Consider the following 123,224-nt stretch of genomic DNA (forward strand, 5'->3'; position numbering starts at 1 on the left):
CTACACAATCTGTAGGCCCACAATGTAGCCTTTAGAACTATGTAGGAGCAGGAATAGGCTAACCATCATCTGATAAATTCTGTATTGTTTTTTTTGGTGTTATTTTTAAATTATTTGTAGTCCTACATTATCATACAACAGTATATCCTACTAAAACGTTACTGTATCTATACAGGCTTTTTAGGCTAAAAGCCGCATAAAGTTTAAAACATTGACAATATATTTTTTTGTATTACTATATTAGTCAACCCGTCCTCCAAATCCATATAAAACATCCCCTGACAGTTGTAGATGTTTAGTTGCATTAATTCAAATGTAGCCAGAGCGTTGAAGTTGAACGCGAAAGCGATGTCAAGCGGAATGAGTGGTGGGTACGCGCGTCGCTGCGCGGGCACGATTTCAGGACCAAGGACAACCGCTCGCGCTGAGCATCAGGTCATTGGATCCTCAGCAAAGCAGAACCTCGGACGGGAGTCGTGACAAGGAGACATGCATCTCTCAAAGACAAAGAAACACAAGCTCTCCCAAAACTGTTTGTAGGCCAATAATATATGTATTTTTGTTGTTGTTGCGTCAATGAAAATCAACAGGATTTACCCACCACAAAGCAAATGTGTTATTGTCTTTTTTTATGGGAGTGTAATGCAGGTTTAGAGATCAGCTGGAGAAAAAACTCATGATGCACATACCTCGACAGGGCGGACTAATGTAATTGCATTCCACTGGTATTGCTGTTAGCACAGGGTCGAGAGGACGCGTGATCCATGCGGATCGGTTAGCAGGGCTGGCTACGACGCACATCCACTCAACAGGAGACTCGGTCTGGCAGCTGTGTCGATGTCAAAATGCGTGTATTTCTGCTTGCGTTTTTCATCTCCTGCTCCTGTGCGGGTGGTGGATGTGAACCCAAGATTGTCAATATCGGAGCGGTCCTGAGCCAGAAGAGGTATGAACAGGTGTTCAAGGACGCCGTCACCCAGGCAAACACGCTGTATGGGAAAGATAAGTTCAAGATGAACGCCATCTCTGTCACTCATAAACCCAATGCAATTCAGATGGCTCTCTCTGTCTGCGAGGACCTCATCTCGAACCAGGTAAGCAATATAATTTCAGCCTATGTATGATGGAAGTATAGCTCTCACAGTGTTTTGATACCCATGTTTACTACTCATTCATGAAACCCCCTATGGGGAGACACAAGCCAGTGTGCAAAGTCAACATCTTGGTGCGAGGATGGCTGCTTGAGTGGTTTGTTAAAATTACATTGATAAAGAGAGAGAGAGAGTGATACTTGGGCCATGTTTATTTTGCTTTACAGTAAGTAGGATGTTTGTCTGGCTGAGCCTGTGTGTTGAAAAGAGGAGCATAAACACATTGTTGTTAAAGAGTAAAGTTGCTAGAGGTTGATAAAAAAATCACAAATGTTTCAATTGTTGCAGTTTATTCCCTGGGGAGACTGGGAGAAATGTCCCAATTATCTCTCCTTCCTCCCAAAGTGTGCACTTGTTCACTTCCCTTTACTGATTTGAAAGGAAATGACTGTTACAGTGTAAAAAAAAACTCTTTAGATGAGAGGTTTTCTCAATTGGAAAACATGATTCAATGCCAAACCCATATTTCAAGTTGCAACCTATTTCTTTCAACACTCAACTTACCTTTCCCCTTTGGTTAAACCAAATAAATAACACAAATACAAACTAATATAAACTCAGCAAAAAAAGAAACGTCCTCTCACTGTCAACTGCGTTTATTTTCAGCAAACTTATCATGTGCAAATATTTGTATGAACTTGACAAGATTCAACAACTGAGACATAAACTGAACAAGTTCCACAGACATGTAACTAACAGAAATGGAATAATGTGTCCCTGAACAAAGGGGGGGTCAAAATCAAAAGTAACAGTCAGTATCTGGTGTGGCCACCAGCTGCATTAAGTAATGCAGTGCATCTCCTCTTCATGGACTGCACCATAGTTGCCAGTTCTTGCTGTGAGATGTTACCCCACTCTTCCACCAAGGCACCTGCAAGTTCCCGGACTTTTCTGGGGGAAATGGCCCTAGCCCTCACCCTCCAATCCAACAGGTCCCAGACGTGCTCAATGTGATTGAGATCTGGGCTCTTCGCTCTTCGACAGAACACTGACATTCCTGTCTTGCAGGAAATCATGCACAGAATGAGCAGTATGGCTGTTGGCATTGTCATGCTGGAGGGTCATGTCAGGATGAGCCTGTAGGAAGGGTACCACATAAGGGAATAGGATGTCTTCCCTGTAACGCACAGAATTGAGATTGCCTGCAATGACAACAATCTCAGTCCGATGATGCTGTGACACACCGCCCCAGACCATGACGGACCCTCCACCTCCAAATCGATCCCGCTCCAGAGTATAGGCCTCGGTGTAATGCTCATTCCTTTGACAAAAACGCGGATCCGACCATCACCCCTGGTGAGACAAAACCGCGACTCATAAGTGAAGAGCACTTTTTGCCCAGTCCTGTCTGGTCCAGTGACGGTGGATTTGTGCCAATAGGCGACGTTGTTGCCGGTGATGCCTGGTGAGAACCTGCCTTACAACAGGCCTACAAGCCCTAAGTCCAGCCTATTGCGGAAAGTCTGAGCACTGATGTAGGGATTGTGCATTCCTGGTGTAACTCGGGCAGTTGTTGTTGCCATCCTGTACCTGTCCCGCAGGTGTGATGTTCTGATGTACCGATCCTGTGCAGGTGTTGTTACACGTGATCTGCCACTGCGAGGACGATCAGCTGTCCATCATGTCTCCCTGTAGTGCTGTTTTAGGCATCTTACAGTACGGACATTGCAATTTATTGCCCTGGCCACATCTGCAGTCCTCATACCTCCTTGCAGCATGCCTAAGGCACATTTACGCAGATGAGCAGGGACCCTGGGCATCTTTCTTTTGGTGTTTTTCAGAGTAAGTAGAAAGGCCTCTTTAGTGTCCTAAGTTTTCATAACTGAGACCTTAAATGCCTAGCATTTGTAAGCTGCTCGTGTCTTAACACCGTTCCACAGGTGCATATTCATTAATTGTTTATGGTTCATTGAACAAGCATGGGAAACAGTGTTTAAACCCTTTACAATGAAGATCTGTGAAGTTGGATTTTTATAAATTATCTTTGAAAGACAGGGTCCTGAAAATGGACTTTTCTTTTTGTGTGAGTTACAACACATTAGATACCAAGTAGATTTTTCACTTTGAAATTACCTATCCAAATTTCTTCAATTGGGTTACAAGCAATTAAATCAATTTCATGTTTATCAAGATACTGTATTAAGTTGGTTCCATAACATGAAATAATGACTCCAAACACTTTCAAATAAACTGTTTACAATATTGTAATTAAATGGTGACCATCTCATCAATGGAAACCTTTCCAGACCTTTTAGTACCACAGTTATTTTATTTTACCTTAATTTAACTAGGCAAGTCAGTTAAGAACAAATTCTTATTTACAATGATGGCCTAGGAACGGTGTGTTAACTGCCTTGGTTCAGATTTTTTACTTTGTCAGCTCGGGGATTCGATCTAGCAACACTTTCGAATACTGGCTCAACGCTCTAACCTGCCGCCCCAATATTTTTATGTAGATATCTTTTACGATTCCGTGCTGGTAGTGAAAATATACAGTAATCATACATTTTTTAAATGAAAATAAAAAACACACATTACCTGGAATGACATTCACTCTCACGGGTATCCCAAAAGAACAAACACCACTACATTGCACCCACCACTATGCAATGTGAATGCGCATGTGGTGTTGAAAGCATTTTAGAAGCTTTCATTAAGAGCAAAAATCACGTTGATCTGCCACATTCATTATTTGATTTCAAACAAATTCAATAGAATGGGTTTAATGAACCAAAGAGTAACTTTGGATCATACCAATCAGAAAAAGCACCTCAGTGAGAAATATGGTGGAAAATATGTGACTGGGCCTCCACCAATCCAATTATTTTATATTTGTGGGATGTTCTGAACGAGTGCACACTTAGATATTATTGGGATTGGGTTTCTAGATCTTGAGTAACTTGAATGACAATCATTCCTTTTTTAATTCCCATTCCCATTTACCATCGTTTCACATTAGCCTATAGCCTTTAAATAATTTACTTTGTCAATATGACAACAACTGTATGCATTAGGCTGCTTATGAATTGAAATAACATTGACGTGCTCCAATTCTTGATTAAGCTGCATTTATTCAACAAGACATAGCCTACTCAGCCTAATTGCAATCCTATTTTTGCAGTAGGCTAAGCCTAGAGTAGCTTTGGCATTTGGAACTTATACAATCCATTAGGGTGATCGTGATAGATATTAAACAGCCTCTCCTTTATTCAATTTGTGAATGAATAAGCATTAGGCTTCAGCTGCCATGTTCAATAGACTAGCTGGCCAGATAACAGATTTTTGATCGATTCCCTAAAAACACGCCACTTCTATAAGTTACTTTTTCATAGCAGGTTAGGAGAACTTACGCAGTAGGTTAGGATAATTAATGTAGCAGGTTAGGAGAATAAGGTTGAGGTTAGGGTTAGCTAAAATGCTCTCATAACCTGCTACGAAAAGTCCATTCCAGTCATAACTGTATCGAAGTGGAGTGTTTTTAGGGAGTCACGGTTTTTGATGGGAGTGCACACCAGTGGATTAACCAAAACAAACTCAAGGGCTGTGATTTTAACGTAGTGGCTTATTCAATGGAGGATAAACCCCAGACCTTTTATCTTGAATGACGGGACAACATCGGAGCAAGGTTGAATAAAAGTGGTGCTAGATAACCTGAGCTTATGGCATCGCTTTGAAACTCTGTGGAGAGGCCATGTCATGTCTTCCAAAGGAAAATTAGGCCAACATGGCGTCAGCAGGCACACGGGTTGGCAGCTGCTTTGTTGCTGTGAGTAAAGCACGGGTAGTCGGGTAGGGCAGCATTATACAGTGATGTAGAGGAAGATTATAGCCCATGAGAAAGTGACAGCACAGATTATAATGCCAGTGGTGACGCGCGTGCGGGCGCACACATGACAGACATACACAGATGCGCATGCTGTCTCTCTCATTTTCTCAAAACAAATGATCTTTCTCTCTCTCTAATATACACACACACGCTCAAAGAGCATCAACAAGAGATTTCTCTATAGGCCTATTTATTCCATATTCAAGAGACATGTTTTGTGATGCACTTTGGTTCATGCATTATGCAATTTATATGGGTCAGCTTACTGTGTGATAACAAAATGTCCTAGTAGGCCTACTTTATCTACACTCTTCTCAGTTACTTACTTAAAATGTGCAAATATTTCACTGGGTCACTGACATTAATTAGCCTACTGATGATGTTCACCTGAACAGATGTAGAATTGCAGTAAATCGGCTCCAAAAATCAGCTTCAAAAGCTGCCTTTGCGTCGTGTGTTCTGATGTACATGGTCGTGTGTGTGTGTGTGTGTGTGTGTATGCTGATGTAGAAAGATATGATTCTCAAGTATTATTCATTATCCCTGGGCACACGTCAAGTACATATCCTGTATCTGTTTGTATCTTATGATCCCTATTCTGTACACAGGTGTATGCCATTCTGGTGAGCCACCCGCCTCAATCGAATGACCATCTGACCCCCACACCCGTGTCCTACACCGCAGGGTTCTACCGTATCCCTGTGGTTGGGCTCACCACCCGCATGTCCATCTATTCGGATAAGGTGAGACACACACACACACACACACACACGGACAAAGCCCATAGACACACATACACAATGTGATCTTTGATATGTTGTTTTATTTATATCTACAATCAGACTAGTGGTAGTGTGGTTAACAGACAGATATCCCAGTGCTTCACCACTTCACTCAGCAGGGCGGGGTCTCTATATGCTACATGGGATAATTTTATTAGTCAAATATTGAAATTCCAGCTCCACTCGAATCTGTCTGTTATAGTTATTCACTGTCATTTTTCTGTAACTGTCATTTTTCTCCTGTGATGTTGTTTTTGTATGCACTTTCGAATATGTGGATTTTCTCAGGCCTACTCTGACATATTTTCCCACGAGAAATACATTAGAGCAAAATATCAAAGGTCTATTAATGCTTTGAAGCAATGCTTGAAGCTGCTGCTTTTAGAATTAAGTGACAGCAGAGGTCCTCAACATGGTAAATCGTTTTTTCAACCAACACAAAATCCACACGTTGGGCTCTGTGTTGCCTCCGTTGTGCATACCTGTTCAATCAATCAATCAACCAATCAATCAATCAATCAATCAATCAATCAATCAAATGTATTTATAAAGCCCTTTTTACATCAGCCAATGTCACAAAGTGCAATACAGAAACCCAGCCTAAAACCGCAAACAGCAAGCAATGCAGATGAAGAAGCACAGTGGCTAGGAAAAACTCCCTAGAAAGGAAGGTTACCTAGGAAGAAACCTAGAGAAGAACCATGCTCTGAAGGGTGGCCAGTCCTCTTCCGGCTGTGCCGGGTGAAGATTATAACAGTGCATGGCCAAGATTTTCAAACGTTCATAGATGACCAGCAGGGTCAAATAATAAGAATCACAGTGGTTGTAGAGGGTGCAACAGGTCAGAACCTCAGGAGTAAATGTCAGTTGGCTTTTGATAGCCGAGCATTCAGAACTCGTGAGAGCAGGTGCGGTAGAGAGAGAGAGAGAGACCCGAAAACAGCAGGTCTGGGACAAGGTAACACACCCGGTGAACAGGTCAGGGTTTTATAGCACCAGGCGGAACAGTTTAAACTGGAGCAGCAGCACGACCAGGTGGACTGGGGACAGCAAAGTGTCATCAGGCCAGGTAGTCCTGAGGCCTGGTCCCAGGGCTCACTTCCTCCGGGAGGGGAGGGAGGGAGAGAGAGAATTAGAGGGAGCATACGTAAATTCACACAGAACACCGGATAAGACAGGAGAAATACTCCAGACATAACTGACTGACCAAAGCTCCCCGACACATAAACTACTGCAGCATAAATACTGGAGGCTGAGACAGGAGGGGTTGAGAGACACTGTTCCCTCTACTGTATCTCTCCTCCAGAGCATCCACCTGTCTTTCTTGCGTACCGTGCCCCCCTACTCCCACCAAGCCCAGGTGTGGTTCGACATGATGAGAGAGTTCCGCTGGAACCACATCATTCTGATAGTGAGCGACGACCACGAGGGCCGCGCTGCCCAGAAGAGGCTGGAGACCCTGTTGGAGGAGAGGGAGACCAAGGTGAGACTGCCGGGCCCAGACGCCATGTTCCACAACACTGTCTGTCCATCTGTCTGTCCGTCTGTCTGTGCGTCTGTACTCTTGTGTGTCGAACTTGCATTCAGTATCACAAAGGTCCTCTATGTACTGTTTGTAATTATTTTTATTTTCTGTTACGTGAGCACATTTTTTTCCCATTTGTAACATTAGCTAACATTTTTTTTAATGCTAGAGGCATCAACAGCGTCCTAAGTGGCTATCTGACAAAACTCTGTATTTTCTACTCATTTCACATTACTTTTACCATAGTCAAAATGTGTCCATCCACAACAGGAGCGCAATGAGGGACCTAACCTGGGGCTATGCAAAAAATCGAGGATTTTCACATAGTTCAATTAGCTACTAGATCTTCTTCCAACAGTTTATTGGTTTCTGTTAAATTGTTAAATTGTGTAAGTCTTGGAATAAATGTGGACTATTTTTTTGCTGAGGTAAGATAACTATGGTTTTCATCCATAATTCAGAATTTTTGGAGATATACATTTTTTATGGATGAATGGCGTTTGTGTTCACATTTAGTGCTATAGAATCTGAAAAGCTCTACTTCTTGTATGTTGCTTACCGGTATCTGAATTTCCAGTCTTTGTTGTGTAGCGTTGTGTGCTGTCTGCATTTGAAAGAATGGAACTTTTCCTGTTTGTTAGTTAAAATTGGGTTGCTTGTCTATCTGCCCACAACAAAATGGAAAGAGACCTGATGGGGGAAACATTTATGGTAGTTGTCACAGCAAAGCACTAAAATCATCTTGATGGGACACAGTGAGGTGTAGTTACCCTAACAAATGCCCAGGAATGCATCAAAAATATGGAGCATGATAGCAGGTATGACTTTGCTGTGTTGTTATGAGTATTTTTGCATTTCTTTGTGTTTGGAATCCCATCATTGGAATTTGCATTGATTGCTTAAGGAATGTGATTGTTTGAGGGATGTACATTTGTACTTTTGTTAGGCCTTGTTTGCTCTTTTTGTGTCTAATGATTGTGGATTATTTACTGTATATTTGGAGAGAATTCTTATGTTGAAGATTATTTTACCAGGTATGCTGATTGAGAACACATTCTATTTTACAGCAACGATCTGGGGAATAGTGGTTGAGTGGTGGGGGGATGAATGAGCCAATTGGAAGCTGGGCATGATTAGGTGGTCAAGATGGTATGAGGGCCAGATTGGGAATTTAGAATTGCTGTTTTTGTTTTCTTTGGTATAAAAAAACAATATATTTAATCCAGATATCAATCTATATTATCTATCTAATCTACTATCTTATCCAGTTATAGTTACACAACATAGCATTATGAAACTTGCAATTTTAGGATCTCCTGGTTAATGAGACTTTGGTTGTGGCCACTGTACAGTTTTATATTTGCCTTATTTTAAGCCAACATTATTTCTTATTAATACCTTAATCATTTTTAATGTCATTAGTCTCGGCGTGAACCAGGAAGTTCCGTGGCAGAAATAAGGTAAAGAGGGTTCGGAAACCCGGTGTAAACCAGTGATGCCTCACAAGACGTCAAACCAATCAAATGCCTTGCTTTGGCACAGCTCCAAATATGCTAGGCTGATTAGTGCCGTAGGAGCAACAGTGAGGATGAAAAACATCACCAAAACAAGGACTGTTATAGCAGCAAAGGGTGGACCAACTCCATATTAATGCCCAAAATGAGCAGGTGTCCACATACTTTTGGCAATGTAGTGTAAGTTAATAGAAAATTACGTAAAAGTGAGTCACCCAGTAAAATACTACTAAAAGTCTAAAAGTATTTGGTTTTAAATATACTTAAGTATCAAAAGTTAAATGTAATTGCTGAAATATACTTAAGTATCAAAAGTAAAAGTATTGTATAAATAATTTCAAATGACTTATATTAAGCAAACCAGATTTATTTATTTATCGATAGCCAAGAGGACACTCCAGCACTCAGACATAATTTACAAATGAAGCATTTGTGTTTAGTGAGTCCACCAGATCAGAGGCAGTAAGGGATGACCAGTTGTTCTCCTGATGTGTGTGTGAATTGGACCATTTTCCTGTCCTACTAATAAGCATTCAAAATGTAACAAATACATTTTCCCTGACACCCAAAAGTATGTAAGAAGTACATTATTTTCTTTAGTGAAGTAAAAGTTGTAAAAAATATAAATAGTAAAGTACAGATACCACACAAAAATGACACAAGTAGTTTTAAGTATTTTTACTTAAGTACTTTAAACCACTGCGTAGGTAGGCCTACACATATAACCCATGGCATATAGGATATACCCTTAGTCTCTTGGGAGCTTTCACAGTTTTCCATATCTGAGGACAGAAAATATCACAAAGAATCATGCTTCATTATACTCAAATTTGACAGCACTAAATATTATTTTGCTATTATCTCTCTGTCCTTTCCCCTCTTGGGACTGGAAATAGAGAATCTTTTCATAATGTCCTCCAACAAAATGACCTGGCCTATCCACTAGCCTGCACTCTTACTTTATTTGTGTATATATATTGTAAATATATATATTTATTGTAAATATATATTATTTTAAATATATATATACAGTTGAAGTCTGAAGTTTACATACACCTTAGCCAAATACATTTAAACTCAGTTTTTCACAATTCCGGTTTGTAGGCCTCCTTGCTCGCACGTGCATTTTCAGTTCTGCCCACAAATTTTCTATAGGATTGAGGTCAGGGCTTTGTGATGGCCACTCCAATACCTTGACTTTGTTGTTCTTAAGCCATTTTGGAATGGCAATTTTTGGAATGGCAACTTTGGAAGTATGCTTGGGTTCATTGTCCATTTGGAAGACCCATTTGCAACCAAGCTGTAACTTCCTGACTGATGTTACTACAATATATCCACATAATTTTCCTCTTCATGATGCCATCTATTTTGTGAAGTGCACCAGTCCCTCCTGCAGCAAAGCACCCCCACAACATGATGCTGCCACCCTCGTACCTGTTTCCTCCAGCATCTTCACAAGGTCCTTTGCTGTTGTTCTGGGATCAATTTGCACTGATTTGCTCCAAAGTACGTACATCTCTACGAGACAGAACCCGTCTCCTTCCTGAGCGGTATGACGGCTGCGTGGTCCCATGGTGTTTATACTTGTGTACTATTGTTTGAAAAAATGAACGTGGTACCTTTGTTTGGACATACCTACTAATTCAAGGGTTTTTTCTTTATTTTCTACTTTACAGAATAATAGTGATGACATTAAAACTATGAAATAACACATGGAATCATTTAGTAACCAAAAAAGTGTTAAACAAATCAAAATGTATTTTATTTTTGAGATTCTTCAAAGTAGCAACCCTTTTCCTTGATGACAGTTTTGAACACTCTTGGCATTCTCTCAACCTGCAATGCTTGTCCAGCAGTTTTGAAGAAGTTCCCACATATGCTGAGCACTTGTTGGCTGCTTTTCCTTCCCTCTGCAGTCCAACTCATCCCAAACCATCTCAATTGGTCTGGTGATTGTGGTCGGGTGATTGTGGAGGCCAGGTCATCTGATGCAGCACTCTATCACTCTCCTTCCTTTTCAAATTGCCCTTACACAGCCTGGAGGTGTGTTGGGTCATTTTCCTGTTGAAAAACAAATGATAGTCCCATGAAACGCAAACCAGATGGGATGGTGTATCGCTGCAGAATGCTGTGGTAGCCATGCTGGTTAAGTGTGCCTTGAATTCTAAATAAATCACAGACAGTGTCACTAGCAAAGCACTCCTACACCATCACACCTCCTCCTCCATGCTTCTCGGTGGGAACCACACATGCGGAGATCATCCGTTCACCTACTCTACGTCTCACAAAGACACGGCGGTTGGGACCAAAAATCTCAAATGTGCTCATCAGACCAAAGGACAGATTTCCACCAGTCTAATGTCAATTGCTCGTGTTTCCTAGTCCAAGAAAGTATCTTCTTCTTATTGGTTTCCTTTAGTAGTGGTTTCTTTTCAGCAATTTCACCATGAAAGCCTGATTCATGCAGTCTCCTCTGAACAGTTGATGTTGAGATATGTCTGTAGAGTTAACTCTGGGTCTTCCATTCCTGTGGCGGTCCTCATGAGAGCCAGTTTCATCATAGCGCTTGATGTTTTTTTGCGACTGCACTTAAAAAACGTTAAAAGTTCTTGACATTTTACACATTAACTGACCTTCATGTCTTAAAGTATGGATGGACTGTCGTTTCTCTTTGCTTATTTGAGCTGTTCTTGCCATAATATGGACTTGGTCTTTTACCAAATAAGGCTATCTTCTGTATACCACCCCTATCTTGTCACAGCACAAATGACTGGCTCAAACGCATCAAGAAGGAAAGAAATTCCACAAATCAATTTTTAACAAGGTGCACCTGTTAATTGAAATGCATTCCAGGTGACTACCTTGTGAAGCTGGTTGAGAGAATTCCAAGAGTGTGCAAAGCTGTCATCAAGGCAAAGGGTGGCTACTTTAAAGAATATCAAATATAAAGTATATTTTTATTTGTTTCACACTTCTTTGGTTACTACATGATTCCATATGTGTTATTTAATAGTGTTCATCTTCTTCACTATTATTGTACAATTTAGAAAATAGTATAAAAGAAGAAAAACCCTTGAATGAGTAGGACAAAGAAAACCCTTGAATGAGTAGATGTGTCCAAACTTTTGACTGGTACTGTATATTCTTATTTTTATTTTCCTTCTATATTATTTTCCCCTAACCCTACCACCTCTCCTCTAATTCGAGTAAACTAGAGCACAACAATACTTAGGCTTCCACTTCCAGCTTATACACACTACATACATTTCACAGACAGTATATTTTACGTTAGTTATCTTTTATTTATTTTAATTTCCAGCTACCCTCAACCCCTTCCATCTATCTCTAAAGACCATTCCGCTTCGATTTCTAACTGCCATATATTTTTCCACTGTGCTGTAATGTTTCTGAACCTTTCTATTTTCTTAGTTTATACAGATTGTAAATTAAAGATACCACACCTTTGCTAAGATTATTATTATATCATTGATCGATTGAATATGACTTAGCAAATCACAGAGCATTGCTATTTGCAGAGTCAGCTCCAAGTAATTTCCTGAACCTGCTACCAAAAACAAGCTACACATGGGCAGTAACAAAACAAGTGATCTGTCTCTTCGCAGAAAAATCTGCAGAGCTGGGATGGTTGTATCCCCCATAATGTATATATAACATTCTATTGGTTGCAAAAATCCAGTGTCATTTTGTGTCTCAGTTCATAAACCATTTGCTATGGAATGGGTACATTGAAAATCTCCTTCCAACTATTTTGCAACCTGTATAGTGCAGCTGTCAATTCTTTTTGTCCTTAAATTAAACTGTCATACTTTTTGATTCATTACAGTTTTCTTTAGCCAATTTTGGTATTTAATACAGGGCCGATAGACTTCTCCTCATTTTCAAAGATTATACCGTTTTTAACATTGTTTTCAAAAATAATTTAACCATAATATTTGTTATAATATTTGTTTTGTCTTTTCTGGTGGATTAAACTGAAATTGCAACCAACCTTCTATTGCTTGTTTTAAAAATAGTGATATTTTGTAGATAATTACATTTTGAGACATTCTTACTAATCTGCTGGAGAACCATTTTGGATTTAAGTATAGTTTGTGTATGACTGAAGAATTTAGTTCTAGGTCAAATGCTTTAATATTTTCTAATTTCTGCCCTCCAAATTCATATTCATTTTATAAAAAGGTCTGTTTAATTTTGTCTGGCTTGCCATTTCAAATAAAGTGGAATATCTTTTGCTTATAGTATTTCAAAAACAAATTGTTAGGTGTAGGCAGGGCCATAAGTAAATAGATAAACTGGGATGTGACTAAAGAATTAATCAGTGTGATTATTTCACAATTATCTACATCCTCTATGAGGCTGTGCAGGGATCCAAATTGCGGATTTTAAAGAGAACATGAATCTTCAGTGTACAATGACACTTTTGTTTTAAAGCCCTGGATTTTGATATTATTGTTGGATCTGATTTTAATAGCTAAAATTTTGATGGCAATAATAAATAGATATGCCAATAATGGACAGCCCTGTTTTACTCCTCTTGAAAAATGTATACTTTCTGAGAAGTAGTCATTATTTACTACTTTACACCTGGGGTTACTATACATAACACATTGTATAAGAGATTCTCCAAAATTAAAACAGTCCAGGCATTTATATTTAAATTCCAGTCGTACTTTATCAAATGCCTTTTCAAAGTCAATTATGAATACCAGGCTTAGTTTCCCAGATTTTTCATAGTGTTTTATTGTTTCCAGTACTTATCTTATATTATCTCCAATGTATCATCCATGTAAAGAACCTGTTTGATTAGGATGAATAATATCCGATAATACTCTATGCATTTTGCTAGGATTTTGTCATCACAACACTGAAGTGTAAGAGGTCCATTTTTTATTTAGGTGGACTGGATCTTTATATTTACCATCTGGGTCCTGTTTCAGTAATAGTGAAATAAGACCTTCTTGTTGAGTATTTGATAGTCTACCATTTTTATAGGAGTGGTTAAAACATGATAATAACGGACATTTGAGTTCATCGAAAAATACTGGATATACCTCAACTGGTATGCCATCCAGCCCTGGAGTTTTCCCAAACTTGAAGGCTTTAATTGCATCTAGATGTTCCTCTGTAATTAGGCCTTCACATGAGTCTTTCTGTATAGCTGCTAATTTGACACTATTAATAGAAAAAAATCCTTACAATTAACTTCAGTTAGTGGAAATGGAGGAGACTGAAATGAAAACATATACTGAAAGTACTTTGCTTCCTCTTTCAAAATATAGTTTGGTGAATCATGGATGACTCTGTCATTTGTAACAAGTTTCTGTAAATTGTTTTTGGTAGCATTTATATGTTGAAGACTAAACAATTATTTGGTGCATTTTTCCCATATTCCATCCAGTTAGCTTTATTTTTTATATTATGAACTGGGTGGTTCAAGTGTCACGCCCTGACCATAGAGAGCCCTCGGGGTTCTCTATGGTGTAATAGGTCAGGGCATGACTAGGGGGGTTTCTAGGTATTATATTTCTATGTTGGTGTGTGTGTATGGTTCCCAATTGGAGGTAGCTGATAATCGTTACCTCTAATTGGGGATCATACTTAGTGTGTCCTTTTTCCCACCTGCTATGGGGGATATTGTTTTGTATGAGTGCCTATGTGTGCTGTGTATTTCACGATCATTATATCTTTGTTGTTTTGGAAGTTCAACTTATCATTAAAATGTGGAACTCTACTCACGCTGCGCCTTGGTCCAATTATTCATACGACGGTCGTGACATCAAGCCCTAAATGTTGATTGGCTGACAGCCATGGTATATCACACCTGTATACCACAGGTATGACAAACGTTTATTTTTACAGCTCTAATGATGTTGGTAACCAGTTTATAATAGCAATAAGGCACCTTAGGGGTTTGTGATATGGCCAATATACAATGGCTAAGGACTGTGTCCAGGCACTCCGCCTCGTGCATAAGAACAGCCCTTAGCTCGTGGTACATTGTGTCACGCCTTGGTCTTAGTATTGTGTGTTTTAGTTTATTAGTTAGTCAGACCAGGGTGTGACATGGGGTTATGATGTATTGTATTTTCGTTTTGGGGTTTGTAGTGTTTGGGATTGTAGTTGATTAGGGGTGTGTGTGTGGTTAATTAGGTTGGCTGCCTGAGGCGGTTCTCAATCAGAGTCAGGTGCTTCTCGTTGTCGCTGATTGGGAACCGTATTTAGGTAGCCTGTATTTCACTTTGCATTTCGTGGGTGATTGTTCCTGTCTCTGTGTTAGTTTCACCAGTCAGGCTGTATTAGGTTTCGTTCTGTTTGTTGTTTCTTTTGTATTTATTAGTTATTCGTGTTAGTTAGTTCGTTTTGTCTTCACTCAATAAACATGAGTAACTTACACGCTGCATTTCGGTCCGACTCTCCTTCAACAACAAAAGAACGCCGTTACACATTGGCCATATACCACACCCCCTCGGGGCCTTATTGCGTAATTAAATTACGCTTGATTTGTCTTGAATAAGTTCCTTCATTTCTTTTTGTTTTTCCTATAACTTATTCTTTGCCTCTATGTTACAGCTTTTATTGCTTTGTATCTGTACTGTTATTTCCCTTTTCCTTTTTTAAGATGATATCTTTTGACCTATATTGTTCTTACTTTAAAGATGAGTATTGAATTGCATGGCCTCTAAAGGCACATTTAAAAGTGTCATATACAAAAAGAGGATCTGCTGTACCTATGTTATGTAGGACAAAGTCAGTTGTAAATTATTCTGTCTTGGTTAAAAACAATTTGTCATCCATTAGGCTTTAATTACATTTCCAATATCCTCACCCTTGTGGAAATTCTGTAAGAGTAATGTGTATACCAATTATTTGATGGTCTGACTGCATTCTGTCCCATATCAACATTCTTTTAACTTTCGGTGACAGCGAAAATGACATAAGAAAGTATTCAAGACGTCTAGCATGATTGAACCTCTGCCATGTACAGTACCAGTCAAAAGTTTGGACGCACCTACTCATTTAAAGGTTTTTCTTTATTTGACTTTTTTCTACATTGTAGAATAATAGTGAAGACATCAAAACTATGAAATAACACATATGGAATCATGTAGTAACCAGAAAAGTGTTAAACAAATCTAAATATATTTTATATTTGAGATTCTTCAAAGTAGCCACCCTTTGCCTTGATGACAGCTTTGCATACTCTTGGCATTGTCTTAACCAGCTTCATGAGGTGGTCACCTGGCATGCATTTCAATTATCAGGTGTGCTTTGTTTAAAGTTAATTTGTCAAATGTATTTCCTTAATGCATTTGAGCCAATCCGTTGTGTTGTGACAAGATAGGGGTGGTATACAGAAGATAGCCCTATTTGGTAAAAGACCAAGTCCATATTATGGCAAGAACAGCTCAAATAAGCAAAGAGAAACAACAGTCCATCATTACTTTAAGACATGAAGGTCAGTCAATGCGGAACATTTCAGGAATTTTGAAAGTTTCTTCAAGTGCAGTCGCAAACATCATCAAGCACTATGACGAAAAACCCTTGAATGAGTTGGTGTGTCCAAACCTTTGACTGCTAATGTATATCTCACTAGGTCAGGACTTTTAAGCCTCCATGTTGTATATCCACTAGTTCTAATATAGCCATAATATTCGTAATTTGCTTAAGTGCATGAGGGTGATAGTTTGTAGTGTGATTTCCTCTACTGTCCATTGAGGTACTTAAAACCGACCATAATAATTGAGTCATGTATTGCCTGTAAGATTGATAAATTATTATATATATTTTTAAATATAATTATTTGGACAATATAGATAAATAAGCCAAATCTGTTTATGGTCCAATAGCATATTTAAAATGATCCACTTTCCTAGTGGATCTGTGTGAACAGTTTGCACATTTGGATCAAAATTATTGTTAATTAATATTGTTACTCCTTTTGAGTTTCTTTGCCCATGGGAGAACTATATTTAGCCCTCCTAGTTCAAGCGCCATGCTCTACCGACTGAGCCACACAGGACCCAATTATAACTTGCTATACTTATTTCACCATTTACCACAATGAGATACAATTTTTGATTATACAGTACTTACCATAATATATGTTTGTAAACTTAGCATTAAGGAGTACCATGATAATTGAGTGTCCGTATAGCTGTACCATGATATTTGCACTATTAAGAATACTGTAGTTGCGACTAAATAAACCTCTAATTGTCCTCCAATATTCCACCTGCTAAAACTTCCCCTCATCCCGACTATATACAGGGGGTCAATGTGTGGGGGCACCAGTTAGTTGGGGTAATTGAGGTATTATGTACAGTTATTAAAGTGACTGTGCATAGATAATAACAGAGAGTAGGATCAGCATAGAAGAATGTGTGGGGGGGGGGGGGTAAAATGCAAATAGTCTGAGTAGCCATTTGATTAGAGGTTCAAGAGTCTTATGGCTTGGGGGTAGAAGCTGTTTAGAAGCCTCTTGGACCTAGACTTGGTGCTTCAATACCGTTTGGCGTGACGTAGCAGAGAGAACAGTCTATGACTAGGGTGGCTGGAGTCTTTGACAATTTTTAGGGCCTTCCTCTGACACCGCCTGGTATAGAGGTCCTGGATGGCAGGAAGCTTGGCCCCAGTGATGTTCTGGGCTGGACGCACTACCCTCTGTAGTGCCTTGCGGTCGGAAGCCGAGCAGTTGCCACACCAAGCAGTGATGTAACCATGCTCTCGATGGTGCAGCTGTAGACCCTTTTGAGGATCTGAGGACCCATGCCAAATCCTTTTAGTTTCCTGAGGGGGAATAGGTTTTGTTGTTCCCTCTTCACGGCTGTGTTGATGTGCTTGGACCATGTTAGTTTGTTGGTGATGTGGACACCAGGGAACCTGAAGCTCTCAACCTGCCCCGTCGATGAGAATGGGGATGTGTTCGCTCCTCCTTTTCCTGTGTTCCACAATCATCTCCTCTGTCTTTATCACATTGAGGGAGACGTTGTTGTCCTGGCACCACATGGCCAGGTCTCTGACTTCCTCCCTGTAGGCTGTCTCGTCGTTGCCGGTGATCAGGCCTACCACTGTTGTGTCATCAGCAAACTTAATGATGGTGTTGGGGTTGTGCCTGGTCGTGCAGTCATGAGTGAACAGGGAGTAATGGAGGGGACTGAGCATGCACCTCTGAGGGGCCCCTGTGTTGAGGATTAGCGTGGCGGATGTGTTGTTACCTACCCCTACCACCTGGGGGCGGCCCGTCAGGTAGTCCAGGATCCAGTTGCAGAGGGAGGTGTTTAGTTCCAGGATCCTTAGCTATTTGATGAGCTTTGAGGGCACTATGGTGTTGAACGCTGAGCTATAGTCAATGAATAGCATTCTCACATAGGTGTTCATTTTGTCCAGGTGGGAAAGGGCAGTGTGGAGTGAAAAAACAATTCCATCATCTGTGGATCTGTTGGTGCGGTATTCAAATTGGAGTGGGTTTAAGGTTTCTGGGATAATGGTGTTGTTGTGAGCCATGACCATCCTTTCAAAGCACTTAATGGCTACAGATGTGAGTGCTACGTGTCGGTAGTCATTTAGGCAGGTTACCTTAGTGTTCTTGGGCACAGGGACTATGGTGGTCTGCTTGAAACATGTTGGTGTTACAGACTTGGACAGAGATAGGCTGAAAATGTCAGTGAAGACACTTGCCAGTTGCTCAGTGCATGCTCGGAGTACACATCCTGGTAATCTGTCTGGCCCCGTGGCCTCGTGAATGTTGACCTGTTTAAACATCTTACTCACATCAGCTGCGGAGTGCGTGATCACACAGTTGTCCAGAATAGCTGGTGCTCTCATGTATGTTTTAGTATTATTTGCCTCGAAGCGAGCATAGAAGTAGTTTAGCTCATTTGGTAGTCTTGTATCACTGGGCAGCTCTCGGCTGTGCTTCCCTTTGTAGTCTGTAATGGTTTGCAAGCCCTGCCACATCCGACAAGTGTCGGGGCCGGTGTAGTACGATTCAATCTTATTCCTGTATTGACACTTTGCCTGTTTGATGGTTCATTGGAGGGCATAGCAGGATGTGTTATAAGCTTTCGGGTTAGAGTCCCGCTCCTTGAAAGTGGCAGCTCTAGCCTGTAGTTCAGTGCGGATGTTGCCTGTAATCCATGGCTTCTGGTTGGGGTATGTACGTCCAGTCACTGTGGGGACGACGTCATCGATGCACTTATTGATAAAGCCAATGACTGATGTGGTGTACTCCTCAATGCCATAGGAAGAATCCCGGAACATATTCCAGTCTGCGCTAACAAAACTGTGCTGTAGCTTAGCATCTGCTTCACCTGACCACTTTTTCTATAGACCGAGACACTGGTGCTTCCTGCTTAATTTTTTTGCTTGTAAGCAGGAATCAGGAGGATAGAATTATGGTCAGATTTGACAAATGGAGGGCAAGGGAGAGCTTTGTACTCATTTCTGTGTGTGGAGTGAAGGTGGTCTAGAGTTTTTTTATCACTCTGGTTGCACATTTAACGTGCTGATCGAAATGTGGCAAAACGGATTTAAAACTTCTTAGGGCTGAGATCCCGCTAACGGGATCGATATGACAACAGCCAGTGAAAGTGCAGGGTGCCAAATTCATAACAACATAAATCTCATAATTAAAATTCCTCAGACATACAAGTATTTCACACCATTTTAAAGATACACTTCTTGTTAATCCCACCACTGTGTCCGATTTCAAATAGGCATTACACGAAAGCACAACAAACGATTATGTTACGTCACCACCAAGTCACAGAAAAACACCAAACGCCATTTTTCCAGCCAAAGAGAGGAGTCACAAAAATCAGAAATAGAGATAGAATTAATCACTAACCTTTGATGATCTTCATCAGATGACACTCATAGGACTTCATGTTACGCAATACATGTAGGTTTTGTTCGATAAAGTTAATATTTATATAAAACAATCTCAGTATACATTGGCGCGTTATGTTCACTAGTTGTAACGGTTTTCTTGTGGTGAAGGAGAGGAGGACCAAATTGCAGCGTGGCTATTTAGATTTATGTTTAATGAAAAAAAAAGAACACGAACAGTACAAAAACAATAAACGTAACGAGAACCTAAACAGCCTATACTGGTGCAAACTAACACAGAGACAGGAACAATCACCCACAAAACCCAACACCAAACAGGCTACCTAAATATGATTCTCAATCAGACAACTAATGACACCTGCCTCTGATTGAGAACCATACTAGGCCGAAACATAGAAATACCCAAATCATAGAAAAACAAACATAGACTGCCCACCCCAACTCACGCCCTGACCATATTAAATAAAGACAAAACAAAGGAAACTATGGTCAGGTTGTGACAGTACCCCCACCGCCCAAGGTGCGGACTCCGGCCGCAAAACCTGAACCTATTGGGGACGGTCTGGGTGGGCATCTGTCCACGGTGGCGGCTCTGGTGCTGGACGTGGCCCCCACTTCACCATAGTCTTAGTCCGCCCCATTGTCCGCCTCCGTGGCCTCCTAACCACAGCGACCCTACAGAATCACCCACCACAACAGGACCAAGCGGCGTGGTGACAGGCAGAGGCAGCAGGAGCAGTGCGAGGAGTACTGGACATGGGAGGATGAGTTGGATGGAAAAGGACCCTGGGCACAGCCTGGAGAATATCGCCGCACCAAAGAAGAGCTGGATGCGGAGAAGGCGGAGAGGCGCTGGTATGAGGAGGCAGCACGGCGGCGTGGATGGAAGCCCGAGAGTCAGCCCCAAAAATGTATTGGGGGGGGGGTGCTCACAGGAAGTATGGCGAAGCCAGGTAGGAGACCTGCGCCAACTTCCTGTGGTTACCAGGGGGCTAGAGAGACCGGGCAGGCACCGTGTTATGCTGTGAAGCGCACGGTGTCCCCAGTGCGGGTGCATAGCCCGGTGCACTACATACCAGCTCCGCGTATCGGCCGGGCTAGAGTGAGCATCGAGCCAAGTGCCATGAAGCCGGCTCTACGCATCTGGTCCCCAGTGCGCCTCCTTGGGCCGGCTTACATGGCACCAGCCTTGCGCATGGTGTCCCCGGTTCGCCTGCATAGCCCAGTGCGGGCTATTACACCTCGCCGCACTGGCAGGGCGACCGGGACCATTCAACCGGGTAAGGTTGGGCAGGCTCGGTGCTCAAGAGCTCCAGTGCGCCTGCACGGTCCGGTCTATCCGGTACCACCACCACACACCAGCCCTCCGGTGGCAGCCCCCCGCACCAGGCTGTCTCTCCGTTTCATCCCTACAGCTGCTCCCACTTTTCCGGCGCTGCCAGAGCCTCCCTCCTCTCCAGCGCTGCCGGAGCCTCCCGCCTGTCCAGCGCTGCCAGAGCCTCCCTCCTCTCCAGCACTGCCGGAGTCTCCCACCTGTCCAGCGCTGCCAGAGTCTCCCGCCTGTCCAGCGCTGCCGGAGTCTCCCGCCTGTTCAGCGCTGCCAGAGCTCCCGCCCCTCAGTCCAGAGGCGCTAGAGCCCCTCATTCCAGAGGCGCCAGAGCTACTCAGTTCAGCGCTGCCAGAGCCTTCCTCTCCAGCGTTGCCGGAGCTTCCCGTCTGCCCAGCGCCATCTGAGCTACCCGTCTGCCCAGCCCCATCTGAGCTACCCGTCTGCCCAGCTCCGCCAGTGCCGCCAGTCTGCCCTAGCGCTGCTAGTGCCGCCAGTCTGCCCAGCGCCGCCAGTGCCGCCAGTCTGCAAGGAGCCGCCAGTGCTGCCAGTCTGCAAGGAGCCGCCAGTGCCGCCAGTCTGCAAGGAGCCGCCAGTGCCGCCAGTCTGCAAGGAGCCGCCAGTGCCGCCAGTCTGCCAGGGGCCGCCAGTGCCGCCAGTCAGCCAGGGGCCGCCAGTCAGCCAGGGGCCGCCAGTGCCGCCAGTCAGCCAGGGGCCGCCAGTGCCGCCAGTCAGCCAGGGGCCGCCAGTGCCGCCAGTCAGCCAAGGGCAGCCAGTGCCTCCAGTCAGCCAGGGGCCGCCAGTGCCGCCAGTCAGCCCAGAGGTGCCAGAGCCCCTCAGCCCAGAGGCGCCAGAGCCCCTCAGCCCAGAGGCGCCAGAGCCCCTCAGCCCAGAGGCGCCAGAGCCCCTCAGCCCAGAGGCGCCAGAGACCCTCAGCCCAGAGGCGCCAGAGCCCCTGCCCTTCTGTCCAGAGCCCTTGCCCTTCTGTCCAGAGCCTCCGCCCTTCTGTCCCGAGCTGCCGCCCCTCAGTCTAGTGGGGTCATTTAGTAGGGTCGCCGTGGTTAGGAGGCGGACTAAGACTATGGTGAAGTGGGGGCAACGGGGGGGGGGGGTACTGTCACACCCTGACCATAGTTTGCTTTGTATGTTTCTATGTTTTGTTTGGTCAGGGTGTGATCTGAGTGGACATTCTATGTTGGATGTCTTGTTTGTCTATTTCTATGTCAGGCCTGATATGGTTCTCAATCAGAGGCAGGTCATTGTCTCTGATTGGGAACCATATTTAGGTAGCCTGTTTGGTGTTGGGTTTTGTGGGTGATTGTTCCTGTCTCTGTGTCTGCACCAGATAGGACTGTTTGGGGTTTTCACATTACTTGTTTTTGTATTCAGTTGTTCATGTGTACATTTACGTATTAAAAGGAACCATGGACACTTACCACGCCGCATATTGGTCCTCTGATCCTTTTCGCCTCTCCTCTTTGGAAGAAGAGGAGGAAATCCCTTACACTAGTTCCAAAAACACCCGGTGATTTTGCAGAGAGCCACATCAATTTACAGAAATACTCATTATAAATGTTGATGAAAATACAAGTGTTATACATGGAACTTTAGATACACTTCTCCTTAATACAACCGCTGTGTCAGATTTCAAAAAAGCTTTCTGAGTACGGCGCTCAGAGACCAAACAAGCCAAAAAGATATCCGCCATATTGTGCAGTCAACAGAAGTCAGAAATAACATTATAAATATTCACTTACCTTTGATGATCTTCATCATAATGCACTCCCAGGAATCCCAGTTCCACAATAAATGTTTGTTTTGTTCGATAATGTCCATCATTTATGTCGAAATTCCTCCTTGTTGTTAGCGTGTTCAGCCCAGTAATCCAACTTCATAACACACGAGCAGGCGAAAAGTCCAAAAGTTCCGTTACAGTCCGTAGAAACATGTCAAACAATGTATATGTCACACCCTGACTTTAGTATTCTTTGATTTCTTTATTATTATGGTTAGGTCAGGATGTGACATGGGTTATCTGTGTGTTTTTGTCTTAATCTAGGGTGTTTGTACTGTCTAGGGGTTTTGTAGATTTATGGGGTTGTTTCCATCTAGGTGTTAATGTAGGTCTTTGGTTGCCTAGATTGGTCCTCAATTAGAGGCAGGTGTTTATCGCTGTCTCTGATTGGGAACCATATTTAGGCAGCCATCTTCTTTGGGTATTTCGTAGGGTTATTGTCTGTTATGTTGCATGTTAGCACAGTGTTTATATAGCTGTCACGTTCGTCTTATTCGTTTTGTTGTTTTTGTTTAAGTGTCCTTCGTGTTCTTCATTAATAAAGAAGAATGTATTCTAACCACACTGCGCTTTGGTCTACTCCAAACGACAATCGTGACAGTATAGAATCAATCTTTAGGATGTTTTTAACATAAATCTTCAATAATGTTCCAAAGGGAGAATTCCTTTGTCTGTAGAAATGCAATGGAACACGAGCAAACTCTCACGTGAACGAGCGTCACGAGCTCAAGGCATTCTCCCTTTGGAACGTTCCCCTCTCATTCGCCCCCACTTCACAGTAGAATCATCAAACAAGGTTCTAAAGACTGTTGACATCTAGTGGAGGCCTTAGGAAGTGCAACATGACCAATATCCCACTGTATCTTCAATATGGAATGAATTGAAAATCGACCAAACTCAGGTTTCCCACTTCCTGGTTGGATTTTTTCTCAGGTTTTTGCCTGGCCATATGAGTTCTGTTATACTCACAGACATCATTCAAACTGTTTTTAGAATCTTCAGAGTGTTTTCTATCCAAATATCCAAATAATATGCATATATTAGCAACTGGGACTGAGTAGCAGGCAGTTTACTCTGGGCACCTTATTCATCCAAGCTACTCAATACTCCCCCCACCCATAAGAAGTTAAGCTTCCCTGCATTAAAGTCCCCGGCCACTAGGAGCGCTACCTCTGGATAAGCGTTTTTCTGTTTGCTTATGGCAGAATACAGCTCATTGAGTGCGGTCATAGTGCCAACATCAGTCTGTGGTGGCATGTAGACAGCTACGACAAATACAGATGAAAACTCTCTAGGTAGATAGTGTGGTCTACCGCTTATCATACCGCTTATCGCTTATCACTCTACCTCAGGCGAGCAAAACCTTGAGACTTCCATAGATATTGTGCACCAGCTTTTGTTTACATATACGCACAGTCCACCACCCCTTGTCTTACTAGACGCCGCTGTTCTATCCTGCCGATACAGCGTACGTCTAACCAGCCAGCTGTATGTTGATAATGTCGTAATTCACCCACGACTCAGTGAAGCATAAGATATTACAGTTTTTAATGTCCCATTGGTAGTTTAATCTTCCTCGTAGGTCATCGATTTTATTTTCCAATGATTGCACGTTAGCTAGAAGAATGGAAGACAGGAGAGTTTATTCGATCGCATATGAATTCTCAGATGGCAGCTCGACCTCCATCCTCTTTTTCTCCGTCATTTCTTCACACAAAGGACAGGGATTTGGGCCAGTATTTCGTTCACGTCGGTCCTGAATGTCCTGAAGGTTTTTTCGGTCATAAGAGACGGTAGGAGTAACATTATGTACAAAATAAGTTACAAACAACACAAAAACATGAACATAAAAACACAATCTGTTAGGAGCACGTAAAACGTCAACCATGTTCTCCGGCGCCACTTTTGTGTTCCAGTTACTTGTATTTGGGGATTTATTATTTAATGAATTTTCCTATCTTTTATCTTAAAAATACTATACATAAAAAATTAACACAAAGTATTTTACAACATTCCCTAACTTGAATAGTATAGTGTATTTATAATTTATTTAGTAATTGCTTTATTTTATTATTTCTGTTTATTTTTTTATGACAATCATTAACAGTGTTGGAAGTTCCATTTTATTTAGAATAACCATGGAGTGGTCTTGGTGTCTCTGAATAGTTGGTTATCAATATATAGCTTGTCGACTACAAGAGCTACACGTTTCCCTTTTAGCCTATTGTCTTTGGAGAGTGGATACAGTACTCTGCATCGTTCTGTGATTTCCTTTGGGAACTGATCGTTCATGCCTATTTTAAAGCCTGCAAGTCTTTTTCCCAGGGTTTTAACCATTATTTAATATTTTAAGGATGCACATTTGGCAACAATTGGGCGCTCGTATCCCTGTCCTCTCTGTCTATAATGATGTACCAGTTTGAGTTTAATTTGGTCGACAGGGCTGTCTGGGATCTGTAGCTGTTGAACCATAAATTATTTGGATCTTCACCTTCATTTTCTTTAATTTCGGTAAGCACCAGATTTCCGCGCATTGATGTAGTTTGTATATCAAGTAAGGTTTATCTTAACAACGTTCTCTCTCATTTAAATTAATTAACATCAGCTTTCATTACATTGACTGTATCCTGAAGCTTTTTTGTTTCTTTTTCCAGTGTCGTGGCTTTCTCATCACTTATTTCAAGGCTCATTTTAAGGCTTGCCTTCATCTCATGTATATCTTTACACACTAACCTGCCTAAATGACTCACATCGGTGTGAGAATCCTGTTCATTGACTTCAGCTCAGCGTTCAACACCATAGTGCCCACAAAGCTCATCACTAAGCTAAGGATCCAGGGACTAAACACCTCCCTCTGCAACAGGATCCTGGACTTCCTGACTGGCCAAAACCCAGGTGGTATGGGTAGGCAACAATACATCTGCCACGCTGATCCACAACACTGGAGCCCCTCAGGGGTGCATGCTTACTCGCCTCCTGTACTCCCTGTTCACACACGACTGCGTGAACAAGCACGACTCCAACACCATCATTAAGTTTGCTGACGACACAACAGTGGTAGGCCTGATCACCGACAACAATGAGACAGCCTATAGGGAGGAAGTCAGAGACCTGGCAGTAGTGCCAGGACAACAACCTCTCCCTCAATGTGAGCAAGACAAAGGAGCTGATCGTGGACTACGGGAAAAGGAGGGCCGACGGGGCTGTAGTGGAGTGGGTCAAGAGTTTCAAGTTCCTTGGTGTCCACATCATCAGCAAACTATCATGGTCCAAACAAGAGTCGTAAAGAGGGCACAACAACACCCCTCAGGAGACTGAAAAGATTTGGCATGGGTCCCCAGATCCTCAAAAGGATTTATACAGCTGCACCATCGTGCACCATTCTAATTGGTTGCATCACAGCCTGGTATGTCAACTGCTCGACATCCGACCGTAAGGTGCTACAGAGGGTAGTGCGTCTGGCCCTGTACATCACTGGGCCGTACGCACTAAACTTCCTGCCATCCAGGGCCTATATACCAGGCGGTGTCAGAGGAAGGCCCAAAAAATTGTCAAAGACTCGGGTCACCCAAGTCATAGACTGTTCTCTCTGCTACCACACGGCAAGCAGTACTGGAGCGCCAAGTCTAGGTCCAAAGGTCACCTTAACAGCTGCTACCCCCAAGCCATAAGACTGCTGAATTCATCGAATGGCCACCCGGACTATTTATATTGACACCCCACCCCTTTGTTTTTACACTGCTGCTACTTGCTGTTTATTATCTATGCATAGTCACTTTACCCCTACCTACATGTACAAATTACCTCGACTAACAAGTACCCCCTGTATATAGCCTCATTATTGGTATTTTATTGTGTTACTTTTTATTTAATTTTTTACTTTAGTTTATTTAGTAAATATTTTCAATTTCTTGAACTGCATTGTTGGTTAATGGCTTGTAAGTAAGCATTTCACGATAAGGTCTACTCCTGTGACAAATACATTTTTTTTTTAACTTAAGCATGCTTAATTTATAATTTATAGATTTTAGCAGTTCGGTTTCCATGCTTACTGTACAGAGGGTGGTGAAAATAGATAATTTGTGTCAGTCAAAGAGGCTCATATTTATTTAAAAAATATTGACTTTGGTTCTCCATTCTTTCCATGTTTAATCTCAGCCATGTTTTTGTTTTGACTGCATTGGTAGTGTTTGTCTATAAAATTCTCTAGCCTGACTTGTTGTTTTGAGGTATTGTCCAGTTTGAATGTTGTTGCCCACGAGTGAGCAGGTCAGCGTAATAGTACTATTATTTGATCAGTCACAAGGCATTTGACACTGCCATCTTTTGTTCTTCTTCTTATTACTACACACAAAAACTCTCTCTTTACTGATATCTGGAGCTGCAATTTCCCCCTCTTCCATGGCTACAAATGCATTTGGAGACTGTTTTTAATTTACAATGATTACATCAAGATAGCTAACAAAGAGGAAGTTAGCTAGCTGATGACATTTAATTCCCTTAGCTAAACAGTGTGTAAAATTAGCTAGCTAGCTCGCAGCTCAGTTAAAGCCGATTCATGCTTGATCTAAAAAAAAAATGCAGCCCGGAGGCTCTGTACAGAGGGTGTGGAACAATTGCGGAGCCTTCAGAGGCTTGTGGAGGTCAAATCAAGCTCCGTAACGCATCTCCATGCACCACTCAAATTTTGTAACAATGCGGAGAGCTCCGTATAGCTTTGCATTGACATGATTGGTTGATGGTAGGTGGGGGCAGTACATCCTGCATAAACGCAAACTCACTTCCTTGACAACTTCCTTCACAACAGATCTGCTCTGCTCCCAATAAGCGAAAGAATTATGAATGCCCTGACTTCTGCAGAAGCCGCATTGCAGTAAATGTTGTACTGCCAATGCAGATGCTAGTGATGGGAAATCAAGGCTTTCTGAAGGCTTTGGCGCTTTCACCAAATTTCACCAAAAAGCTTTGGACATCATTGATGATGTACCTCTGATAAAGTGATACACATATGCACACTGCTTCAAAGTTAGCTGCTTAGCGATTTCAATGCATGCTTCAGAGACGCATGCCTCAGAGCTTCAGTATCAAACCTAACATCACACATGACCATAAATCGTCTTTAATGCTGCATTCGAAACAACTGGGAACTTGGAACTCGGAAATCTCAGACTTCTGACTTCAGTGTGTTCAAGACAACTGGGAACTCAGGAAAAAAAACAAGCTTTGACTGTGAAAAATCGCTTTGAACGGTCATCCAACACGGGAACTTTGAGCCTCTTTCTCGAGCTCTGACCTCAAGATCACTGACGTCATGATTTGACCTCGTATTTTTCAGAGTTCCCAGTTGTATAAGGCGTACACATGCTTCCCATCCGAAACAGTTTGGAACAGTTCGTGCATATACTATGACAACATTTTGTGACGTTTTTGTTAGTTTTTGGTCTTCTGTGCAAAAAAAATCCTGGCTGTTCCTGCACACAACATTTTTTCTCGAGACAAGCCGAAGTCGGTAGCCGAAGTTTACGCCCCTTCGTCGTTGATTGGTCAACTGTAGGGATTCTTCAATTAAGTGTTTGTAATCATTCAACGAGAGACAAATTGTTTATGCACATTTTTATTTAGAGAAATACTGCACTATCATCTTAGTTAGATTTGCACAACTTAGATCTCTGCAAAATCGTGAACATTTATGACAGATTTCTTGAGTTATCCTAGATTAATTCTGACTATTTTGAGGAAGTGTATACTGGCTACGGTGTCTCAAGATGGACAAACAGTAATATTGCTATTTTTTTCTGTTTTTGAAGCAAAGGTATTTTAAGGGACTCGTTCGGTTCGCATAGGGTCTTTGCTATCCGGGATCCTTGGGACATCCCTAACCAAAACCTTTACCTTAACCCAGCGGTTTCTAAACTAGGCATATGAAAATGGGGTAGTGGGAGAATTTCCTAAATACAAAAAAAATATATACATATATTATAATATCGTATTTGTATCTCACAATAATTGTAATGTGGTTAACCTAAAAAAACAAAATGAAAATTATTCAAACCTTAGATCATGGGAAAAGGCCGCACTTGACCATTGCATTTGAATCATTCTCACAATAAATGGCTAGGCACACTATAGTATGAAATCACATACTATTGCAGAGACTTTGATAATACCGGACACAATCGAAATGGTGAAAGCAGTGTGTGGGAAGGCAGAGGCACAGAAACTCACATCAGTACCTTTTTCAGATGATGCTGTTAAACAAATAATTTATGCTATTGCTAGCAATTAAGAGGAAACTCTGAACAACTAAGAAACTCCCCAGCTTATGCTCTCAAAATGGACGTTACCAGTGAGGGCCGAGATGCCCATGCATTGACTTTTGTTTGCTATACATGTTGGGGGTTGCTATTCGCGAGGACATATTGTTATGTCTTATGATTCCTGAGCATGAAACGGCATAGGGAATGTTCAATGTGCTGCGTGGCTATACTGACGAAAAACAGATTCCATATGGGATCGAATGGTGGGCTTTTTCACAGATGGGGCTCCGTCTGTGGCGTGAAGGTAATGCCATATGGACGCATTGTATGATACACCAAGAGCAACTGGCGGCAAAAGAGCTGAGCACAGAACTCACAGATATACTGCAGCAGATAACTTCGATTGTACATCAAACCACAGCGCAAGCCTGTTTGCAAAACTATGTGGAGATATGGGATCGGAGCATGACAATGTTCTATTTCACACCAAGCCTGGATTGTTATTGAAGGGGGGTGTTGGAAATATTTTTAGAATTGAGAGAGGAACTGTTGTCACAGTGGATGTAAACAAAAACAGACTTGGTTGACCTTCTGTGTAATGAAAATAAAAAAAGAGAAAACAGCATCGGTAAGTGTCTCACGAGCGATGACTGCTCACCTCCAAGACTTGGAAGAGCACTTTGGGACCTGCTTCCCAATCCGTTCGACTGTAATCCTGGATCAGTTGACATGCCGGTAAGTGAGATCAATCAGATGAATACCCTGCCATCTCCCTCCAAGCATTAATGCCGCATTCAGAACGACTGGGAACTCGGAACTGGAAACTCGGAAATCTCTGACTTCCGACTTCAGTGCGTTCAAGACAGCTGGGAACTGGAAAAGAAACGAGCTCCGACTGGGAAAAATATTTTTGAAAGGTCATCCAACTCAGAATTCCAATTCGGGAACTCGGGCCTCTTTCTAGACCTCCGACTTTCCGACATCAAGATCACTGATGTTATGATTAGACCTCGTATGTTTCTGAGTTGCCAGTTGTCTTGAAAGTACCATAAAACTCATAGTAGGCTTCCCTTTGCCAGCTCATATCTGTGTGAAGCTGGATTCAGTGCTCTTGTCTGCATTAAAACCAAACATCAATCCAGGTTTGATGTGACTGCAGAGATGAGGTGTGCACTGTCGACCACGCCCTCTGACTTTGAGAAGCTCCAACGCGACATGCATCATCAAGCACACCCATCTCATTAGCGGTGGTGAGATAAGAGACATTTGCAATTGACTGTCATAGTCCCACATTAAAAGTATGTGACGTTTGACTTTACCAGTGTAATCCACTTTCAATTTCAATTAATTTAAATCACAGACTGTCGGCCACACTAGCACTTGAAACTAGCATAGGTTACAACTACCTGGACGGAAAACAGTGATACACATAACACACAGCACGCCTTCTACGGGCGTGTGGGGGAGGGCTGGGAGCCAGCGGACCATTCAAACCTTTTTTGCAATACAAAATTCTCCATACCTCCAAGGGAGGCGTGACACTGACGTGATTTTGGAGGTATAGCAACGCCAGACTAATATGTCATTAATATGTATAAATCATGTATGATTAGCTTCACACATAGATATAGACTATATTTCTTATTGTTATGTTTTTGTGTAGATCATTGGGTTTACATTGTAGACCTGAGCAGCTTTCAAAGCTATGGATCTTCAGACCTATTTATACCATTGGAATTAAGTACTGCTGTATATACGCAATATATAGTATATACACAATATACTGTATGTACACAGTATATACACACTATATTTAGCTGATTTATCCAAAGATCCAAGACTCTGGTCCCAAAACCTTGAGGCATTTAATGGATATTTAAGGGACTATTTAAGGGATATTTAAGGGCGCTTTGTGTCTAGACAGACCATCTGCATGCCATATTGTATTATATCAACATACAGTTTTTAAAATAATAATTCAAGAGGAATAAGGGAGAAACATAATTTGGATATTTAGTCAAATATACTAATGAATAGAACTTCCAAGAGCAACACTAAGATGTAATTTTTCCCGGAAAATGTATTCGCTTAATACATTTCCTACAGTCCTATTTGATTATACTACATTTAGATATTAATGCTGTTTCAGTTAGATACGTTGGTGAACTTGCTGCATTTGCCATTGGCCTTCCATTTGATAATGACTATAGACTACTGAATGAGCAATGTCGCTGGGGGATATTTTTGGTTCCCATAACACCATGGTGGAGGATGCCTGTGTCAGACAGTTAAAACCTAAGGAATCTGTGATGCTGTGAGCAGGCCTTTGATGTTTTTGCAAGCCCCAGTGTTGGGAATCCCAAGTTGAAGCAGAAAAGTGGAGATTTGTTGGAATGCTTTACTGCACACCATTTATAACTGTTTATAATATCCTTCTGTGTCTGCATATTTTCTCTGTGCACATTACTCATCAGAATAAAAACAAGAACTATGAAAACCTCGACCAACTGTCCTATGACAACAAGCGAGGACCCAAGGTATACTTGCATGGTCAATGCACGCCGCCCACCAATTCTCTGAACGTAGCCAATAGAAACTAGAAAGTCAAACAGTCAACAACCGATTCCAGAGATATCCTTATCCTGGTAGCACGTATTTTTACATTTTCTTTTATGATTTCAGTCGAGAATGGGTTTTTAGTATATTTTCAGCAAAATGAAATGCCCCCTCCAACCTTTTTTATTTTTGTGTAAAGGGTTGCATGTGTTCAAACCAAGGAGATTGCAAGTCTATTACATTGACAAAGTTTGTGGAGATCTGGACGTGTGGGACAGGCACAATCCAGATGGCACCTCCTACCTTTCTGCAGCATTTCCTTCTTCTTTTGTTCTTTGGGAAAGAAACCACCACCACCCTCCTCCCTTCCTCCACCACTTTGATTTGCGGTTGCATCAATCTTCTTCTCCCTCTCTACTTCTAACTTGCACGTTCCTCTTTGGAGTCTTGATAGCCCTCAGTTTGCATGCACAAATGCAGAACAATTTTTCCTACCAGCTTCGATTTCTTTCAGTTAAACAGATTATCTTGGAACCTTTATTTCCATTTCTTCCACCCCCCCCCAAAAAAGAAAAAGAGGAGCTGAAGACAGCATGGTTCAGGGCTGAGTCCTTCTCCTCCTTGCTAATTTTGTCCCCTAACTGTAGGCAGAGAAAGTTCTCCTGTTCAGCCAAGACACCAACCTGACATCCATGCTGCTGGAGGCCAAGGACCTGGAGGCTCGCGTCATCATCCTCTCTGCCAGGTCAGCTCCCATCTACATCCCTCACTGCACTATACCTCTAAACATCATATACCACACAGACACGTCTTTATTATGAGGCCAGCAGGACTCGATGACATCATTATACAGTAGTAGTATATAGTAATACAGGTTACATACATGCAGTATATATTATATCATATTAATATAATAATAATATATTAATAATGAAAACACAAATATACTGTGTCCCTATGTTATTGGTACCCTGGCCAGTAGTGGTCCTGTACATTTTGGATGAACTAACCATTTATTGCACCGAGCAAAATAAACATTGACATGTATTGTACTCTTGGTGTAGTCACTGGAGATTGACTGGAGCTGCCATTGTGGTAATGATGTGTATCTGACTGTAGCGAGGACGAAGCGGCGTCGGTCTACAAAGCTGCCCGCCAGCTCAACATGACGGGCTCTGGCTACGTGTGGCTGGTTGGAGAGAGGGAGATGTCTGGTAAAGCTTTGAGTGAAGCACCAGATGGTATGTCCTGCTCCTAAACCCTATGCCTCTCTCACAGACTGTGTGACAGATCGGTCATGCTGGTCACATTGCTTTATTATTCAAATGTTTTATCCTCATCGGCTAATCAGTGTGGTGTGTAATACATTGAATGTTTGAACGTTTAAACATTTGTTTGTTTAAAGGTTTAAAACAAGTTATTTCTCATTGTACTGTGCTTTAAATGTCTAACATATTTTGTTTGTTCCATTTTTAGTTTGTGTGTTTTTTTTCAGTAGACAACAAATGAAATAGAGGTGTTGGTAATCTACATTGCTTTGAATTCACGTTAATATGAGTGTCTGGCTCTCATGGGCTAATTTAGAAAAAGTGTGTTGCTACCCCCACATTGAAGTGTAACAGAAAGCCGATGGTAAGCTACAACTGCATTTTGTTTTTGCCTGGCTACATGTATGACACGTCTGTACATAACCTTCACTTCAACATGCTCACTTTGCCCTAACCCATGTTCTGTACATTATCATCCCCAAACTAACTCCTATCCTTAATAGGTACTTGTTGTTTCTAAATAAGCAAGTTTAATGTTCATCGCCTAATATTAGCCATCTTGGGTCGAGTGCTTCTCTAAAACTGTGATTTTGTTGACTGGTCAGGCTTGCTCGGCCTTCAGCTCATCAACGGCAAGAACGAGTCAGCGCATATCAACGATGCCGTGGCTGTGGTGGCACAGTCCATCCAGGAGCTCTTTGAGAAGGAGAACATCACAGAACCGCCTCGCGGCTGTGTAGGCAACACAAACATCTGGAGGACTGGACCGCTCTTCAAACGGTAAGGCCACAAGTAATAGCGAGAGTAACTAAACAAACACTTTTTGTTTTTGTTTATTTGCACACAGTCAGAAGTAGGTCTGAGTCAGCTTGAAATAACCAGAATATAACCAGAACGATCCTGTATGATCCTCAGTATAAGACAAGGGCCAAAACACAAAACTGAACATGCTGGCCCAGGCACCTGAGGTTGCTGGGAGACAGGGCAGGGAGGGCAGTCTGAAAACAAGACCTCCTTTCTGAGCAGTTCTAATTGGAAGTGGACCAAGTCAGACCCCTGAAAATCATCCCTGTCTCATTGTGCATTCTCTGAGAAATTAAGCTTAGTTTCCATTGGCATTTAGGGCCATGCAGGTCAAATTCAAGTTGGGTTGGGCTAGCCTTGGTGGGTACATCTCGAATTGTATTTCCTTTGCCTCCAAAATGTAGTGTCTGGCTTTTGGCAAGACTACATAGACAGAACTCAGAATTAAGGGAATAGAGGATTCTACATCAGAGGAGGTGCGTTTGTAAATTCACTTTGGCTATCTACTCTGATTCCAGAGCACTCTCGCCTGAGTGTGCCAGAGAGCAGAATAACTGATGCATTTACAAATGCTCCACACCCATTGAATATGGCCGGTGTCAGTAAATGTTGTTTCCAGCCACACAGTTACAGTCACCAATGCTCTGGATAACATGAAATCAACCTAACCAGTTCTGCTAGGGCGAGTAAAATGGTCAGAGTGAGGTGCTCTCTCATTTGTGTCTGGAAGTAGCTAGCAAGCTAGCCAACCTTAACCAGTTAGCTTGGGTGCTTAACTGCTGTTGTGTTGTCAGAATGCTCGCATCAACTCTAATCCTTGGCCAGAGGGTTGAGTGTGCGCTCTGAACGCTCCGAGAGTGAAATGCTATGAATTTATCCGAGAGCGAAATGCTATGAATTTATGTATGGACAATCTGACAACGTTCTGAATTTACAAATGCACAGAACGCACTTTGAGCGCACTCTGGCACTCCAGATTGAATTTACGAACACACACTTTATTTGAAATGCGTTGCATTATATTTCCAAAAAGATCCCCCACCTCCACCCTCCTCCCTTCATCCTCATTGTTTTCAATCTCCCATCTCACCCCCTCTCATCAACCAAGCCCATCATGTCATATTGGGATGATTTGTCTGATGATGCCATCCCTCCGATCTCCCCGTTGGACTCTAGAGTGCTGATGTCATCCAAGTACCCAGATGGCCTGACAGGACGCATCGAGTTTAATGACGATGGTGACAGGCGGTTTGCTACCTACAGCATCCTCAACTACCAAAAGACCAGGCTGGTGCAAGTGGGCATTTTCAACGGCACCCAAGTACGGGGTTTTATTAAATATTTTATGTTACCAGTTGTACACAATACAGTATTTTTTAAATTAAGTGTTAAATTAAGTAATTATGCCTTGGTGCTATCATTTTGTGCTTGTGTTATTATCAAATGTATAAAACCAAGTTGTATGGGAACATTAATATTTGGGGTGGTTTGTACATAGAGGTGAAATAACTAGCCCAATTAAATTAGCGTGCCATATGATTGTACTGTCTGAATTACTTTTTCCCATGCTAGCCATTCTATTTCTTTGGTTTTGTAGGTGGTGATGAATCCGCAGAGGAAGATCATTTGGCCAGGAGGAGAGACGGAGAAGCCAAGAGGATACCAGATGTCTACCAGACTAAAGGTAGCTACTACGTCCAGCACATGGCCGTAGCCAGAATCTGAGTTTTAGCGAGGTCTGGAGGGGGAGGGGAAGTGGGCTTTATCCCCCCCCCCATCCAAGACATTTTTGGAAAGTTCAATTTAATTTAACTCTAAAATGCTATTTGGAGAACAGCAAAAATTTGCAAAAATTAAACCTCCCATTATCACATTGGTTGCTGAAGCTTCATTCACGCCTACACCTCTACACATTCTACAAACACATAGCCTATTAGCTATACAATTTGCTTCTACACATTAACTCAGCACGGGGATTATCAGTAATCAAGGTAAGACCCAAGTGCAGACTGTGTGAAGTAACAATGTTTATTGTAACAACAGGGGCAGGCAAACAACAGGTCAAGGCAGGCAGGGGTCGATAATCCAGAGTAGAGGCCAAGGAACCTGACGGCAGGCAGGCTAAGAGTCAGAACAGGCAAGGGTCAAGATCAGGATGATGAGAAAAAGAGAGACTGAGGAAAAGCAGGAGCAGAGACAAAACGCTGCTTGACTTGAACAAAACAGGTATAAATACACAAGGGAAGATGGGCGACACCTGTAGAGGGGTAGAGACAGTCACAAGGACAGGTGAAACAGATCAGGATGTAACAGGGATTAAAAACTATAATTGAATATGTACAGAGGGATCTGTTAGCATAAAAAATATTTAATTAGGGACAGATTTATATTTACTGAGGGGGGGGACTGGTCCAACTCAAGGTGTCATAAAAAAATGCACCCCTCTGCCCAACATTACAAATATTCTCACATGACCCTCCCCTTGTATTGTTAAATAAATTGAACACCCTCCCTCTCATAAAATTTCCTCAAAACAATGTTTACAACCACAAACAATGAATGTAGCAACCCTATGTTTATAAACGTTGATATAAACTTTTCCACTTTAGCATGCTTTTTGGGCCAGAAGGTTGAGGGTTCGCTGACCACCACGGAGAGATCACTCTCCCTAACTGTTTCATTACAATATGATCAGAAGAAGCTGCAGACAATGATTTTCCACATTTTGATGCCATAATTATAATTATATAAAATATATGCAACAAATTTTCCCACCAACAGGTTTCTGTGCCTGTGCACCACACAACCAATGAACAAAGCATATTTTAGTCACTTCAAAATGACGATTTGCCTGTTCAACACCATAATAATAGACTATGACAATCTCGACAAAATGTTTAAAAAAATACATCCCTCCCTACTAGGGCTGACCCAATTTTGGTCGACTGAGATTTCTTTAGTTGAGCAATGGCAAATATATATATTTTTCATGGTGCACAAGACATCCGCCTGATTCGTGCTTGTCTCAGTGGACTAATCTGTTGCTGAGACATGTGCTACTGAAATTGCATATGGTTATATTATGTAAGAACAATGGTGCAACTGGGGTTGCAAAATTCCTGGAACTTTCAATAAACTCCCTGGTTTTCCAGTGCAGCAAGTCCGAACCCAGCATGTCTCATTTTTTTTTTTTACATAAATACATATACAATTACATAGATACAGACACATTACAGAGATACAGACAAAAAATGCTCAACCTCCAGATGAGTATTAAGGGGAGAGTTTACGTACAAATCTTGTCTGGTCTGTAGCTTATTCTTGAGATGTTTGGGGCTGCTGGCGAACCATGATGTGTAGGCATAATCAATGTGACACAGGACTAGTGCACTTGCCAGAGTCTTTTGGGTGTATATAGCTAGGTTTCCATCCAATTGGTGACCGAATTTCATGCAAATATTCTAAAATCTGCTTAAAAACAACATGCACATTTCAGAGTTCCCTGTGGCGCCAGTGAACATGACAGTAAATATTTTAATTTACCGGACATTTGAGAAATTTACTGGACATCAATATGCATTCAGAACCGACCTGGCGCAGCCAACGAGGGATATTGGCCAAATTAGCCACATTTACCTGTCTTTAAAAACAGATTATAACCAATTATAAAAACACTATTCATTGGGTTAGGATGTGTAGCACATGCAAAACTTCATATCCTATTTTTTTGTTTTGTTTTTAGGCTACTTTCCTGTAAGAATAATTGTCCCCATCAAGGTTCAGCTGTCAGAGATTGTAGCTCTAAATTCATTAGGGTTTTGGATGCATATGCCTATAGGCTTGCCCGCTGTATGATATTAATCTAAAATATATTAGCATTTTGGCCTACTGATGGTTGTATATAGGTATAGCGATTGTGCCTACACTGGTATTGGTATGTTCGCTCTAACCAACAGCTTGCAGATACAGCGCAGGTATAGCCTACTATCATGATGAGATTATTATGGATAAAAGTACGAGATGATTTCTATTTGTCAAATGGCAGCCAAGCATCGGTCATCATTTCGGGCAGAATAAAACCCTAGATATTTATTGAAAGGAGCATCAACATCATCCCTGTGCACTTTCACCACCCTGTGAAGTTAATAACTTATTTCATCTGTAACCTAATAAACTGCATGCTTTCTCATGATGTGACTTTTTTTTATCTGACCCTGTTAATGTCAAGCCATTTTGAAGATGCTGGAATGTATGTTTGTGATGAACATGTACAGGCCTACAGGACACATTTGAAATAGCCTACTCAGATGAAAAATGTGTGACTGGTTGTGTTTCTGGCACATATAAAAGGTAATACATTTTACAAGTTTAATTATAAATATTAAGGCCATATTGAAGTTTTAGCTTCCATGTGAACAAAGAATAGCCGCTCGGATTGGAGAGGAGGCAGAGCGTGTGTTAAGCTCTTCTGAATAAATTGGCCTGCGGGAGCACATGTGGACACATTATTATAGGATGACTTGGGAGAATGATGATCTGCCACTGACAACGCATTCAGAATCAGAAGTAAAATTACAGCCAGACTGACCTGCTACTGTGCCTGATCCAAATCGAAGGAATCATATAAATCACAATCTGCCATTATTCAACTGACATCTTTACTGTAACTGTAATGCTCCGGGTGTCGTGGGTGTGGAGTCAGACGCAGGAGACAGAGAGTGCAATGCTGTGCTCTTTAATGCACCACAGGGTGCTCACAATAATAACGGCCCCAAACACGGGGAATGAAAAATGTACAACTGAAAATTCACGACCAGGAACAAACACGTTCCTCTACTACAGAGCCGAAGGTTACAATAATTAATCCCGCACAACAAACAGGCGGGCCAGCTGTCTAAAGAAGCCCAACTAATCATCACAAACAGGTGCTACCAATAAACATACAAGGAGGGGGAGGAAAGACAATCAGTGGCAGCTATGAGCGCCACCCAACCGGGAAGGGAAGCCACCCTCGGTCGGACTCGTGACAGTAACCTAGAGTAGAAGTTAGTACTCGCTTGAAAACAATAATGAAATGATTCATTGCATTGTGGTGTTGTAGGCTAGTCTGCAATTTTATTGCCCCAAAAACAAAATCAATAGGGGAGCTTGTTGAGCTGTTTGTCATGTCTACTTTCATGCGCAATGATGCACCTTGCATCTCCGCTGCCTTTTAGGTATTCCTATTTGTTCTTGTGGTTTCACATTGAAATTGTATGCAGCTTTGAATGCTTTTAAGTTTGGTATGATTGCTCGTTAGCCTATACCAGATATGTCACTATGATAGAGGGCAGGATGGAACGTTAGACTGGTAGACTATACTGACCTGTGGTATAGTAAAGGTTAGCACACGGAAAAGCGTAGTGCATAATGGGACTACCAAAACACCTTGATATAGGGGAGGTGCATGCAAGCAGATGAGGAAATGTGGCTAGTTATATACTAAAATCTGTAACTAGATCATGTAAACTGGTCAAAATAATGCACTACCCTCCCATGTGCCAAATAAAAACAAACACACAACCCGCCCTTAGCAAAATGTAAACAAATGACTTTGCTTTACATAACTTTTTTTTGTGCCGTTTTAAAGCTAATTTCCTGCAATGCTAAACATTTTGCCATGGGTTGGGGAGATTTTTTTGCCGTTTTAAAAGCAAATTTCCTGCAACTCTACACATTTTGCCATGACTTATGCCATGTTAATATTATATCTAAGTGACAGGGACTAACAAAATCAATGGGGGCCCCCTAAAGGTCAGGACCCCTGGGCACATGCCCTGCGTGCCTGGTTAGTAATGATTACCAATAGTTTAGATAGTCTAGTTAGTCTTGCCAGCTAACTTGCCAATCTAAAACATTTTATGAGATGGACTCATTGAGTGACTATTGGTGAGTGACATACTGTACATCAAGAGAAAAACCAAGTTTAGAAGTTGTACCTACTACTCTAACTCTCAACAGTAAGTAGAAAAAACTGAGGTCTGGACCTTGGTGTGCTCATGTGCAGCTACCGCCCTGGTCTTGCATAACCGGGCGTGTATTCACTAGGAACTAAATGGCTAGAAACGGGGAGAGACCTACCTGAATTTGTCCAATTGTTTCTGTTGAAAACTTTTTCTGTGGCAAAAAAAATTGCTACGGTGTGCACTAATGCATACACCCAAGCACTTGTTCCTTGTGTTGAATGCCTGTGTGCCAAAATGTGTTGGCGCCATACTTGCCCTTCTCTATTGTTCACAGATAGTAACCATTCATCAGGAGCCATTTGTCTATGTCCAACCCACAACAAGTGACGGAACTTGCCAAAAAGAAAAAACTGTTAATGGACTCAAAGATGTCCAAAAAGTTATATGCACTGGCCCCAATGGAACCATCCCAGGTAATAAGACAGCCACAGGACATACACAAGTACTAATTCAGTATAGTGTCCGTCTGTATTTGCTGTATATGTTGATTTGCTCTCAATATCAGTTTTTTCAGCTGATTTTGTGTTTGTCGTTTGTCCATTATAGGACAGCCTATAATACCCCAATGCTGCTACGGCTTTTGCATTGACCTCTTGATTAAACTAGCGGATACCATGAACTTCACCTATGAGGTTCATCTGGTGGCTGATGGGAAGTTTGGTACACAGGAGCGGGTAAGTAAGATGATCATATGGTTCTGCAGCTTTAGAACCGAACCCCCTTGTGCTATGGAATACCATCCTCAAGGTTCAAGGTAATGTTTATTATCACACAGAGAAATGCAGTACTGGCTACATGTGTGGTATAGTGTGGACTACCACATATGAAATGCCAATCAATGTGTATTCTTGGGTGTTATTTTCCACCTTCACCACAGTTCATATTTAATTACTTTATTAGGACCAACAAATGACAGACTAGTCCATTCGATTTGATTGCATTTTGTCTGTATATTGTGTAGGCTGCGAAAGGACAATGTTTTTCTAGACAAAATCACCAATTGAAAAACAATAACAACAGATAATCAATTGATATTAAAAAAATTGGTCCTTAGGCAAAATCTTTGCTAACTGCAATAATATAAGGGTACATGTACAGGTTATGTGCATAATGCTAAAGTGCAATTTAGTCCAACATCTTATGTAATTGTAGGATTGCATTTGTGATCAAACAGTTTTTGGCTGATCCAAGCATCAATCAGGTTTGGAAATGTCAACTAAGTATGTAGAGTACAGTGGATGCCCCTCTCTTTCTATATCAGGTGAACAACAGCAACAAGAAGGAGTGGAACGGCATGATGGGAGAACTCCTGGGTGGCCTGGCAGACATGATTGTGGCTCCGCTCACGATCAACAACGAACGCGCCCAGTACATCGAGTTCTCAAAACCCTTTAAGTACCAGGGGCTTACTATCCTTGTGAAAAAGGTATGCTCTCTGCTCTTACTCCTGTTGCTCAGACAGGCACCCATTGAAAATATTGTTTTCTTCCTACAACTATGACCCAGTATAGTACTACTCACAGTACAATGAATGAGTCACTGGCTGTTGTTTGACTGTAGGAAATCCCACGCAGTACTTTGGATTCGTTCATGCAGCCCTTTCAGAGCACCCTGTGGCTGCTGGTGGGTCTATCGGTCCATGTGGTGGCGGTGATGCTCTACCTATTAGACCGGTTCAGGTAAAACAACGACATGTCTGTGTACAGTAATAACCTGATCACATTAATAATAATATAGGCCTTTTAGCAGCCACTTTTATAAAATGCTACTTACAGTCATGCATACATTTTCATATGGGTGGCCCCAGCGGGAATTAAACACATGATCCTAGCGTTGCAAGTGCCATACTTAACCAATTGAGCCACATAGGATCAGGAAATTCCCCATAACTTTCCTATGCCACAGGTTCCCCATGCATTTGTAATGAACAGCTGTAATAATTGTTTATGTCTGTGGCAAGTGAAACATAACACAACGCAGGCACGTGAAATAAAGAACTGAACTGACATCCCACTGGGGACAGACGTCAGCTCAACGTCTCTGACCCTCGTCGGATGTGGCAGAGCTTGCAATCTGTTACAGACTACAAAGGGAAGCACAGCTGAGAGCTGCCCAGTGACATGAGCCTACCAGACAAGCTAAATAACTTCTATGCTCACTTCGAGGCAAATAACAATGAAACATATATGAGAGCATCAGCTGGTCCGGCCGACAGTGTGATCACGCTCTCCGCAGCCGTGTGAGTAAGACCTTTAAACAGGTCAACATTCACAGACGGATAACCGGGACGTGTTCTCCGAGCATGCGCGGACCAACTGGCAAGTGTCTTCACTAACATTTTCAACCTCTCCCTGTCTGAGTCTGTAATACGAACATGTTTCAAGCAGACCATCCTGTGCCAAAGAACACTAAGGTAACCTGCCTAAATGACTACCGACCCGTAGCACTCACGTCAGGAGCCATGAAATGCTTTGAAAGGCTGGTCATGGCTCATATCAACACCATTATCCCAGAAACCCTAGACCCACTGCAATTTGCATACCGCCTGAACAGATCCACAGAGGATGCAATCTCGATTGCACTCCACACTTCCCTTTCCCACCTGGACAAAAGGAACACCTATGTTAGAATGCTATTAATTGACTACAGCTCAGCATTCAACACCATAGTGCCCTCAAAGCTCATCACTAAGCTAAGGACCCCTGGACTAAACACCTACCTCTGCAACTGGATCCTGGACTTCCTGACGGGCCACCCCATGTGGTAAGGGTAGGTAAGAACATTCGCCACACTTATCCTCAACACGGGTCCCCTCAGAGGTGCGTGCTCAGTCCCCTCCTGTACTCCCTGTTCCCTCATGACTGCATGGCCAGGCACGACTCCAACACCATCATTAAATTTGCCGATGACACAACAATTGTAGGCCTGATCACCAACAATGATGAGACAGCCTACAGGGAGGAGGTCAGAGACTTGACTGTGTGGTGCCAGGAAAACAACCTCTCCCTCAATGTGATCAAGACAAAGGATATCATTGTGGACAACAGGACAATGAGAACCGAGCATGCCCCCATTCTCAGTGACGGAACAGGTTGAGAGCTTCAAGTTCCTTGGCGTCCACACCAACAAACTAACATGGTCCAAGCACATCAAGACAGTCGTGAAGAGGGTACGACAAAACCTATTCCCCCTCAGGAGACTGAAAAGATTTTGCAATGGTCCTCAGATCCTTAAAAGGTTTTACATCTGCACCATCAAGAGCATCCTGACAGGTTGCACCACTGCTTAGTATGGCAACTGCTCGGCCTCCGAGGGTAGTACATACGTCCCAGTACATCACCGGGGCCAAGCTTCCTGCCATCCAGGACCTCTATACCAGGCGGTGTCAGAGGAAGGCACTAAAAATTGTCAAAGACTCCAGCCACCTTAGTCATAGGCTTTTCTCTCTGCTACCACACGGCAAGCAGTACCGGAGTGCCAAGTTGTTCGAGGAATTCTAAATTCCTATATGTTTTGTAGCCAAAACCAAATTCACACTCTATCTATTTCATAATAAGTTGTAAGATTATCATTTTTGCATGAAATAGATCGAGACCAGTCTTAAAAACAAGTTCAGCATTTATTCTTGATGAGTACTGCCCCAAAATACAAAGAACAGGTATTTTAAAGAGAAGATAAAAATGACATCATCAGTTTCTCACACTCTCTCCGATCCACACAATAGCGCAGTGTCTTCAGGTCTGGAGATTGTCTCCTACTCCCCTCATAAAGCAAACATTCCAATCTGTCTAAAAGACCTCCACTAATGGAACATCAAAGAACATTCTTATCTGTCAGAAAAAATATATAGCACTCCTTCTCCCTTTCCCGCAAGGTACAGACAATTAATTTGTTTTACCTACATTTTCGGTCCTAGTATAACCAAAAATCCATACATTTCATACCATAACATAATAGTATTAAAACTTAATGGTTCTAATAAAAATGTATACATAATTAATCATTTCAACTATCATTTCCTCCAACAAATCCTCCCTTTGATTAAATATTATACATTCAAATCTACATCTAGTTTTATCAAACATAAAAAATAAAAATATGAATAAACTTATAACTAACCTTATTATAAAGGTTTATCAGATTTATCATACGAATAGACTTATAACCAACATTATTATAAATGTTTATCAGACTCTTCACCCATCATTAATCAAATCTGACCTTAACACCAACTGTTTTTAACCCAACATCAGAATCTTAATTCTACTTATCAGGATTTTCCTTTAATCTTCATGAAAAAACAGTCTATACATTGAAACAAGAAAACATCTAAATTTCCTAAACATCAAATATGGTCTCCTCGCGAGTGAAAGGATCCGGATTCTTCTATTACGTCCAAGCCATGTATTTTGTATTCCACTGCTCAGAGCTTAGGATTGCCCATATCTCATCATCTGCTGAGTCATCATTTTCTCTAGCGTTCTGGAAACAAGGCCTCGTACACAGGGTATTAGACAACAGCCACATAAAACTAAAACAGTCACACAGGTGAATGTAGACTATAACACAGTGATCATGACAATTTTCCATTTTCCAAACGTACTATCAAACCAATTATTCGGAGAAGTATCCACCCCAGAGTTTTCTTCCAAACTGCGAACCAGGGTTGTCAAACCAGCTGAGGCTTCGGGCACTGATTCGTCCGGAGCTGTGTTACTTGGGATGTAAGCACAAACATGGTCCTGATAATCACGCATACTTCTCTCTTTTCAGCCATTAACATATCTAAATCAATTCTATTCTGCCAAGCCATCCAACTGGTTGCTTCAGTCTGTTCTGCAAAACCTTTAATAGCATCTCTGGTATACTTGTTAAAGCGCTGTTGATTATCATAAATATAATTAATCCAGTCCACGTTCTTATTGAGAGTAGACCACCTCCCCGGAAATGCTTAACTCTAATCCTGCTAGGATCTGATTTCTTGCTTTGACTCATCTGGCACCCCCATTGGAACCCCAATGTCATCAAAGTATACTTAGTCAATAAGAGACCTGGACGGAAAAGCTCTTTTCTCCCATTTGGCTATACTTCATGTCTTGGTGTTGAATGAGTGTGAAAGGCATTGCAATGGAGCATAATCCTGTCCAATCTGTCGGTAAAACCTTGCCCTGACATCATTTCCCAAGAGTACTGTACCGGGCCAAACGGTAATAATCTCCTCCGGTCACTGTGAAGGGAGGAACCTGGGGATTCAAATTGTGCAAATCAATACAACTGTCATTATCTGGCATTCCTGCTTTCGTGAACAGCTTTACCATACCGGCCTAAACTCCTCTACCCAGAACCGTACTAGGGTGTCGACCAAGAACTGGTCATATCCATCATACCACAACCCTAGATTCTCCTTCATTACTGTTTAACCTCTTACATCTATGGGGGCGCTATTTCATTTTTGGATGAAAAACGTTCCCGTTTTAAACAAGATATTTTGTCACAAAAAGATGCTCGACTATGCATATAATTGATACTGTTCGAAAGAAAACACTCAGGCACGTGTCCAGAAATACAAATATCTTCTCTGTGCGTGCCCTTTAACGTGAGCTTCAGGCAAAACCAAGATGACTTGGCATCCAGGAAATGACAAGGATTTTTGAGGCTCTGTCTTTCATGATCTCCTTATATGGCTGTGAACGCAAGAGGAATGAGTCTGCCCTTTCTGTCGTTTCTATGGTTCAAAAGCATATTTTGAAAATCTGAGATGACAGTGTTGTTAAGAAAAGGCTAAGCTTGAGAGCAGACGCATTATTTTCATTTTATTTGCGATTTTCAGAAATCGTTAACGTTGCGTTATGCTAATGAGCCTGAGGCTTTAGTCACAAACCCGGATCCGGGATGGGGAGTTTCAAGAAGTTAAATGGTGAGGCGTATCTTTATGCAATGCATCCCTCTCTTCCAATTACAATCAAGAACTCTCACCTTCACTATACTCCACCTCCTTCCATACTGGGTGAGTAGATTCATATAGCCCTCTCTCTCCAAATGAGCTATGATCTGTGTCCACGATCAATATGGAAACCTGCACCGATATATGCCATAATGGCTCAGAGTCCTAGACTGCCATGTAGTTAGAGACTCCATTTTGGTCTACATAGAACTCCATTGCGAGATCCTTCCCAACCTCTACTCTAACTTCCTGTCTACCCAGATCTAGGGATCTCATGCTTATTTTGGAACAAAATCCTCATCGTCTAAACCATGGGTCAAATTAACACTCTCCGCATACTCAAGTAGGACATGCTGTATTAGGAATATGTCACCCACGATAAGACAGCTCAGACGAACCGCTTCCATGTGAAGCCCCACCCTCTCCCCGAGAACACATCACTTAGCAAGAGGCAGACACATCTTCACTTCTGTTAACAACAACAGTGAGGAAAGGACAGGTAAGGTATTTTTCATTCGAGAGATGGCCCCCAGAATTCTGTTAATTCCAGTTCTCCTCTCAAACTCTGTTATTGTTCGAGGTGTCACTGTGTCTTACCCTCCCGCAGTGCGATATGAATCTGGGTAGTTCTTTCTACTAGCTGTCACCAGAAGTCCTTGGTATGGTCCCCCCAACAGGCCTCAGGGACTGGATTGAATGACTCCACCTGTAATTCACCTGTGGTGCATAAAATCTTGGACATACAGGTTTGGTTAAACCTCTTGAAACTCCCCATCCCGGATCCGGGATCGTGAATAAAGCCTCAGGCTCATTAGCATAACGCAACGTTAACGATTTCTGAAAATCGCAAATAAAATGAAAATAATGCGCCTGCTCTAAAGCTTAGCCTTTTCTTAACAACACTGTCATCTCAGATTTTCAAAATATGCTTTTGAACCATAGCTATTCACTAATTTGTGTAAGAGTATGCTAAGCTAGCTTAGCATTTTTAGCACGCAACATTTTCACAAAAACCAGATAACCAAATAAATAAAATAATTTACCTTTGAAGAGCTTTGGATGTTTTCAATGAGGAGACTCTCAGTTACATAGCAAATGTTCAGTTTTTCCTGAAAGCATCTTTGTGTAGGAGAAATCGCTCCGTTTTGTACATCACATTTGGCTACCGAAACGAACCGAAAATTCAGTCACCAACAACGTCAAACTTTTTCCGAATTAACTCCATAATATCGACCGAAACATGGCAAACGTTGTTTGGAATCAATCCTCAAGGTGTTTTTTCACATATCTCTTCATTGATATATCGTTCGTGGAAGCCTGCTTTCTTCTCTGAATTCCATGGAAAAATACTTGCAGCTGAGGTTTGCGCACCAATTTCGGCGCAGGACACCGGGCGGACACCTGGTAAATGTGGTCTCTTATGGTCAATCTTCCAATGATATGCCTACAAATACGTCACAATGCTGCAGACACCTTGGGGAAATGACAGAAAGGGCAGACTCATTCCTCTCGCATTCACAGCCATATAAGGAGACAATGGAAAACGGAGCCTCAAAAATCCTGCTCATTTCCTGGATGCCGTTTCATCTTGGTTTTGCCTGTAGCTCACGTTCTAGGGCACGCACAGAAAATATCTTTGCAGTTCTGGAAACGTCAGAGTGTTTTCTTTCCAAAGCTACCAATTATATGCATAGTCGAGCATCTTTTTGTGACAAAATATTGCGCTTTAAAACGGGCACGTCTTTTTATCCAAAAATGATATAGCGCCCCCGGAGTTTCAAGAGGTTAACAAACAGTTTCTCATTTATTCTATCTTAATCCTAAATCATCACAGATGTCCTATATTCCTGTTAAATTTAATACTATTTAAAAAAAACTCCTAATAATCAAACAAAGTCATATATGTTGCAAAGTGTGGAATACCAAATACCAAATACCGAATTCCAAATCATAAGTAACAACCCAACTATTTATCCCACCAATATTTAGAATAGTATTCATCAGTGATTTAAATTAGTCTTATCACTCAAATATCTCCAATCCAAAGTTAAATCTAGAATTGGCTTCCTATTTCACAACAAAGCATCCTTCACTCATGCTGCCAAACATACCCTTGTAAAACTGACCATCCTACCAATCCTCGACTTTGGCAATGTCATTTACAAAATAGCCTCCAATACCCTACTCAACAAATTGGATGCAGTCTATCACAGTGCAATCCGTTTTGTCACCAAAGCCCCATATACTACCCACCATTGCGACCTGTACACTCTCGTTGGCTGGCCCTCGCTTCATACTCGTCGCCAAACCCACTGGCTCCATGTCATCTACAAGACCCTGCTAGGTAAAGTCCCCCCTTATCTCGGCTCGCTGGTCACCATAGCATCTCCCACCTGTAGCACACGCTCCAGCAGGTATATCTCTCTAGTCACCCCCAAAACCAATTCTTTCTTTGGCCGCCTCTCCTTCCAGTTCTCTGCTGCCAAAGACTGGAACGAACTACAAAAAGCACTGAAACTGGAAACACTTATCTCCCTCACTAGCTTTAACCTCTTACACTTATGGTGGCGCTATTTCATTTTTGGAAGAAAAACGTTCCCGTTTTAAACAAGATATTTTGTCACAAAAAGATGCTCGACTATGCATATAATTGCTACTGTTCGAAAGAAAACACTCTGACGTGTCCAGAAATACAAATATCTTCTCTGTGCGTGCCCTTTAACGTGAGCTTCAGGCAAAACCAAGATGACTTGGCATCCAGGAAATGACAAGGATTTTTGAGGCTCTGTCTTTCATGATCTCCTTATATGGCTGTGAACGCAAGAGGAATGAGTCTGCCCTTTCTGTCGTTTCCCCAAGGTGTCTGCAGCATTGTGACGTATTTGTAGGCAGATCGTTGGAAGATTGACCATAAGAGACCACATTTACCACGTGTCCGCCCGGTGTCCTGCGCCGAAATTGGTGCGCAAAAGTCACCTGCCAGTATTTTTCCATGGGGCACAGAGAGAGAAGCAAGCTTCCATGAACTGCATGTCAATGAAGAGATATGTGAAAAAACACCTTGAGGATTGATTCCAAACAACGTTTGCCATGTTTCGGTCGATATTATGTAGTTAATCCGGAAAAAGTTTCACGTTGTAGGTGACTGCATTTTCGGTTCGTTTCGGTAGCCAGGCGCAATGTAGAAAACGGAACGATTTCTCCTACACACAGACGCTTTCAGGAAACACTGCGCATTTGGTATGTGGCTGGGAGTCTCCTCATTGAAAACATCAGAAGCTCTTCAAAGGTAAATGATTTTATTTATTTGGTTATCTGGCTTTTGTGAAAATGTTGCGTGCTACATGCTACACAAAATGCTATGCTAGCTTTGCATACTCTTACACAAATTAGTCAATTTCTATGGTTCAAAAGCATATTTTGAAAATCTGAGATGACAGTGTTGTTAAGAAAAGGCTAAGCTTGAGAGCAAATGCATTATTTTAATTTTATTTGCGATTTTCAGAAATCGTTAACGTTGCGTTATGCTAATGAGCCTGAGGCTTAGTCACAATCCCGGATCCGGGATGGGGAGTTTCAAGAGGTTTTAAGCACCAACTGTCAGAGCAGCTCACAGATTACTGCACCTGTACATAGCCCACCTATATTTTAGCCCAAACAACTACCTCTTTCCCTACTGTATTTAATTAATTAATTTTGCTCCTTTGCACCCCATTATTTTTATTTCTACTTTGCACATTCTTCCATTGCAAATCTACCATTCCAGTGTTTTACTTGCTATATTGTATTTACTTTGCCACCATGGCCTTTTTTTGCCTTTACCTCCCTTATCTCACCTCATTTGCTCACATCGTATATAGACTTGTTTATACTGTATTATTGACTGTATGTTTGTTTTACTCCATGTGTAACTCTGTGTCGTTGTATGTGTCGAACTGCTTTGCTTTATCTTGGCCAGGTCGCAATTGTAAATGAGAACTTGTTCTCAACTTGCCTACCTGGTTAAATAAAGGTGAAATAAAAATAAATAAACTCAAAGTAAAAACCTCAATTTAACACACATCAATATTAGTAGATTTACTTACATTCAGTATAATTATCCCATAATTCTACTATTAACTTTTTTAATCATGATTATAATACAGATCAGTATCTCAATGCATTCTTAATCTAAATTACTACAATTTACATGGTGTAGACCTCTTCAATCAACCTGATACCACAAAAGTATTAACAATTTTAATGGCACAGTTGACCAACCCCCCATGTTTTACACACATCTCTCCGTATGAGAGTAATGTAAAACAAAACTGAAAAGAAATGTAAAACAAAATTTCAACTAACCTAATCAAACTAAAATCACTAAACTGAAAAAAACTCCACAAAGAAAAATGATTTAACCCCTATGGTCATAGGAAAACATACTAAAAGCAGCATACCCTTAGTTAAAAGCAATGCCCTTCACAGTGGTCCAAATTACAAATATGGCTAAGAAACATATTTACCAATTACACAAATTATTTTGAAAGCAGTATTACAAATGACCATAAATTTCATTATCCAAATGGCTTTCCAATGCGGGTGATCAAGCCACAACGGAAAGTCATCAGAAGGTCATAGGTCATACAAAACCCTTCAAGGCAGTGTTTATCACCTTCTGAAAAGTGATTCCAAACAATAATGCACGCATTTTCCTTCTAAAAGACATGAACAATTTTCTCCGTTACCCCCAGTCCGTGGCGACAAAAGTGCCTCGTGAGTGATGTCATCAACAAGTGCTCAACCTCGACTCAATTCGCAACGATTTTCAATGAATTGTAGATAATTGTTGGCTGTCTGCAGCAACAGTATTTTGGGTCGAGATTTCTACCACTGAACCACCAATGCTATGGGAAAAAACTAAGATTCTATGCATAAAATAATAAATCCAATTTATAAGTAAAATCACAACACGTCACTATCGGCAATTCCCAGAAGAATAATAGTACAAACTTTACTCCAGCTATGATTCTCATTAATCTCGCTCTCTTTGTATCTGACTCCCGGGCGAAATGTCCAATTTCGTTACAATTAAAACATCTTGTATTTTTCTTTTGACTCACCTTATCCACTTTTCTCGACTTTATTCCCTTCTCTAACTCCATTATACCTCCCTCGGCTTCAGCGGGATTCACATACTTGGGTGGTAATACTCCTTACCGTTACTTAGTAGCTATGGTATTTGATCACTTATCTATGCCTTTCTCTATTTAATTTTAAATCCTATGTGCATGTCTTTCTACGAATTAGCAATTTACCGTTACTTAATTACTTTTAGTGCTTTTCTGTCTGACTATGTGTGTGTCTCTTTTATGGAAATCTTATCAATAGCTTTGACTTTTGAATCAGATATTAGGTCTTACCTTACAACTACAAGCCCAGGGTTTGTAAATCCCTAGTTAATATCTTATTTTCCGGTTGTGTCAGAGGGCTTTTAAAGAACGCTAATAATCATTATCTCACGCCACTAATTGTTAGACTTCCCTCTCGCATGGAACTTTCCTGTCTATAGATATGGCTTTTATCTCATTTCTTTAGATTTAGGTTCCCTCTCCTCCTTATTTGGATATTTCAGTAGTATTAGTTGAATCGGAACGATGATCAATACTGCCACCACTATTCAAATGACCAATCCAGTTATCTTGCGCATTCCCTTGCTGTCTCCCCACGCCCAGTATTTGTACAAGATCACCGTCCTATCCCCCAGTACCTATTTAATATCCGGTCTTAATCTCGGGCGGGTGTGCCTCTCATGATTAAGTTTATTTTATTTACGGTAGTGCACATTACCACAGGTTATTTCGAATCTGCTTCATTGTATATCGGTTATACAAAACCCAGTGTATATCGGTTATACAAAACCCTGTGAGAATAGTAAAGCTCCCCTTATTGATAAATTCTGAAAATTTTAGAACACCAATCAAAGAACTCAAATCCCCCAGAATCGAGAATTAATTCTACTGACCTGTTGCCGACTGGGAAAAGCAGTGTTCGTTTGAATCTGTCACCATATCTGCCATCTGTAGTGTATACCGGCCTGTTTTTAACCTCCATTCCGGGGCCAGGTCTTTAAATTACGTGCACAATTTTTTTCTGGCAGACGACCTCCAGATGGCAGAGACAGATTTTTAGATCCTGGCTTCGAAGGACCAATTGATAGAGGAATTCTAAATTCCTATATGTTTTGTAGCCAAAACCAAATTCACACTCTATCTATTTCATAATAAGTTGTAAGTTTATCATTTTTGCATGAAATAGATCGAGACCAGTCTTAAAAGTCAGGTAACAGCGTTTAATTCAAGAGAGTACTAACCTAAAATACAAAGAACATTACAATTTAAAAGGAAGATAAAAATGACGTCATCAGTTTCTCACACTCTCTCCGATCCACACAATAGCGCAGTGTCTTCAGGTCTGGAGATTGTCTTCTACTCCCCTCATAAAGCAAACATTCCAATCTGTCTAAAAGAGGCCTTCCTTCTCCCTTAAACCAGCAAGGTACAGACAATTAATTTGTTTTATCTACATTTCCAGTCCTAGTTTAACCAAGAACCCACACATTTCATACCATAACATAATAGTATTAAAACTTAATGGTTCTAAAAGAAATGTATACATAATTAATAATTTCAACTATAATTTCCTCCAAAACTGTCCCCTCTTTGATTTAACATTTTAATTACGACTCTATTCCCAATATATTATTCCCAACAGATCCTTTAATGAACAGACATCGTCTTGCATCAAAATTCGCTTCGTTCTTACTATCGACCATAATTTTCCAGGCAAAACATACAAATAGATTATTTACAATCAAAACCTCAGAATTCAGTCAGCGCAATGACTGGGAATGGAACCCAGGCCTCCTGCGTTGCAGGCAAGATTTCTATCACTGAACCACCAATGCTATGGGAAAGGACTAAGAATCTCCGCAAATAAACCCGATTTATAAGTAAAACCCCAACACGTCACTATCGGCAATTCCCAGAAGAATCCTAGCCCAATTTTAATAGTACAAACATTACTCCAGCTATGATTCTCATTAATCTCGCTCTCTTTGTATCTGACCCTTATTTTTCTTTACCTGATTGTCGCCTCTGACTTTCCCCACAGTCAAATTATAACCTTGTTAACGACGTTTGCAGGGAGTGTTCTTATAACCACTATTTCGTCGACTGGATTGTCTCTGTATTGTTGGTATAATCGAGGAAGATATAGTTTGTCTTCTCGAGTCTTGTCAGATTTAACCTTTTTTCCTGCGTGTCCAATTCTCTTTTTTGCTTCCGAAAACCAAACTCTGGCTGTGTATAACCCCTGTTTTTTCTGCTTTTTCACATTATTTCCACATTCCATATGTATCTGTTTTATAAGGGATTCCAGCTTTTCTACATTTAGATGGCCATCAAAATCGTATTTCTTTCTCCAACTTAGACCGCAATCGATGTTTCTCTTGTCTTTCTGTTCCATATAACGCTCGTCTCCCGTTAGTTCCGGGGCTTCTTTTGAGGCATTTCCACCCATTCTTACTCCTTACCGTTACTTAGTAGCTATGGTATTTGATCACTTATCTATGCCTTTCTCTATTTAATTTTAAATCCTATGTGCGTGTCTTTCTACGAATTAGCAATTTACCGTTACTTAATTACTTTTAGTGCTTTTCTGTCTGACTATGTGTGTGTCTCTTCATTGGAATCCTTATCTACTCACGCCTAGTAATTCCAATATTTAACACCTTATGGTTAATATCTCTTTATTGGAATCCTCATCTACTAAAGTCTGACATTAAGTCTCACCCGTATACAATACATTACTGTTCCTATAGAACTTCTGCTAAAATTGTCGCTCCAAATCAGCTTACTTGTAAGGTTGACTGAGGACAAATATACAGAGGCTCAAGAGTCTCTGTCCACTTGTCATTCAATCTGACATTAGTTTTCACTCGTATACAGTGATCACTGTAGGAATATACAGTAAATCGCTGTTCCTATAAGACTTTGAACTAAAATGTTGCCCCAAATATAGCTTAATCTGTAGAGTTGATTGAAAATGACCAACGGAAAGCAACTCAATTGTTCCCCATAATCTAAATAAAGACCACTAACCTGCAGTGTCTATTATCAAGAACTATATATCTATGGGGTCACTTGTTCTGTCTTTCCATTGGATACATTGTTCAATCTGACATTTAACTCCCCCGTATACAGTAATCACTGTTCCTATAGGTCTTTTGACTTGAGCTATGTCACTCCAAACATAGCCTACTTGTAAAGTTGACAGAAAAAACAAGTGGACCGAGGCCAGTCCCAAAACCAATCATGCAGTGTCTATTCTTGAAAGCTGATGGTATAAAATCACCTGTTCCGTTTCTTCCCCAGATCCTCAACCACACAATCACTTTTCACTATCAAGAACACAGACTACTGAAAACCGGGAAAGACCCCCCGTCCATTCATCGCTCGATCTGACACTAGTTTTCACTCATATACAGTGATCACTGTAGTAAGGGAATTCACCCCCGTAGTGGACAAAAATGAATGGCAAATTATTGGCATAGTACAAACCATGTACACATTGGTCAATACCACCCAAATCGGCGTTGAGCAAAGTTTACTTCAAATGCCATATGGCTATTGCCAGTTGTAACACTTCAAAAATCCAACAGGTGGCGTGTGCGCTCCACCGTGGTTTTTCATATTGATATTGGACTCCAAGTCAACATCCAAAAGCCAAATTTTGAAAAAATTGATTTTTTTGTCAAAAACTTATCACCCCTTAAAAAAGTGCTTTCTGGACCGTTTTTCGAAATTCTTTCGCTTTTTTTGTCAATTACACATGTGTAAGAACTGTATGAATATACTTTTGTCCAATTTTATTATCATTATTGTTTTTACTTGTGCATAAGGCATATGTTTTGTGGGGGCCAAATGTCATAAGAAATTTGACATGCTCAAAAATCCTTCAGAAATGCAAAATTGACTGGCCTGATGAACTCGGGATGGCCGGGTAGTGATTGTTGTTCCTTTCAATCACTCGTGGTGTTGATTTCATCATGTCCATTTGTTTATGTTTTCTCACTTTTGCAAAGTCACTGTGCATTTGCCATATGGTTAACTGGGCAGTCACCATCACCAATTTGTCATGCTATAAAAATCATGCAGGAATGCCAAATTGACTGAACCGATGAACTCGGGATGGCTGGGCAGTGATTCTGGTACCTCTCCATCGCTCGTTTGGGTTGATTTCAGAATGTCACTTTTGGTGATGGTACCTCACTGTTAAAACATATTGCAAATGTTGTCTCACTTTTGCAAAGTCACTGTGCATTTGCCATATGGTTAACTGGGCATTCACCATCACCAATTTGTCATGCTATAAAAATCATGCAGGAATGCCAAATTGACTGGCCCGATGAACTCGGGATGGCTTGGCAGTGATTCTGGTACCTCTCCATCGCTCGTTAGGGTTGATTCCAGAATGTCCATTTGGTAATGTTTTCTCACTCTTTCAAAGTCACTGTGCTTTTGCCATATGGTTAACTGGGCAGTCACCATCACCAATTTGTAATGCCATAAAAATCATGCTGGAATGCCAAATTGACTGGCCCGATGACCTCGGGATGGCTGGGCAGTGATTCTGGTACCTCTCCATCGCTCGTTTGGGTTGATTTCAGAATGTCGCTTTTGGTGATGGTACCTCACTGTTAAAACATATTGCAAATGTTTTCTCACTTTTGCAAAGTCACTGAAAATTCGTGCAGGAATGCCAAATTGACTGGCCCGATGAACTCGGGATGGCTCGGCAGTGATTCTGGTACCTCTCCATCGCTCGTTAGGGTTGATTTCAGAATGTCCATTTGGTAATGTTTTCTCACTCTTTCAAAGTCACTGTGCATTTGCCATATGGTTAACTGGGCAGTCACCATCACCAATTTGTCATGCTATAAAAATCATGCAGGAATGCCAAATTGACTGGCCCGATGACCTCGGGATGGCTGGGCAGTGATACTGGTACCTCTCCATCGCTCGTTAGGGTTGATTTCAGAATGTCGCTTTTGGTGATGATACCTCACCGCTTAAGCATATTGCAAATGGACAAGAGTCACCTGCAAGTCACCGTCCATCAGTCAATTTGATATCATTCTGACACCAAACTGATACAAACTGACACCAAACCCACTTTTCCCAACTCGTTTAGGAGCCAAGTATAACATACTTCAGAGCTGGCCCAAAATTCACAACGCCTTCGGTACAAAACATAAAAAAAACATAAAACACATAGTTACTTTCTAGCTGCGGGGCCAGTTCGGACATTATGTGTAGTCCTATGTGAGGCGACCCCGAATCCCGAGTTTCGGCTCGATAGGTCATTTGGTGTCAGAGTAAAAGCCTAATTGGTGCTGAAAATCCACTTTTTTCCATGCCTTGCTACGGGGTCCTTGAATGAGCTATCGGACAGAGATGTTGGGTTCTGTCTCTATGGGCCGAGACGGTCACAATGCACCTAGTCTTGTGTCTCTGGGACATTTCTAAATGTCGCCATTTTCGTAATGGTCAAAATGAATTGAAGTCATTGCAAATGTTCGACGCTGTTTCTCGGTCCAAGAACCTTCTAGAGCGCCGTAACTCACCACGCACTATCGACCTGAGGTCTAGAACAGGATTCTAAAGTTTCGGAACTCTAGGTCTGACAGTTCTTTTTTAGCTCGAACAAAGCTAACTATTGGAGGCACTGTCAGTCTCTACACACCCCAATATGTCCCTCCATCCAATGTGTGTATCTGTGTGATTTATTTTTCCTTTGAATTTTTATGAGAAAAATGACTGATTTACAGTTCATGGGGGTTGTCTAATCACACATATGAAGTTTTGGACAGATCTGATTTTTTTAACCCTTCCAAACAGCCCCTGAGACACCAATTATGGCACTTCCGGTTGGCACAGGAAGCTATAAATACACACATGTCTTGATTGACATAGAAACCTACAGAATCCTGAGTTTTAAGTCTTTAAGTTGAGAATTGACTGATCTACACAGGGTTGAATAATGCAGAGTCATTTCCACCTTTGGAGGTGATGTACATCCAAATACCTTTTGGGTCAATTTAACCACTTCCGGTTGCTCCAGGAAGCTTAGAATCGACACAGGTAGACCTCACAGTGGTCTGATGGAATGTCATAGAAGACAGGTTCATACAGCATTCATAACCCATATAGACTCCAGGTTGTATTTAGGGGAGCAGGCAATGTATTCCTATGGGGAGAGAAGTCAATGCACACTGTTTTTATGTAAACACCTTCTTTTAACTGTGAAGGGTTAATGTCACACGGTCAAGGTTAGGCTTGCACAGATCGGGAGGACCTTAGGAACAGTCCTGTGGTTGAATTGTCTTTCTAAACCTAACGGTTCCGCCTCTGTCACCCAAAATCAAATGACATTGTGGTGCAGGCTTCATTGTGGGCCTATTTTTCTCATGGTCGCTGCGCTTAGACCGAGCGAGCTACGGTCAAGCGGGATATCTCGTTGAACTCGGCACGGCCTTGGGATTATGTTTATGCCATTGCCTGCTCTCTGTGTCTTTAAACACCGTGCTTTGTCACTCCATCCTTGCTGTGTGTGTGTGTGAGAGCTTTTCTTTGACATCTGTTGGGAGAAATGAGTGATTTTACAGTTCAGGAGGGTTGCCTAATCACATATGAAGTTTTGAAAAGATCTGACCTTTTTAACCCTTGGATACAGCCACTATGACACCATTTAAGGCACTTCCTGTTGGCACAGGAAGCTATAAATAAACTCATATCCTCATTGGGGTATGCCTTTACAGAATCCTGAGTTTTAAGTCTTTACGTTAAGAACTGAGTTATTTACGGAGGGTTTAGTAAGTGTGTGTTATTTCAGAAAATCATAGAAAATCACAGAAATGTCGCAGAGCTCCGCAGCACACTTTAAAAATATTCGTATGAACACCCTGCAACTGGATCTGTAACCGTTGAAAAAAAAACACCTATATCTGAACATCACAATCTGGTCATCGTACGATTTCTCTTAAATGACGATAGATAAATGGCTGATTTTTTTTTATTGACACCGGAGGCTCCTTGACTTTGACGTGAAGTGAAAAAATCATTTCTCTATTTTCATTTTGGACCTTTAATCCCAGAAATATGGCCATAACTCAAAAACCGTTGAGGCCTAGACGCCATCTTGTTCGGGGCCATCTGCCCATTATGCCAAACCTACGCTCACCAAGTTTCGGCTTCGAAATATTTTCAGTTTTCGAGATATGGCCCGTCGTGATTCGGGATGTTTTGTCCAATAGCAATATGATTGCTTATGCCCTCTTGTGGGATCTTCCGGCATAGCGGAAAAATGGACCAAAATTTGATTATTTTATAAAACGAAAACCGAATGTCCGACAAAGTTCATTTGATGACTTCCCGGTAGGTCTGGCCCTGCCGCTCGGCCCGACGCCATCCCCGAATTTTAAAAATGTTTTCGGACGTCTAGTAAGGGACCGTACAGTTCCAATATGGACTTTCTCACTAACCATACGGTGATTGTCAAAAAGTTCCCTTAAGGTATGGAATATACAGTAAGTTGCTGTTCCTATAAGACTTTGAACTAAAATGTCGCTCCAAGCATAGCCTATTTGTAGAGTTGACTTTCAATCTGAGAACAACTTAAATCCATCCTATGATAATTTAAGTCATTCCCTCTTAATCAAGAATAAAGATTACTGACCTTATTGCCGACTGGGAAAGCAATGTTCGTTGTATCTAGTCACCTTCCCTGTACTCCGTGATAATACGCAGGCCTGAATTTTAACCTCAATTCAGAGGTCAGGTCTTTAGTAAATAAAACAAGTCAAACTCTCGTCCGTGCACGATTTTCAGCGTACTACCTCCAGATAACAGGGAGGGGTATTTAGATCTTGGATCGAAGGACCAATTGTTAGACGAATTCTAAATTCCTATATGTTTTGTAGCCAAAACCAAATTCATACTCTATCTATTTCATAATAAGTTGTAAGTTTATCATTTTTGCATGAAATAGATCGAGACCAGTCTTAAAAACAAGTTCAGCATTTATTATTGATGAGTACTGCCCCAAAATACAAAGAACAGGTATTTTAAAGAGAAGATAAAAATGACATCATCAGTTTCTCACACTCTCTCCGATCTACACAATAGCACAGTGTCTTCAGGTCTGGAGATTGTCTCCTACTCCCCTCATAAAGCAAACATTCCAATCTGTCTAAAAGACCTCCACTAATGGAAAATCAAAGAACATTCTTATCTGTCAGAAAAAAATATATAGCCCTCCTTCTCCCTTTCCCGCAAGGTACAGACAATTAATTTGTTTTACCTACATTTTCGGTCCTAGTTTAACCAAAAATCCATACATTTCATACCATAACATAATAGTATTAAAACTAATAGCCTTTTGTGGATGTTGATCCCCACTTGGGAACTTTCCCTAACACCCTCAGCTGGAATGTGGCGCATGGAACGCAAAAAATATTCTTAAAAATATTTAACCTCCACACATTAACAAGTCCAATAGCTTAAATGAAAGATAAACACCTTGTTTATCTACCCAGCAAGTCAGATTTCTAAAATGTTTTTTTACGGCGAAAACATAGCACATATTTATGTCAAACCACCACCAAAGACACAGCTAATTTGCATAGCCAAGTTGAACAAAATATGCAATCAACAAACGCAGGATTAAAAGAAAAATAAATCACTAACCTTTTGAAATCTTCATCAGATGACAGTAATATAACATGTTACACAGTACATTTATGTTTTTTTCAATAATATGCTATATATATCCATAAATCTCTGTTTACAATTACGCATTGTTCAAAAAATGCTACTCAAATGTCCGGAGAAATGACGATAGCCCTGGCAGATAACGTCAGATAACAAGCAATACACATCATAAACTTTAACTAAATATGCATGTTCTACATATATATAGAAAGATACACTTCTTCTAAATGCAATCGCTGTGTTACATTTATTTTTAACGTTACAGAATTCGTTCACTAGGCTATAATATGAGTCGGCGCTCAGAAATTAGCATGATGGCTCCTCTATCTTGGAGTCCACAGAAACCCAAATTTAACACATAAATATTCCCTTACCTTTGCTGTTCTTCCATCAGAAGACCTGGAAGGAATTATACTCACCAAAAACATCGTTTAGTTGTGAAGTCTGTGTCTTTCGGTTATCAAACACGGCATATTTCGGTTGAAATGCAGCCAAAAGTCTAGTGGATGCGCACCAAAACGTCGAATTTACATATTATATGTTGACTAAACTTGTCAAACTATGTTCATAACCAAGCTTTAGCATGTTATAAAGGTGCACAACAATTCTCAGGAAGAACAGAAACACACGTGCCGTTCAATCATTCTTGGAAAACAGAGAACACTGAAGAAGAGCGCGCATGAATGTGACCTTTTTTTTCGCGTGACCGAAAGGTTTCGGGCCGCCAAAACTCTCGTGAGCGCGCTATTCTCACAATGAGAAGCCCCATTGAAAGCAGACATCGCGCTGAAGACATAGAAACTGTTCCCAGGTCTGTAGGCGCTTGGGAAGGGTGGGGGTGATGACGTCAAAGTTGGGCCAACTTTTATGATGACAAGAGAGAGTTTGGGAGAATGACTGCCCTGAGAGTTCTGCTTTACATACAGACATAATTTCAATGGTTTTAGAAACTTTAGAGTGTTTTCTATTCAATAATATTTTTTATATGCATATATTAGCAATTTTTGATAGATTTCTTTTCTGTTTAATATGGGCACGCAATTACTCCAAAGGGGGCAGCAGACAGCCCTATCTTTAACAGGTTTTAATGGTTCTAATAAAAATGTATACATAATTAATCATTTCAACTATAATTTCCTCCAACACAAGTCTAGGTCCAAGAGGCTTCTAAACAGCTTCTACCCCCAAACCATAAGACTCTTGAACATATAATCAAATGACTACCCAGACTATTTGCATTGCCCCCCACTCTACCTACATGTACATATTACCTCAATTACCTCGACAACGGTGCCCCTGCACATTGACTCTGTACCGTCAGTTCAAAGTAAATTCAACAAAGATTTGAATCTTGTCATTGGATTTATGTTGATTACTTTTTGCATATCCAATCAGTTTTCCACATTGTGTTCAGAAGGAAAAATATTGTCTTGTTGAAATTACGTGGAAACAACATTGATTCAACCAGTTTGTATCCAGTGGGAAAGGTTGGAGGTTTGGTGTCTTGAAAGAGACCTGAGCTCACATGTGTCTTGTGTGCTCCGCAGCCCATTTGGAAGGTTTAAAGTGAATAGCGAAGAAGAAGAAGAGGATGCCCTCACCTTATCCTCCGCCATGTGGTTCTCTTGGGGGGTCCTTTTGAACTCCGGGATAGGAGAAGGTAAATATCCACTGGCCTAAGTCTATGTATGTGTCTAAAATGGTACCCTAATCCCTAGATAGCACCAAGTGTATATAGGAATAGGTTTTCACTTCAGATGCAGACTACCTCATAGAATTATATACTGTATAAAATATTGTAATTTATTAATAGAAACATACAGTATATAGTAATTCAATAGGATCTTTGTAGACTACCTATTCAAGTGAATATTGAAATTGGCTGCTGTTAACTGAGTGACTATGTTTGTGTTTGTGATTGTGTTTGTAGGAGCACCCCGGAGCTTTTCAGCAAGAATCTTAGGTATGGTGTGGGCTGGATTTGCCATGATCATTGTGGCATCCTACACAGCCAATCTGGCAGCCTTCCTAGTGTTGGACCGGCCTGAGGAGCGCATCACCGGCATCAATGACCCCAGGGTGAGCACACACACAAACTAACACGGAACCCAAACCGGCTGTGTGCGTGCGCTATCGTGTGTAATCGTGCATAAATTTATCCCCCCCCCACACCAAACGAGATCACGACACGCAGGTTAAAAAGGCCCTTCTCCCCCAATTGCTCAGTTTGGCCGAGTGGCCAGCTCTCGGCCGAATGGCCAGAGTCTTGGTGGTTCCAAACTTCTTCCATTTAAGAATGATGGAGGCCACTGTGTTCTTGGGGACCTTCAATGCTGGAGCAAAATGTTTTGGTACCTTTCCCCAGATCTGTGCCTAGACACAATCCTGTCTCGGAGCTCTACGGACAATTCCTTCGACCTCCTGGCTTGGTTTTTGTCAACGGTGGGACCTTATACAGACAGGTGTGTGCCAAATCATGTCCAATCAATTGAATTTACCAGAGGTGGACTCCAATCAAGTTGTAGAAAAAAGGATGATCAATGGAAACAGGATGCATCTGAGTCCTCATAGAAAAGGGTTGGAAAATACCGATGTAAATCAGGTATTTCTGTTTAAAAATAATAATAAATTAGCAAAAAGAAATCTAAATCTGTTTTCACTTTGTCATTATGGGGTATTGTGTGTAGATTGTGGAGGATTACATGTATTTTTATTTTTAGAATAAGGCTGTAATGTAACAAAGTTTTGAAAAAGTCAAGGGGTCTGAATGCTTTCGAAAGGCACTGATTAGCTCCGATTAGCTCTACCTTGGGTCCAGCAACATTAAGGCAGTTATATACAATTAAAAACAGATTTTACAACACATTAAGTGTGTGCCCTCAGGCCACTTCCATAAGGTGTATTTTTATCTGTTTTTTAAATCTGATTTTACTGCTTGCATTAGTTATTTGAAGTAGAATAGAGTTCCATGTATTCATGGCTCTATTTAGTACTGTGCGCCTCTCATAGTCTGTTCGGAACTTGGGGCCTGTGAAGAGACCTCTGGTGGCATGTTTTGTGGGGTATGCGTGGGTATCTGAGCTGTGTGCTAGTAGTTCAAACAGACAGCTATGTGCATTCAACATAGAACTCCATATATATTTAAGGGCCAGCTGAGCTTCCCTATTCTGGGCCAATTGCAATTTTCCTAAGACCCTCTTTGTTCCACCTGACCACACGACTGGGCAGTAGTCCAGGTGTGACAAAACTAGGGCCTGTAGGACCCACTTTGTTGATAGCATTTCTTATGAAGGCAGAACAGCGCTTTATTATGGACAGACCTCTCCCCATCTTAGCTACTTTTGCATCAATATTTATGCATTGTTCAGATATAATTACAACATACACTGAGTATACAAAACATTAAGAACCAGGCACACCGGTTTGTGTCAAGAACTGCAACGTTGCTGGGTTTTTCACACTCAACAGTATCCTCTGTGTATGGTCCACCACCCAAAGGACATCCAGCCAACTTGATACAATTATGGGACGCATTGGAGTCAATAATAGCCAGCATCCCTAGGAAGGTGTTCATAATGTTTGGTAAACTCAGTATAAGTGTACCGTAATCAAATAAAAATAAATGAAAGTACCATAATGTTTAGCAGGCATTCGTTTGCATCAAGCCTGCTGTGAGCATTTGGTCTGGATTGGTGTCATTGCATGCCACATCCTTGGCCCGAGTGAGGGTGGTCAGCTCATGAGGATGGCAATCATACATCTTCGTATTTTTTTATCATTAATTTTACAGTATTGTATTGTACTCAGGGCCGTGCACAGACCTTTCAAAAATACCAAAATACCAAAACAAAAGGTTGCTTTAGAGACTGGAAGGGAAAAGGAGCATGTGCACAGGTAGAGCCCTATCTGTGCACTTGCCTGATTGATGGTTTGAAAAAAGTTGCATTAAAAGCATGAGCTCTGCTTAGTTTTTTTGCACAGTCTGGACACACTTGATCAGTCTCTCATTTACAATTTAACAAGCATTTGATAATGCCTCAAATTTCCCGGTAAATATATAATTCACAGTTGATAGCCTAATATTGTCACCCATCAGACTATTCTTGATTTAATATTGTCTTTACATATACTAAATAATATACAGTATTTAATATACACCTACTCATTCCAGGATTTTTCTTTATTTGTACTATTTTTTACATTGTAGAATTATAGTGAATACATCAAAACTATGAATTACACATATGGAATTATATAGTGACCAAAAAAGTGTTAAACTAATCAAAATATATTTTATATTTGAGATTCTTCAAAGTAGCCACCCTAGCCTTGATATCAGCTTTGCACACCCTTGGCATTCTCTCAACCAGATTCATGAGGTAGTCACCTGGAATGAATTTCAATTAACAGGTGTGCATTGTTAAAAGTTGTGGTATGTCTTTCCTTAATGCGTTTGAGCCAATCAGTTGTGTTGTGACAAGATAGGGGTGGTATACAGAAGATAGCCCTATTTGGTAAAAGACCAAGTCCATTTTATGGCAAGAACAGCTCAAATAAGCAAATAGAAACAACAGTCCATCATTATTTTAAGACATGACGGTCAGTCAATCCGGAAAATATTAAGAACTTTGAAAGTTTCTTCATGTGCAGTCGCAAAAACCATCAAGCGCTATGATGAAACTGGCTCTCGTGAGGATCGCCATAGGAAAGGAGGAGCCAGAGTATTTGCTTAAATCACTGGACTAAACAGCTGGTTATTAAAGACTGGCTTCTATTTGAGCCAGTTGTCTCTTTCCTTAATGCATATTTTGCATATTTTGCTCATTTGCATATTTCATTTTTGAATTCCAGCATTCACTTCCAGCATTTTTCTAAATTTGTTCATTTCCTGCACTAATGTGTAGTTTACACACTGTATCACGTTTATTTTGTCTTAGTATGCCTTTATTTCAAATAAAAAACTTCCTTAGCATAATCATTATTCTCCTCTTTGACTTTTAATCTTCAGGAGTTTTTACTTTCACCATTAGGGGGCGATCGGACAATTTATTGGGGTCTGTACTCCCGGAGTTGTTGACTGTTTTTGTGCTTGCCAGTTAGCTAGCAGTTGTTAGCTGTTAGTAGCAGCTTCTTTCTGCCGATAAAAAAGGATTATTGACCCAAAAAATTGAGCCATTACTGAATTATTTAGTGTAACAAATCATACATTAAACCTTGTAAACAACTCATGGTAATTCATGATAACCTCGTAAACAGGTTTATTTGCTGAAATGTGTGCCATTGTCCTGCTATTAAAAAGGGACAGCTGGCTATTTGAGATTCAGCATTTGATTGAATTATTATGGTATTGTTGTAGTTCTTCTGTACGTGCCTCAGTTCGTAAAAATGTGGCTCTAGCAGCGTTAGAGTTGTGGGTTTGACTCCCACTTGGGTCACATATGAGAATATGTGGACTCACTGTTATCACTTTATATGAAAGCTTATGCTACATAAATGGTATACTGTATTTTACCGCATTACAGTACTGTATGCAATGCAATTTTAGCAGTGCGAACCCATGTGTACCCCCTGTTCTCTTTTATCTTGTTCACGCTACAGGTTCCCCAAGGGGAACCATGCCCCCTACACTCAACTCAAACCGTGGAGCACAGAATGCAAAAATATTCTTAGAAATATTTAACCTCCACACATTAACAAGTCCAATAGCTCAAATGAAAGATAAACACCTTGTTCATCTACCCAGCGAGTCAGATTTCTAAAATGTTTTTTTACGGCGAAAACATAGCACATATGTATATCAAACCACCACAAAGACACAGACGATATGTAGCCATTTTGTCAAACAAAAGATGCAATCACAAACGCAGGATTAAAAGAAAAATAATTCACTAACCTTTTGAATATCTTCATCAGATGACAGTAATAGGACATGTTACACAGTACATTTATGTTTTTTTCAATAATATGCAATTTATATCCATAAATCTCCGTTTACATTGACGCCATGTTCAAAATTTTTTACAGAAATGTCCGGAGAAATTATAGATAACTCCGCCAGATATCGCCAGATAACAGCAATACACATCATAAACTTTGACTAAATATACATGTTCTACATATAGTTAGAAAGATACACTGCTTCTTAATGCAATCGCTTTGTCACATTTCTTTTTCATGTTACAGAAATCGCTCACTATTCAATAATCTGAGACGGCGCTCAGACGTAAGCAATATTTCTCCGCTATGTTGGAGTCAACAGAAACACAAAATTACAACATAAATATTCCCTTACCTTTGATGGTCTTCGATCAGAATGTAGTGGAAGGAGTCTTACTTACCCAAAACAGCATTTGGTTTCAAGTCGTGTGTCTTTGTGTTAGCAAACGCGACAAATTCCGGCTGAAATGCAGCCAAAATTAACTCTGGTCTCGAGGGGTTGCGCATCAAAACTTCAAAATTACATATTATATGTCGACTAAACTGGTCAAACTAAGTGCAGAATCAAGCTTTAGGATGTTATTAACGTACAAAACAATTCTCAAATCGAACAGACAAACTGACATCGTCTCGTGCTTCTTGGAACAAAGGGCACTCGGAGCGCAACGCGCGCCGGAAAGTGCATGTATTTTCTCGCGACACTAAGTATTTTGCCTGCCAAAGGGTCAAAGCTCGCGGGATTTGCACAATGAAACGCTCTATTGAAAGAAGACATCTCGCCGAAGACCTAGAAACTGATCCCAGATCCATAGCTGGTTAGGAAGGGTGGGGGCGATGACGTCAAAGTTGGCCCAACTTTCCTGATGAGAGAAATAGTTTGGGAGATTGGCTGCCCTGTGAGTTCTGCTATACATACAGACATAATTCGAACAGTTTTAGAAGCTTTAGAGTGTTTTCTATTCAATAATAAAAATTATATGCATATATTAGCAATTTTGGACAGATTTTTTTCTGTTTACTATGGGCACGCAATTCCTCCAAAGGGGGCAGTATTGTCCTGAGCCTTAACAGGATTTATGCACTTGACCCAGAATGCACCACGCTGCCTATTAAAAATGAACGGTTAGCATTCCCATTGGAGTTAAGACTAATGCTAACAAGATGGCGGTCTTTCGCTAAATCGTCTCTGTCTTCTCCTTCATTTTAGTCTTCTTGGTAATAGGAACTCTTAGAGAGGGCCCAAATAGACCTTGGGTGAAAAGCTATTATTGAAAGTCGGCAGTATAGGGAGTGTAGAGTAGAGTAGAAGTAGTACTTTATTGATCCCTATTTGGGAAATTGTTTAAATCACCACAAGCATCATCAGTGATTACAAAGACACACATAAAAAATAGATGCACCCGATGCACCTAGGATCAATGAAAGATTGAGATTAATTAAAAATGATAAGAAATGCTGATGGCATTCTGGGGAAATAAGCAACAGCAACATTCATTGAGTGCAGATATTTTATGGGTGAAAGCTTATGTAAAGGACATTCATGGAGGATGACTGACTGCTGTGCCTCTGTTTGTGTCTCTGTGTCTCAGCTACGAAACCCATCAGACAAGTTCATCTACGCCACAGTGAAGCAGAGTTCGGTGGACATCTACTTCCGGCGCCAAGTGGAGTTGAGCACCATGTACCGCCACATGGAGAAGCACAACTACGAAAGCGCTGCTGAGGCCATACAAGCTGTGCGCGACAAGTGAGCAACAGCTGGGGTAGCACCAGGGGATGGGGATGGGGGTGGGGGTTTAATACTCTGAAAATTCCAATGGGGGAGGCCATAATGCTGAATACACAGTATTTATGCTATCCCAGGTGAGCAATAGTGCGAGGAAGACAATAATGACATGATGTGGTTATCTAGTGTGCATTTTCATACACTCATTCGTTCCATTCCTCCTCTTCCCTGTTGTCTGTGTCCCTCCCTCCCTCAGCAAACTGCACGCGTTCATCTGGGACTCTGCCGTCCTGGAGTTTGAGGCATCACAGAAGTGTGACTTGGTGACAACGGGAGAGCTGTTCTTCCGCTCCGGCTTCGGCATAGGCATGCGGAAGGACAGCCCTTGGAAGCAAAATGTTTCCCTGTCCATTCTTAGGTGAATATTGGCCAGCAACAAGATACTGTTGAAGCAACATGCTACCATACAATATTATGATAAGGGTGGTTTCCTGGACGCAGATTAAGCCTGGTCCTAGACTAAAAAGCATGGTCAATGGAGAGTCTCCATTGAAATACTGTAGCTTTTTAGTCCAGCACTAAGCCTAATGTGTGTCCAGGAAACCACCCCATAGTATACTCTATGTATTGTATCAGTATTTACTGTTTGAGACCTAACCTAAAGTATGATCTGGCTCTTCTCCTATAACAGCTCTCATGAGAATGGGTTCATGGAGGAACTAGATAAAACCTGGGTGAGATACCAGGAGTGTGACTCCAGGAGTAATGCCCCGGCCACCCTCACTTTTGAGAACATGGCAGGTATGCACGGTTCTCCAATTTAGTCCATAATGATACAGAAATGAGAGGAAATGCAAATAGTAAACCGGTGTGTAAGGAAGTAGCCACCCCTTGTGTGAGCCAGAACGTTAGTCTATAGCAGGTGTGTAGGTATTCAAATTGGTGTGAAGGTATTTCTTAATCTGCAGAAGTTTGACAGATTATTGTCTTTAGGTTCATTGTGCTCAAAATGGTTCTCCATGGAGGACGCAGGGGCCACTGGGGACTTGGGTTAATCATTTACATTTACATTTAAGTCATTTGGCAGACGCTCTTATCCAGAGCGACTTACAAATTGGTGAATTCACCTTATGACATCCAGTGGAATAGCCACTTTACAATAGTGCATCTAAATCATTTAAGGGGGGGGGGGGTGAGAAGGGTTACTTTATCCTATCCTAGGTATTCCTTAAAGAGGTGGGGTTTCAGGTGTCTCCGGAAGGTGGTGATTGACTCCGCTGTCCTGGCGTCGTGAGGGAAAGTATGTCCTGTGCACCGCAGGCAGTAAAGTAACAGGTTGGCATGTCCAAATTGTCTCCTAACAGGTGTGTTCATGTTGGTTGCTGGAGGTATCGTTGCTGGAATCTTCCTCATCTTTATTGAGATTGCGTATAAGCGCCACAAAGATGCCCGCAGGAAGCAGATGCAGCTGGCCTTCGCTGCGGTCAACGTGTGGAGGAAGAACCTACAGGTATGATCTGCCCGTCTTCACATACAGGCCCCAGCAGGGCAGCACATCAGACAACATCCTGTAGAGTAGGGTCTCAAACTCGCAACTTGCAAACCACATCTGGATCTAATGCGGCCAGTGGGGATCTTAGTAAATCCGTTCAGTGGTTGTAAAAAAATAAATAATAATAAACTTCACTGGGGATAGATTTATAGTCTGTTGTTGAAATCTAGTGAGTGATTCATATGGACAGGATTAGAAAAAGTTAATTTATAACCTTCCACAGAGCTAGTTGGGTGTACTACAGTATTATAGAAATTGAGCTGGCTGCATACCACTTCTCTAAATTTGGAAATGACTTATAATGAGAGATCCATGTTTTTTTGCACTCCAAATCCCTCCCAAAACATGAATGTAACAAACAGCTGTGAGGATATTTGCAGCTCCACATGCATACGTACAGCACACTCCCCAGCGCCTGTGAAAGGACTGATTTCATTATCCTCGTCTTCTGCTGCTGTGTGTCTGAGCGCACAAGGACACGGCCGGTCCCCTGCCTGGAGGGGACGATGACCCCCTTCCCCCTTCCCCCACCCCTCTCTCTCTGTGAAGGGCAGAGTGGGGGAGTGCAGTGGGGGGGGGTGCACCGGGGGAGTACACTCCGGGTGAGTGCAGTGGGGCACCAGGAAGCTCTGATGTTGCTGTACAGTCAGCCAGATGCACACTGGGCCCGGCTCTCTCACTAAAGGGCTAGGCTACTGAATAGCACAACGGGTGGCAGCCAAGCATCTCCTGGTCAATGGTCTCTCTTGACACACATCATGTCCATGTACTGTTTGTAAAGGGGGATCGGAAAGTAACAGGGCTTTGGCCTTTTGTGTCTTGAAAGGCTAAGCGGGCTAGCTTTGGTTGACGCACCATATAATCCATATTGTACAAGCCAGTGCTTGAAGTGGATCTGAAATAGGTGCCAGTGCTCATAATATTTTTTTAAGCCGATATTCAAGGTGCCGGTACTATGTACTGGTGATCACCGACCCAACTCAAGCCAAACAAAACATGCCATATGAGACTCTGTAGTAGCATGCAATGCTCCCAGCCACTGATTGAACCCTCCAACAGTATAGAGAAACCTTTTTTTCTAAACATGGTCTAATGGGGCTGTTCCTAGGCTATCATTGAAAATAAGAATTTGTTCTTAACTGAAATAAAAATTGGTTGTAAAATGTGAAGGTTGAACTTGAGCTATATATTTCTTAATTACGTTGACAATTGTGTCAAGTGGGACCAGCTAATGTGAATCTGATTTCATGAAAATGTTCTCTGGTCCAAAGCGTTAGTGTGCTTTTCTCTAGTAGTTGCAGACCAGAAGCAACTTGTTGTCATTTCGTGATGGGACCAAAGCTAATGGCTGCTTAGCTTTGTAGGTCCTTTAACTTTCTGTAATCTGTGAGTACTATATTCGGGGGACACTACCAGTTGAAAGCAGAGGCACCAACATTAGATGCCTGTGTATAACTTCTCACCAAAATATACTTGATTTTCAGTGTCGACAGATTGTTTAGACTGATGCAAGCTGTTTGGGGAAAATAATAAAAATAGCAGTTTCATTTGAAGTATTTTCTATCTCAATGGACAGCAATGAGGGGAATTTTGCTGTAAGTCTTCGCCTGCTTGTGCCAGAGGCCATAACATTGGGCGGGCACTCCCACACACTACCAGCCATAGGGCCATTACTATAGGGCCCACAATTACAATAGTACAGTTATCAGGTTTCAGGTAAGACCCAAGTGTAGACTGTGTTATTGTAACAACAGGGGCAGGCAAACAATGGGTCAAGGCAGGTAGGGGTCGATAATCCAGGGTAGGGGCAAAGGTGCAGGACGGCAGGACGGCAGGCAGGCTCAAGGTCAGGCAGACGGGTTCGGAGTCAGGACAGGCAGGGGTCAAACCAGGAGGGCGGGTAAAGAGAGACTGGAAAAAGCAGGAGCTGAGACACAAAACACTGGTAGGCTTGAATAAACAAGACGAACAGGCACAGACAGACAGAAAACACAAGTATAAATACCCAGGGGATAAGTGGGGAAGATGGGCGACACCTGGAGGGGGGTGGATACAAACACAAGGACAAGTGAAATAGATCAGGCTGTGACAACAGTAAAAGCATTTCCTTGTTCAGTTCAACGGAGAGAGCACTTACTGCTCTTTGAAGCTTTGACAAATTGTCTTGTTCTTTCCGACTACTGAGCCGTGAGGTAAACAAGTCTAAATAGATATCCTTTAGATGTTGTATTCGGTATTGTTTTCTATGGAAGGTGAAAAACACAAGCAAGGCCGGCTAATATTTGTGCTGGGACATATCCACTGGGCCACTGTGTATTGTTGTAAGGTCAAATGAATACTGTACAAATTCTCATTATGTTAAAAGATGGATGCCCTGCTTTTGACTGAATTATGTATTATTGATTTATGTGTGATTTATACTCTAAGCCATATGTATGAAGGGTGTACATGTCCATATTTAAACAACAATAATGGCAGACGAACAACGGGCACCAGTGAAAAACGTGCCCTAATTTCAGGTGCACTACATGTACTGTATGCTTTTCGACCAACTATATTTCTCCCCATATTTGAAATGCATGACTAGTCGCCTGTCCTCGGGCTGTATTAGCATTTCAAACGATTCCAGACAGCCCTCTGATGAAGGCGTTGTTGTTGAGCAACCTCATTCAATGGTGAACGGTCTGAGAAGGTTGCAATAAAAAGGAGATGCACAATTGTGGAGATTGTAAAGGGGGATTCTGCAATGATTTCACTGTTGTTGTTGATATCCTGGATGTAATAATCTCTTGAATATACTGATATACTGTGTTTCAAAGGGTAAAACGTGAAAAGAATGTTCCAAATGATTTAGACATCTAAAACAAATCACAAAGCAATATACAGTATTTAGCTATTTATAATCAGACTCCCTTATCTGTTATGTGGAATTGACCTGGTCCATGCTTTTTGAGGAGTCAAGGACTATTAGGGGATTTAGCCACAAAGAAGACACAAGTTCATGTGGGACAGTGCTGGCCTATAGGTTCGACATCATACCACTCATTCTACATACTGTATCCCTTTTGGTTTTCCTGCACTGCATGTTTTCTGGTTGAAGTCACACCCTCTACCAAAATCTACTTCCCCTGCTTCTCTTAGTCTTCATCGCTCTCTTTACCGTGGGAGAAACGCCATTATGCTAATGTTGGTAGAACGCAAGGGTACCTTGTTGAATTTCACATGGTTTATTGATTAGTCGGTACATATTTTTTCCATGATCTTACTGATCATTGTATAACCAGCCCCCCTGAAAATGTTTGCTTTGCCTTATTGTTGTCTTTATTGCATTCGTTTTAGCTAATTTGCTTTTGCCCACGCTTTTGCTTTTGGTCTTGAAGTAAAATAACCATGGATGGTTCTTATTTTACTGTGCCATGCCATCCGAGGCAGTCCTCAAAAAGTAGCCAGGAGAAATATACCCAGATTTTAATAGTAGCCCGGCTCCAATTCTAGGAGACTTTATATGTCCACATGGCATTGGGTGTAGACAGAAAGTGGACATGAGATACGGGACCATATTAAAGCTGGTAATTGAAATAGAGAGTAGTGTAACTACTCTGCAAGTTACTCTGCAGTTTTGGTGTACAGTAATGTGGTAATGTTTGTGTGTGTGTGGGGGGGGGGGGCACTGAGACCAAACACACTCCTTCATCAGGGAACACCAATAATGTTTCTACATATATATTTATTTTAGGATAGGAAAAGTGATAGAGCAGAGCCTGACTCCAAACAGAAAACCTCTTTTAGGTCCATCAGTACCAACCTGGCCTCCAACATCAAGAGACGTAGGTCCTCCAAAGACACGGTAAGGAGTTGAAGGAAATTACACCCTCCCTTGTAATTCTCTCTCTTCCTCTCTTCCTTTACCTCATCCTTTTTTTCCCTCTCTTCTGTCATCTTCTCGCAAAATGTGTCATTGCAGGCTCGTGTCAGTCACCCTCACACATGGAGTTACAGTCAAGGCCACGTGTCTGTCAGTCAGTCATCGATAAACCATCCAGACATTTGTCCAAAACCAAAAGAAGGAAATCGATATGAGCATGAGTAGGCAGTCTGAAGCTAAGGGCTTTTGTTTTCTTTGATTAAAAGAAAAGTTTTTAATGACTACTATGCAAAGGGATACAAGAGCTAGTCCTTATGCTGGTCTTTCTTCTGTGGCTAAACTAGACACCATTTTGGTTTGTGCTCTCCTTTTTAGTTGTGTATGTGTGTTTGTCTCCTTTCACTGATTGGTCTATGCTGCACCTTCCTTTGTGTGTGTCACATTTTGTGTGTTTGTTTCCTTTCATTACAAAAATAATGGCCAAGAAAAAGCCAAATGCACCGGGTAACAGACTTTACATTCTCTTTTCTTTCCACAGACGTTCCATTTTAAGGGATCTCCTGTCGAGTGTGTTTGACCAAACAATATTTACTTGTAGTGTTTCAATCAACAAATGCTGCTGGGAATGAAAAGAGATACAATATAATACAGTGGCTTACGAAAATATTCACTCCCCATTTTTCCTATTTTATTGCCTTTACAACCTTGAAATAAAATGAATTTTGGGGTGGGTGGTATCATTTGATTTACACAACATGCCTACCACTTTGAAGATGCAAAATATTTTTTCTTGTGAAACAAACAAATAAGACAAAATATTGAAAACTTGAGCGTACATAAGTATTCACCCCCCCCCCCCCCCCAAAGCCAATAGTTTGTAGAGCCACCTTTTGCAGCAATTACAGCTGCAAGTCTCTTGGGGTATGTCTCTATAAGCTTGACACAACAAGCCACTGGGATTTTTGTACATTCTTCAAAGCAAAACTGCTCCAGCTCCTTCAAGTTGGATGGGTTGCACCTGTGCACAGCAATCTTTGTCATACCACAGATTCTCAATTAGATTGAGGACTGGTCTTTGAATAGGCCATTTCAAAATGTTTCCCCTTCAACCACTTGAGTGTTGCTTTAGCAGTATGCTTAGGGTCATTTTCCTGCTGGAAAGTGAACCGCCGTCCCAGTCTCAAATCTCTGGAAGACTGAAACAGGTTTCCCTCAAGATTTTCCCTGTATTTATCATTCCTTCAATTCTGACCAGTTTCCCAGTCCCTGCTGATGAAAAACATACCAACAGTATGATGCTGCCACTACCATGCTTCACTGTGGGGAGGGTGTTCTCGGGGTGATGGGAGGTGTTGGGTTTGCTCCAGACATAGCGTTTTCCTTGATGGCCAAAAAGCTCAATTCTCATCTCATCTGACCAGAGTACCTTCTTCCATATGTTTGGTGAGTCTCCCACTTGCCTTTATTTTTTCTTTAAGCAAGGGCTTTTTTTCTGGCCACTTTTCTGTAAAGCCCAGCTCTGTGGAGTGTATGGCTTAAAGTGGTCCTATGGACAGATACTCCAATCTCTGCTGTGGAGCTTTGCAGCTCCTCCAGGGTTATCTTTGGTCTCTTTGTTGCTTCTCTGATTAATGCCCTCCTTGCCTGGTCTGTGAGTTTTGGTGGGCAGCCCTCTCATGGCAGGTTTATTGTGGTGTCCTATTCTTTCCATTTTTTAATAATGGATTTATTGGTGCTTCGTGGGATGTTCAAAGTTTCTGATATTTTTTTATAACCCAACCCTGATCTGTACTTCTCCACAACTTTGTCCCTGACCAGTTTGGAGAGCTCCTTGTTCTTCATGGTGCCGCTTGCTTGGTGGAGCCCCTTGCTTAGTGGTGTTGCAGAATCTGGGGCCTTTCAGAACAGGTGTATGTATACTGAGATCGTGTGACAGATCATGTGACATTTAGATTGCACACAGGTGGACTTTATATAATTAATTATGTGACTTATGAAGGTAATTGGTTGCACCAGATTTTATTTAGGGGCTTCATAGCAAAGTGGGTGAATACATATGCACGCACCACTTTTCAATTATTATTATTTTTAAATTTTCTGAAACAAGTCATTTTTTTCATTTCACTTCACCAATTTGGACTATTTTGTGTATATCCATTACATAAAATTCAAATAAAAATCCATTTAAATTACAGGTTGTAATACAACAAAATAGGAAAAACGCCAAGGGGGATGAATACTTTTACAAGGCACTGTATATGCATGCCATTTATGTCCTTGTGGATTGCGTATTGTCCTGATGATAAATCTCAAACAAACGTTTTTATGTTGAATACTTGGTAATTTAATGACAATCATTTCTACACTAGATTATCCAGAGCTCAACACGTTCGTTTCATGAGTCCTGGAACTGTATATGGATACATGAATACTGTAAATATGGTTACTGTAGCAGGATTCATACTGAATGTAGTTTTATAATAGCCTGGTGTGCTGTAGCTAACTCTTTGTGATGCCATACATGTTTGGTGTGACAATGGATGAACTCAGAGAGAACTTACTTGGCTGAAGCACGAACAGACTTGGAGCACCAGGCTACAAAGTCTAGACAGAGGATTGGAATGTATTCCAGTCCGTTGAGCATTGGTATTGTCAGCTGAACATTTTAGTCATTTCAAAAACAGTTTGTTTTACTTTTTGCCTCCAGGGTTGTGCCATCCAAAGCAGTTTGTCAATCTTCCAGAGCCCTGTCTCTGTAGACAATCAATCCAATTTTATTTTTATATTCATTTTGTATTATTATTTAGTGATAAAAATAGGTAGCCTAAAACTACCCACAAAAAAATCCTACACTTTTATTGGAATTGACCCATTTATTTTTGTTGTAACCATCCTATTATTTCATATCAGTGTTTATTTATAAATGGATTTCAATGGATTGTGAGTATCGGTATCCACACCATATGCCACACTGCTTCTTTCCACCTCCTTGGTTGTTGTGGAGAAGACCAGTGCTTCCCAACCCTGGTCCTGGAGTACCCCCAACAGTACACATTGTTGTTGTAACACACCTCATTCATCTTATTGAGGGCTTGATGATTAGTTGACAAGTGGAATCAGGTGTGCTTGTCCAGGGTTAAACTAAAAATGTGTACTGTTGGGGTATACGAGGACCAGGGTTGGGAAACACTGGTGTAGACTGTTGTCATGCTGTTCGCCTGTCTGTTGGCAGGAGGTGCTGTGAGCTATGATTCGGAATGTGAAGCTGTACCTAAAATTGTAACGGCATTGGAAACAGTGAGGTCACACATGCTCAGTAGTCAAATGTTGTTGAACGTCGCAGATAGAAATGCCATGAATAAAACTGATGTGTTTCCTTATTCTACATGTCAGAAAGGCATGTTTATTCTACATACAGTAGATTATCTCTATTTTAACGTTCCACAACGTTGTACCCTTGGTACAATCTCATTTTCGTGGAATATCATGTCAACTTTTTACATTTCCTTTAAGGATTTCTTGGTCACAACAAGAATACTTGACACAATAAAACTTTTTTTAAGGTGGTGGTAGTTTTGAATGATAAATAGCTTCATGTCTTTCATCGACAGCATTATAATCACTTTTATACAATGGTAATTGGTAATCCGTGGTGAAATTAACTATTTCTCAGCAGGACAAAAACACCCGTGCCTGGATATTATCATGTCAGTTTCCATGGTAACCGAGGATAGGCCCTTTCATAGACCCTTTGTAACACCAAACTGAAAATTCTTCCCAACACTGATGATAAATTGTGTTCTGTGCTCCAAAATGTCAGGGTATGACATTTAGCATTCATTTGAAAATCCATATTACACTTGCAGGCAAAATATGCTAAATGGGCTGGGACAACACGTCTGTATAAATCAATACCATACAGCAGGAAAAAATCCAGTTACTTGGCAACAACACTGTAGCTTAGTCTCACATCTGTGACCTTGCTTTGTTTATTGATCAGCATGCACAGTTCATAGGGTCCCTGCGGTGCTGAGCTTGATCTGTCCAAACAACCATTCCGAATCACAGGCAAACACTGCCTTGAGGGGGGAATTGATGAAATGTATGACATAATCATGTTACATAACATTTGTTGTGTTGTATGCACCGTGAATATATATGATGTGAGTACAGATGAAATAATTTGTTCTATTTTGTATTCTTCCCATACTCTCTGCAGCCTTACCCCACGGACATCACAGGCCAGCTCAACTTGTCAGACCCCTCTGTCAGCACGGTGGTGTGAGAGATTGAGAGAGAGAAATGAGAGGACTGAAATGAGAGAGAGGATCCTGGTTTGGAGACAGATGCTGGTCCATTGCTGCTACGCCACCTGAGCCATTGACCATCCTTTTCTCTATCTACCCACATAGAACTTGTGTTCTGCTCATTCCCCACCAAACACAACAGGCAGGAACTGGATAGCTGACATCCCACTGACAAACTGTGCCAATTCACAATGGAGCCAAACCACCTGTTTTTTCCCACACAGAGGCCTGACCCAGCACAATGATAGCTTTAGGTTTATTTTTATAATCTGCCTGCTAGAGTCATGTAGTTGTGTACTTTACGTGTGAAACAACAAGAAATATATACATTTTCTGATCATGTCATTCGCAATACATCGTCATGCACTGTGTTTCTGATTTCAATAAGCGATAGATTTAATAGATCATGTTTAAGAGTAGTTTGTGATGTCAATGTCTTACTACCTCCACTTATTTAGACGAACCTTAGAACTGTAGTTATAACTATTTGACATTGTAAGGTTTTCCTGTGTTCCATTTATCGACAGGTTTTTGTTAGCATTAGCTAATGCGGTGTAGTGTGGGGCAATAACAATGGACAAGTTGTCAATTTATACATTAGCAGCGTACAGCTATGCTAATATCTAAGTGTAAATCCGAGTTAAGCACACTTTGTCCATTGTAGCACTCATATCAGCTGCAATCCCTTTCTTTAGCTATAGATGTCTTAGCCCCTTTTATGTGTTAATTTACTTCATTCTCTCAGTGGCAGTACAGCAGTGATTGCGTGGCAGACTATTCTCAGCATTCAACAATACTACAATCTTTCTGAGCCAAAAGTCTTTGGCATGACATCGGTGAAGGAGTTGCCATCAACAGAAATAGACTGGTAACCACTAGTGCTGTAGGCTATGTTGTTGTTCATTCAAGAAAATTGCTCTCTACATTTGTTGATTTGACAGTGTTACATGGTCATTAATGCAAATCAATTTATCAGTCAACATCAAGTCTCTCTATAGCCTATATAGTGCCTTCAGAAAGTATTCATACCCCTTATTCCAAATGTTGTCTTGTTACAGCCTGAATTCAAAATTGATTAAAAAAACATTTTTCCCGCCCCTCTACACACAATACCCCATAATGACAAAGTGAAAACATGTTTTTAGACATTTTTGCAAATGTATTGTAAATGAAATACAAACATATCTAATTTCCATAAGTATTCACACCCCTGAGTCAATACTTTGTTGAAGCACCTTTGGCAGCGATTACAGCTAGGAGTCTTTCTGGGTAAGTCTCGAAGAGCATTCCACACCTGGATTGTGCAACATTTGCACATTACTCTTTTCAAAATTCTTCAAGCGCTGTGAAATTGGTTGTTGATCATTGCTAGAACAACCATTTTCAGATCTTGCCATATACTTTCAAGTAGATTTAAGTCAAAACTGTAACTCGGCCAATCAGGAACATTCACTGTCTTCTTGGTAAGCAGCTCCAGTGTAGATTTGGCCTTGTGTTTTGGGTTATTGTCCTGCTGAAAGGTGAATTAATCTCCCCGTGTCTGGTGGAAAGCAGACTGAACCAGGTTTCCCTCTAGGATTTTGCCTGTGTTTAGCTCCCTTCTGTTTATTTTTTTTCATCCTGAAAACTCCCCAGTCCTTAACGATTACATGCATACTCATAAGATGATGCAGCCACCACGATGCTTGAAAATATGGAGAGTGGTACTCAATAATGTGTTGTATTAGATTTGCCCAAAACTTAACACTTTGTTTTAAGGACAAACATGATGCATGTTTTGGAATATTGTAATTCTGTACAGGCTTCTTTATTTTTCACTCTGTCAATTAGGCTAGTATTGTGGAGTAACTACAATGTGGTTGATTCATCCTCACTTTTCTCCTATCATAGCCATTAACCTCTGTAACTGTTTAAAGTCACTCATGGGGAAATCCCTGAGTTGTTTCCCTCCTCTCTGGCAACTGAGTTTGGAAGGACGCCTGTACCTTTGTAGTGACTGGGTGTATTGATACACTTTCCAAAGTGTAATTAATAACTTCACCAGGCTCAAATGGATATTCTATGTCTGCTTTCTTTTTAAAATTGGTTACCAATTGGTGCCCTTCTTTGTGGGGCATTAGAAAACCTCCCTGGTCTTTGTGGTTGAATCTGTGTTTGAAATTCACTGCTCGACTGAGGTAACTTACCGATAATTGTATGTGTGGGGTACAGAGATTAGGTAGTCATTCAAAAATCATCTTAAACTCTATTATTGCAAACAGTCCATGCAACTTATGACTTGTTAAGCACATTTTCTCTCCTGAACTTATTTAGGTTTGCTATAACAAAGGGGTTGAATACTTATTGACTCAAGAAATGTCAGTTCATCATTTTTCTTTCATTTGTCAAATAAAATTAAAAACATAATTCCGCTTTGACATTATGGGATATTGTATAGTCCAGTGACACAACATCTCAATGTAATCAATTTTATATTCAGGTTGTAACACAACAAAGTGGAAAAAGTCAAGGGGTGTGAATACTTTCTGAAGACACTGTATTCTCTCTACATAGTCTCTTTTATATCATGACATTATTGAGGATATTGTGACGTGTACGTGATTTCTGGATGTTTTGAGCCTAAACAATCACTGACAGTGATTGTCTCTCTTTGGCTCAGTCTCTCTTTGGCTCAAAATATCCTGTAATGATTTCTATATTATTGTGGTGTGTATATTATGTATATATATATATATATATATATATATATATATATATAAAATCATGTTCTGTCAACCTTAGGGGCGTTCTGGTAATCGGCTAAGATGGCTGTTGTAGCTGTGTGGTTAACCCTATAAATTAATGACTTATACTACCTTGTATTTCTAATATAATAATATATTTCACTATATCACTGTATTTTTGCTTTATATGTGAGATTAGATTAATAAAATCCCTCACTCTTATCCTTTCCTATTTTCCAGACTGCATTTACACCGACATTTAGTCTGTCAATAGCAAATTGATTAATTGCAAAAATTATATATTGTAAAAATAAGTTTGTTTCCTGCAAAAACCTGTCAGAGATACTTCGGTGTAGCTAAAGTGTATCCTGGCATGTTCCTGATTCAAGATCTGAAACACTGTTTAGCACTTTTGTCTTAAAGATCCAATGCAGCCGTTTTTATCTCAATATCAAAACATTTCTGGGTAACAATTAAGTACCTTACAGTACTGTGATTGTTTTAATTAAAAATTGTCAAAAATAAACAAAAATTGCTTCTTAGAGCAATTTCTCAAGCAAGAATTTAGCTAGGACTGTCTGGGAGTGGTCTGAGTGGGGAGCGGAAAACTGGAACTCTCTTTCTTATTGGTCTATTAACTAATTTACCGCCTGGTGATGTCCCTAGCTAGGCCAAAACTCCATCCCACCAAAACAGGACATTATCTTAATTTTCACAATTTCACAGTGTTATTCCAACCACATGGTGTGGATATATATATATATATATATATATATATATAAAGAGAAAGAGAACAAAGAGAAAAATCATGTTTTTGACTGCACTGGGCCTTTAAACAATCAACATGAGGGCTTTGCTCATAATTGTGAGAAATTAAGAATGTGAAATATATACCTGTAACTGTTATTATACCTGTATTTTATGGGCCGAAAATATGTTTTTGTGCAATAGGCTCGTTTTAAATGTTGACAGTTTTAGAGAGACACATGAATTGATCTGTCTGGAATCATTTTTAATTTTTTTTATTATGGTTTCAGTATTGACGGGCTCAATTTTGTATAGGTGTTCCATTTATCATTCAAGTGAAATAATGTGGGAAAATGTATTAATTATTACTTATAACAATGTAGCCATCAACCAGAGATCGGAAGTTTAGCTATGGTTGTGTCAATGTTCTCATGGATACTGAAAATATACCTAAATGATTATGTAAGTATAATAATTATTAATGAAGTTTAAATTGAGGTAGAAATATTTGATCATCTAATTTCTCAAAACAGAGTGTTTATTCGGAATTGTAACTCGAAAGCGTTGGGTTTATTTAGGCTGAAAATGTCTGTTCTGTTAGCCAAGAAAGTTCAGTAGTTGCAATGCTTGGGAAAACAGATTACATTGGATTGTGTGATAGAATTACAGACTGTGAGTAAAGTGTTCAATTGTCATTTCAGGTGACTCAAAACATATTCAACAACACAATTCCGTATTATTTTAATGTAAAATTACAATTTTGCAGGGCTTTAAGATATAGTAAGTTACTATAACTTAACTATCAATCACTACCAAATGTGCTTTGAATATCATTCCTATATTGTGTGAATAATGACTATACATTATAATATATGTTTGTAATAGAAATCAGTTGTACTAATAAAATGTCTGATATATTAAATGCTATTTGGACACACTTTAATATATTAAACTTTTGATGAGTAGCCTAAACAATAAAGGTAGCATATAGCCCACTAGATCTACATGTAGGCATATGGAAGACATTTTCCAGGAAAGGAACAAGTTAACCAAGGACACACTGCTATTGAGTGGGTATTGATGCAATGCTAACATAGCCTTTCTATTTTATTATATTGATGCAATGATAAGGTATAGGCTGTAACTATTAAACTCACTCAATTCATTGTTGTTTGAACAAAGATGTTCCCAAGGATGGAGGATGTCCAGTTTTTAAACCGGATTTATTCTCCTCAACGGCTTTTTGACCTGAAGTACCATTTAGGTCTCCACATGAGCTGACAAAATGTGACCAAACTGTTTGACCACACCATTTTGTTGCGAGTCCGCTTTTGCGCACAGTGCCACGCAAAGGGTAGGTCTCTGTTTCCATTAATGTTTTTTTTATTGCTTTGGTACTATTTTCACAAGAATGTGGTGAATTTTCAAAACTCTTAACTCCAAACTGGTAACACCTGTAATACAGCCAGTCTTACATTCAAAAACTTTCATTGTGCATTAATTTTGTTTGTAGACGTCTTTCACCACACAGCCATTGACCCAAAATGTACACTGAACAAAAATATAATTGCATCATGTAACAATTTCAACGATTTTACTGAGTTACAGTTCAGTTAAGGAAATCAGCCAATTTAAATAAATTCATTTGGTCCTAATCTATGGATTTCACGTGATTGGGCAGGGGCGCAGCCATGTGTGGGCCTGGGAGGGCATAGGCCCACCCACTTGGGAGTCAGGCCCACCCACTGGGGAGCGAGGCCCAGCCAATCAGAATGAGTTTTTCCTCACAAAAGGGCTTTATTACAGACAGAAATACTGCTCAGTTTCATCAGCTGATCGGGTGGCTGGTCTCAGGTGATCCCATAGGTGAAGAAGCCTGATGTGGAAGTCCTGGATTGACGTGGTTACACGTGGTTGTGAGGCCGGTTGGAAGTACTGCCAAATTCTCGAAAACAATGTTGCTTATGGTAGAGAAAGGAACATTAAATTCTCCGGCAACAGGTCTGGTGGACATTCGTGAAGTCAGCATGCCAATTGCACCCTCCCTCAAAACTTCAGACATATATAGCATTGGGTCGTGTGACCAAACTGCACATTTTAGAGTGGTCATTTATTGTCCGCAGAACAAGGTGCATCTGTGTAAGGATCATGCCGTTTTATCAGCTTCTTGATATGCCACACCTGTATTATCTTGGCAAAACAGAAATGCTCACTAACAGGAATGTAAACAAATTTGTGCACAAAATTGGACAAATATTCCTGGGATCTTTTATTTCTGTTCCTTAAACATGAGACCAATACTTTACATGTTGCGTTTATATTTTTGTTCATTATACGTGTACTGTGAACTATAATGAGTACATTGGTTTCATCCCCTAAACACAACATACTGATACAATATATTCTCAATTTAGTTATTTTAACAACCAGTTCATCCAATAGCAAAAAGGTTAAGATACATTTCAAAATTGAACTTTGAATGTAGTATGCTACAACACTGTAAATTAAAGTACATTAAACCGTTTTCACAGTAGGCAATGATCCATCATTTATATCCCATGTGTGATCAAACATGTCATTATGGAAGACATCTTTTACAATGTAATACAATTTTTTAAATTGCTTTGGTACTATTTTCACACGTATGTGGGGAATGTTCAAAGCTCTTAGTACAAAACTCCAAACTGTTAACAGTTGTAACGTAGACAGTCATACAGACAGTCATACGTTCAAAACCTTTTATTGTGCATTAATTGTGTTTGTAGTCATCTTTCACCACACAACCATTGATCAAAAATATACAGTGCCTTCAGAAAGTATTCACAGCCTGAATTGAAAATGGATTCAATTGATATGTGTCAGTGGCCTACACACAATACTTGCTAACACATATAATGTCAAAGTGGAATTTTGTTTTTAGACATTTTTACAAATTAATTCAAAATGAAAAGCTGGAATGTTTTGAGTCAATAAGTATTCAACCCCTTTATTATGACAAGCCTAAATAAGTTCAGGAGTAAAAGTCAGATAGGTTGCATGGACTCACTCTGTATGCAATAGTGTTTAAGATGATTTTTGAATGACTACCTCATCTCTGTACCCCACACATACAGTTACTGCATCTGTAAGGTATATCAGTCGAGCAGTGAATTTCAAACACAGATTCAAACACAAAGACCAGGGAGGGTTTCCAATGCCTCGCAACGATGGGCACCTATTGGTAGATGGGGGTGAAAAAAATGAATATCCCTTTGAGCATGGTGAAGTTATTAATTACACTTTGGATGGTGTATTAATACACCCAGTCACTGCAAAGATACAGGCTAAAGGTGACTTTAAAACAGTTAGAGAGTTTAGTGGCTGTGATAGAATACTGAGGATGGATCAACAACATTGTAGTTACTCCACAATACTAACCTAATTGACAGGTGAAAAGATAGAAGCGTGTATAGAATAAAAATATTGATAGAGCTAAGTACAGCAAAAATCTTAAAGGAAAACCTGGTTCAGTCTGCAATAGACACCGAGACGAATTCACCACTCAGCAGGACACTATCCTAACACACAAGGCCAAATATACACTGGAGTTGCTTACCAAGATGACATTAAATGTTCCTGAGTGGCCTAGTTACAGTTTTGACTTAAATTGGCTTGAAAATCTGTGCCAAGACGTGAAAATGGATGTCTAGCAATGATCAACAACCAACTTGACGGATCTTGAAGATATTTTATAAGAATAACGGGCAAATATTGTACAATCCAGGTGTGCAAAGCTCTTAGAGACTTACCCAGAAAGATGCACAGCTGTAATCACTGCCACAGGTGCTTCAACAAAGTATTGACTCAGGGGTGTGAATACTTGCAGAACCAGTCAAAAGTTTGGAAACACCTACTTATTAAAGGGTTTTTCTTTATTTTTACCATTTTCAACATTGTAAAATAATAGTGAAGACATCAAAACGATGAAATAACACATATGGAATCATGCAGTAACCAAAATAATAAAATAAAAAATAATCTAAATATTTTTTATATTCTTCAAAGTAGCCACCCTTTGCCTTTGACAGCTTTGCACACTCTTGGCATTCTCTCAACCAGTTTCATGAGGTAGTCAAATGGAATGCATTTCAATGAACAGGTGTGCCTTGTTAAAAAGTTAATTTGTGGAATTTCTTTCCTTTGTAACGCGTTAGTCAATCAGTTGTGTTGTGACAAGGTAGGATTGGTATACAGAAGATAGCCCTACTTGCTAAAAAAACAAGTCCCTTTTATGGCAAGAACAGCTCAAATAATCAAAGAGAAATGACAGTCCATCATTACTTTGAGACATGAAGGTCAGTCAATCCGGAAGATTTCAAGTGCTGTCGCAAAAACCATCAAGTACCATGTTGAAATTGGCTCTCACAAGGACCGCCACAAGAAAGGAAGACCCAGAATTACCTCTGCTGTAGAGGATAAGTTCATTAGAGTTAACTTGCACCTCAGATTGCACCCCAAATAAATGCTTCACAGAGTTCAAATAACAGGCACATTTCACCATCAACTGTTCAGAGGACACAACAGGAATCAGGCCTTCATGGACGAATTGCTGCAAATAAACCACTAGTAAAGGACAGTATGATAAAAAGAGACTTACTTGGGCCAGGAAACACGAGCAATGGACATTAGACTGGTGGAAATCTGTCCTTTGGTCTGATGAGTCCAAATTTGAGATTCTTAGTTCCAACCGCTGTGTCTTTGTTAGATGCAGAGTAGGTGAACAGATGATCTTCGAGTGTGGTTTCCACCATGAAGCACGGAGGAGGAGGTGTGGGGATGCTTTGCTGGTGACACTGTCAGTGATTTATTTAGAATTCAAGAAACACTTAACCAGCATGGCTACCACAGCATTCTGCAGTGATACGCCATCCCATCTGGTTTGCGCTTAACTATCATTTGTTTTTCAACAGGACAATAACCCAACACACCTCTAGGCTGTGTAAGGGCTATTTAACCAAGAAGGAGAGTGGAGTGCTGCATCAGATAACCTGGCATCCACAATCACCTGACCTCAACCCAATTGAGATTGTTTGGGATGAGTTTTACCGCAGAGTGAAGGAAAAGCAGCCAACAAGTGCTCAGCATACGTGGGAACTCTTTCAAGACTTTTGGAAAAGCATTCCATGTGAAATTGGACAAGATTTTGCAAAGCTGTCATCAAGGTAATGGGTGGCTTATCAAGGCACAAGGCGAGACCCAAATGCAGACACAGGAGGCAGATGGTTGGAGTCTTACAATGTTTATTAATCCAAAGGGGTAGGCAAGAGAATGGTCCTGGATAGGCAAAAGGTCAAAACCAGATCAGAGTCCAGGAGGTACAGAGTGGCAGACAGGCTCGTAGTCAAGGTAGGCAGAATGGTCAGGCAGGCAAGTAAAGTCCAGAAATAGGCAAGGGTCAAAACCGGGAGGACTAGAAAAAGCAGGAGAACGAGAAAAATGCTGGTTGACTTGGAAACATACAAGACGAACTGGCACAGGGAGACAGGAAACACAAGGATAAATACACTGGGGAAAATAAGCGACACCTGGAGGAGGTTGAGACAATCACAAAGACAGGTGAAACAGATCAGGGCCTGACAGGCTATTTAGAAGAATCTCAAATATGAAATATATTTAGATGTTTTTAACACTTTTTTGGTTACTACATGACTCCATATGTGTTATTTCATAGTTTGATGTCTTAACTATTATTCTACAATGTAGAAAATAGTAAAAATAAAGAAAAACCCTTGAATGAGTACATTTACATTACATTTACATTTAAGTCATTTGGCAGACGCTCTTATCCAGAGCGACTTACAAATTGGTGAATTCACCTTATGACATCCAGTGGAACAGCCACTTTACAATAGTGCATCTAAATCATTTAAGGGGGGGTGAGAAGGATTACTTTATCCTATCCTAGGTATTCCTTAAAGAGGTGGGGTTTCAAGTGTCTCCGGAAGGTGGTGATTGACTCCGCTGTCCTGGCGTCGTGAGGGAGTTTGTTCCACCATTGGGGGGCCAGAGCAGCGAACAGTTTTGACTGGACTGAGTGGGAACTGTACTTCCTCAGTGGTAGGGAGGCGAGCAGGCCAGAGGTGGATGAACGCAGTGCCCTTGTTTGGGTGTAGGGCCTGATCAGAGCCTGGAGGTACTGCGGTGCCGTTCCCCTCACAGCTCCGTAGGCAAGCACCATGGTCTTGTAGCGGATGCGAGCTTCAACTGGAAGCCAGTGGAGAGAGCGGAGGAGCGGGGTGACGTGAGAGAACTTGGGAAGGTTGAACACCAGACGGGCTGCGGCGTTCTGGATGAGTTGTAGGGGTTTAATGGCACAGGCAGGGAGCCCAGCCAACAGCGAGTTGCAGTAATCCAGACGGGAGATGACAAGTGCCTGGATTAGGACCTGCGCCGCTTCCTGTGTGAGGCAGGGTCGTATTCTGCGGATGTTGTAGAGCATGAACCTACAGGAACGGGCCACCGCCTTGATGTTAGTTGAGAACGACAGGGTGTTGTCCAGGATCACGCCAAGGTTCTTAGCGCTCTGGGAGGAGGACACAATGGAGTTGTCAACCGTGATGGCGAGATCATGGAACGGGCAGTCCTTCCCCGGGAGGAAGAGCAGCTCCGTCTTGCCGAGGTTCCGCTTGAGATGGTGATCCGTCATCCACACTGATATGTCTGCCAGACATGCAGAGATGCGATTCGCCACCTGGTCATCAGAAGGGGGAAAGGAGAAGATTAATTGTGTGTCGTCTGCATAGCAATGATAGGAGAGACCATGTGAGGTTATGACAGAGCCAAGTGACTTGGTGTATAGCGAGAATAGGAGAGGGCCTAGAACAGAGCCCTGGGGGACACCAGTGGTGAGAGCGCGTTGTGAGGAGACAGATTCTCGCCACGCCACCTGGTAGGAGCGACCTGTCAGGTAGGACGCAATCCAAGCGTGGGCCGCGCCGGAGATGCCCAACTCGGAGAGGGTGGAGAGGAGGATCTGATGGTTCACAGTATCGAAGGCAGCCGATAGGTCTAGAAGGATGAGAGCAGAGGAGAGAGAGTTAGCTTTAGCAGTGCGGAGCGCCTCCGTGATACAGAGAAGAGCAGTCTCAGTTGAATGACTAGTCTTGAAACCTGACTGATTTGGATCAAGAAGGTCATTCTGAGAGAGATAGCGGGAGAGCTGGCCAAGGACGGCACGTTCAAGAGTTTTGGAGAGAAAAGAAAGAAGGGATACTGGTCTGTAGTTGTTGACATCGGAGGGATCGAGTGTAGGTTTTTTCAGAAGGGGTGCAACTCTCGCTCTCTTGAAGACGGAAGGGACGTAGCCAGCGGTCAGGGATGAGTTGATGAGCGAGGTGAGGTAAGGGAGAAGGTCTCCGGAAATGGTCTGGAGAAGAGAGGAGGGGATGGGGTCAAGCGGGCAGGTTGTTGGGCGGCCGGCCGTCACAAGAAGCGAGATTTCATCTGGAGAGAGAGGGGAGAAAGAGGTCAGAGCACAGGGTAGGGCAGTGTGAGCAGAACCAGCGGTGTCGTTTGACTTAGCAAACGAGGATCGGATGTCGTCGACCTTCTTTTCAAAATGGTTGACGAAGTCATCTGCGGAGAGGGAGGAGGGGGGGGGGGGGAGGAGGATTCAGGAGGGAGGAGAAGGTGGCAAAGAGCTTCCTAGGGTTAGAGGCAGATGCTTGGAATTTAGAGTGGTAGAAAGTGGCTTTAGCAGCAGAGACAGAAGAGGAAAATGTAGAGAGGAGGGAGTGAAAGGATGCCAGGTCCGCAGGGAGGCGAGTTTTCCTCCATTTCCGCTCGGCTGCCCGGAGCCCTGTTCTGTGAGCTCGCAATGAGTCGTCGAGCCACGGAGCGGGAGGGGAGGACCGAGCCGGCCTGGAGGATAGGGGACATAGAGAGTCAAAGGATGCAGAAAGGGAAGAGAGGAGGGTTGAGGAGGCAGAATCAGGAGATAGGTTGGAGAAGGTTTGAGCAGAGGGAAGAGATGATAGGATGGAAGAGGAGAGAGTAGCGGGGGAGAGAGAGTGAAGGTTGGGACGGCGCGATACCATCCGAGTAGGGGCAGTGTGGGAAGTGTTGGATGAGAGCGAGAGGGAAAAGGATACAAGGTAGTGGTCGGAGACTTGGAGGGGAGTTGCAATGAGGTTAGTGGAAGAACAGCATCTAGTAAAGATGAGGTCGAGCGTATTGCCTGCCTTGTGAGTAGGGGGGGAAGGTGAGAGGGTGAGGTCAAAAGAGGAGAGGAGTGGAAAGAAGGAGGCAGAGAGGAATGAGTCAAAGGTAGACGTGGGCAGGTTAAAGTCGCCCAGGACTGTGAGAGGTGAGCCGTCCTCAGGAAAGGAGCTTATCAAGGCATCAAGCTCATTGATGAACTCTCCGAGGGAACCTGGAGGGTGATAAATGATAAGGATGTTAAGCTTGAAAGGGCTGGTAACTGTGACAGCATGGAATTCAAAGGAGGCGATAGACAGATGGGTAAGGGGAGAAAGAGAGAATGACCACTTGGGAGAGATGAGGATCCCGGTGCCACCACCCCGCTGACCAGAAGCTCTCGGGGTGTGCGAGAACACGTGGGCGGACGAAGAGAGAGCAGTAGGAGTAGCAGTGTTATCTGTGGTGATCCATGTTTCCGTCAGTGCCAAGAAGTCGAGGGACTGGAGGGAGGCATAGGCTGAGATGAACTCTGCCTTGTTGGCCGCAGATCGGCAGTTCCAGAGGCTACCGGAGACCTGGAACTCCACGTGGGTCGTGCGCGCTGGGACCACCAGATTAGGGTGGCCGCGGCCACGCGGTGTGGAGCGTTTGTATGGTCTGTGCAGAGAGGAGAGAACAGGGATAGATAGACACATAGTTGACAGGCTACAGAAGAGGCTACGCTAATGCAGAGGAGATTGGAAAGACAAGTGGACTACACGTCTCGAATGTTCAGAAAGTTAAGCTTACGTAGCAAGAATCTTATTGACTAAAATGATTGAATGATTGAAATGATACAGTACTGCTGGAGAAGGCTAGCTGGCAGTGGCTGCGTTGTTGACTTTGTAGGCTAGCTGGCAGTGGCTGCGTTGTTGACACTACACTAATCAAGTCGTTCCGTTGAGTGTAATAGTTTCTACAGTGCTGCTATTCGGGGGCTAGCTGGCTAGCTAGCAGTGTTGATTACGTTACGTTACGTTAAAAGAGCGACAATAGCTGGCTAGCTAACCTAGAAAATCGCTCTAGACTACACAATTGTCTTTGATACAAAGACGGCTATGTAGCTAGCTAGCTACGATCAAACAAATCAATCCGTTGTACTGTAATGAAGTGAAATGAAAATGTGATACTACCTGTGGAGCGAAGCGGAATGTTGACCGGGTTGTTGAAGTTCTATTCGGTAGACGTTGGCTAGCTGTTGGCTAGCTAGCTAGCAGTATCTCCTACGTTAAGGACGACAAATAGCTGGCTAGCTAACCTCGGTAAATTAAGATAATCACTCTAAGTCTACACACTCTAAACTACACAATTATCCTGGATACGAAGACAGCAAAGACAACCATGTAGCCAGCCAACACTACACTAATCAAGTCGTTCAGTTGAGTGTAATAGTTTCTACAGTGCTGGTACTCGGCAGACGGTGGACGTTAGCCAGCTGCTGGGCAGACAGCAGTGTAGACCACGTTAGGACGACGAAATACGATAATTACGCAACTATCCCTGATACAAAGACGGCTATGTAGCTAGCCAAGAAGAAATTGCCAAGATTAGACAAATCAAACCGTTGTACTATAATGAAATGCAATGAAAAGTTATGAAAAGTTATACTACCTGCGGACCGAAGTGTAGATGCGACCGCTCGCTCCAACTCCAACCTATCTCCTGAGTAGGTATGTCCAAATGTTTTACTGGTACTGTACGTAAATGAATGAATACCTTCTGAAGGTCCTGTAAGTGTACTGTCAAATATAATGAGTACATCGGCTTAATCACCAAAACACAACAATGATAATTTAGTTATTTTAACAACCAGTTAATACAATAGCAAATAAATTCAGGACCCTGTTTTAAAATTGCCCTTTGAATGTAGTATGCTACAGTAAATGGAAGAAGTCATAGTACCTTACACTGTTTTCACATTGGCAATACAGTTGCTCTACCCATTAAAACCCCATCCCATGTGTTATCAAACGTGTGATCACTGAAGACATCTTTCACAATGTCATCAAATGAAAGAAACATAATGTTTAGCAGGCATTAGACACACCTGTATATACAAGGTCCCTGTCACGCCTGCTCCCGCTTCCCCTCTCTGGCCCTGAGGGCACCAGGCTGCCCTTCATTACGCAATCCTGTCACCATCATTACGCACATCTGCGCTTTCCTTTGTTTCATCCCCGTGTTAGCATTATTGTCGTTTTTGTTTTCCCCTGTCCAGACCCTGTCTGTATTCTGTTTCTGTCCGTGTTTCATTAAAAATGTTCACTTCCTGTACTTGCTTCTTGTCTCCAGCTTCTGTCTTCACAGTCCCACAGTTTACAGTGCATGCCAGAGCAAAAACCAAGCCACGAGGTCAAAGGAATTGTCTGTAGAGCTCCAAGACAGGATTGTGTTGAGACAGAGATCTGGGGAAGGGTACCAAAAAATGTTTGCAGCATTGAAGGTCCCCAAGAATACAGTGGCCTCAATCATTTTTAAGTGGAAGATGTTTGGAACCACCAAGACTCTTCCTACAGCTGCGCGCCTGGCCAAACTGAGCAATCGGGGGAGAAGGGACCTGGTCACAGAGGTGACCAAGAACCCAATGGACACTCTGACAGAGCTCAAACTTTCCTATGTGGAGGGGGGAGAGCCTTCCAGAAGGACAACCATCCCTGAATCACACCACCAATCAGGCCTTTATGGTAGAGTGGCCAGACGGAAACCACTTCTCAGTAAAAGGCACATGACAGCCTGCTTGGAGTTTGCCAAAAGGCACCTAAAAACTCTCAGACAATGAGAAACAAGATTCTATGGTCTGATGAAACTAATATTGAACACTTTGGCCTGAATGCCAAGCGTCTTGTCTGGAGGAAACCTGGCACCATCCCTACAGTGAAGCACTGTGGTGGCAGCATCATGCTGTGGGGATGTTTTTCAGGATCAAGGGAAAGATGAACGAAGCAAAGTACAGAGAGATCCTTGGCGAAACCTGCTCCCTCAGACTGGGGCGAAGGTTTACCTTCCAACAGGACAACAACCCTAAGCACACAGCCAAGACAACACAGGAGTCTCTGAATGTCCTTGAGTGGCCCAGCCATAGCCCGGATTTGAACCCGATCGAACATCTTTGGAGAGACCTGAAATTAGCTGTACAGCAACGTTCACGATTCAACCTGACAGAGCTTGAGAGGACCTGCAGAGAAGAATGGAAGAAACTCCACAAATACAGGTGTGCTAAGCTTGTAGCGTCATACCCAAGAAGACTGAGTAAAGGGTCTGAATACTTATGTAAATGTGATATTTCAACAACAAAAAATAATACATTTGCAAACATTTCTAAAAACCTGTTTTTGCTTCCTCATCATTGGGTATTGTGTGTAGATTGATGAGGAATCAAAACAACTTAATCCATTTTAGAATAAGGCTGTAAAGTAACAAAATGTTGAAAAAGCCAAGGGGTTTGAATACTGTATTTGTATTCGGTATTATGGTACTGTATTGGCCAATGAAATTTTAGCAGAGCAGTGTGACCCTTCAAAAATACCCCAGAAACTTAATTTTTAATTGGTGTTTACTATATAGGGGTTGTATTTCTTTCTTGTTTTGATCTTTCTGCATTATTTGCGAGTTGGTATGTTATTTTATTGATGTTGTATAACTGCACGGTTGGAGCTAGAAACACAAGCATTTCGCTGCACCTGCTGTGGTATCTGGTCATATGTGTACGCGACCGATAAACCTTGATTGTATGTGTTACATGCAGTAAATCCCTGATCTTGTCTATTATTAGATTCTTTTTTAAATGAATGTGAAGTACAATAATAATTGTCATCATAAGTAGTATATTTGAGTATATATATTATTATTTTTATGTTACCATTTTACAGACATACACTAAATGTTCAAAACATGATGGTCTTAGTCTGGTTTTAATCTGATAGAAAAAAGTATTTTCTACTGACCAGAATATGCCGTCTTTTTCTGGACACCAAATGACAAATTGGTCATAATTGTGACCTCTATAGAACCAGCTGGTCATAATTCTGACCAATATTATGTAGCCTACTGGTCATGGTTAAGAAGACCTCATCATAACCTGGCTATTAACTACACCCTTAGAAAAAAGGGTTCCAAAATAGTTCTTCAGCTTTTCTAAGAGTGCACTGTAACAAGTATTGCAGGGGATAAAGTGGGATATTGAAAACATTGTTCATAACATTTCTAAACTCTGCAAAATAATTAACGTCCTCTCACTGTCAACTGCGTTTATTTGAGCAAACTTAACATGTAAGTATTTGTAGCAACATAACAAGATTCAACATCTGAGACATAAACTGAAGTAGTTCCACAGACATGTGACGAACAGAAATGGAATAATGTGTCCCTGAACAAAAGGTCAAAATCAAAAGTAACAGTCAGTATCTGGTGTGGCCACCAGCTGCATTAAGTACTGCAGTGCATCTCCTCCTCATGGACTGCACCATAGTTGCCAGTTCTTGCTGTGAGATGATACCCCACTCTTCCACCAAGGCACCTGCAAGTTCCCAGACGTTTCTGGGGGTAAGGGCCCTAGCCCTCACCCTCCGAAACAACAGGTCCCAGTCATGCTCAATGGGATTAAGATCCGGGCTCTTTGCTGTCCATGGCATAACACTGACATTCCTGTCTTGTAGGAAATCATGCACAGAACGATCAGTATGGCTGGTGGCATTGTCATGCTGGAGGGTCATGTCAGGATGAGCCTGCAAGAAGGGTACCACATGAGGGAGGAGGATGTATTCCCTGTAACGCACAGTGTTGAGATTTCCTGCAATTACAAGCTCAGTCCGATGATGCTGTGGCACACTACCCCAGACCATGACAGACCCTCCACCTCCAAATTGATCCCGCTCCAGAGTACAGGCCTCGGTATAACCCTCATTCCTTCGACGATAACCGTGAATCCGACCGACTATCACCCCTGGTTAGACAAAACCTTAAATCGTCAGTGAAGATCACTTTATGCCAGTCCTGTCTTGTTCAGCGATGGTGGGTTTGTGCCCATAAGCGACATTGTTGCTGGTGATGTAAGGCAGGTCCTCACCAGACAACAGGCCTACAAGCCCTCAGTCCAGCCTCTCTCAGCCTATTGCGGACAGTCTGAGCACTGATATAGGGATTGTGCGTTCCTAGTGTAACTCGGGCAGTTGTTGTTGCCATACTGTACCTGTCCCGCAGGTGTGATGTTCAGATGTACCGATCCTGTGCAGGTGTTGATAAAGTTGTAATGCGCTGATTCTCTTCACTGCAGATCTGACCAATCACATGACCCTTCAAGAGGGTTACTACGCTACAGATCGCATTCTGTCCTCAGAGGTCCTTGATGAGGATCTACCAATAATCAGTGGTTGTAGAGGGTGCAACAGGCCAGTATCTCAGGAGTAAAATGTCAGTTGGCTTTTCATAGACAAGCATTCAGAGGTTGAGACAGCAGGTGCTGTAGAGAGAGAGAGACGAAAACAGCAGGTCCGGGACAGGGTAGCACGTCTGGTGAACAGGTCAGGGTTCCCTAGCTGCAGGCAGAACAGTTGAAATTGGAGCAGCACGACCAGGTAGACCTGAGGCATCATCCTTGGGCTCAGGTCCTATGGAGGGGGAGTTAAAGGGAGCATACTTAAATTCACACAGGACACCAGATAAGACAGGAGAATTACACCAGACATAACAGACTGACCCTAGCCCCCCCAGCACATGGATTATTGCAGCATAGATACTGGAGACTGAGACAGGGGTGGGTTGGGGGACACTGTGGCCCTGTCCGACAATAACCCCGGGCAGGGCCAACCAGGCAGGGTATAACCCCACCCACTTTGCCAAAGCACAGCGCCCACACCACTTTGCGTCGTTCTCCAACATGGCTCAGGGGTTTATTTCGGGACTTTCCAAAGAGCCCGCAACACATCAACCTCCTGAGTTTTCTGGCTTTTCATGACACTTACTGTAAGCATTAACAGTGTTTTACAAAAATAACGATTGGCATAATGTTAGAATGCAGGACATGAGCTAATACTAACACACAATAAAATATCTTTAACAGTCAAATCTACTAAAAGTGGTAGAAAAGTCATGTTTGCTCCTCTGTCTCTTCATATTGAAGTGGGACATTAATTAATTGGTCATCAATCTGAAACATCAAAATTTGACAGTTGGATAATGAAAATGTTTAACTCCTCTCTAAATGGTAAAGTTTTGCTTAATCATTAAATCACGTTGAAATATTCAAAAACTTTTATGAACACACCACTCCATAATCCTGAGGACATTGTCCCAGACAAAGGTTCCCCAATTGAGGACAGCTTGGTAGTATGAATAAAGAGGCAATAAGGCGACAATAAAATATTATATTGTTCAAAAGGTATGTGTCTGTCATTGGCACACCCTGATCGGTTTCACCTGTCTTTGTGCTTGTCTCCACCCCCTCCAGGTGTCGCCCATCTTCCCCATTATCCCCTGTGATTTATACCTGTGTTCACTGTTTGTCTGTTGCCAGTTAGTTTTGTTCGTGAAACCTACCTGTGTTTGTTCCCCTGCTCCTGCCTGTTTCTTGCTCCTGTTTTCTAGTCCTTCCCGATTTTGACCGTTATGCCTGCCCTGAGCCTGCCTGTCGTTCTTTAACTTACCCCACCTTACTGGATTATTGACCCCTGTCTGCCTTTGACCTGTCGTTTGCCTGCCCCTGTTTTAGAAATACACTTTTATTTCTTCGACACTGTCTGCATCTGGGTTATACCTGAAACGTGATTGTACAAACTGGCCATGATTAACTCAGCAGACTCAGACCAGCTCCGCAACGCCCTCTCTTCCCAAGGAGCCACCATTGGAAGGCACGAGGCACATTGGCAGTTGAGAGTGCCTGGAACCCGGAAGCATTGTTCGACATGTTCCTGCACAGAGTTTCAGAGGAAGTAAAGGACAAGCTTGCTGGCCGGGAACTTCCGATGGATCTCGACTCGCTCATCGCCTTGACCATTCGGATCGATGGGTGACTACGGGAAGGAAGGAGAGGAGATTCAATTTCACTCGCCTGTCCAAGGATTCCACCTTGCCTCCGAGTTATCTCAGAAATCCCAGACGGCTCCGTTGCCGAGAGAACCCGAGGCAACCAGAGTTCCCCCGAGAGTCTCCGAAGTCTGCCGATTCACCTCTTCCCAAGCCCATGCAACTAGGCAGAGCTAGGCTGTCTCCAGCTGAATGACTATGCAGGCTTCACACTAAGAGCTGCTTGTATTGCGGGACTACTGGTCATTTCGCCTCTACCTGTCCACTAAAAGACCTGGCTCGCCGGTAGGAGCAAGTACTCTGTTGGGCCATACGGATAACTTTTCCCCTCCCCTTACTCGCACCCCTTTTCATGCCATGTTGCTGTGGGGGAACCAGTCAAAATCTTTCCAGGTCCTCATCGACTCTGGGCCAATGAGATCTTTATGGACGCTACCCTGGTTTCCGAGCTGGATAACCCCACTCAGCCCCTCTCCATTCCCATGGATGTTAGAGCACTGGATGGGTGCTCTATAGGCCGGTGCACCCACAATACCACCCCCATCAACCTACATGTGTCAGGGAACCACAGCGAGACGATCCAGTTCCTGCTCATTAAGTCTCCTCAGGTTCCCGTGATATTCTCCTGGCTCCAGCGACACAATCCCCTCATTGACTGGTCTACCGGTGCCATCATGGGCTGGAGCCTGTTCTGCCACACCCATTGCCTGGAAGTCATTACAGCCTGTCCCGGGATGTCTTCCTGGGGCTTCGGAAGTAGCCCTGAACCTCTCTGCCATTCCTGCGGAGTACCAGGACCTCCGGGAAGTGTTCAGTAAGGCCCGGGCCACTTCGCTTCCGCGGCACCAACCATATGACTGCTTGATTGATCTTCTCCCAGGCACCACTTCGCCCCGGGGACAAGTGTACTCTCTATGTCAGATCCGTAGACCAAGGCTATGGAGACCTACATAGAGGACTCTCCAGCTGCTGGGTTCATCTGTCCTTCTTCTTTGTGGAGAAGGACAAAACCCTGCTCCCGTGCATCGACTCCAGAGGCCTCAATGACATAACGGCGAAGAACAGCTACCCACTACCTATCATCTTCTTGGTCTTCAAGCCACTCCAAGGGGCCAATGTGTTCTCCAAGCTGGACCCACAGAACGCCTACCACCTGGTGCGGATACGGGAAGGTGACGAACGGAAGACTGCCTTCAACACGGCCAGCGGCCACTATGAGTTCCTGGTCATATTCTTTGGCCTTACCAACGCCCCTGCTGTGTTCCAGGCTCTGGTTAATGATGTTCTCCATGACATGTTGAACCGGATCATCTTCTACCTCAATGACATCCTCGTCTTCTCCTGCTCCACCCAAGAACACTCCACGCCCGACAGATTCTCCAACAGATTCTCCAAGCAGCTTTCTGTAAAAGCAGAGAAGTGCAAATTCCATCGTCCACCATCCCCTTCCTGGGTTACATCATCACTGCAGGGAGCATACAGATGGATCCGGGAAGGTGAGAGCGGTGGTGGATTGGCCCCAGCCTACGTCCAGAGTACAGTGGTTCCTGGGTTTCGCCAACTTGTATCATCACTTTATCCGGGGCTACAGCACCCTGGCTTCCCCCCATGTCTGCACTCACCTCTCCGAAGGTTCCGTTCACATGGATCTCAAACACAGCTTCACCATAGCTCCCATCTTGGTTCATCCTGACCCATCTTGCCGGTTTGTGGTGGAGACCGTTGCCTCGGATGTTGGAGTGGGGGCTGTTCTGTCCCACCAGTCTGCCCTGGACCTCAAGTTGCATCCCTGCGCCTTCTCCCATCGCCTCAACGCCACGGAGAGGAACTATGATGTGGGGAATCTTCTCGTGGTGAAGATGGAGTTGGAGGAGTGGAGGCACTGGCTGGAGGGGGCGGAACATCCATTTATCGTGTGGACCGACCACAAGAACCTGGAATATCTCCGCACCACCAAGTGCCTCAATTCCAGGCAGGCTAGGTGGGCTCTACTGTTCACCCAGTTCAACTTCTCCCTCTCCTACCGGCCCGGGACGAATGAATGTCAAGCCAGATCTGCTGTCACACCACTATAGCCCCATTGACTACTGCCCCAGAACCTGAGATCATCCTTCCCACCTCGTGCCTGGCGACGGCATTCAGCTGGGGAATAGGGAAGCAGATTCGGAAGCACAGTGTTCCCAGCCGAACCCCAGTGGGGGGGTTCAGTTAACTGGATGTCCTGGAGTGGCCCATTCCTCCAGGCTTGCCTGCCACCCGGGCTCCCAGCAGACCCTGGCTTTTGTGCGACAATGCTTTTGGTGGCCTACCATGGTTCCTGAAGTGTCCGCATTTGTCGCCTCTTGCACGGTCTGTGCACAGAACAAGACTCATTGGCAAGCTCCGACTGGTCTACTCCAACCTCTGCCTGACCCTCACCATTCCTGGTCTCATATCTCTGGACTTTGTCACAGGTCTCAGGCCTCCGTCTGATGGCAACACTACCATCCTGACTGTAGTGGATCGATTTTCCAAGGCCGACCACTATTCTTCTCCCCAAGCTACCCTCTGCCAAGCAGACGGCTCAGTTCATGGTGCAGCACCTCTTCCGGATCCATGGACTGCCTGTTGATATGGTCTCCGACCGGGGTCCTCAGTTCTCGTCCCAGTTCTGGAAGGCGTTCTGCCCCCTTAGTAGGTCGTCGGCCAGCCTGTCCTCCAGGTTCCACGCCTAGTCCAACAGCCAGTCGGAGCTAGCCATCCAAGACCTTGAGACTACTTTGCGCTGCCTGGTCTCCACCAACCCCACCACCTGGAGCCAGCATCTTGTGTGGAGTCGAATATTCCCACAACACCCTTTCGTGCACTGCCACAGGCCTATCACCTTTTGAGTGTTCCCTGGGGTATCAGCCCCTACTCTTCCCTGGGCAGGAAGAAGAGGTCAGCATACCTTCTGCCCAGATGATTGTCTGCAGCTGTTGTCGTTCCTGGAGGAAAGCCCGGTAGGCCCTCCTCAAGACCACCTCCAGCTATCGACGACAAGCGGATCACCACCGGACCCCGGCATCATCTCGGGCAGAAGGTCCACCCAGGATCTGCCCCTCCAGGTGGAATCCCACAAACCCTCCTGGTATCGACGATCACCACCGGACCCCGGCATCATCTCGGGTAGAAGGTCCACCCGGGATCTGCCGCTCCAGGTGGAATCCCACAAACTCTCCCCCCGCTTATCGGCCAGTTCCCCATTTCCAAAGTTATTAGCCCCTCTGGTGTTCATCTTCTATTGCGCCGTACTCATCGTATCAGAAGTCAGAAGTTTACATACACTTAGGTTGGAGTCAACACTTAGGTTGGAGTCAAACTCATTTTTCAACCACTCCACAAACTTTTTGTTAACAAACTATAGTTTTGACAAGTCGGTTAGGAGATCTACTTTGTGCATGACACAAGCAATTTGTCCAACAATTGTTAACAGATAATTTCACTGTATCACAATTCCAGTGGATCAGAAGTATACATAGACTAAGTTCACTGTGCCTTTAAACATCTTGGAAAATTCCAGAAAAAAATTATATCATGGCTTTTGAAGCTTCTGATAGGCTAATTGACATAATTTGAGTCAATTGGAGGTGTATTTGTGAATGTATTTCCAGGCATAACTTCAAACTCAGTGCCTCTTTGCTTGACATCATGGGAAAATCTAAATAAATGAGCTAAGACCTCCACCTCCAGAGGTTCATCCTTGGGAGCAATTTCCAAAACTCCTGAGGGTACCACGTTCATCTGTACAAACAATAGTGTGCAAGTATAAACACCAGGGGACCACGCAGCCATCATACCGCTCAAGAAGGAGATGCGTTCCTAGAGATGAACGTACTTTGTTGCTAAAAGTGCAAATCAATCCCAGAACAACAGCAAAGGACCTTGTGAAGACGCTGGAGGAAACAGGTACAAAAGTATCTACATGCACATAACCTGAAAGGCCGCTCAGCAAGGAAGAAGCCACTGCTCCAAAAGCGCCATAAATAAAGCCAGACTACGGTTAGCAACTGCACATAGGGACAAAGATCGTACTTTTTGGAGAAATGTCCTCTGGTCTGATGAAACAAAAATAGAATTGTTTGGCCATAATGACCATCGTTATGTTTGGAGGAAAAAGGGGAGGCTTGCAAGCCGAAGAACACCATCCCAACTGTGAAGCACTGTAAGGGTCCTATGTGTAGCTGGTGTTGGGAGTCAGGCGCAGGACAGCAGATATGAGTAATCAAAGTACTTTACTCAAAAAAATACAAATATACAAGGCAATAAATGATAGCCCACAAACACGGACCCAATTACAATAAACAATCACTCACGAACACAACATGGGGAACATAGAGTTAAATAATAAACAAGTAATTGGTTGAGTGAAGCCAGGTGTGATAAGACAAAGACAGACGACCAGGAGGATCAGGCGCAGGGCGATCCGGATGGAGACGGTGGAAATCCCGCAGAAATTTACCCACATCCTGGTTTACTCTCTCCACCTGCCGTTACTCTCGGGGTGAAAACCTGAGGTGAAGCTGAGCGAGACCCCCAGACGTTCCATGAATGCTCTCCAGATCTGGAAGTGAACCGGGACCCCGATCAGAAACTGTGTCCCCAGGCACCACGTAGTGCCCTGTCGTTCCATCCCCCGCTGGCGGCTAGGGTCCGGAAGTCCGAGGCGAAATCCTGAGTGCTCCTCATCCCCTGCCTCAGGTGGAAAAGACGTTCACCCGCTGCTCGACCCGGTGGTGGTCGAACACTGCCTAAAAGCGACGGGTGAACTCTGTGTAATGGTCCAACGCCGCGTCTCCCTCACTTTATACGGCTTTGGCCCACTCCAGGGCTTCGCCTGAGAGGCAGGAGACGATGGCGGACACGCTCTCACACCCCGAAGGAGCCGGGTGGACGGTCGCCAGGTAGAGCTCCAGCTGGGGTAGAAACCCTTGGCATCCGGTAGCCGTCCCATCATACTCCCTCAGGAGCGCGAGTCGAATCCCACTGGGACCAGATGAAAGAGGGGTAGACAGTGGGACCTGCTGTAGTGGGGCTGGTGGAGGTCCCAACGATCCATTGTCTGCAGCACGCGATCCATGGCCCAGACGTTGCAACATGGTTGTGTGCTGCTGAACGTGCTGCTGCTAATCATCATTTCTCTCCCCCTCTCTATCTCACTCAGATGCACACATATACTGAACAAAGCATGTTTACTCTTTGACATTTATTTCAGTATTTGTACTGTCTCTACGCACACTCACAGGGCCATAGACACTCACACAGACACATACATGTCACTCAAACACATACACTAACACTCACTCCATCATTTGCAAACACACACAGTGGCGGATTTAGGTATCGGCGACATGGGCAGCCGCCCAGGGCGGCATCTTGCCGGGGGTGGCACAGGGCACCCTCACAAAAAAAAATCGGAAAGGTGACATTTACACGATTGGTTTTCTATCGCTCACTGTGTGGGACCGGAATGAGCGCCCTGATTCTAGTTTGTGAGCTAGGCAGGCTACTGCCTGGGAAGGTCTCCCACTCAGAAGTACGAGATGGTGAGGGAACGGGGTAGGTTGACCTCAAGTCTCCCCACTGGAAGCCCGAGGTAGGGGGAGTGGGGGAATCTATCAAACAGAGCACCTCTAACTTTGTATAGTACTAATGTAATTAGTCAAATCAGTCACACTACGAAACGCTACCAAATAAACCACAATTCATTCATAATACTGTGAATATATAGTTTCACAGACATATTGTTGCATTTTTTTCTGGTTTGTGTGAAATCGTTAAGAATAATATAAAACCAGTTTGCACACCACCAAGGTGAATTGGTTTAGTCTTGACTCTTGGTTGACAGTGTTGGGGGATGGGTAATGTATTGATGCTCAGGTGCCAAAACAACACAAATTTGTTTCTATTTGTCTTTGTTACTGCTTTCTGATATTTTTTATGTATTTTTGTATATATTTATATAGTTTTAAAGGTTATGATTATTTATTTGTGTTGTTTCAAATGTCTGAATAAAAATGTCAGTTTGTGCAGAATGTTTTTTTTTTTTTTTTTTTGGTGCTGAAGGGTGGGTGTTCGCCCGGGGGAGCCATACAAGCTAGAACCGCCACTGCTCACACATAATATGCACATACATTAATACTGACTCTACACACCCGCACACCCACTCACATGTAAGCTGTGGATACGCTGTTTATCTTATATCCTGTTGACTGGTCACCTTACCGCTATACATATCTACTTCCATCACTCCAGTATCCCTCCACATGTAAATATGATATTGGAACTTTTAAAATATTTCCTGTATATAGTAGGATGCCCTGCCTCACTTTTCTCCACACACCGGAAAAAATATTGGATGTGTTATTTTTTGGCCAATATATGCAACTCTTTGTTTATAATGCACTGTCCGCTCTCCCTTGAGGCTTTCCCAAGTTGATGCCCAAACAGCCTCAGATCACAAGCTCAGATCATGTTTGAGCCTTGGATTGGACAGTGAAACACACACGCTCGCATGGGGGGTGATAAGGGACATCTATAAGCCTAGGCAACCGTACCACCTGACATGACGATACCAACACCTTAATAACATCTGCGTGACTCCTGCGTTACACATCTAATTTACATGACATGATACCAACGCCTTACTAACGTCTGAGTGACGCCTGCATTGCGTGTTAATGGAAGTCATAATGTGCCTCGTTATATTTATATGAATTAAATCGCAACCATAAATGTTATAAATGTTTTAAAAAATCCCGTGCAAGCAGACAATTCGAAGTAGCCACCTTGAACTATAGTGTAGCCTACGGTTTGTGTATTTCAGTTATCGCTAAAGGCCTAGAAAAGATTATGTCCAATCTATAGATCATCTGCTTTCCCTCAACACCTCATGGAATGGTATGTTATCTAATCTCGCTGTATACAGATCTAAATGTTGTTAGCCAATCACAGATTGTGTTGTTACCAGTTCCACATCAGACAACCAATAAGAGTGTCCATGGCCTTCAGAGTTACTATTCGGGATCCTTGGGATGTCCCTTCCTTTGAATAGAGCAGTTCATAGACTTTCCCAGAGGGTCCGTGCTATTCAGATTCCTTGGGAAGTCCACACCTCTATCAAGTACACATGTAAATTGGTTAAGTTTAGTGTTTAGGGTAAGGACATCCCAATAAATCCGGATTGCAGTGACCGTTCATAGAATGAGAGACTGCCACGGTATTTGAGAGCTCGGCAGCGAAAGAGACATTGATTTGTTTTTTTACAAGCGACAGAAGCTATTTTCGAGTGTCTGCCCCAGATAGTTTCCTTTTTCGAGATGATGAAAATAATTACCAAGATGTCCTTGATCCAATTGAAGAGTAAGTAGGCTGTATTTAAGTTGTGAGATAGTTAGGAAATATTTAGGAGAAGTGCTGTGTTAAGGCAAATTTGGTTTATTTTAAATTATTGTTTTGTTGTTAACATATTGTCGAATGCACGTAGGCAATGTAATTTACTGTGTCGATAGCGGAGTAGGCTTGTGTACAATAACGTAATTTGATGTGCTAGTATTATTTAATGGATTAATTCAATTGTAAATTAAATAAAAACTTTTCACTGAAGGGAAACGAGGAAAACATGCAACTTCGATCAAAGACCTAAAATCATGCCTGACAATATCACAACGGTATAATACGGTGTGGATACAGTAGTAGCCTATTCTACAACAATGTAACAACTGTATGTGCTTGCTAGTATTATTTATCTAATTGGTCAATTAAATGTGGATGGGTATGCTATTTCATTCAATGATTACGTTATTGTACAAGTTAGATACAGGAGTAGTCTATAGTCTACAAATATAATGTAATTGAATGTGCTATAGTATCACTTATTTAATTGATGAATACAATTGTAAATGGGGATTGGTAGGCTACTTAATTCAGTGAATACTGAATATATTGCTATCTCTGGGAGTATGTTAATGATGGCTTCAGCTGTTGAACTATGGCAACTAATTTCTAAATCTCTTTCTTTTCGTCAAGATGGGATGAGCCAGAGCAACCAATCAACTTCACTGCAGGTGCTCAACCCACCACCCTCACTGTTCTCCCTCCACAAGTAACCACATCCTCTTTTCCTATTCAACTACTTTGCCACCACACTAAAAATGACTGTATATATACCCCTGTGCCATCTCAGTGTAACATGATCCATCCAAGGCCTCAGCTGGATACCTAAAATGTGAGAAATGTAAGCAAGATGCTATAGTATGTGTGTGTGTGTATGGATGGACTAAAGACTTGATAAGATGGCAAAGGAGATAGTGATGAGAGTGAGAGCATACAGTATGTGTGGGGTGCCTCTTGTTTCTCCTTTTTGCCCATTTGAGGATACTACAGTCACTCATGGTGGAAGTTCATGGAGCACTGCGATTTAAGTCTGAGCAGAGGTTGACACAAACCTTCAAAGGTGGTGGTCCTATGTTGCATGTTATCTTGAATACCAGGCAGATGTTTGAGTACAGAATCAAATGGTGTAAACTTAACAGGCTAAACAGCGTTTTTTGGCTATCACCAAAGGAGATTTTTTGGTTCCAGGTAGGTATTTTTGGTTCCATGTAGAAGACTCTGTGGAATGGATCCCAAAAGGGTTCTACCTAGATACAGAAGGGGTTCTACCTGGAACCAAAAAGGTTTATCCTATGGGGACAGCGGAAGAATCCTGTTAGTTTGTAGATAGCACCTTTTTTTATCTGAGAGTAGGCCTATATTGCAGTCGTGGTTCCGTGGATATCTGTGAAAAATAAAAGGTATTGGTGGTGATGAGTTAATCAGAAATAACCCTAACCACTATGAAACATCCCCACTTTCAGCACACATTTGCAAGCGGGCAAAGCAACCTATGTGTGCTGAGGCATGTGTGATCACTCAACGTTGACAGGACTAACAGAAAATACATGCTTGGGACTCCTGAGTGGCACAGCGGTCTAAGGCACTGCATCTCAGTGCTAAAGGCATCACTACCGACCCTGGTTTGTTTCCAGGCTGTATCACAACCGGCCGTGATTGGGAGTCCCATAGGGCAGCGCACGATTGGCTCAGTGTCGTCCGGGTTAGGGTTTGGCCGGGGTAGGTCATCATTGTAAATAAGAATTTGTTCGTTACAGACTTGCCTAGTTAAATAAAAAAATATATAAAAAAACAAGCAAACAAAATATGACGTGTCTAACTTGCATCCTTATGCAATTATTACGAGACACCCTGCTACTCCTACATTGACCCCCCCTCCATTTGTTTTGTTCAATGCTGCTACTCACTCTTAATTATCTATGCATAGTCACTTCACCCCTACCTACATGTACAAATTACCTCAACTAACCTGTGCCCCTGCACACTGATTCGGTACCCCCTGTATATAGCCTCGTTAGTGTTATGTTATTGTGTTACTTTTGAATGTATTTAATTTTTTACTTTAGTTTATTTGGTAAATATTTTCTTAAACTTCTTGGTTAAGGGCGTGTAAGTATGCATTTCACGGTAAAGTCTACAATCAAATTGCGCATGTGACACAATTTGATTTGATTTGAAATAGCTAATCCTGGCTACCAATGTTCCAATATTAATTTATTGAGGTAAGGTTTACTTGAACGAGAACCTGTTTAATCTAGGGGTCATTCTTTTTATTTTTGGAAAATAACGTTCCCAAAGTAAACGGCTATTTTTCAGGACCAGAAAATAGAATATGCATATAATTGACAGTTTAGGATAGAAAACACTCTAATGTTTCCAAAACTGTAAAGATATTGTCTGTGAGTATAACAGAACTGATGTTGCAGGCAAAAGAATGAGAAAATCCAATCAGGAACGCAGCGGTTTCTAAATAAGAGTCCCTTCCTATCTATGCTTCCCTATTGAGCAGTGAATGGGATATCAACGAGATTCCTTTTTCTATGGCTTCCTTAATGTGTCTAGTATCACAAGACATAGTTTCAGGCTTTTATTTTGAAAAATGAGCCTGAGCGACATCCCTGCGTCAGTGTCCACCTGATGGCTCTTTGTGTATTTCTCCACAAAAGACAGAGGTAGCCATTTTTCCACCCGGTCTTACTGTCCCGGTTGATATATTATCGAATAGATATTTGAAAAACAAATTGAGGATTGATTATAAACAACGTTTGCCATGTTTCTGTCGATATTATGGAGATAATTTGGAATATTTTCCAGCGTTGTCATGACCGCAATTTCTGTCGATATTATGGAGCTAATTTGGAATATTTTTCAGCATTGGCATGACCGCAATTTCCGGTCGTTTTCTCAGCCAAACGTGAAGAGGAGCTATATTTGGCTACAAAAAAAAATAATCTGGAAAAAAGGAACAATTGCTATCTAACTGGGAGTCTCGTTAGTGAAAACATCCGAAGCTCATTAAAGGTAAACTATTTAATTTGATTGCTTTTCTGATTTTTGTGACCAGATTGCCTGCTGTTAGCTAGGCATAATGCGATGCTAGGCTATCGGTAAATTTACACAAATGCTTGTCTTGCTTTGGCTGTAAAACATATTTAAAAAATCTGAGATGACAGGGTGATTAACAAAATTATATTTCACTTGTGATTTCATGAATATGAATATTTTCTAGTAAGATTTTTTGTCCGTTGCGTTATGCTACTTAAGTGTCAGTTGATGACAATTCTCCCGGATCCGGGATGGGTAGTTACAAGATTAACATGGCGTCCAAACTTTCTGTACTTTTTTTCCTATGTTTTAGATCCAAATTGTTTTATTTTCGATGAACAAAGGCTCAGTTTACTTTATGTAATATATGTAAATATGTGATGTCACGGTAAAATGTGTTAGTGTTAATATTTGTACGAAAATAACGTTTAACAGTTTGCTAGCTTGATGATTAGCCAAGCTAAATTTGGTTAACGCTATAGTAGTTAGCTCTAGCCTAGTTGGTTTTAGTCAATGTCAGTTTAATGTAATGGTTGTAGTATAATGGTGTAATTAAATTATGCCACCTCCTGGTGGATTAGTGTGTTTACATTGTCTAATACACTCAGCGATAAAGGTATGGGATTCTGGGTAATCCACAGCGGATCTATGGAGAATTGCTGTTGGTGAGTTGAAAATGGAATGGTCCGGGATAGAAATGTATAAAGTTGACATTACATCATAAAATCCACATTTTACATCGTACATTAGCAATTTATGTTATTAGTAACTAATTGTTGGTTTGGCGTCAATTAAGGCACTCTTTACATGTTATTTGCCGAATCTCAGTTTTCCATGTGGGTTTTATGCTAGCTAAAGTTCCCTCTGAAGTTGGTAGCTTTCTTGAAAATGCATCTTTAGGAGTGTTATTTATTTCCCGTCAACTACTCATCATTCATCCATACTGTGTGTGTCATGATTGCAGGTAATATATGACAAATGTATAAAGTATATGTTTTATACATTTATGAGGACTAGCTAACAGCGTATTAGCCTGATTTTGAAGGGTTTAGGAACATGTGGTACATTCTAGGTATTATATTCTTCTCCACAAGAGTGTGAAGTTGAGTGATTTTCAGCTTCATTTGATATATTTTGAATACTAAAATGGATGATAGTTTATTCTGATGTTGTGAATATGATATTACACATGGAAGCAATATTTTTATCATAATAAATTGGAAATGGTTAAATCCACTACATGATCACAATGACTTTGATAGACATTTCAATTGTGCTTTTGTTTGTATATTATAGAGCAGATCTATGGAGAATTGCTGTGGGAGTGTTCTATCCCCTTGACTACTCATCATTCATCCATACTGTGTGTGTGTCCCATGATTGCAGCTTTGGAAATAAATAAACTATTACTCCTTCCTGTGGTGAATCACTGACTAGAGGGATGGGACCAGGAAGTTCACAGTAGCATTGTTTTGCATAGGCGTCCTGTAACGTAGAGCTTCCCCCCCCCCGGAATTGACACTGATAGTAAAGTGAGTTTTTTTATATATAATGTGAATGTGTAGATGTATGGTGACTCCACGTTTGGATGAACGGACCAACAGGACTGCCATGGGAAAGTCCTTTGACGGGTACTAGGAATGGTGGAAGGACAATCTGAAGGTAATTATCTTTTCACACAACACAGCAGTGTTTTTGAACCAGATCAGAACGCCTTCGAAGACCACCTTCAGGCACGGACTGAGAAGGAAGTGGAGGTTTTTGACCAGGTGAAAATTATTGTCCGCTGTTAATTTATTTTCTGGCCTTCCTAGATAGATGTATTTATAATCAAATGAAATATAATTGCATTTATTTCTACCAATCAAGGTGAGACTAAACATGGACAGGGCGCATGAGGAGGAGCTACCTGAGAAGAATCAAGGGGACCAAGTGCTTTGACATCTGGGTGAATGGCTTGGCTTGGAAGAAAGGAAGACTAGACCCGGGAAAGCTTGGTGCTCTTTCACTCCTAGCTGGGGTCAACATCCGTTAAGGTGAATATAAAAATCCAGGCATTTGCTGCCTCGTGTTGGGCGTCGTCGCCATGCTCTCAGCAATACCAGCGCTGGCTCATGGGTTTCTAGAAATAGTCAATCTCAAGGCTAACCATTTGGTCACGTTAAGTAACCGCTACATCCGGGTAGGTACTGTTAAGGTGTATGACTCCAGTGGTCATGACACCACCCTGGAGTTTCTCTCACAACTCATCTCTATCTTTTCCAGGGGCCATCACTTACCAACCCCACTGACATCAAAAATTAGACTGGTATCCTTTCTGTCTGCCATTAACATTATTGCATGTCTCATCAAACATTAAATAAAATAATTCAATAACTATTTTTACATACCTGATAATCATTTAATGTGTGTTTGCTTGTTTACATCTGCCTCCTACCTTGTTCCCTTTACTCTGCTCCTGTTCTCCAGGACATAGGGATTCTGGCAAACACCCAGACATGGTCCTCCATTACCAACCACTCTCCAACTTTTCATTACATCAGCAACTTTTATTGTCAAGTTGTCATTATTTGCTTAGAAAGAGCAAGACAACTATCATACTGGGCACATAATGTGAGCTGCACAGATTAGCTAAAAACACTAGCAATGCAAACACTCAGAACAAAGAGGGCAGCAGTGCCTGGACTGCAGTTTCCCTCTTCGAGTCCACTGCCTGTTGAAAAACAAGTGACAGGCAGAACCTCCCATCCACACAAGACCCACCTCCTCTCTATTCCACACCAGAATTCTGTATTTCAGTCTGATTGCCAAGTGAGTGTACAAAAAAATCTGAAAGTAAATTGACACATCTACCAAACAAATATCAATGGTTATGTATTTAAATGTAAAATATTGCTAGATTGATTTTCACACCTGTTTCATAAGGTTTTTGTTATTGTGTATCGTATCCCTTGATGGTATTTGTTAATTCAACATTGCTAATTGTATCATAAGACATACAATATATATATATTCAACCACAAGGGTGTACTAATGAGCTAGGATTTTTTTAAATCATAATTGAGGGCAAAAACAATTTCAGTGTAGGTAAGGGACTGCCTGTTTAAAATGAAAACATACCAGCCAGACAAGCCAGTGTATGAACAAATTGTTTTTGCATATGAATGGAGTGGAAATTAGTTCACTTTGTGATCTGTAAGGTAAGTAACAATGTGTGTGGGGGGTGGGCAGTTAATGATATGTTAACCCTGATGCCTGTATATTCATAAAAAGCAGAAGATAGTAAATAATGTTAATCGCAATGGTTAGCCTATGCAAATTAATAGAAATACATTTAGCCTAATTGGTAATATGACGTGGGGGAAAGTCACGATCCTAGTCAGGCTTTTGTTTGTCAATTCCAGATTAAATATATCTTCATGTGTATCAAATCTGTAGGGAATTGTGGGCTAAATCAATGACAAACATCTTAAATGTTAGGGCTTCTTCGTGATTGAAACAGGCTGGTGTGTTTTCGGTTCTATTTAGTCTTACGAATATTCGTAAGAACGCAACTGCACTGAAATGAATAGCCTGATTCAATGGGATTCTCCTGAATAATAAATGCTTTTATTTGTTACATTTGGTCTGTGCATATACCCATACCGATCATTTTTGGTAATGGGCATAGCTCTACATTGCAGAGCATTTAATTGACCAACCACATTTTCCTGGGATGTTAAAGGCTGCGCAAGAACTTCGATAGGCTAGTAGACTGCTGAAATAGTGTTGTTAGAGCCTTATATCACTTTATAAAACCTGGACCGTGGCTAGGCTAACACGTGGTGGCCTATGCTTTTTGTACATCTATATAACAAGGCCTATATCCCCACATACCCCCTCAATATGAACCCTGCTTTTAACCATAAGACATATCCACAGAAATTTATGGAAGGATTGCATTGTGACCAGGTAAACTGGGAAGTGGGGGGAAAACGAGGTCAAATTATGACATCAGTGATTTTCAGGTCAGAGAAAGATGCCAGAGATTCCGAGTTGGATGATTGTTCAAAACAAAAATCCCAGTCTGAGCTCGTTTTTTCAGAGTTGCCAGTTGTCTTGAACGCACTGAAGTTGGAAGATCAGAAATGGCTGACTTCCGAGTTTTGAATGCCCCACTAGAGACCAAGACTACCCCCAACAAAGAAAATGAAAGGGGGATACCTACTGTAGTCAGTTGTACAACTGAATGCATTCAACTGAAATGTGTCTTCTGCATTTAACCCATATCTACACAGTAATGGTAGCTGCGATATCAACTAGCCTAATAATTTTTTCATTGAGATGATAGGCCTATTTTAGCTAAATCGACTCATGAAATTGATTAACTAAACAGACACTTAAACTAACGGGTAACACATGCAGACGTGAAGGCATTCATGGTAAGATCATTCATAATAAACTGATGTGAACGTTTGACAACTTAGAAACTAACTTGTCTCCATTGACAGTCCATGTTAATTCATGGCGTTATTTTATGGCGCTAGGAAGAGGTTAGGTGACTTGGTGAAAGGTATCAGTAGCTTCATGAGGTTAATTCTGGCATGAATCACCCCCCATACGCTCTCACCTGCAGGCGACATGCAGATGTTTCATTTCTCTCTCACGCTGTCATGGCTGAAGCCAGCGCAAATTCAGACAATTTATGTTTCCAGGTTAAATGTGGGACGTCCCTCATTATAAACAAACATCGGTTAGATGCATGGTTTTTGCATCATTTTCAGATCTATTAGGAAATATTAATAGACGAAACAACAATGTAATTTAACCAATTGACTGGCCAGGGCATTCATCAGCAAAGACGCAGTGCAAGCTGAAAGTATTTTGGACAACCAAATTGAAGACAAAATGATTGATGAAATCGAAGTGTGTCAGCTGGGTGATTTGCGATTCATAACTTACATTTTATCAGTACGACCAGTATTAATAGGCCAACCGATAACACCACGACGGAATGCGTTTGAAGTGATGATGCGCCACCGAGAACAGCTAGCATGTCAAGCAAAGGACATCGCCAGTGGCACGCACACACTTCGTGCAGATCATCAGGTGGAGGAGGCCTAAATCATATTTGTATGAATATTTAGTTAATGCCTAAGCTCTAGAGATACAGTCAGGTAATGAACTCTTTATGGTGCATCAACATTTTAATTTGATTACAAAAATTTGTTAGTCTATACAATTGAAGCAGATTAATGAACTGATAATTCATTCATAACTTCCCAATAATTCATAACTTCCCAATAATATTGCATTCTGTTAGACATCCTATGTGAATATTGTTCATTAATGTTAATTTGTGTATTAATTCTAATAATCTGAAAATAAATCTGAAATTGAATATTTTGCCTATTGTTCATGTCTATATAGCCTAAAACAATGTGGTAAAGTACTGTTATTACTTATCCACCTATTTTTTTTTCCACTCGCTCGCCTCACTTTTCTGGGGGGAAATCCGTTAAACAGTGAATCCGTTTTGTCTGGCCTTACTTACTTTATTGTGTATATCATATTTCAAATTCTTATTTTTCGGGTGCTTTTTTATTGATTCTTGTATTGTTGGGTTTTGAGTTTGCAAGAAAGGCATTTCACTGTACTTGTACACGTGACATTAAAATGTGAAATTTGATTTGATTTGAAACTGACACTGCAGCTAGTGTACAGTCTTTCCAGCTTCAGTTTGAAGTGATTGTGTTAGCTGTGTGTTGTTTCTCATTGTTATGGATGTGTCCAAATGAACAGCTTATGCAAATGCCACTACTTGGTTGTTATATTGGTTGCACTGTTTGATGTGACTGTAAGTTAGCCGTAGTTGGCTAGCTATCAAGCAAGGGATGAGAATGTTTCCAGCAAGTATGGCAATAGAACATTTACTATGAATAAATTAATCAAAATAACATTCATGCAAATATGTAAATCCTTATTTGAATATGTTGGTAACCTGTTGTATAAAAGTGATAATGTCCTCAAAGCCAGTGTTTGGACGATATATTGGCAAGGTTTGCCGGTCCTCGACTTAGTCTCGGGCCGAACAACACCATGCCAATATGTTCTCCAACCCTGGCTTCTCGGGCATTATCATTTAATTGACGACGCGCTCTAGCAGGCTGCTTGAGCGCAAAGATCTATTGCTGCAATGAGGCACAATCAAAGTTTTAGCTGGAACTTCTGCATCTTCTTCTTTAAGGTTTTATGGCAGATTACACCTACAGGTATACCGCTGCCACCTACTGTATGGGGTAGTGAAACAACAAACAGTCCATTGCTTTAGCTGGAACTGATATGCCAACCTCCTTGTTTAGCTACTGAAATTAAAATCCAATTTTGCATTATGTTAATTGCTTAAAAGTTGTTAGGAAAAATATAGTCTATTTTCAGGGTCAAATTCATGGGCAATAATTTTGGACAAATTATCAATGTAAATAAAAAACAAGGTTTTGTAAATCCTGGTGGATTGTAGAAGGATATTGAAATAAAAGACATAGGCTTACGTGTTATTTGTTAAGATCTGAAAATATATGTAGTTAGTCAGAATAGAACATCAAAACCGCATTCAGTGGAACAGAAGAAAATGTGCAACACAGTAAACAGTGCATTTAGCTAACACAGAAAATATTACCATTAGAAGCCAACACACACAGTAAGCAATCCATATATCATTAAACAACCATTATTTAATTGTCCTGCATTTTTTACAGCATTTTATCTGCAGTGAAAATTTGTAAGGGTATCCTGTATTATTGTGCATGTTTATCTTACATGTTGGTAGTCTAGAACACATGTTATGTACTGTATGTGAATATGCACTTTTCAATTGGATGGACTGCAACAAAAAAAAGAAGTGGTACAAGCCGGGTGTTCCGACCAAGATCAAACTCTGTTGAGGTTGTAGGATGGCCTGACTGGATTTGGAGTGTTTCCAGATCTATCGCTCTTAATTAAATGGCATGCTCACATTCCTGTTCTTGCTATCTGGCAGCATGTTCATGTTCTTTTCTTTCCCTGTGCTTTAACTCTAATATCTGTTTTTTTAGTGTAGGGACCACCCGTTTTCAAGTCCATTTGCACATTTTTCATTTTTCATAATTTTGATTTAACCTTTTGACAGTTAAGAACTGTCACGTGTGCTCCCTCGCCGGCCTCTAGGTCACCAAGCTGCTCATTATGGCGCACACCTGTCACCATCCTTACGCGCATCAGCGCATAATGACACTCACCTGGACTCCATCACCCCCTTGATTATCTTCCCTATATACAGTGGGGCAAAAAAGTATTTAGTCAGCCACCAATTGTGCAAGTTCTCCCACTTAAAAAGATGAGAGAGGCCTGTAATTTTCATCATAGGTACACTTCAACTATGACAGACAAAATGGGGAAAAAAATCCAGAAAATCACATTGTAGGATTTTTAATGAATTTATTTGCAAATTATGGTGGAAAATAAGTATTTGGTCAATAACAAAAGTTTATCTCAATACTTTGTAAGTTTTTCCAACAATTTTGATAAACAGGGCAAGTTTAGGGGCAAGGTCAAGTTTCAGGAGCTCCTTTGGCACCTCGGACTCAGTGACTGCCTGCAGGGAGAAACCTTGTAGCGGGGCAGGGGAAAAAAAGGGAGGAGCATCGGGTCCAGTCGCATTAGAAGGGGTGGGAGATGAGGAAATGTTGGACGGGTAAGGAGGCATGGCTGAGTCAAATAGGAATCCTGACTTAATGAAGTGGTTATTTAAAAAGCTCAGCCATGTGCTTCTTGTCAGTAACAACCACATCATCAACTAGGGTTTATTTTCCAGTTCTTTAACCATTTTCCATAACTTATTGGGGTTAGATCCAGAGAGAGAGAGAGAACTGCTCCTTAAAGTAACTAACTTTGGCCTTCCGTATAGCCTGAGTGCACTTATTTCTCATTTGTCTGAACGAGAGCCAGTCAGCCTGAGTATGCGTGTGTTGAGCCTTTCGCCAAATGCAATTCTTGAGGTCGAGTAACTCTGCAAGATCACGGTCGAACCAGGGGCTGAACCTGTTTTTAATTCTCATTTTCTCGTTGGGGGCGTTTGTTAACAATATCACTGAAAATATCAAAAAAGGTCTTAGTGTCTTCGACAGAGGGGATCAAGCTGATTCTATACCAATTTACAGATGCCAGGTCATGAAGGAAGGTTTGCTCATGAAAGTTTTTTAGCAAGCGCCTATGACAAATCAGGACAGGTTGTTTCACTGAGCAGCCATTACGAACACATGCTGTAAAACAATGAGTTTAAAATAAAATATGTTTGAATTTGAATATGATGATCAGCTATATTCAAGGAACAGTATTATACAATCATGTTCCTGGCGACCCACAAACAGACCTTTTTCAACTAATTAAAGTAGATGTAAAATGGCGCCGGAAGAAATGCCAGCAGTTTTACGGGCGCCCAACCAATTGTGCTATTATGTGTTTATTTTTCGCATTATTTGTACCTTATTTTGTACATAATGTTTCTGCAACTGTATCTTACGGCAAAAGAAGAGATTCTGGATATCAGGACAGCGATCACTCACCTCGGATTAGACAAAGATTTTTTCTTCAACAAAAAAGACGCACAAGACATCCTCCAAACACCCTGAAGGGCCGACATCCACGTTATTTGCAAGAGAAAGTGATGCAGGTACAGAGGACAAAGAGCCGGATGCCTCATGAGGGCCCGGAGAAGGTGAGTGGGAAAGCTGCCGTTACCGTCAATACTACTCGCCAACATGCAATCACTGGACAATAAACTAGACGATGTACGATCACGAATATCCTACCAACGGGACATCAAAAACTAATATCCTGTTTCACAGAATCGTGGCTGAATGACGACATGGATATTCAGCTAGCGGGATACACACGGCACAGGCAAGATAGAACAGCACACTACGGTGCATATTTGTAAACAACAGCTGGTGCACAAAATCTAAGGAAGTCTCTAGATTTTGCTTGCCTGAAGTAGAGTATATTGTGATAAATTGCAGGCCACAATACTTGCCTAGAGAGTTCTCAGCTATACTTTGGCTGTGTATTTACCACCACAGACAGATGCTGGCACTAAGACCACATTCAGTCAGCTGCATAAGGAAACCACTCACCCAGAGGCGGTGCTCCTAGTGGCCGGAGACTTTAATGCAGGGAAACTTAAATCAGTTCTACCAAACTTCCATCAACATGTTAAATGTGCAACCAGAGGGAAAAAAATTCTAGATCTAGATCTAGACCTTTAAACAGGTCAACATACACAAGGCTGCGAGGCCAGACGGATTACCAGGACGTGTGCTCCGGGCATGTGCTAACCAACTGGCAGGTGTCTTCATTGACATTTTCAACATGTCCCTGTTTAAGTCTGTAATACCAACATGTTTCAAGCAGTCTACCATAGTTCCTGTGCACAAGAACGCAAAGGCAACCTGCCTAAATGACTACAGACCCGTAGCACTCACGTCTGTAGCCATGAAGTTCTTTGAAAGGCTGGTCATGGCTCACATCAACACCATTATCCCAGAAACCCTAGACCCACTCCAATTTGCATACCGCCCAACAGATCCACAGATGATGCATTCTCTATTGCACTCCACACTGCCCTTTCCCACCTGGACAAAAGGAACACTTACGTGAGAATGCTATTCGTTGACCCTAGCTCAAAGTTCAACACCATAGTACCCTCAACGCTCATCACTAAGCTAAGGATCCTGGGACTAAACACCTCCCTCTGCAACTGGATCCTGGACTTCATGACATGCCATCCCCAGGTGGTGAGGGTAGGCAGCAACACATCTGCCACGCTGATGCTCAACACTGGAGCTCCCCAGGGGTGCGTGCTCAGTCCCCTCCTGTACTCACTGTTCACCCACGACGTTTGCAGACAACACAATAGTGGTAGTCCTGATCACCGACAACGACGAGATAGCCTATAGGGAGGAAGTCAGAGACCTGGCCGCGTGGTGCTAGAATAACAACCTATCCCTCAACGTAACCAAGACTAAGGAGATCATTGTGGACTACAGGAAAAGGAGGACCAAGCGCGCCCCCATTCTCATTGACTGGGATGTAGTGGAGCAGGTTGAGAGGGCCGAGGACACGCACAACAACAAACTAGAATGGTCCAAACACACCAAGACAGTCGTGAAGAGGGCACGACAAAGCCTATTCCCCCCCAGGAAACTAAAAAGATTTGGCATGGGTCTACAGCTGCAACATCGAGAGCATCTGGTTGCATCACTGCCTGGCCGCAAGGCACTACAGAGGGTAGTGCGTACGGCCCAGTACATCACTGGGGCAATCTGCCTGCCATCCAGGACCTCTCCACCAGGCGGTGTCAGAGGAAGGCCCAAAAAATTGTCAAAGATCCCAGCCACCCCAGTCATAGACTGTTCTCTCTACTACCGCATGGCAAGCGGTACCGGAGTGCCAAGTCCAGGACAAAAAGGCTTCTCAACAGTTTTTACCCCCAAGCCAGAAGACTCCTAAACAGGTAATCAAATGGCTACCTGGAAAATTTGCATTGTGTGCCCCCCACCCCAACCCCTCCTTTTATGCTGCTGCTACTCTCTGTATATCATATATGCATAGTCACTTTAACTATACATTCATGTACATACTACCGCAATTGAGCCAACCAACCAGTGCTCCCGCACAGTGGCTGACCGGGCTATCTGCATTGTGTCCCCACCCACCACCCGCCAACCCCTCTTTTACGCCACTACTACTCTCTTTTCATCATATATGCATAGCCACTATAACCATATCTACATGTACATACTACCTCAATCAGCCTGACTCACCGGTGTCTGTATGTAGCCTCGCTACTTTTTATAGCCTCGCTACTCTATATAGCCTGTCTTTTAACTGTTGTTTAATTTCTCTACTTACCTATTGTTCACCTAATACCTTTTTTGCACTATTGGTTAGAGCCTGTAAGTTAGCATTTCACTGTAAGGTCTACTACACCTGTTGTATTCAGCACACGTTACAAATAAACTTTGATTTGATTTGAATTAAAGTAGATGTAGCCCTTGATTAATTTAGCGTTTTACTAGGCTACAGGGTCGGAACAAAAGCATATCCAAGGACCATGCACACCTGTGGGTGCTCAAGAACAGGAACCAAGAATAATTCAGATAAGCACATGTGGATGCTCCTTTAGTTCCATTCACGATTAGGCTATCTGGTAATACAAACATCTGTGAATATTTCCCTAAAATATAGTTCCCCAATCCAACCGTGAGGTTGTTTCTGCTCTGTGCAACTCTGCAGATCTCATAGGAAACGCTTGGGTTTGTGTAGGTTGGAGATGACTAAGGCAGAGACTGATGGGAGACTTAGTGATCCTCGCCCTAACAGCCATGATACTGCTTCTCCTTTAGAATTACCACTGCATCGTCATCACACGCATCTGCCAAGACTAGGACGAGAGCTCTACATAAGCTATGTGGAGGGACCAGGAGATCGAGGACTGAAGGCACTACCATAGAAATATAATTAGTATAAAGGGAAAAGCCCATCAGACCAAAGCAATTTGACTGCACCTTCATGGGTAAATTCAGTATGGCTAACATTGCATTGTAATTCTATTTTTATGGGCAATACAACTAAGCCTATTCCAGCCTGGGTGCCAAGTTTGTCACTGTTCTCTTGAACACTCCCTTTGACAGACTGGCACCCTGGCTAGGCCTATTCCATATCATGATGATAACCTTCAGCCAAATTGACAATACATGCTCTTTTTTCAAATGGAGGAAATTGTAGGAAACCCATTTACCATGCTTTTAAAAATGCAAGTCTGTAGGGATTTTCTGTCAGATTGAATTACTTTTACACAATTAAAATTCATTTAATGCCTTATCGTGATTAAGATTTGCATAATTCACATTTCCATTTATTCTGCACTGTAAAGCCACGCCTAAAATAGACCAAGTGCTGAAAGTGGCACAAGTCTAATTACAATATAGTAGGCTAGTTAAGAACAATTGATGCTGTATGTGTGTGTCACATATGGGCTACAAAATAGGTTTCCTTTCCACACAGAATGAATAACATGGTATTGAAATTGTCTAGCAGTGCCCTCTCAAAGTCATGGCATTGTGCACTAGGCCTACATTGGCTTGTTGTGTTAGCTAATGATCAATTAGCCTTTTAAAATTATAAACTTGGATTAGCTAACACAATGTGCCATTGGAACACAGGAGTGATGGTTGCTGATAATGGGCCTCTATATGCCTATGTAGATATTCCATAAAAAAATCAGCCGTTTCCAGCAACAAAAATAATTTACAACATTAACAATGTCTACACTGTATTTCTGATCAATTTGATGTTATTTTAATTGACTTAAATATATATATATCAAAAACAAGGACATTTCTAGTGTATATATATCAAAAACAAGGACATTTCTAGTGTATATACAGAACAAGTCAATAGTTTGGAGACACCTACTCATTCAAGGGTTTCTCTTAATTTTGACTATTTTCTACATTGCAGAATAATAGTAAAAAAATCAAAACTATGAATTAACAAATATGGAATCATGTAGTAACCAAAAAAGTGTAAAACAAATTGTAACGCGGTTCTTCCATCTCCTCCTCTGACGATGAGGTGGAATAAGGATCGGACCAAAATGCAGCGTGGCTCGTTAGATACATCTTTAATAAAGATGAAAATACGTACAATACAAAAACAACAAACGTGGAAAACCGAAACAGCCCTGACTGGTGCAACAAACACAGAGACAGGAACAATCACCCACAAACACAGTGAAACCCAGGCTACCTAAATATGGTTCCCAATCAGAGACAATGACTAACACCTGCCTCTGATTGAGAACCATATCAGGCCAGACATAGAAATAGAAAAACAAGACATCCAACATAGAATGCCCACTCAGATCACACCCTGACCAACCAAAACATAGAAACATACAAATAAACTATGGTCAGGGTGTGACACAAATCTAAATATGTGTTATATTTGAGATTCTTCAAAGAAGCCACTCTTTGCCTTGATGACAGCGTTGGACACCCTTGGCATTCTCTTAACCTGACTGCGCTTGACCAGCACAAAAACATCCTGTGGCGTACTGCATTAGCATCGAATAGCCCCCGCGATATGCAACTTTTCAGGGAAGTTAGGAACCAATATACACAGGCAGTTAGGAAAGCAAATGCTAGCTTTTTCAAACAGAAATCTGCATCCTGTAGCACTAACTCCAAAAAGTTCTGGGACACTGTAAAGTCCATGGAGAAAAATAGCAACTCCTTCCAGCTGCCCATTACTGCACTGAGGCTAGGAAACACTGTCACCACCGATAAATCCGCGATAAATGAGAATTTTAATAAGCATTTTTCTACAGCTGGCCGTGCTTTCCACCTGGCTACCCCTACCCCGGTCAATAGCCCTGCGCCCCTCACTGCAACTTGCCCAAGCCTCCCCAATTTCTCCTTCACCCAAATCCAGATAGCTAATGTAATGAAAGAGCTGCAAAATCTGGACCCCTACAAATCAGCAGGGCTAGACAATCTGGACACTCTCTTCCTAATATTATCAGCCGAAATTGTTGCAACCCCTATTACTAGCTTGTTCAAACTCTCTTTCGTATCATCTGAGATCCCCAAAGATTGGAAAGCTGCCGCGGTCATCCCCCTCTTTAAAGGGGGTGAAACTCTAGACCCAAACTGCTACAGACCAATAACTATCCTACCCTGCCTTTCTAAGGTCTTCAAAATCCAAGTTAACAAACAGATCACCGACCATTTTGAATCCCACCCTACCTTCTCCGCTATGCAATCTGGTTTCCGAGCTGGTCATGGGTGCACCTCAGCCATGCTCAAGGTCCTAAACGATATCATAACTGCCATCGATAAGAGACAATACTGTGCAGCTGTTTTCACCACATTCTTATCGGCAGACTCAACAGCCTTGGTTTCTCAAATGACTGCCTCGCCTGGTTCACCAACTATGTCTCAGATATTCAGTGTGTCACATCGGAGGGCCTGTTGTCCGGACCTCTGGCAGTCTCTATGGGGGTGCCACAGGGTTCAATTCTCAGGCCAACTCTTTTGTCTGTATACATCAATGATGTCGCTCTTGCTGCTGGTGATTCTCTGATCCACCTCTACGCAGACAACACCATTTTGTATACTTCTGGCCCTTCTTTGGACACTGTGTTAACTAACCTCCAGACGAGCTTCAATGCCATACAACTCTCCTTCCGTGGCCTCCAACTGCTCTTTAATGCAAGCAAAACTAATTGCATGCGCTTCAACCGATCGCTGCCCACACCTACCCACCCATCCAGCATCACTACTCTGGACGGTTCTGACTTAGAATATGTGGACAACTACAAATACCTAGATGTCTGGTTAGACTGTAAACTCTCCTTCCAAACTCACATTAAGCATCTCCAATCCAAAATTAAATCTAGAATCGGCTTCCTATTTCACAACAAAGTATCCTTACATCATGCTACCAAACATACCCTCGTAAAACTGACTGTCCTACTGATCCTTGGCGATGTAATTTACAAAATAGCCTCCAACACTGATTGGGTGTAGTCTATCACAGTGCCATCCGTTTTGTCACCAAAGCCCCATATACTACCCACTACTGCGACCTGTATGCTCTCATTGGCTGGCCCTCGCTTCATATCCGTCGCCAAACCCACTGGCTTCGGGTCATCTATAAGTCGTTGCTAGGTAATGCCCCGCCTTATCTCAGCCCACTGGTCACCATAGCAACACACGCTCCAGAAGGAATATTTCACTGGTCACCCCCAAAGCCAATTCCTCCTTCGGCCGCCTTTCCTTTCCGTTCTCTGCTGCCAATGACTGGAACGAACTGCAAAAATCACTGAAGCTGGAGACTCATATCTCCCCACTAGCTTTAAGAGCCAGCTGTCAGAGCAGCTCACAGATCACTGCACCTTTACATAGCCAATCTGTAACAAGCCCATCCAACTACCTCATCACCATATTGTTATTTATTTGATTTATTTTGCTCCTTTGCACCCCAGTACCGCTACTTGCACACTCATCTTCTGCACATCTATCACCCCAGTGTTTAATTTGCCATACTGTAATAATTTCGCCACTATGGCCTATTTATTGCCTCACCCCCCTTATTCTACCTCATTTGCACAGACTGTATATAGACATTCTCTATTGTATTTTTTGACTGTATGTTTGTTTATTCCATGTGTAACTCTGTGTTGTTGTATGTGTCGAAATGTTTTGCTTTATCTTGGCCAGGTCGCAGTTGTAAATGAGAACTTGTTCTCAACTAGCCTACCTGGTTAAATAAAGGTGAAATATATATATATATATTTTTAAAACAGCTTCACCTGGAATGCTTTTCCAACAGACTTGAAGGAGTTCCCACATATGCTGAGCAGTAGTTGGCTGCTTTTCCTGCACTCTGCGGTCCAACTCATCCCAAATCATCTCAATTGGGTTGAGGTCTGTGATTGTGGAGGCCAGATCATCTGATACAGCACTCCATCACTCTCCTTCTTGGTCAAATATCCCTTACACAGCCTGGAGGTGTGTTGGGTCATTGTCCTTTTGAAAAACAAATGATATTACCACTAAGTGCAAACCAGATGGGATAGATCATCGCTGCAGAATGCTGTGGTAGCCATGCTGGTTAAATGTTCCTTGAATTCTAAATAAATCTCAATCACCAGCAAAAGCACCTCCACACCTCCTCCATGCTTCACGGTGGGAACCACACAGGTGGAGATCCTCTGCGTCTCACAAAAACAGTCTAATTTTCATTGCTTTTGTGTTTCTTGGCCCAAACAAGTCTTTTCTTCTTATTGGTGTCCTTCAGTAGTGGTTTCTTAGCAGCAATTTGACCATGAAGGCCTGATTCACGCAGTCTCCTCTGAACAGTTGATGTTGAGATGTGAAGCATTTATTTGGGCTGCAATTTCTGAGGCTGGGAACTCTAATGAACTTATCCTCTGCAGCAGAGGTAACTGTGTCTTCCTTTCCTGTGGCGGTCTTCATGAGAGCCAGTTTCATCCATAGCGTTTGATGGTTTTTGCAACTGCACTTGAAGAAACTTTCAAAGTTCTTGAAATGTTCCGTATTGGCTGACCTTGAAGTAAAAATGGACTGCCATTTCTCTTTGCTTATTTGAGCTGTGTTTGCCATAATATGGACTTGATATTTTACCAAATAGGGCCACCTTGTCACAGCACAACTGATTGGCTTTAACAAAGTAACTTTTAACAAGACACACGTGTTAATTGAAATGCGTTCCAGGTGACTACCTCATGAAGGTGTTTGAGAGAATTCCAAGAGTGTGCAAAGCTGTCATGAAGGCAAAGTGTGGCTACTTTGAAGAATCTCAAATATAAAATATAAAAAATATATAAATACTTTTTTGTTTACTACATGATTCCGTTGTTATTTCATAGTTTTGATGTCTTCACTATTATTCTACAATGTAGAAAATAGAAAAAAGAAAGAAAAACCCTTGAATGAGTAGGTGTGTCCAAGCTTTTGACTGATACTGTATACAGTGGGGCAAAAAAGTATTTAGTCAGCCACCAATTGTGCAAGTTCTCCCACTTAAAATGATGAGAGTGGCCTGTAATTTTCATCATAGGTACACTTCAACTATGACAGACAAAATGAGAAAAAAATACAGAAAATCACATTGTAGGATTTTTTATGAATTTATTTGCAAATTATGGTGGAAAATAAGTATTTGGTCACCTACAAACAAGCAAGATTCCTGGCTCTCACAGACCTGTAACTTCTTCTTCAAGAGGCTCCTCTGTCCTCCACTCGGTACCTGTATTAATGGCACCTGTTTGAACTTGTTATCAGTATAAAAGACACCTCCACAACCTCAAACTCCCCTATGGCCAAGAAAGAGCTGTCAAAGGACACCAGAAACAAAATTGTAGACCTGCATCAGGCTGGGAAGACTGAATCTGTAATAGGTAAGCAGCTTGGTTTGAAGAAATCAACTGTGGGAGCAATTATTAGGAAATGGAAGACATACAAGACCACTGATAATCTCCCTCGATCTGGGGCTCCACGCAAGATCTCACCCCGTGGGGTCAAAATTATCACAAGGATGGTGAGCAAAAATCCCAGAACCACACGGGGAGACCTAGTGAATGATCTGCAGAGAGCTGGGACAAAAGTAACAAAGCCTACCATCAGTAACACACTA

At 41.8% G+C, this 123,224-nt stretch overlaps 1 protein-coding gene and 1 long non-coding RNA gene across 6 annotated transcripts; both read left to right on the plus strand.

Moving 5' to 3' along the window:
- Nucleotides 1-406: 406 nt before the first annotated feature.
- On the plus strand, nt 407-79,766 carry grin1b (glutamate receptor, ionotropic, N-methyl D-aspartate 1b). 4 transcript variants are annotated; one of them, XM_064974173.1, is made up of 21 exons: nt 407-1,094; nt 5,586-5,720; nt 7,066-7,242; nt 31,521-31,583; nt 32,250-32,347; nt 32,722-32,843; nt 33,476-33,650; nt 34,851-34,995; nt 35,272-35,358; nt 39,954-40,092; nt 40,226-40,353; nt 40,941-41,105; nt 41,240-41,358; nt 60,982-61,094; nt 61,365-61,513; nt 66,961-67,118; nt 67,354-67,515; nt 67,789-67,898; nt 68,462-68,607; nt 72,386-72,496; nt 76,734-79,766. In XM_064974173.1, exons 1-21 carry the CDS (start codon nt 846-848, stop codon nt 76,797-76,799), a joined length of 2,817 nt encoding a protein of 938 aa, XP_064830245.1. In that variant the 5' UTR covers nt 407-845; the 3' UTR covers nt 76,800-79,766. The 4 variants fall into 4 exon arrangements, with proteins under 4 accessions (XP_064830245.1, XP_064830229.1, XP_064830236.1 ...); XM_064974157.1 differs by lacking the exon at nt 72,386-72,496; XM_064974164.1 differs by lacking the exons at nt 31,521-31,583; nt 72,386-72,496.
- A 22,877-nt stretch (nt 79,767-102,643) lies between these two features.
- LOC135555854 (uncharacterized) lies at nt 102,644-108,363 on the plus strand. 2 transcript variants are annotated; one of them, XR_010457906.1, is made up of 5 exons: nt 102,644-102,908; nt 103,575-103,650; nt 107,552-107,648; nt 107,856-108,022; nt 108,252-108,363. It is a non-coding gene; the product is annotated as an uncharacterized LOC135555854 (long non-coding RNA). The 2 variants fall into 2 exon arrangements; XR_010457913.1 differs by lacking the exons at nt 102,644-102,908; nt 103,575-103,650 and adding an exon at nt 104,946-106,651.
- The last annotated feature ends 14,861 nt before the right edge of the window (nt 108,364-123,224 follow it).

This window comes from Oncorhynchus masou, chromosome 1 (genome assembly GCF_036934945.1).
Source record: "Oncorhynchus masou masou isolate Uvic2021 chromosome 1, UVic_Omas_1.1, whole genome shotgun sequence".
Lineage (NCBI taxonomy): Eukaryota > Metazoa > Chordata > Actinopteri > Salmoniformes > Salmonidae > Oncorhynchus > Oncorhynchus masou.

Coding starts and splice junctions, on each gene's coding strand:
- grin1b (XM_064974173.1), top strand. CDS start 846: ATGCGTGTATTTCTGCTTGCGTTTTTCATCTCCTGCTCCTGTGCGGGT. Junction 34,996..35,271: donor GCATTTTCAACGGCACCCAA/GTACGGGGTTTT, acceptor TTGGTTTTGTAG/GTGGTGATGAATCCGCAGAG. Junction 41,359..60,981: donor TACCTATTAGACCGGTTCAG/GTAAAACAACGA, acceptor TGTGCTCCGCAG/CCCATTTGGAAGGTTTAAAG.